This window comes from Monodon monoceros, unplaced genomic scaffold, assembly GCF_005190385.1.
Source record: "Monodon monoceros isolate NGI ecotype Baffin Bay Population unplaced genomic scaffold, NGI_Narwhal_1 Super_Scaffold_20, whole genome shotgun sequence".
Taxonomy (NCBI): Eukaryota; Metazoa; Chordata; class Mammalia; order Artiodactyla; family Monodontidae; genus Monodon; species Monodon monoceros.
This window is the reverse complement of record NW_021703777.1, coordinates 117,082,899-117,227,077: the sequence shown is the minus strand read 5'-3', so window position 1 is coordinate 117,227,077 and position 144,179 is coordinate 117,082,899. Positions and strand designations below refer to the sequence as shown.

The 144,179-nt window shown below is 39.0% G+C and overlaps 1 protein-coding gene across 1 annotated transcript; it reads left to right on the top strand.

The window, feature by feature from the left end:
• The first annotated feature begins 29,285 nt into the window (after positions 1–29,285).
• Positions 29,286–105,151, top strand: QRFPR (pyroglutamylated RFamide peptide receptor). Its single transcript, XM_029234720.1, has 5 exons — positions 29,286–29,625; positions 48,471–48,595; positions 52,424–52,659; positions 103,911–103,996; positions 105,015–105,151. Exons 1-5 carry the CDS (start codon positions 29,286–29,288, stop codon positions 105,149–105,151), a joined length of 924 nt encoding a protein of 307 aa, XP_029090553.1.
• The last annotated feature ends 39,028 nt before the right edge of the window (positions 105,152–144,179 follow it).

The following is a 144,179-nucleotide window of genomic DNA, read 5'->3' as shown; positions in this document are numbered from 1 at the left end:
CATCAAAATCATAAAATTTGGGGGGAAAAGTAAGAAAATGTAGATTTTTCTTTTTTAGAATGTGTTTGAACCCATATGACTATCAGTCTAAAGCAAATAGATATAGGAAGGGGTTAACATACTTCAAAAACAGGGTAACTATAAATCAAGAACATACAATAGATTCACAAAAACCAAAAAGAAGAGAACAAGGGCATAAAAAAAGAAAATCATCAAACCACAAAAGGAAAAACAAAAAGAAAAAGAAAGGAACAAGAAAGAAATAAAATATCAAGTGGAAAAAAAGGTTTAAAATGGTAATACACACATATGTATCAATAATTACATTAAATGATAATGGGCTAAATGCTTCAATCCAAAGGCATAGAGTGGCAGATTGGATTTTAAAAAAAAAGCCTACAATATGCTGCCTACAAGAGACCCACTTTAGGGCAAAGGACACACATAGACTGAAAGTGAGTGGATGGAAAAAGGTATTTCATGCAAATGGAAATGAAAAGAAAGAGGGGGTCACAGTATGCACATCAGACAAAATAGACTTTAAAACAACGTCCATAAAGAAACATAAAGAAGGACACCATATAATGATAAAAGAATCAATACAAGAAGAGGATATTACAATTGCCAATATATATGCACCCAATATAGAAGCACCCAAATGCATAAAACAAATACTAACAGACGTAAAGGGAGAAATGGATGGGAATAAAAAAATACTAGAATACATTAACACCTCACTCATATCAATGGACAGATCTTTTAGACAGAAAATCAGTAAGGTAATAGGGATCCTAAATGATATAATAGATAGTTAGGTTTAATTGATATTTTCAGGACATTACATCCAAAAAAACCAGAATACACATTCTTTTCAAGTGCATATGAAACATTCTCTAGGATTGACCACATAACTAGGGCACAGAACAAGCCTCAACAAATTTAAGAATATAGAAATTATTTCAAGCATCTTTTCTGACCACAAAGGCATGAAACTAGAAATCAACCACAGAAAAAGAAACAAGAAAAAAGGGATTACTGAAAAACCAATGCATCAACAAAGAAATCAGAGGAAATTAAAAAATACCTTGAGACAAATGACAATGTAAACACAACCATACAAAATATAGGGATGCAGCAAAAGAAGTTCTTAGAAGGAAGTTCATAGTAATACAAGCCTTCCTCAAAAAACAAGAAAAATCTCAAATAAACAACCTAAACTACAACCTAAATAATTAGAAAAGAACAAACAAAACCTAAAGTCAGCAGAAGGAAGGCTAATAAAGATCAGAGAGTAAATAAATAAGATAGAGATTAAAAATAGTAAAAATCAATATAATCAAGAACTGGTTCTTTGAAAGGTTAAACAAGATTGACAAATCTCTGGCCAGCCTCACCAGGAAGAAAAGAGAGAGAACCCAAATAAACAAAATAAGAAATGAAAAATGAGAAATAATAACTGATACTGCAGAAATACCAAAAATCCATAAGAGAATACTATGAACAGCTATATGTCAACAAATTTGACAACCTGGAAAAAATGAACAAGTTTCTAGAAACATACAGCCCACCAAAACTGAATCAAGAAGAAATAGAGGGCTTCCCTGGTGGTGCAGTGGTTAAGAATCTGCCTGCCAATGCAGGGGACACAGGTTCGAGCCCTGGTCCAGGAAGATCCCACATGCCGCGGAGCAACTAAGCCTGTGCGCCACAACTGCTGAGCCTGTGCTCTAGAGCCTGCAAGCCGCAACTACTGAAGCCTGTACATCTAGAGCCTGTGCTCCGCAACAAGAGAAGCGACTGCAATGGGAAGCCCATGCATCGCAATGAAGAGTAGCCCCCACTCGCTGCAACTAGAGAAAGCCCGCATGCAGCAACAAAGACCCAACACAGCCAAAAATAAGTAAATTTATTAAAAAAAAAGAAATAGATATGAACAGACCAATGACCTGAAGTGAAATATAATCTGTAATTTAAAAAAACCTCTACAAACAAAAGTAAAGAACCCAATGGCTTCACAGGAAATTCTACCAAACAAAGAAGAATTTATACCGATCCTTCTCAAACTCTTCCAAATGATTGAAGAGGAGGGGAGCACTCTCAAAGACATTCTTTGAAGCCACCAAGACCCTGATACCAAAACCAGACAAAGATACTACCAAAAAAGTAATTATAGGCCAATATCTTTGATGAATATAGATGCAAAAATTCTCAACAAAATATTAGCAAACTGAATCCAACAATACATAAAAAGATCATACACCACGACCAAGTTAGATTCATCCCAGGGTCATGAGGATGGTTCAACATATGCAAATCAATCAATGTGATGCACCGTATCAACAAAAGAAGCGACAAAATCCACATGATCATCTCAATAGATGCAGAAAAAGCATTTGCTAAAATTCAACATCCTTTCATGCTAAAAACTTTTACCAAATTGGATAGAGAGGGAACATAACTCAATATAATATAAGCTATTTATGAGAAGCCAATATAATACTCAAAGGTGAAAAGCTGAAAGCCTTCCTGCTAAAATCTGGAAAAAGACAAGGATGCCCACTCTCACCACTTCTATTCAATATGGAATTGGAAGTCCTAGTCACAGTCATCAGACAAGAAATAAAAGGTATCCAAATTGGAAGGGAAGAAGTAAAATCGTCATTATATGCAGATGACATGATACTATATTTAGAAAACTCTAAAGACTCAACACAAAAACTATTAGAACTGATTAGTGAATTCAGCAAGGTAGCAGGATACAAGATTAACATACAGAAATCAGTTGCATTTCTTTATACTAACAATAAAATACCAGAAAGGGAATGTAAAAAAAATAAACCCTTTAAAAACCGCATGCAAAAAAGTAAAACACTTAGGAATAATCCTGACCAAGGAGGTAAAATACTTATATGCTGAGAACTACAAAACATCAATAAAGGAAACTGAAGATGATTCATAGATATGGAAAGACATCCGTGCTCTCGGATTGGAAGAAATAATATTGTCAAAATGGCCATACTACTCAAAGTAATCTACAGATTTAATGCAATCCCTATCAAGTTACCCATGACATGTTTTCAAAGAAATAGAACAAAAATTCTAAAATTTATGTGGAAACATAAAAGACCCAGAATTGCCAAAATAATCCTGAGAAATAGAATGAAGCAGGAGACATAACCCTCCCAGACTTCAAACAATACTACAAAGCTACAATAATCAAAATAGCATGGTATTGGCACAAAAAGAGAGATATGGATCAATGGAACAGAATAGAAAGCTCAGAAATAAACCCATGCATCTATGGTCAATTAATCTTTGACAAAGGAGGCAACAATATACAATGGAGGAAAGACAGTCTCTTCAGCAAGTAGTGCTAGGAAAGTTGGAAAGACACATGTAAATCAATGAATTTACAGTACACCATCACACCATACAAAAACATAAACGCAAAATGGCTTAAAGACTTAAATATAAGATATGACACCATAAAACTCCTAGAAGAGAACATAGTCAAAACATTCTGTCATATAAATCATACCAATGTTTTCTTAAGTCTTGCAAGGCTATAGAAATAAAAAATAATAATAAACAAATGGGACCTCATCAAACTTACAAGCTTTTGTACAGCAAAGGAAGCCACAAACAAAATGAAAAGACAATCTACAGACTGGGAGAAAATATCTGCAAATGATGCAACTGACAAGGGGTTAATTTCCCAATTATACAGACAGCTCATACAACTCAATAACAAAAAAACGCAAGACACCCAGGAGGCCAGTGGTGAGGAGCCCGAGTGGGAGGCCTCCCCAGGGCCTCACCCAGCTGCCTGGCAGCCCAGGAGAAGGAGGAAGGAGGAAGGAGGACGGAGGCTCACAGGTGTGGCAGCCCCTGCCCAAAGTGGGGAGCACTACTTGAGACTCCTGGCAGTGGCTGCATGCAGCACCTGGTGGCTGCTGACTTTGCTGCTGGAGCACACCTGCCCGCCAGTGGGTCCTGAAGACTAGGCCACCTGCTGGCTGCTGGACTGCCATGCGCTCTTCTTGTTCTTCCTGGTGAGGATGTAGGGAGGCTGCTTGAAGCCACCAAAGTCCAGGTGCACAAGCTTCAGCAGCTCATCAAAGATGTTCTGGAAATTCTCCCCAGCAGGCAGGTACAGGAAGTTCTTGGAATACTGGGCTGAGGAGATCACACCCTGTCTAAACTCCCCTGAGTGGCTCGAACTTGAACTTGCTGAAGTGGGCCTTGTTGATTGGCAGGAAGTCCTTGGTGGACTGAACGAGCTGCACGTTCCTCTCACAAAAGCTCTCTGGATCAAGTATCTTCCATTGAATATTTCTATCTCTGAGAACCAATCCACTGCACCGTGTGGGTGACAGGGTCTTGGTGCTCTGGCTGGGTGTCAGGCCTGAGCCTCAGGTGGGAGAGCCGAGTTCAGGACATTGGACAACGAGAGATCTCCAGGCCCCATGTAATATCAATCAGTGAGAGTTCTCTCAGAGATCTCCATCTCGATGCTAAGACCCAACTCCACTCAACGACCAGCAAGCTCCAGTGCTGGACACCCCATGCAAAACAACTAGCAAGACAGGAACACAACCACACCCATTAGCAGAGAGGCTGCCTAAAATCACAAGAAGTTCACAGACACCCCAAAACACACCAACAGACACGGATCTGCCCACCAGAAAGAAAAGGTCCAGCCCCAACCACCAGAACACAGGCACCAGTCCCCAGCACCAGGAAGCCTACACAACCCACTGAACCAACTTTACTCACTGGCAGCAGACACCAAAAACAACAGGAACTATGAACCTGCAGCCTGTGAAAAGGAGACCCCAAACACAGTAAGTTAAGCAAAATGGGAAGACAGAGAAATATGCAGCAGATGAAGGAGCAAGAAAAACCCACCAGACCAAACAAATGAAGAGGAAATAGGCAGTCTACCTGAAAAAGAATTCAGAGTAATGATAGTAAAGATGGTCCAGAATCTTGGAAATAGAATGCAGAAAATACAAGAAATGTTTAAAAGCTACCTAGAAGAACTAAAAAGCAAACAAACAATGATGAACAACACAATAAATGAAATTAAAAATTCTCTAGAAGGAATCAATAGCAGAATAACTGAGGCAGAAGAACAGATAAGTGACCTGGAAGATAAAAGAATGGAAATAACTACTGCAGAGCAGAATAAAGAAAAAAAAATGAAAAGAATTGAGGACAGTTTCAGAGACGTCTGGGACAACATTAAATGCACCAACATTCGAACTAAGGGGTCCCAGAAGAATAAGAGAAAAAGAAAGGGACTGAGAAAATATTTGAAGAGATTATAGTTGAAAACTTCCCTAATATGGGAAAGGAAATTGTCAATCAAGTCCAGGAAGCACAGAGAGTCCCATGCAGGATAAATTCAAGGAGAAAAAGCCAAGAGGCATATTAATCAAGCTATCAAAAGTTAAATACAAAGAAAAAACATTAAAAGCAGCAAGGGAAAAGCAACAAATAACATACAAGGGAATCCCCATAAGGTTAACAGCTGATCTTTCAGCAGAAACTCTGCAAGCCACAGGGGTGTGGCAGGACATATTTAAAGTGATGAAAGGGAAAAACCTACAACCAGGATTATTCTACCCAGCAAGGGTCTCATTCAGATTCAACAGAGAAATTAAAACCAAAAGCTAAGAGAATTCAGCACCACCAAATGAGCTTTACAACAAATGCTAAAGGAACTTCTCTAGGCAGGAAACACAAGAGAAGGAAAAGACATAAAATAACAAACCCAAAACAATTAAGAAAATGGTAATAGGAACAGATATATTGATAATTATCTTAAATGTAAATGGATTAAATGCTCCAACCAAAAGACACAGGCTGGCTGAATAGATACAAAAACAAGACCAGTATATAGGCTGTTTACAAGAGACCAATTCAGATCTAGGGACACATACAGACTGAAAGTGAGGGGATGGAGAAAGATAGTCCATGCAAATGGAAATCAAAAGAAAGCTGGAGTAGCAATTTTCATATCAGACAAAATAGACTTTAAAATATTGTTACAAGAGACAAAGGAGGACACTACATAATGATCAAGGGATCAATCCAAGAAGAAGGTATAACAATTGTAAATATTTATGCACCCAACGAGGAGCACCTCAATACATAAGGCAAATGCTAACAGCCATAAAAGGGGAAATCGACAGTAACACAATCATAGTAGGGGACTTTAACACCCCACTTTCACCAATGGACCGACCATCCAAAATGAAAATAAATAAGGAAACACAAACTTTAAATGACACATTAAACAAGATGCACTTAATTGATAATTATAGGACATTCCATCCAAAAAATAGAATACGCTTTCTTCTCAAGTGCTCATTAACATTCTCCAGACTAGATCATATCTTGGGTCACAAATCAAGCCTTGGTAAATTTAAGAAAATTAAAATCATATCAAGTACCATTTCTGACCACAATGCTATGAGACTAGATATCAATTACAGGAAAAAAACTGTAAAAAATACAAACACATGGAGGCTAAACAATATACTACTAAATAACCAAGAGATCACTGAAGAAATCAAAGAGGAAATCAAAAAATACCTAGAAACAAATGACAATGAAAACACGACGGCCCAAAACCTACTGGATGCAGCAGAAGCAGTTCTAAGAGGGAAGTTTATAGCAATACAATCCTACCTCAAGAAACAAGAAAAATCTCACGTAAACAACCTAACCTTACACCTAAAGCAATTAGAGAAAGAACAAAAAACCACAAAGTTAACAGAAGGAAAGAAATCATAAAGATCAGATCAGAAATAAATGAAAAAGAAATGAAGAAAATGATAGCAAAGATGAATAAAACTAAAAGCTGGTTCTTTGAGAAGATAAACAAAATTGATAAACCATTAGCCAGACTCATCAAGAAAAAAATGGAGAAGACTCAAATCAACAGAATTATAAATAAAAAAGGAGAAGTAACAACTGACACTGAAGAAATACAAAGGATCATGAAAGGTCACTACAAGCCACTATATGCCAATAAAATGGACAACCTGGAAGAAATGGACTAATTCTTAGAAAAGCACAACTTCCCAAGACTGAACCAGGAAGAAATAGAAAATATAAACAGACCAATCACAAGCACTGAAATTGAAACTGTGATTAAAAATCTTGCAACAAACAAAAACACAGGACCAGATGGCTTCAGAGGCAAATTCTATCAAACATTTAGAGAAGAGCTAACACCTATCCTTCTCAAACTCTTCCAAAATATAGCAGAGGGAGGAACACTCCCAAACTCATTCTATGAGGCCACCATCATCCTGATACCAAAACCAGACAAAGATGTCACAAAAAGAAAACTACAGGCCAATATCACTGATGAACATAGTTGTGAAAATCCTCAAAAAAATAGAAGCAAAGAGAATCCAGCAGCACAGTAAAAGGATCATACACCATGATCAAGTGGGGTTTATCCCAGGAATTCAAGGATTCTTCAGTATATGCAAATCAACCAATGTGATACACCATATTAACAAATTGAAGGATAAAAAACATATGATAGTCTCAATAGATGCAGAAAAAGCTTTCGACAAAATTCAACACCAATTTATGATAAAAAGCCTTCAGAAGTAGGCATAAAGGGAACTTACCTCAGCATAATAATGACATATATGACAAACCCACAGCCAACATCGTTCTCAATGGTGAAAAACTGAAACCATTTCCACTAAGATCAGGAACAAGACAAGGTTGCCCACTCTCACCACAATTATTCAACAAAGTTTTGGAAGTTTTAGCCACAGCAATCAGAGAAGAAAAAGAAGTAAAATGAATCCGAATCAGAAAAGAAGAAGTAAAACTGTCACTGTTTGCAGATGACATGACACTATACATAGAGAATCCTAAAGATGCTACCAGAAAACTACTAGAGCTAATCAATGAATTTGGTAAAGTAGCAGGACACAAAATTAATGCACAGAAATCTCATGCATGCCTATACACTAATGATGAAATATGTGAAAGAGAAATTAAGGATACACTCCCAGTTACCACTGCAACAAAAAGAATAAGATACCTAGGAATAAACCTACCTAAGGAGACAAAAGACCTGTACGCAGAAAACTATGACACTGATGAAAGAAATTAAAGATGATATAAACAGATGGAGAAATATACCATGTTTTTGGATTGGAGGAATCAATATTGTGAAAATGACTATACTACCCAAAGCAATCTACAGGTTCAATGCAATTCCTAACAAACTACCAATGACATTTTTCACAGAACTAGAACAAAAACTTTCACAATTTGTATGGAAACACAAAAGACCCTGAATAGCCAACACAATCTTGAGAAAGAAAAACGGAGCTGGAGGAATCAGACTCCCTGACTTCAGACTATACTACAAAGCTATAGTAACCAAGACAGTATGGTACTGGCACAAAAACAGAAATACAGATCAATGGAACAGGATAGAAAGCCCAGAGATAAACCCATGCACATATGGTCACCTTATCTTTGATAAAGGAGGCAAGAATATACAGTGAAGAAAAGACAGCCTCTTCAATAAGTGGTGCTGGGAAAACTGGACAGTTACATGTAAAAGAATGAAATTAGAACACTCCCTAACACCATACACAAAAATAAACTCAAAATGGATTAGAGACCTAAATGTAAGACTGGATACTATAAAAACTCTTACAGGAAAACATAGAAGAACACTCTTTGACAAAACTCACAGCAGGATCTTTTTTGACCCAACTCCTAGAGAAGTGGAAATAAAAACAAAAATAAACAAATGGGACCTAATGGAACTTAAAAGCTTTTGCACAGCAAAGGAAACCATAAACAAGACTAAAAGACAACCCTCAGAATGGGAGAAAATATTTGCATACAAAGCAACTGTCAAAGGATTAATCTCCAAAATAGACAAGCAGCACAAGCAGCTCAATATCAAAAAAACAGAAAACCCAATCAAAAAATGGGCAGAGGGCCTAAATAGACATTTGTCCAAAGAAGATATACAGATTGCCAACAAACACATGAAAAGATGCTCAACATCACTAATTATTAGAGAAATACAAGTCAAAACTGCAATGAGGTATCACCTCACACTGCTCAGAATGGCCATCATCAAAAAATCTACAAACAATAAATGCTGGAGAGGGTGTGGAGAAAAGGGAACCCTCTTGCACAGTTGGTGGGAATGTAAATTGATACAGCCACTATGGAGAACAGTATGGAGGTTCCTTAAAAAGCTAAAAATAGAACTACCATATGACCCCACAATCCCACTTCTGGGCATATACCCTGAGAAAACTATAATTAAAAAAGAGTCATGTACCACAATGTTCATTGCAGCACTATTTACAATAGCTGGGATATGGAAGCAACTTAAGTGTCCATCTACAGATGAATGGATAAAGAAGATGTGGCACATATATACAATGGAATATTACTCAGCCATAAAAGGAAATGAAATTGAGTTATTTGTAGTGAGGTGGATGGACCTAGAGTCTGTCATACAGAGTGAAGTCAGAAAGAGAAAAAATAATACCATATGCTAACACATATATATGGAATAAAAAATAAAAAAGTTCTGAAGAACCTAGGCGCAGGACAGGAATAAAGATGCATACTTAGAGAATGGACTTGAGGACATGGGGAAGGGGAAGCTGGGAAGAAGTGAGAGAGTGGCATTGACATATATACACTACCAAATGTAAAATAGATAGTTATTGGGAAGAAGCCACATATCAGAGCGAGGTCAGCTCAGTGCTTTGTGACCACCTAGAGTGGTGGGATAGGGAGGGTGGGAGGGAGACGCAAGAGGGAGGGGATATGGGGATATATGTATACATACAGCTGATTCACTTTGTTATACAGCAGAAACTAACGCAACCATGTAAAGCAATTATACTCCAGTAAAGGTGTCAAAAAAAAAAAACAACCAAAAGTAAAACCATATGACTCAGCAATTCTACTCCTGTGTATATATGTCCAAAAAAATGAAAACACTAATTTAAAAATATATATGCACCCCAATGTTCATAGCAGCATTATTTACAAATTGTTAAAATGTGGAAGCAGCCTAAGTGTCCATCAACAGATGAAAGGATAAAGAGGATGTGATATATATCACACACACACAACGGAATACTATTCATCCTTAAAAAAGAATGAAATTTTGCCATTTGCAGCAAAATGGATGAATTTGGAAGCTATTATGCTAAGTGAAATAAATCAAACAGAAAAGACAACTACTGTATGATATCACATATATATGGAATCTAAAAAATACAACAAACTAGTGAATATAGCAAAACAGAAGCAGACTCATAGATATAGAGAACAAACTAGTGGTTACCCTTGGGGAGAACGGGGTGGGCAAAATAGGAGTGAAGGAGTGGGAAGTTTAAACTATTGGGAGTAAGATAGGCTACAAGGATGTATTGTACAACATGGGGAATACGGTCAATATTTTGTAATAACTGTAAATGGAGTGAAACCTTTAAAAATTGTATAAAAATTAAAAATGAGAAAAAAACAAGTTCTACTGCAAACATTTTTCCACTATATTATTTTAGTAATAGAAATGCATACCATTCTCTAAGGAAGAAGAGGAGTGTGTAAATTTAGGATGATGAGAGTTTGCTTGGAACTTAGAAACAGGGTTAGGAGCATAATAGAAAAAAGATCGTGTTGCATGCTTCTGCTGTACTTCCAGTGGTGCAGGAGCCCAGTAATTACCACAGGCAAGAAAACAGACAATGGATAATGATCTAAAAGGGAAATTTTGGGTCTAGAAAATAATATTTAATGGGATGGGTTAGGCAATCTAAGTAGCACAGCCAGATTCCTCAAACTTTCAGTCCACTTTGGGATAAACTCAGTAGGTCGATTGGCCTTATTGCCTTGAAATCTACCCAAAGCTTCATTCATAGCTCAAACTCGACAATTCACTCTGTGCTTTTTTTTTTTTTGAACAAAATAAGGTAAATTTTAAGCTGTATTAATATGATCTCCGGGCTTCCCTGGTGGCGCAGTGGTTGAGAGTCCGCCTGCCGACGCAGGGAACACGGGTTCGTGCCCCAGTCCGGGAGGATCCCACATGCCGCGGAGCGGCTGGGCCCGTGAGTCGTGGCCGCTGGGCCTGCGCATCCAGAGCCTGTGCTCCGCAACGGGAAAGGCCACAACAGTGAGAGGCCCGTGTACCGCAAAAAAAGAAAAAAAAAAAAAAAAATATATATATATATGATGTTCATTTTTAAGTGTTTTAACACAAATCTACTTTGCAAGTCTAGCTGTAAAGAGAACAGCAGAGGAAGAGAGAGGACGTGCAGTCTGTAGCAATAGGGCTCTAGGCCAAATGCTCTTGGGGAAAGATCCCGAGAAATCCTGGGAGAGGTGTCAAAGTCTTATGACACTTGCACACATTAAAAAGGATAAAAACTTAAAATCCCAAGTGGGAGGGTGTCAGCTGTTTATGCCACTCAGGATGCACGGTGCTGGCATACATTCCTTTTTTCCCGCTCTGGGCAGGTATGGCCAGAGGAGCTGCTTAGAGTCATCCTTTTACCATGATGATGCCATGTAGAAACTGGCTGAGGGTCAACAGTGTTTTGCCACTAAACCAGCTGAGAGAGTCACTGGCCCATCAAAGATAGAGCTTGTAACCAGTTAGCCAGAGCACTATGGGAGCAGAGTGTCACTGGGTAGCTTCTTTGAGTCCATGCTGCAGATACGGTGAATTTGGGCTTCAGCTTCTATGTGATATGGAAATACTAGCCCCTGCTTTTCTGGTAAGTGGCCTGAGGTGACCTCTAAAAATGGTTTGCTATTCACTTGACCCAGAAAACCCCACAAAATCATGCAAGTCAAGAGGTTCAAATCTTCATGTTCACTTTAAGAACACTCGTGAAACTGCCCAGGCCATTAAGTGTATGCAGAGCCGAAAAGCTACCAAGTATCTGAAGGATGTCACTTTGCAGAAGCAGTGTGTGCCATTCCTTGTCACAGTGGTCGAATTGGTAGGTGTGCCCAGGCCAAACAGTGGGGCTGGATGCAGGGTCGGTGACCCAAAAAAATTCCTGAATTTTTACTGCACGTGCTCAAAGATGCAGAGAGTAATGCTGAACTTAAGGGCTTAGATGTAGATTCTCTGGTCATTGAGCGGAGCGTACCCAGGTGAACAGAATCCCCAAGATGCAGCACAGGACTTACAGAGCTCGTGGTCAGATCAACCCATACACGAGCTCTCCCTGCCACATTGAGATGATCCTTACTGAAAAAGAACAGATTGTTCCTAAACCAGAAAAGGGGGTTGCACAGAAGAAAAGGATAACCCAGAAGAAACCGAAGAAACAAAAAACTTATGGCCTGGGAATAAATGCCACAAAAAAATAAATGCAAATAAAACTAAAAAAAAGAAATACTGGCCCCTTAGGACTGTGTGGCCATTCATTTTTCCTTGTGGCCGACACTGACTGAGACCCATAATTGAAAGAGCTGTCTCTGCCCTGAGCATTGCCAACCCCAGAAAATCCGAGAAGCATAGGCTTCTGCAATTTCATGTCTCTTTTCCAGACTGTAAAAAAGCTGAATAATAAACATAAAAACCAAACAAACAAACTAGCAAACCAACCAACCAGCCAAACAAATACAAACACTGGGCAGAGTTTTGAGGATGAATGGTTGAATCTCATGCGCTGTTTGGTATTCTTGACAACCAAGGAAGTTTATTTACATCCTATTTCCTGATATGAGAGTAATAGACAAATGATGCCCTCAGATTCTTAAATTGCATCCTGTCTGTCATCCTAATACCCTCTAAGTGGGTATTATAACACAGTGCTCATTCAGGTAGAGATAATCCCAGCAAAACACGTTTCCAAAAGAAGTATGGCTTATCTTATTTTCTGCACATCTGTATGCCAGAGTTGGGACTTTGATTATCAGACAGACACCTGATCCAGGAACATGACTACACATAATAAAGTCAGAAGGGAATTTCTAATTTGAGATTTGATGAAGCTTTACTTATTTCGGAAGCATTTCTATAGCAGTGTGAAGGCACTCTTCTAGGTGGTTTACAAATATGAATTCTTTTAATCTACATAACAGCTTTCTGAGAGAAGGTACTTTTATGGACTCTATTTTACAGATGAAAACACTGCCCAAGCTTCCCCTGTGAGTACATGGCAGAGCCAGGGTTCAAACCTGGGAAGTCTGAATCAGCCGTGTTGTGCTGTGCTATGCCGTGCTACCTCTCACATGGACTTGCTGAGACTGACTGTAAATTTATTCTGTGATGGGAATTATACACATTTAAGCATACATGGGCTATATAAGAAGGGTATATGGTAGGTGTGGATGGTCTCTGTGTCTTCACTCAAAAACTATCCATTGCCTTTGACCAGTGCAGCTAAATGACTCTTCCCTTACATCCTACGCAGTTCAGAGTTCCTGATACAAATCATGGAGAACTTCTATGCCTTTGTTGATTGTTCCAAATTTAGTCTTTAAGCAGCATGCAATTAATTTCTTCAGAAAATGTTGTTTCCTTCCAAAACACTGCACACAATTCTGGCTGCCTGCCTTGCTCACCAACCTCAGGAATTTTACAGCTCCCAAACTCTCTAATCTGAATACCCCCGGGTCTGCAGTGATCTTGTGGCTGTGGTCTTTCTGCAGTCACCGGATTCTGCCTTTCTAACAGGTGACACACACACTTTAATCTCCCTTCGGCCCAAAGAACTATCTGCTACTCAGACTCTGAAATGAAAACTGATTTCTCATTCTATGATACTCTGGCATTTCCTGGAAAATGTAGCATCAGTTACCATTTTTGTACTAGTGCCCCAGAAGTGGTCCTGGGGGAAAATCTCTGTTTAAACCAGTAGCATGTGGGCTACACTATCCTGGGAACATCAGCAATCCTGTGTTACCCTCATCCTAAACAAATCCACAGGAATAATAAAAAGCTTCTGAGTATAGTCTTTGCATGAGTTCATACACCATCCTGAGGACAGAGGCCTTTTTCCCCTTGTGGCTCCCTTGATAAAGCACCTGCTCAAATGATCCCTTGCTCCATTGATTTGGCAATTATTTATTGTTTTTCATAGTGTTTATGGCGTTTCTCATAGTACTAGAATTATATAATACATAAAACAAGTATTATGAACTCAGTGCAAGTACCTCCCAAATTGGGTCACAAAGCTGATTCTTTTCAGTTGGTTTTATATCTGCAGTTTGGTTAGCTGTCATTAGACTCATTTATTATAAAATGACCTATTTAATTAACTGAAACTCATTACTTAAAGCAAGGGAGTCATTATTTACATTAATGATTCTCAAACGTAATTATCCATTACAATCATCTAGGGAGCTTCCATTATATAATAACTCGGGGTGGGATCCAGGTGTCATACATCTTAAAGTACCCCAGGAGATTCCAACATTTAGCTAAGTTTGGGAACTACTGATTTACAGGGAGATTTAACATTTTTTATATTATTTAATTAGACTTATAATAATTGCAAACACTTGTGATATTGTACTTGCTACGTACCGGGCACTCCTGTAAGCATTTTATGAATATAAACTCACCTAATTTTCCCTATGACCCTATGGTACTATTGTTATCTCCATGTTACAGCTGATGGAAATAAGGGACAGAAATTAAGTGACTTATCCAAAGTCACTCTCGTTGATGGAACATGATTTTTGTTCCATCAGTTTGGCTCATAACCATTATTCTGCCTATTAAATGTTTATGTTCTTAAATAGAGTAGCTGTAGCAGCGGTGGCAGCAGGCACTCAGAGGCACACTTTTAAGAGCTTTGTAGAAAGTAATACGTTGATAATAATGCAAAACTTCCTAAATGCCAGCTCCTATTTGTAACTGCTTAATCTAATTCTATTTTTAATTGTTCTGCATTCAGACGAACCTCTTTTCCAATGTTATACAGCTGAAATTAAGCCATATCCTATGTACCAGGAACTTAAGCTTAAAACCGTTTGTTAACAATGTGCATTGCTATGAACATCTCGATGTAATTGTCTTGCCTTTCATTCTCTTAAAAAAGTGATTCTCCCCTCCCCAAACAAATGAACAAACACACCTCTTTTGCTCTCGCCTGCAGCCGCATCATTACAGAACGTGTAAAGTCCTCCCTGGTAGCCCTCTCCTGTGTTGCAGGCATTCTTATCCCATGCTAACTGCCTTCCCAACATTCCTGGTTTACCTCCTTTCAGCGTTTCTGACAGCCAAGTTCACCACAGAAAAAAACAGCTCAGGGGCCCGCAAGATCCAGGGAAAACTCACCTTTCTCTGATGTGCAGCGGGAGGGAGAGAGGGGCTCTTCCAGCCTTAGGCCTTAGGAAGGGGGCCCTCTGATTGCCCCCTTCTCCTTGGATCTATTTCCAGTCTGCCTCGCGATAACCGGCGGGGCTTGCGCATAAGAGGTCCTGCAGCTGGAGCCACTTAACTGTAGCTGCCGCCAGCTGAGCCTGGCTGGGGGCCCTGAACTCTTCCTTCATGAAAGGCGCCACGTCACTCTTAAGTTGGCCCATACATAGCCGTTGATATAGTCTGACTTTTAGTCCACTCTCAAATAGGCTGTTGACTTACTTCTATGATCATATCCTTCTTTATATCTTAGTTTTAAGAATGTGTCTCTGTTTTTCTCTTGTCCACGCTCACCTTCAACTTGCAGCCTCTGATGCAGGCCCTGACCTGAGATAATCACCCTTTCTTATTCCCTTTCATCCCTCTGGGGTCTGTAGTTCAAGCTCCAAATATCTGCCCTAGCCTAAGCCGGCCACCTGCTGCTGTATCCTGCTGATATCCACAGTCTGATTTCATGGCCTTAGGACTGTTGCCAGGCCTCTTGAAATCCGTTTGTCAATCTCCCTGTATGTTCTTTGCTTTATTGTCAATAACTGCTGAGACTTGTCCCACTGACCTTCTCTGCGCCTGCGGTTTTGATGTGTTTCTGATTATTGTTTTTTTCTAGTCTGACCCACCGCAAGTGCCATTTGAGCTGAGGTTTGACAGCCGTCTCTCCGCTGGAGCTGGGGTTTATGATAAATTCTTTATATGCACATGGAATTTTGTTTTTACTGAGCTATGTCACAGGCTTCTAGCAGTTTTCCCCACCTGTCTCAGGATGGCTGGCACAGATTTTTCCTTTATTAAAGGGGCCAGGTCCTTTTTAGTAAAACATTTAAAAAACACAATTACACAGGGCATACCTGTAAGCAGGTGCACAGTAGTTTCTTAGGGTATCACTGGGCATCATTCTTTCCCATGCCCTCCGCATCCCTCATCCACTTCTGCCATCACTGACCAGCCTCTACCCGGTCTCTTTCTTCCCTCAATCCCTGCACGCCCCTCCTCATATCCCTCAACGGTCGGTTTCAATACCCATTCTTCAGGCTATGGCTTCATATTAGAGTCACCTGAGTCACTTTTAAATTAAACTAGAGTCTCTTCAGGTGGGGCCTGGGCATTGGTGATGTTAAAGGCTCCTCAGATGATTTTAATGTGCCTCCAAACCTGAGAACTTCTGACTTAGGAAAATTTAGGCTTTGTTCTTTTCTAGGAAGGGCAAGAGGCTCTGCCACCCAGAATTATGCTCTATCTAACTTATCATTTTACTCCTAATATATAACACAGCATGTGGCATATCTTGGGGAGAATGTGTGCTTGATGAATAAATAAATGGACATTCTGAAATGTGTTTACACATTTTTCCTAAGGCTGGACGCTACGATTTCTATCCACTAAACTCAACTGGCTAGAAAATTTAAACAAATACATTCCAAGCATGTTCTCATCCTATTATAAAAATTTTAGATTTTGACATTCCTGATCACTCTACATCTTAAAATTTCCCCTGTTTTTATATATACTCATTGTAGGAAAAAATGGAAAATACTTCTAATCAAAACAAAGTAACTAAAAAGCATCTGTACTTATATCACCACCGCTAACCTTTATCATCTCTCCATTTACTATGACCACACATTATTGCATATATTAAATTGAATCGTACCTTATTCCTTCAGCAATATATTATGTAAAATCTTAGTCTTATTAAAAAGTAACTTGTAGACAAGTCAGCTAAACATTAGGGAGGTTAAAACTTAAATGTAAAAGCCCCCTAGAAGGACTCTAAGACCTTTCTAACACTCAGCTACAATATCTTTCTTGTGTTCTATTGTTAGTCAAAGCCTTTAATGACATTTGTGTTTGAAAAAAATGAACCGTAGGAGACTGTGAGATAGAGAAAGTTACCCTACATATAGGCACAAAGAAAAGCATTTTAATAAAAATGAAAGCATTTCCTGAGGGTTTTGAGTCTTAAACTCATTATTTTAAACCTATGCTTGCTTTTTCATTTTCACACTAGAAAATCACAATAACTAATGTTTATCAACCACTTTTTGTTAGGAGCCATGCTAAATGATTTACATGAATTATTTTGCTTACTGCTCACAATAGAACTGTTAAGTAGGTATTACAATCCCCAGGTTATAATCAAGGAAACTGAGGCCTAGACAGATTAAAAAAAAGTCATCTGGAACTTCCTCGGTGACACAGTGGATAAGGATCCGCCTACCGATGCAGGGGACATGGGTTTGATCCCTGGTCCGGGAAGATCCCACATGCTGCGGAGAAACTAAGCCCATGCGCCACAACTACTGAGCCCGCATGCCACAACTACTGAAGCCTGCGTGCCTAGAGCCCGTGCTCTGCAACAGGAGAAGCCACGGCAGCGAGAAGCCCGCGCACCACAATGAAGAGTAGCCCCCGCTCGCCACAACTAGAGAAAGCCTGCGTAGCAGTGAAGACCCAATGCAGCCAAAAAACAAAACAAAAAGTCATCTGGGTTCTGTGAGTGACAGAGCTGGGATTCATTCATGAACAGGGTATCCCCTGACCACAGTGTTTTACCATTAGTCTAGCAACACTTAAAATAATGTAGTACTTTGACAAAACTTGTTCTTAATAAAGACCTGTGCTTATAATCTCCCTCCCTTTATTAAGTTACTCTAGAGTTTTACTGGAGCTGGCCTCAAACTTATGGTTTAAAAATCGCCATTTTCCTTCTTGGAGAAATGGAGAATTTACCCATGTCTAGCCTATCTTGGTTTTCTGATTTTCTAAAGATTCTCAGCAGTGGTTCTTCTGCCCCATTGGTTAAGTTAGTCATCCTCTTGCTTTCCGGCTGTACAATCTGTTGCCAACCTCCGTGCAGAATCGGAGGGGTCCACTTGAACAGTAGGACAATGCAGCTGAGCCCCTTAACTTTCCTAGCAAATCCACTAACAGTGGTTATGCTGTGTCTAGAGCAACTGGATCTCTTTTCAATTAACAGCAGAGATTACCTCATTTATCTCAATTTAGAGCCATTTCCTATACAGCTCCTGTCCAAAGCCTGACAAATAGAATTGATATTCAGGGCTGGTAGTTTATGAGACATGAATAGTAATATATTCCCTAAGCTTTTTCCTATGGAATCAAATCACCAGAAAGCACCATACCTGCATTTCATTATTTTGGTTTTCCATACACATCATTTTATAGAACTATGACTTGAATTATGCCATCAGCTGGCATCGTTTGCTATGGCTACATGCAGAATGTCCACCAGTACTGAAGACACCATCCATTATGTACTTCCATGTTTCTTCTATAAAGGCTGATGTGGTAAATTACTACCCCCCGCCACCGCCCCCAAGAGTTCAGAGCCAGAAAGAGCTTGGTCTCTTCTGACATACCAGCATGCTTCCTTTCTTTTTTGAGTAATGAGGATTGCAGTACTTTATATTTTTCTCCTGGCCCTGACTCCCTTCTGGTCAGGAAGCTGGTATCTAAATATTCCACTCAGTTGCTGTAGTTCCTGTAATCTAGATTCACTAGTATAAATATCTGCTTGGCTTCCTTCATTACCAACTTCATGCCTCAAGCCCCTGCCTCACCATTTTTTTGTTTTGTCCTGGTAAGTTTATAGCTTTTTGCTGAGTAGTAAAGACAGCATGGGCTTAAAAGCCTGACTCACTGGAATTTTGAGAAACAGACTAAGAGTTTTTAGCTGTGTGAACTTGAGTTTCATAATATTCTCTATGCCTCGCTTTTTCATTTAGAAAATGAAAATAATAAAAGCACCTGCCTCATACGGTTGTTGTGAAAATAAAATAATGCAGGTAAAGTATAGTTCAAATGATATTATTAATGCATTTTTTCCTTTATTTAAAAATGTGTTCAAATACACATAGCAGAACATTTACTATCTTAACCATTGTGAGGTGTGCAGTTTAGTAGTGTTAAGTGCATCCACATTGTTGTGCAACCAAACTCCAGAACTCTTCAGGGCTTGCAAAACTGAAATGCTGTATATCCCAACAGCTCTCCATCCCCTCCTACCCCTAACTCCTGGCAACCACCTTTCTACTTTCTGTCTCAATGAATTTGACTACTCTAGGTACCTCAGATAAGTGAAACCATACAGTATTTGTCTTTTTGTGACTGGATTATATCACTTAGCATAACATCCTCAAGGTTCATTCATGTTGTTTACGTATCAGAATCTCCTTCCTTTTTAAGGCTGAATAATATCCCATGGTATATATACATATATATGACCATATATACATATGACCATGTATATACATATGACCATGTTTTGTTTATACATTTATCCATCGATGGTATTTGGGTTGTTTCCACATTTTGGCTGTTGTGAATAATGTTGCTATAAACATGGGTGTACAAATATCTCTTCCTGACCTTGCTTTCTTTTGGATATATACCCAGAAGTGGAATTGCTGGATCATACATAATTCTATTTTTAATTTTTTGAGGAATCTCCATACTGTTTTTTACAGTAGCTGTGCAATTTTACATTCCCACCAACAGTGCACAAGGGTTCCAATTTATTTGCATTCTCACCAACACTTGTTATCTTCTGTTTTTTTTTTTTTTTTTTTGCGGTACACGGGCCTCTCCCTGTTGTGGACTCTCCTGTTGCAGAGCACAGGCTCCAGATGCTCAGGCTCAGTGGCCACGGCCCACGGGCCCAGCTGCTCCATGGCATGTGGGATCTTCCCGGACCGGGGCACGAACCCGTGTCCCCTGCATTGGCAGGCGGACTCTCAACCACTGCGCCACCAGGGAAGCCCTGTTTTTGTTTTTTAAATAGTAGACATCCTCATGGGTGTGAGCTGGCATCTCACTGTGATTTTGATTTGTATTCCCCTAGTGATTAGTGATGTTGAGCATCTTTTCATGTACTTGTTGGCCATTTGTATGCCTTCTTTGTAGAAATGTTTATTCAAGTATTTTGCCTATTTTTTCATCAGGTCGCTTTTTTGTTGTTGTTGAGTTGTAGGAGTTTTTAATATATTCTGGATATTAACCACTTACCAGAAATATGACTTGCAAATATTTTCTCCCATTCTATAGGCTGCTTTCACTCTGTTGATTATATCCTTTGATGCTCAGAAGTTTTAAATTTTAATGTAGCTCAGTTTATCTATTTTTACTTTTGTTGCCTGTGCTTTTCATGTCAAATCCAAGAAATTATTGCCAAATCCAATATTCTGTAGCTTTTCCTCTATGTTTTCTTCTAAGAGTTGTTTAGTTTTAGCTCTGATGTTTCAGGTCTTTTATTCATTTTGAGCTAATTTTTGTAGCTAAGTAACGTCCATTGTTTTTTGCATGTGATATCCAGTTTCCCCAACACCATTTGTTGAAAAGACTGTCCTTTCCCCATTGAATGGTCTTGGTACCCATATTGAAAATTGTTTGACCGTATATGTGAGTTTATTTCTTGGCTTCCTATTCTATTCCATTGGTTTATGTGTCTGTCTTTATGCAACTACCACACTGTTTTGATTAATGTAGCTTTGTAATAAGTATTAAAATCAGTAAATGTGAGGCAACCCACTTTGTTCTTCTTCAAGGTTACTTTGGCTATTCAGGGTCCCTTGTGATTCCATACGAATTTTAGGATGGATTTTTCTTTTTCTGCAAAAAACACTTGGGACTTTGATAGGGATTGCTTTAAATCTGTAGATTACCTTCAGTAGTATTGACATCTTAACAATATTAACGTATAACTGATTCACTTTGTCATACAGGAGAAACTAACACAACATTGTAAAGCAATTATATTCCAATAAAGATGTTAAAAAAAAATAAAGTTGGTCTGTCACTTAAAAAAAAATATATAAACCTTCCAATCCATGAACATGAAATATCTTTCCATTTATTTGTATCTTTAAGTTCTTTTAGCAACAATTTGTAGTTTTCAGTGTACAAGTCTTCTGTCTCCTTGGTTAAGTATATTCCTACATATTTTATTCTTTTTGATGCTACTGTAGATAGAACTGTTTTTCTTAATTTCCTTTTCAGACTGTTCATTGTTAGTGTATAAAAACATAACACAACTGGTTTTGTGGGTTGTGTTTGTATCCTGCAACTTTACTAAATTGTTTATTGTTACAATTTTTTGTGGGATCATTAAGTGCAATTTTTAAAATATAAGTTATTGCTAATCCTCTCTTATGGTAATTAATATGGATATAAAATATCCAATATATAAAATTACATGATCTTGTACCCAAATTAGTGGAACCTAGCTCTTATTTGTTCAACTTCTTGCTCTCAAACAGAAAAAAAGCCTTTCTCTCTCTCTCTGTCCCTCTGTCTCTGTTTCTTTCTTTTTCTTTTTTACCATGATCACAAACATTAGTTTATTCTCTTCTTAGAAGTTTTTGTGTCTGTTTTGTGTATATATATATATATATATATATATATATATATATGTATGTTCTACCTCACCTCACACTCAGAGTTGACAGCAAAAATCATCCCAAACTTTCTATTACTCCCGTCACACCATCAACTCTTTCCACATTCGTCAGAGTTAAAAACAAAACACCACCAGTTCTACCAGATACTTCTTCCTTTTTTTTTTTTAACATCTTTATTGGAGTATACTTGCTTTACAATGTTGTGTTAGTTTCTGCTGTATAACAAAGTGAATCAGCTATATGTATACATATATCCCCATATCCCCTCCCTCTTGTGTCTCCCGCCCACCCTCCCTATCCCACCTCTCTAAGTGGTCACAAAGCACCGAGCTGATCTCCCTGTGCAATGTGGCTGCTTCCCACTAGCTACCTATTTCACATTTGGTGGTGTATATATGTCAGTGCAACTCTCTCACTTCATCCTAGCTTTCCCTTGCTCCTCCCCATGTCCTCAAGTCCATTCTCTATGTCAGCGTCTTTATTCCTGTCCTGCCCCTATGTATATATGGAATCTACTTCTTCCTTTTGAGTGACAAGATTCTCAGCAAAGTGAAGAAAACATTCACCATATACTGTTTTTAGACTACTTATACTTTCAGTCAGTGTCTAGTTAATCCATCTCGGGCAATTTTGTAATCTTTTCTGGGAAAGACTTGATTATTACACCCTCTGACTGGCAAGATAAACTCTAGAACATTCCCATAAAGTACCTTTGCCTTTTCTTTTATTTTTTTAAATTTTTATTTATTTATTTATTTTAACATCTTTATTGGAGTATAATTGCTTTTGCCTTTTCTTTTACCTTTATCGAAATAATTTCTCCCATGTTTCTACCCTCAGGAGTAGAGAGTTCTTCATTGCTTCTCCTTCACTTGGTCAGCTTGTTTCTTTTGGAAAAGGAACCCTCTTTCACTACTGTCTTCTAGTCATTTTTTTTTTTTTGGCCATGCCATGGGGCATGTGGGATCTTAGTTCCCCAACCAGGGATTGAACCCTTGCCCCCTGCATTGGAAGTGTTGAGTCTTCACCATTGGACAGCCAGAGAAGTCCTCTTTTAGTCATTTTTATTGTCAACAAATATCAGAAGCCAATCCTACCTTCCTTGCCTTACCTTTTCCAGCTTCCCCTATCTCTAGCATAATCATTTCCACCTCAGTGCCTTTAGGGAGGCTGTTCCCTCAGTGTGAAATAGGTGGCCTTTCTTTCATCTCTACCCTTCCTTCTAGGCCTGGGTCACACTCTACTTTCTCTATGCAGCATTTGTGGATTTGCTTGCACTTTTTGGAACATGTCTTTTTTGTGTGTGGATGTGGCACATATCACCTTGCTCTGGGCTATGAATACTTGTGTCCATCTTGCCTCTCCAAGAAGATGAGAAGTTGGCAAACATTTTCTGCAAAGGGTCAGATAGTAAATATTTTCTGCTTTGAGGTCCAAACAGTCTCTGTTGCAAATATTCAACTCTGCCATTGTAGTATGAAAGCAGCCATAGACAATATGTAAACCAACGAGCATGGTTGTGTTCCGAACAAATTTTTCTGTTTTTATAGTCACTGAAATTTGAATTTCATACAATGTCCATGTGTCATGAAATATGTTCTCTTTAAGATTATTTTCAGCCATTTGAAAATGTAAAAACCATTCTTTGTTCATGGGCAGTACAAAAACAATTAGTGGGCCATCTTTGGCCCAGGCTGTAGTTCACAGACCCCCTAAACTAGAGTATGAACTGCCTAAAGTCCGAGCTATGTTTTATGCCATTGTGTGCATGCCATGGTGCTTTGTCCATCAGAAGTTACCTCCTAAAGGCGGGAGATGTGTCTGTTTCTTCATCACACTTAATTATGAACATAGTGCATGGTTCGCTACTGCCATCCAAAAAAGGTATTGGATAGAGAGATAAGTGTTCATTTAATTTTTCAGCTTTCTAGCAGTAAGCAGAGATCTGAAGAACTGGATCACTTAGGGTTTTCAGGGTTTGGGTGAGGAGAAGGTAAGGAGTGCCTTGTGAGATCAGATTTGGGCTGTCTTCATAGGGATATTTTCACTTGGGTGGGGTTGGGAGTAGATGGGTGAGATGGAGTGGGTTGGGAGGATGGGGGAGTAATGGTCGAAGAGGTGTGAATAAGTGGTGGAAATGAGTATTTGTACAGTATCCGTAGGGAGAATAAGAACAAACACAGAATTTGAAACTTTGAAGATGATTTTCATCTTTTTTCATATTTAGCTCTAGTCCAACCCTAACATGAATCATGTATTATTTCAATTAAAATTCTCCTACTCTAGCTCCACAGGGTTTTGAATATATCTCAGGGAGCCACTGAGAGCTAATCTTTCCTTCTCACACCTCCCTAATTTCTAATACTCCTTATCTGTCTGAAGACTGCTGAGTAGACCTAGGGCTGAGGCATCCAGGTTAGCACCACAGCTATCCACAGTAACATGGGTCCACATAGCACAGGCGATTGAATATGGTGACACCAGACTCACTCCAGCTTCTAACAGATCCTGAGATTTCTTCTCTGGATTGGTGTGCAGCTGTACCACTAGCCTTCTTTGGTCCCAGTACCAAGGCCCAGGGAGAGGTGGGGCAGGGCTTCAATTTCTGTGACTTCTGCACTATTTGAGGACTATCCTCTGTGACCCAAATCTACAACCCACAGTCCAGAGAATCAGGCTCACAGATGTGGGCTATCAATTCTACAAGGAGGTTTCAGTGGGCTGCAACCATTAGGACATCTTCCTTTCTTAGGCTTCCATCAATAGTTACAATGTTGAACTTCATTTATCATTGCTTTTTTGGAATGCCAGATTCTTTAAAATATAATAGCACAACACTGTTGCATTGTTTTTAAAAATTACCATAAAAATATTCCTAGATGTTTGCAGCAACATGTGGGTAGATGCCAACATTAGATTTAGATAACTACTTCATTTCCAATACCAGATGTAGGTTAGCAGATGTATTTCTGAATATTTATATTCTGAGTTTTTTATGTTTCTCAGCTTTTTATTATCATGAAAGTTAGTGATAGAGAACAATGGCTACAGGATTCATGTCAAATTAAGGAAAGAGTTGGGGCAAAATTAGAAAAATGTTGGGGGCAAAATTAGAAAAATGTTGGTATCTTAGTCTACTTGGGCTGCCATAACAAAATACCATAAGCAGTGTGACTTACATACAGCAGTCATAGAAAATGGGTACGTAAAGAGATACAGTCAAAACCACTACAGTTAAATCTAAATGAGATGCTAAAAGATGTTTATATAACCCACAGGCAGGAAAAACAAATTAGAGAAACTAAGAACAAACAGAAAACAAACAAATAAATAAATAGAATGGTTGACTTGAATCCTAACATAGCAACAATTGCATTTAATATAAATGGTCTAAATATACAAATTAAAAGAGACTGGAGAGTGGACTTTTTTTAATTGACCCAAAGATTTATTTCTATAACAACCTCAACTTAAATGTAATGATATAGATAGGTTTAAAGTACAAGGACGGACAAAGAAATATACAAACATTAATCAAAAGAAAGCGGGAGTGGTTATATTATTATAGCATAAAATCAACTTCAGAGCAAAGAAAACTACCTGGTACAGAAAGGGACATTGTATAATGATAAGGGAGTTAATGCATCAAGAAGACATATCAGTCCTAAATGTGCATTCATTAAGAAATAGAGCTACAATATATGTGGGACAAACACTAATAAAGTTGAAATGATAAATAGACAAATCCACAATTATAGTTGGAGTTCCTCTCTCAACAATTGATAGAATAAGTAGAGAAAAAATCAGCAAGGAAATAGAACTCAACCACACCATCAACCAACAGGACCTAATTCCCTACAACTTGTGGTAAGACAATGATATCCATTCTCATTACTGCCACTTATCATACTACTGGAAGCTCTAGTCATTGCAATAAGGCAAGAAAAGGATATATAATGCATACAGGTCACAAAGGAAGAAATAAAACTGCCTGTCTTCTCAAGTGACATGATTGTCTACATAGAAAATCCCAAGAAATCAACAACAACAAAGAACTGCCCAAAACTAATAAGTGAATTCAGCAACATTGTAGGTTTCAAGATCAACATACAAAATAATCACATTTCTATGTACTAGCAATGAATATGTGGAACTGAAAATTAGAAATACTATACCATGCACAAATGCTTAAAAAAAAACTTAACTGCAAATCTAACAAAATATATACAGGACCTATATGCTGAAAGCTGCAAAACACTGATGAAAGAAATCAAAGAAGATCTAACTATACAGTGAGACCTACTCTATTCACAGACTGGAAGACTCAACATAGGAAAGGTCTCAATTCCTATCAAAATCCCAGCAAGGCATTTTGTAGAGATACACAAATATATTCTAAAATTTATTTGAATAGGCGCTGGCCCTAGAATATCTAAAATAATTTTTACAAAATTATTTTATTTTACAAAAAGTATTAAGTGGCAGAAATCACTCTACCTGGTTTCAAGACTTACATGGCTGCAGTATTCAAGCCTGTGAGGTATTGGAGGACAAAGAAACACTTAGGTCAATGGAACAAAATAGAAGCTCAAAATGTCAAATGTAAAGCCACAGAACTTTTAGAAAAAGACATGGAAGAAAAATCTGGGGACACAACATTTGGTGAAGAGTTCTTAGACTGGACATCAAAAGTATAACCTATAAAAAAAATCAAAAGTATAACCTATAAAAAATTAATAGAACTTCATCAAAATTAAAAACTGATCTGAGAGAGACTCTGTTAAGAGGATAAATAACAAGGTACAGACAGAAGAAAAATATTTACACACCACTTATTTGACAAAGGACTGGCATCTAGCATATAAAAAGTACCCTCAAAACTCAACAGCAGTTAGGCCAAACAGTTGAATTTGAAAGTGGGTAAACTATATTTTTAAAAATTTCACTGAAGGGCTTCCCTGGTGGCGCAGTGGTTGAGAGTCCGCCTGCTGATGCAGGGGACACGGGTTTGTGCCCCGGTCTGGGAAGATCCCACATGCCGCTGAGTGGCTGGGCCCGTGAGCCATGGCCGCTGAGCCCGCGCGTCCGGAGCCTGTGCTCTGCAACGGGAGAGGCCACAGCAGTGAGAGACCCGCATACCGCAAAGAAAAAAAAAAAATTCACTGACGATATTGGGATGGCAAACAAACACATGAGAAGATATTCAACATCATCTGGTATTAGGGAAATGCAAATTAAGACTCAATAAGATATCACTGCACTGCACACTTATTAAAACAGCTAAAATAAAGTAATGAAACTACCAAGTGCTGCAAGGATGTGGAGAAACTGAATCTCTAATGTATTGCTGATGGCAACGTAAAATGGAACAACCACTCTGAAGAGTAGTTTGGCAATTTCTTAAAAACCTAAACATACAGACCATAGACTCAACAACCAAACTTCTTGGCATTTCCCAAAGAAATGAAAATATGTCCACACAAAAATCTGTACCTGGTTCTTCATAGCAGCTTTATTTGTAATAGCCCCAAACTGGAAACCACCAAAACATCTTACTACGGGTGACTGGTTAGACTGTGATATACCCTCAGCAATAAAAAGGAACTACGGATGTACCTAACAACTTGGATGAATCTGCAGAGCATGATGCTGAGTAGAAAAAGAATCAGTATCGAATGTAAATTGATACAGCCACTATGGAGAGAAGTACGGAGGTTCCTTAAAAAGCTAAAAGTAGAACTACCATATGACCCAGCAATCCCACTACTGGGCATATACCCTGAGAAAACCATAATTCAAGAAGAGTCATGTACCACAATGTTCATTGCAGCTCTATTTACAATAGCCTGGAGATGGAAGCAACCTAAGTGTCCATCATCAGATGAATGGATAAAGAAGATGTGGCACATATATACAATGGATATTACTCAGCCATAAAAAGAAAAGAAATTGAGTTATTTGTAGTGAGGTGGATGGACCTAGAGTCTGTCATACAGAGTGAAGTAAGTCAGAAAGAGAAAGACAAACACGGTATGCTAACACATATATATGGAATCTAAAAAAAAAAAAAAAGTTCTGATGAACCTAGGGGCAGGACAGGAATAAAGACGGAGACATAGAGAATGGATTTGAGGACACGGGGAGGGGGAAGGGTAAGCTGGGACAGTGAGAGAGTGGCACTGACATATATACACTACCTTATGTAAAACAGACAGCTAGTGGGAAGCAGCCGCATAGCACAGGGAGATCAGCCCAGTGGTGCTTTGTGACCACCTAGAGGGGTGGGATAGGGAGAATGGGAGGGAGACGCAAGAGGGAGGGGATATGGGGATATATGTATACATATAGCTGGTTCACTTTGTTATATAGCAGAAACTAACACAACATTGTAAAGCAAGTATACTCCAATAAAGATGTTTTAAAAAAAGGTTATATACTGTAAGATTCTGTTTATACAACCTCTCAAAATATAGAGATGGAGAATAGATGAGTTATCAGCAGGGGTTGGAGGTGGGAGGACAGGCTGGGTGTGACAGTAAAGGGGTAGCTGCACTGAGGCCTTTGTGGTGATAGAAGAGTTTTCTATCTTGATTTTGGTGGTGGTTACAGGAATCTACATTTGGTATAAAATGACACAGACCTACACACAGACATATTACACACATAGCAAATTCCTGGTTTTGTATCGTACCATAGTTAAATAAGATGTAATCAACTGGAGAAACCAGACGAAGGGTGCACTGGACCTCTCTGTACTATCTGTGTAATTTCCTAGGCGCTGTAATTAATTTTTTATACAGAAAAATAATTAAAAATAAATCTTCTTTTGCCTTGGCTAGCTGTGGCCCACATTATTTCTTAAGAGGAGAAACCGTGAGACTGTGGAAAACCCCAATACTCAATTTTACACATAAGCGTGATCTGAGGCACGAGAAAGGGGCTCGGTGGCAGAAACTGGGGAGCCCGGGAGGAGTTTCCCTTGCGCAGAGGGTTCGGAGGCGGGGTCCCCGCTGCTGAAGCCGGGAGTGAGGGGCGCGCAGCCGAGCTCCAGACCCACCCTCCGCCGCCCCCGGAGCCGGTGCGGTGTCTTCACCGCGTGGCCAGAGGCTGGGGAGTGAGAAGCACGGGCACTGTCGCTCCGGCATTCCGGACGGCCACAGCGCCGGGCCTCAGAGAGGAGCAGAAGACTTTGAACTACTAACATTTTTGGTCAATGGGATCGTCTCCCTCGCTCTGGCTTCTCGCCTGTTGATTGTGAGTTAAAACCCTGCACTGCTTTCCTTCTCCAGAACCTCCCGAGGTGCTGGCGGGAGCCCTCTCGTGCGCCCGAGTCCAGAGCGGAGGCTGTCCCGGCCTGCAGGGGAGGGAGGCGGCCTCCGCGCAGGTCCCCCAGTAGCCCGCGCCCCGCCGCGCGGGAGTCCGAGCCCCGGGAGGTGGATGGCACGCGGGGCGCGCGCAGCATGCAGTCGCTCAACATCACCCCAGAGCAGTTCTCCCGGCTGCTGCGGGACCACAACACGACACGGGCGCAGTTCATCGCGCTGTACGGGCTGCGGCCGCTGGTCTACACCCCGCAGCTGCCTGGGCGCGCCAAGCTGGCCTTAGTGCTCACCGGCGTGCTCATCTTCGTCCTAGCGCTCTTTGGCAACGCGCTGGTGGTCTACGTGGTGACCCTCAACGAGGCCATGCGCACCGTCACCAACATCTTCACCTGCTCCTTGGCGCTCAGCGACCTGCCCATCGCCTTCTTCTGTATCCCGGTCACTATGCTCGAGAACATCTTCAACAACTGGCTGGGGGGTGAGTCCGCGCGCTTTCCTTCTCCCCTAATCCCCAGCATTCCAGGGGACCCCCTCCACAACACACACTCTACTCTTCTGACTTTCTTCCATTTTTCTCTTTACCAAATGAATCCAGTACCCTTTCTTAGAACTTCCTCGCCTGCCCTCACTTGGAGATAAGTTTTTGCTCCTTTTGATTCCGTTCCAGCATTTTTCTCCGTGTCGCTTAGACACACAAGTTAGGGAAATGCTTAGGAGAGTCTCACCGCAGTGGGGTGGGAAGTGGCACCAGTCAGTTCAGCTCCCTTTTCCACGATTACCAAGACTTTTTCCTATTTTTAAAATAAAAGTAAGATAAAATAATTCAAATAATAAAAACCCCAACATCCCCTCATTCCTCTAACCTCCAGCCTCACTCCCCAGTTGCCCGTGGGGCTTCCAGACAGATATTTGTACTGCAAGTATATATATGGACTTAACACTTTAAAACAAATATAATGCATTTGCAGAAAAAAAAATCTAGTCCTTCTTTTTAAAAAATACATGAACAGAGTCACACTTGGAGAAGGAACACAGAAAATATATGTCCTCTTGACTGATAAAGAAAGAGAGATTAATTTCTCTTCCTTAGAATGGGAGCAGAAATGGCAGAGAACCATTTGGAGTCTTTGTTGGGAGCAGTGTGTGGGAAAAAATAAGACACTGCACTTCTCTAAATGATGCAGTCTTTCCAAAGAGACATGACTATAGAGAGCGTGTTTTGTAACCCATAAATAGTAGTGGGTTGTATTCTCACCAGTGCTTATGGAGTGCCTTGGGGACGAGGAAACATTGATTGTACCTGTGTTTTCATGGGTGGATGTACTCTTGTGACCATCTCAAAATTCATAGAAAGTGATTGGAAATATAGGGAGAATGTGAGAGAAATGAATCATTGTGCTTTCAAACTCTGCTATTTCCACCCCTTCCTTAGCTAATTCCTTTTATTCTCATGGCGGGTGTTTCTTTCATCCTACCATTACCAACTTGAGATCCTCAATTTAAGTCCCTGGCATTGCTTTTTTTCATTAATTTGCACCGGGTTTATTGTTAGTGGATCAGGTTGCTAAAATCTTTGATTCCCATCCCATCTATGATATATATATTTCCCCCAATACACTAAACATTACAGTACATAGTATTAGCTTGAAAGTGACACATAATGCAGTCATAAATTGACTTATGGATTATTGACTTTTTTATGCACTCTGATGAAATCCTTATACTTGGGCATTTTAAAGTTGCCCAGTGCAACTAACGCCACAGAACTAATGGAAAAACTTTTGACCAGTACATATGGCTTATTTTTTGAGAAAAAGGCACAGGAGATTTCCCTTTAATTAAAGCAACTCTGTACGTGTCCCCCTTTTTTTCTCTTCTTGGAAAAAGGTATATAGCAAAAAAAAATTTTTTTTGTTTAAAAAAGGAAGAACTGGGGGAAAAAAGCACCCACATTTTTCTATTATTGTCAGAAACTCTTGACTTACAGATGTTACTGACAGATGGGAAGCTGACTATATGAGAATGGGATGTGATTATCTTCCACTGAAAACCTGAAGGAAATCTAACAGAAAAACAATTGTTAAGTGAGAGGCATAAGCGCCAAAATAATATACTGAGCTATTTGGTTTCGGCATGGCTTTTATACATCTTTTCAACATGTTTCAGTTCTAGGTAGTGGCAATGTAGAATGTTGTCGGCAATGAAGTTCCTGATGTAAAGAGGTAAATAAGAAAGGGCTGCTTCACTGGTAACTAGAAGATATCTTATTCTGGGACAAATAGTACTTGTTCCTTTTAATTTGAAATTCTGTGGAGGGAGGAGAGGCTGCTGCTTGGCTAAAACAGTTCCTCCAGCACAAGTCATTAGGTCAAGTGGTCATAGGACCTGCTTGTGGCCCAGTTACCTTGGTAACAAAAATATTTGAGTTAGGAAATAATGCTTCCTAGGAGCAAAACAGAATGTCTTCAATAAATTGTGTACTTTTCTTTCTATTTAGAGTCTAGGCCATGGGCCCACAGCATGAGCATCACCTGGAACCTTGTTAGAAATGCAGTCTCAGTCCCCATTCCAGACCTATTGAATCAGAATCTGCATTTTAACAAAATTCCCTATGTGGTCCAAATTCACAAGGAAGTTTGAGATTCATTGGTCTCTAATACACCATTGCTGTGTTCCACTTTGGGGACAGGTTATTTTGACCAATGGTAATAGGCCACCACTGAGCACTTTTCCTTAGCAAATAGACAGGCTAAATATTTCTCTCTGATTGTCTGTTATACCATAGAGGCCGTTACTACAATAACTAGGACTTTTCCCATTAGAGCTTATTTTTCCAAGTCATAATTATACCAAGGAGGGTGTGGAATTTAATACACAATCAACTTTACTTGTCTGCCTGATTTGTTGATGACCAAAATCCAGCTGAACCAAATTAAATGGGTAAAAATTTCCTCAAAGTAAATAAGCTATTATGAAGCTGTTTACTCCGGTTTCCAGAAATTACAATTTTCCTTAATAAATCTCTAGGTTATTGGGTGTTTTTTCTCCTTTCTGTAGCCTATACCTGCATTTTCAGAGTGAAATCTATGGGATGTTATTGACAAAGTACATTCTTTGCATAGACTTTGATATAATTTTTTTCATTTGTTTATTTATTCATTCCTTTACTGATTCAACTATTTATTGAATGACTAATATATGCTAGTCGTTATGCTGAACTCAAATACAAGGGTGAATAGTACACAATATATGTCGTGTAAAGATTTTGAGGAAAGACAGCAGTTTTCCTGGAGAAAGTGAGTAGTTCTGTATGCCTGGAGTTTAGCATTCAAAGGGGAAGTGGTGAGAGATGAAGCTGGAGAGAAAAGAAGAGAAATCATGAAGAGCCTTCTAGTGCTATGTTAAGGAGTTTGAATTTTATTCTGAAGCAGATGCATCACTAATCTGAAGCAACGAATTTCAAACTAGGAGTTGCAACCTATTACTTAGTCATAAGTCATTGGGTGAGTCAGGATTAGCAATTTTCTAAAAAATGATATATATTAGAATAGAGAATTTCAGAGAGCATTTACATAGTAAAAGTTTGGTTGTGTGTGTATATATATGTATATACATATATGTATCTACACATGCAATAAGAAATATCTTTAAATTACGTGTGTGTGTGTGTGTGTGTGTGTGTGTGTAATGTAAAGGTATTTCCTATTGTGGGTCATGGTTAAAGCCACTAGTATAAAGGGAGTCAAGTTAGAGCAAGTATGGTTGACCATAAGCAAATTAAACCCATCAGAACTCATCAGCCATGGTTATGTTCCATTGCTACCCTGTGGCAGTACTTTGTTATAGCCAACTCTCTGAATTCGATTACTAAAGTGGTGGAATTGATGATGCAATTTTAAGGAACACAGATAATTAAAAAGTTGATTTACCTGTGGTTGGTTGCTAATAAAGCAGAAGTTTTTATTCATCTTGGAATGTGTGGGTGTGGATGAGACTGTGACAAAGGCAGACTATTTAGATGAGATTATACCAAAAGATGCAAGTCATGGCGAGTGGAAGAACAGCTATATGCGTGATTTTTGCCTAGGGCCACCTAGCCCTCTGACTATTTTTATTACTGCAGTAAAATCAGAGCTGTTCTTGAAAAATATATGGTGTAGTCTCTCAGAATAATATATTTTAATCCTCGAACTGTGTTAAGTGTAGAGATTACAAAATTGTAGGAGACCCACTACTCAACTAAATTTTAGAAAAATGTTATCCCGACAAGATTTGCAAAGTGGTGTTCAGAAAAACAGGGTGGGAAGGAAGCAGGGAAATGTGAAAGATAAAGAGATGAGATGTAGAAAAGAAGGAAAACAGTGATAATCAGCTGTCTTCCAAGTCTTAATATAAACACAGGTAGAGAATAGAGTTATACTAATTTGGCAAGTAGAAACGTAATTTAAAAGAAATAGGATTGATGCTTCCAAACCATTGAATACCCTAAATACTTATTTATTTTGTAAGGCCTCTTCTCCACACTAATTATGGAAAACCTGTGGTTTGGGGACTGTTTTTCACAGTGGCTGAGAGCATAGACTCTGGAGCCATCATTTTATGGGATATAGGAACAACCTTGGGTAAGTTGCTTTATTTCTCATCTCTTTCTACAGATGGAGGTCATAACAATACATATTTTATGGTGTTGCTGCCAAGCAGATTTTATGAGTTTATGGAGTTAATGCTGATTATAACACAGTAAATGGTAAAAAGTGTTCTAGATTGGAAGTTAGTCTTTTAACTTTGAACATTATCATCATTGCCTCAGTCAGGACAAAGGACACTTCTGGCAGGTATAAGGCATAAACAGGGACAAAAGAAAAGAGAGAGCAGAGGAGAGCAGAGATAGACTTTCATGATGTTGCAGAACCACAGAAGTCAATGAGAGCAGCTCAGGGGAGGAGATGAAAGATAAGCATATTTATTAGTCAGAGTTCTCCTGGGAAAGAGAACCAATAGTATGTGTGTATATGTATGATGTGCTGTGAAGAATTGGCTTACACAGTTATGGAGGCTGAGAAGTCCCACAATCTGTTGTCTGCAAACTGGAGACCCCGGAAAGCAGGTGGCAGTGGTAGTTCAAAAGCCTGAGAGTCAAAGAACCAACGTTGTAGATTCCAGTCTGTCTGAAGGCCTGAAAACTAGGGGCCTCAAGGGCTGGAGAAGATCAGTTTCTCAGCTCAAAGCAGTCAGGCAGAGAACAAATTCCCACCGTCCTCCACCCTTTTGTTCTATTTGGGCTCTCAACAGATTAGGTGATGCCCACCCACACTGGGAAGGGCCATCTGCTTTACTCAGTTCACCAATTCAAATACTAATCTCCTCTGGAAACACCCTTACAGACACAACCAGAAGTAATGTTTAACCAGACATCTGGGCACCCCATTATCAATACAAGTTGACACATAAAATTAGCTATCACAGAGTATTGAGTAGTGTTCCCTGTGCTATACAGTAGGTCCATGTGGGGTGATGGGATGTTAACTACATTTATTGTGGTAATCATTTTGTAATATATACTTGTATCAAGTCATATTTTACACCTTAAACTAATACAAGGTTATATGTCAATTATATCTGAATACAACTGGAAAAAAGAAGAAAAAAATTAACTATCATAAGAAGTCATATCTAAAACACAAACTTTCTTTTACAACTAGTCTGTTCAGGAATAGTGTTTTAGATACACAGAGAGAAAGAACAGAGGAGAAGAAAACAAAACCAAAAAATAAAAGAAGTCATAAAACATATATAGATTGGCATTCTTTTTAGTTATCATTTCTTTGAACATAATTAGGTATCCAATGGTGTGCTAGAGCTAATTCATACCAACTCATGATAACCAACTGTGTTTACATCTATTCCAGGCTCCACACTTATTGATATCCTTTTGGTAGTTTGGGATTGGCCATGGTGACCATATTTATACCAGGGAAATTAGCAAATAATTAATGATCAGAAACTTTTTTTTAACCTGGGGAGCTGGTTGTTAACATTTATTAGCACACCACTGCTTGTATCCCTTGTAATGTACATGATAATCAATCATCAACATTCTAGGTATCACTCACCACCATTGCTTTAATGTATATTGTCATTTTCTCAATCAACTTTAATCCAGCATTTTACTTTTGTTTTTTTAAACTTTATCCTTGTCTGTATTCAAACAGAATTTCTTGGAATACTGCTTTGTAATTATACATTTATTTGTGGGATATTGTTTAATGCCTGCTCTCCTTCCATGAAGAACAGCTGGGAGTGTTTATGTTTTGTCTTGGTCTGTAGTCAGAGCCTTCAGTAGTATATGATCCATAGGTCAGCGAATGAACAAATGAATGAATGAGAAGACAGAATATAGCATGAAAAATTAGTGTGATAGACTAAGATATCCTCCTAAGCCCTCCCCAACCCCCCACAGTTGGAAGCAATGTTAGAAAGTAGACCCTGAAGAGAAGGCTCACTCTCAAATCCATTCTCTCACCCAGTGGTTCTCAAACTTTGCTCCATATTAAAATTACCTGGGTACTTTTTTAAACCCTAAGGCCCCACTCACTCCCCACAATTCAGAATCTCTCAGAGTGAGATCTAGGTATCAATTTCTTTTAAAGATCCTCAGCTTATTACAACATGTAGCCAGGTTTGAGAACCAGTGCTTTCTAGGGCTTGGAATCTGGGGTAGGTCTTGGAATTCCCAGTGTACACATTTCTGTTGCTGGGGAGGGTGTCTGAATATCCACCTAGGAGTAACTGCTGAGAATTGTAACTGATGGTTACTGCTTCCATCTTCAGATATGACTGGTCTAAAGTTTTAGTTATAGCTTGAAACAAGCAAACAAAAATTCCCATTTCACCTTCTCCATCTTGTAAAAAACGTTTGTAGACTTCTCTCTCTTTCACCTTCCATCCTACAACTCTCTCTCATTCTTGCTTTTGTGCTCTCTTTTGGGATCTCAGGTTCATAGCGTTGAGTTAATAATATGATATTATTATCATTCTGGACAATAACCTTCTCTTGTTTTATTATGTTTATATTCTTTTTTTCCCTTAAATCCCCATTCTCTGCTATAATTCATCTCCCCCTGAAAAGGTGGCTACAATAATGTGTTTGATATGTACCTTTAAATTTGTTTGTATTATTCTTACATATGTTGCATAAATATGCATTGTTACTTTGCTCAGTGCTGTTTCCAACATCTTTCCATGTTGCTGTGTTTATCTAATGCTTTTATTTTTAACAGATAATTTATGTATTTAGAGTCCACCTTTGTGTGTGATACAAGATAGGCAGATTGGTTTATTTTTCTCCATGTAGAGAGCTAGTCGTTTTTACACTTCCTATAAACAACTTATAATTTCTCCCTTGATTTGTGGTGCCATTTTAATTATAAATCCATTTCCCATCTTCTTTTCTGTCTATTTTGAAACATTGCTTAGTTGTCTAAGTCCACACCAGTGCTATAGTGTTTATTGCAAAGGCTTTTTAGCATATCTAAATATTGCATTGGGAAAGTCCCCTATTTCTTTGACCTTCTCTTTCAGAGTTGATTTAGTTATGTATGGACCTTTAGTTTTCCATAAGCATTTAAAAATAAGTTTGTCCCCCTGGAATTTTGATTGGTATTGTATTCAATTTATCTGCTGTTTTGGAGATAATTGACATTTTAATGATAAGTCACTGTGCAATATTGTCATGTTAATCCTATGTGATAAGACAGAACAGTGGTCCTTCAAAGATGTCCATAACCTAATCCTTACAACCTCTGACTATGTTGCTTTACATGGCAAAAGAGATTTTGCTGATGTGACTAAGTTAAGGATCTAGAGATGGGGAGACCATCCTGTATTATCTGGCTGGACCCTATTAATCGTAAGGGTACTTACAAAGGGAGTCAGGAGTGTCAGGAGCAGAGATGGAGATGTGGCAACCGTGCCAGAAGTCAGAGTGACGCAGGGCCTTGAGCTAAGGAAGGCAGGCAGTCTCTGGAAACTGGAAAAGGCCAGGAAACAGATTCTTCTCTAGAGCCTTCAGAAGGAATGCAGCTCTGCAGGCCCATTTTAAACACCTGACTTCCAGAACTATAAGATATAAATGTGTGTTCTTTTGAACCACTAAGATTGTAGTAATTTGTTAGAGCAGCAGTAGAGAACTAATACAATCACCTCTTACACATAGAATGACTCTGTTTAATTAGGTCTTGTTGGATGTTATTTCTTCCAAACAGAAACCTGGTATGTTAACGTATTGGGTGGGCATGTTCTTCAGGGGAGGTTAGGATCCTTCTTAGCTCTAGGAGTTGGATTTCATTAATGTAGGTCAATATTTTAAATTTCATTCTCCTTGTCGATGAGTTTTAAAATGGGCATGCAGCCCATTTTGGCCATAGAGTCTGAGGTTTTCCTCACTTTCATAAAGGGACTGAGAAAAGTGTATATTTTCCTTTCTAATCCTAAGAACAAAAGCATGCTGAGGAGGATGAAGTAATCCAAAGGAGAGAATGCCAATCCATGCTGAAATCATTCAGCTGTAGAATTTACTGCCCCATTATTGCTCTACCTCTGGAATCACTTTTATATGAAATAGTACATTTCCCTTATTGTTTCAGCCAGTTGAGCTGAATTTTATTTGCAGTCCAAAACATCTAATTAATATATAGAACAAACAAATACAAAGAAAATAAAAATTATGTATTCCAAATCCAGAGGTAATTATGATGAGAAGTTTAGTGTGTTACTAAAATTAGTAACATTTAGTTGTTAGTTTTCTCCTGAATATATTTTTAGCAAAATAGAAACCCTTTAGTGTTTGAGTGTATGTGTGTGTACATGTATATATCACTTGTTTACTGCTTGTTTCAGTTAGTTTTCATTTTAAAACGTCCATTGAAAGATGATTTAATAATTTACATTATATTGACATATATTTTATTTAGCCATCCCTCTATTTTTGGCATTAGTTTACACTAATTTGAGGTTATTTTATGTTTGGTGAGCAACTGAGTACATAAATTACATGAATATTTAAAATATTTTATTAAGCATTTCTGGGGAAGAACACTTTATAATGCATTTTGTTGCCTGATAACCTTCACATTCAAGAATTTTTTCCTAATGGCTAACCTGACCTTCTCCATTTCTTTCCTTGTATACAAAAAAAAAAAGAAAAGAAAGAAAAATCCCTCCTATATTATTTGACAGTGAGTTATTTTAAGATTTTTAGCACAATGAAACCACCTTGTTTCTGCTTTATTACCCTAATGTTTAACCTGGGCTTATTTTACTCTATTATTTGAAAGTCTAATTATTGCCATTAGTGGAAAGTAAAAAAACAATTCAGTTACTTTTCTAAAATGGTATTTGTAGCTATTAGAGTAATGAAAATAGGAAGAGAAATACCAGAAGAGACATAATTTTACTTTGGTGAACTTGTTTTCTGACACAAATATGCACCCAGAAGGTTCTTCTTGTAAAGTAGTTGAAGGAAGCACTCTGAGCAGAACTACACTTAGTATCAGCTTGGCTCCACAAAGAAAAACCTCAGGGTCTCGCAATTTGTATGGCCCCTTGTGGAGGGCCACTCATCCTAAATCAAAATCTTTCTGAGAACAGCTCCAGCCCATGTACACAGAGAAGCCAGAAGTCTTTCACGTTGCCCCATTCTTAAGTATGTAAAGACAATCAAGGATTGTTAGGCAGTTGAAGAAAGTTTGCAGAATAAAAGGGAATACAAACAAACAGATAAATGAAACTAGCATAAATGGGTGATTTATAGATTTCTTTAGAAAAAATTCTAAGTAGTATTTTCATATCTATGGACATATTCTGAAGAATGTCTCCTCATTTGATATTTTCATAGTGGAATTCCTATTGGTTTTTAAGTCTCAAACTTCTACAATAAATGTATCATTCAATACAACACTTTTTAAGATGATTTTACATAGGAAAAATGTATGTCCCAAAACTTAAGAAAACATTTTAAACCAAATGATTTATCTATAAATAAAAATTATCCAGCTATATTCCAAATACATTTGGTAGAACATCAAAATCGCAAATAGATATTTTGAAAAGCATGCCTAGTGTTCACAATGGGATGTGTGTACTGAATGTTGCTGACACTAAGAGAAGCATCACATCATTTTACACATTCTTTGCGACTGAACCATTCTTTGCAATTGTTACTCTTGAAAAGAAGAGTAGCTTTGCAAAGAGGTCAATGAAAAAGATGTTGAAGAATTATTTAAATGCATGATGAGAAATTAGCAAGTACTAAAGTTTTTCAGGATATCAGTCTGAAAAAGTTAATCACAGTGATAACCAGAAGGTATTCAATTAAACCACTAGACATTGCTTGCTGAAAATTATTTGTGGGCTCTGCTGATACAATGATAATCATTATCTTTGAACTTGGTGGAGATATTACTGCCAGATATCTCTTATATCACCATGCAAATACTTCTATAAACATACTAGAGGAGAGTAAGTAAAGCTTTATTCTGTAGTGTTTCATCCTAAAGAGTCAACTACATCCCTTGAAGATTCATTCAGGAGTCCCTACCTGAGCACAAAAGTGATTAAAAAAAAAACAAAAAACTGAAAGCTTCTGAGTTTTATAGTTTGCCTGAAATTGCACCTTTGCAACCCAACTTACTCATGATATCACTTTCCACAGCCAGTGACAATGATAACATTTCAGCCCTCCTTGCCTTTCAACTTTCTTCAAGTTTCCAGTCTGTTCCTTTCTTCATGGGTATCAGGTCATCCAAGGTAATTGTCCTGTTTTTGTTGCAAATTATATTTGAAATTTTCTAACATATTTATTAATTTCTGTGTGCTGGTTGCTATGCCTTGTTGGAAAAAAATATTCATGATGCACCATGAAAATGCTGCATACAGAGCAACATGCACACAAACCATTTGATAAAAACCATTCTAATTGTTCTGGAAATTGGGAGCAATATTTTAAACATTTTACATACTAAATGATGACTTAACTATATTTTAGTTACACTTCAGGAATTCTGTTGGGAGTTTGATTTGGCATTTTAAATGATGGGGAATAGGCTGCTAATGCACATTTTCACACAGAATGTCTCATTTTCATTAATGAGTTACTAATGGTAAGTGGGAGATGTCTTCATTTAAGAAGATATTGACTTCATAAATCAAGAGTAGGCATCTCTGAAAAGGAACATTTGAGAATAAGAAAAAGTTCTTAAAAGTGAAAATATGATTGCTGAACTTATATATAAATTATAAGAGCTAGAAGATAAAGAGAAGAAGATCTCTGTAATGTGGACCAAAAAAGACAAAGAGAATTTATAAAGCAAAAAATATGTATTAAACAAAAGATATAAATATGAGGGATACAGCCAGGAATTCCAAAATCTGATTAATAAGAGTTCCACCAAAAAAATGCACAAAACACAGAGGTAAAACACAGAGATAAGAGAGTCAGAGGTCTCCAAATTCAAAAGGCACACAAAGAGCAAAAGAATAAAAAATGGCCTAGGCTTCAACTCATATTCCCATAACATTTCAGAAGTACAATTACAAAGAGATCAATAAAAGCTTCCAAATAGTAAACCAGGATCCTCATAAGAGAGCAAAAATCAGTCGGACGGTATAGATGTGTTAGCACCAAAAGTGGATGCTAGAGGTCAATAAGGCAAGACCTTCAAGATTCCAAAGGAAGATAATGTTGAATTTAAAGTCAAATTATAGCCACTTTCAGATAAGCAAGAACTTAAGGAGCCTACTTTAAACTCATTAATTTGAAGAACTTACTTGAAAAAGATTCATGCAAAACAAGGGTGAAATACAAGAAATAAGAAGCCATGAAATGAAAGGAACAGTGGAGAAGGAATCCATTCTAAATGAATTTCAAGAACATGGCTATAGAACAATCTTTAAATAAATAAATAAACACAGTCATCAAACTTAGAAGTCAGTAGTCTTCTAGAAGAAAGTCTTAAAAGAACAAATACTAGAATTGATTCCAAGTTGTGTATATGTTATGTGAAAAGTTGAGATGTAATAGTAAAAATAATGATGATGGTTACGGCAGCAATAAATGTAGCTAACACTCATGAATGCACTTTCACATAGTGCCAGGCTCTGTCCTAAACACATGGCATTTATGATTTCATTTAATCCTCCAAGAGTCCTATGAGGCAAGTATTGTTTCATCATCTACATTTTATAGATAAGAAAACCCAAGACACAGTGAAGTAAGGTAATTTTCTCTAGGTCACACAATTAACTAGTGGTTAACCCAAGATCCAAACCCAGGTAGTCTAATTCCAGAGCTTATACTCTAAACTGCTATAGTGTGTTGAAGAAGGTACATGTTTCTTCTTCAAACTGGAAAAAAAGAAATGCAAATTAAAACTCCAGGAAAAATTAAATAAATGAAAATACTCTACAAAAGGTCACGGCCTGGATACAAAGCACATTAAAATATGGCACACTTTAGAGCAATGAGTAAATTCACAAGGATCATTACTATAAATTCAGAGAAAAAGAAATGTATCTGGAACATGTATATTGGTTTTGTAGTTATAATGTTTAAATAGTCATAATAATGAAAATGTTGCTTATAGTTTTAATCTTTTATAATTAAACTGTAGGCTAAGTACAGAAGACGTAACATGCCAATGGAACAGAATGCAAAGCTATCAGTCTTGATAAAGTAAATATAAAGGTATAGCTGATAGAAGTTGGAAGGAAGAAGAGAGGAAGAAAAGGAGGAAGGAGGTGACATGAGGGGGTGAGGTATCATCATCTTACAAAGTGAGGGACAAGATAAACTGTTGGAAGCTGATAGACCAAGGAAAAGGGTGTTAAGTACATTACTTTATGAGTCAAAGATAGAGGAAACCACGTGCAAGAATTTAGGAAACACACTTCTCAAAAGCTTTTCAAAGAAATAATTGAAGAAATTGTTATAACTATAAGAAAACTAAAAGATGTGGGGAGAAGCAGAGGTGGGAGGTAATAAAAGTGAACTAAAAGCCTATCTATCCTAGAAGAAAGTCAATATAGACCATCTAAAATCAGTAAATCAAGAATATAAAGCAACTTGTTTAGCAATGTGACGGTACCTGGCAGAAGAATTAAACACAAGTAGATGTCGGGGAGTAGGACAGCAGGTGAGAGGGGGTGGGCAGAGACCCATTCTTTTTTATCGTAGCCCTTCTGATTTTGAACGATTTGCTCATAATTCTTTGATTAAAAAGACATTTTTAAAAGGAAGAGACAAATTAAATTTGTAACTGAAAAGCTGCCCCCCCCAAAACATCTCCTAGCCAGATGGTTTCACTGGAGAATGCTGCCAAACATTTAAAGAAGAATTAACACTACTTTTACACAAACTCTTCCAGAAAATAGAAGAGAAGAGAACACTTCCTAAACCACTTCATGAGGCCATTTTTACTCTGACAAAGTAGACAAAGACAGTACAATAAAAAGAAAACTGCAAACCAATGTCTCTCAACTGCAAACTTAGACATAAAAATTCTCAGTGTATTAGCAGATGGAATCCATCAATGTATATAAAGGATTATACACATGATCAAGTGGGATTTATCTTAGGTATGTAAGTCTGGCTCAACATTCAGATATCAATGTAAAGGCTTCCCTGGTGGCGCAGTGGTTGAGAGTCCGCCTGCCGATGCAGGGGACACGGGTTCATGCCCCGGTCCGGGAAGATCCCGCATGCCGCGGAGTGACTGGGCCCGTGAGCCATGGCCGCTGAGCCTGCGCGTCAGGAGCCTGTGCTCCGCAACGGGAGAGGCCACAACAGTGAGAGGCCCGCATACTGAAAAAAAAAAAGAAAAAAATGTAATCCACCAGAGCAACAAGCTAAAAAAGAAAACTCATAGCATAGCAATTGACACACAAATAACATTTGACAAAATCCAACACCCATTCATGATAAAAGTTCTCAGCAAGTTAGTAATAGAGAGAAACTTTCTCAGCTTTATAAAGAGCATGTACAAAAACCTACAGCTAACATCATATTTAATGGTGAAAGACAGTGCTTTTTTTCTCAAATTGGGAACAGAACATGGATGTCTGCTCTCACTACTCTTATGTAGCACAGTGCTTGAAGTTCAAGCCACTGCAAGGAGGCAAAGAAAAGAAATAAAAGATATAAAGTTTGGAAAGGAAAAATAAAACTACCTCTATTTGCAGAAGACATTATTTTCTAAAAATCCCAAGAATCTACAAAATCTCCTAGAATAAGTGAATTCAGCAAAGTCAAAGTATATAAGATCAACACACAAAACTCAGTGGTATTTTTATATTAACAAGTAACGTGCAGAAAATGAAATGAAAAATACCATACTACTTATAATTACTCCAAATAAAGTGAAATATTTAGGTATACAGTAAACGAAACATAGTTTTCAGTTCTGTGCGCTGAAAATTACAAAATGCTGATGAAGAAAATCAAAGAATACATAAAGAAATGATGAGACATACTGTGTTAATCGATTGGAAGTCTCAATATATTAAAGATGTCTGTTCTCCCAAAATTGATCAATAGGTTTAATGTAATTCCTATCAAAATCCCAGCAAGGATTTTTGAAGACATAGACAAGCTTATTCAAAACTTTATAATAGGCACAGGGCCTAAAATAGCTAAAATAATCTTGACAAAGAAGAAGTGGGAGGAATTCCTCTGCCTGATTGATATCAAAGCTTCTATGTAGATAAAGTAATCAAAACAGTGTGATATTGCCAGAGGGATAAACACAGATGAATGAAGCAGAATAGAGAATTTAGAAATAGATCTGCACAATATGCTCAAAGGATTTTTGACAAAGGTGTGATTCAATGGAGGAAGGATTGCCTGTTCCACAAATAGTGCTGGAGCAATTGATATTTATAGGTGAAAATAAGCAAACAAAACAAACAAAAACTTAAACCTCACACTTTATACAAAAATTTATTCAAACTGGATTGTAGACTTAAAAGTAAATGTAAAGCTACGAAACTTTGGGGAAAAAACATACAAAATTATCAGGGCTGAGTACAGAATTCTTAGAGTCCTTAACTGACACCAAAAGCTCATTGCATATAAGGAAAAATTGATAATTTGGACCTCATCAAAATTAAACACTTGCTCTGTTAAAGCCCATGTGGAGAGATGAAAAGACCAGCTACGGACAGGGAGAAAATATGTACAAAGTATATATCTGACAAAAAACTAGTATCTATCAATAGAATATATAAGCTCTCAAAACTCAGCAGCACAAAGACAAACAGTCCAATTAGAAAATGGACAAATCACATGAAGAGAAATTTCATCAAAGCGGATATACAGATGGCAAACGAACACATGAAAAGATGTTCAGCATTGTTAGAAATCAGGAAATGAAAACTGAAACCATGATATCAATACACATCTATCAGAATGGCTAAAAGAAAAAATAGTGACAACACAACGTTGGCAAGGATGTGGAAAAACTGGATCACTTATATATTGCCAGCAGGAATACCAAATGACACAGCCATTCTGGAAAATAATGTGGCAATTTCTTATAAAACTAAATATGCAATTACCATGCAGCCAGGGGATTCCATTCTTGCGTATTTATCCCAGAAAAATTAAAAGTTGTGTTCACACCAAAACCTATATGTGAATATTCATAACTGCTTTTTTGGTAATAGTCAAAAACTGGAATACCCCAGATGGTCTTCAGTGGATGAATGATTAACCAAACTGTGGTACATATATTCTGTGGAGTATTAGTCAGCAATACAAAGGAACAAACTTGATAAATGCAACAACTTGGATGCATGTCCAGGGGACTCTGCTAAAAGAAGAGGGCCAGACTGTAGGCGCACGGGCTTCAGTAGTTGTGGCACGTGGGCTCAGTAGTTGTGGTGCATGGGCTTAGTTGCTCCATGGCATGTGGGATCTTCCCAGATCAGGGATGGAGTCCGTGTTCCCTGCAATGGCAGGCAGATTCTTAACCACTGCGCCACCAGGGAAGCCACTGTAATGAGAAGCCTGCACACCACATGAAGAGTAGCCCCTGCTCGCCGCAACTAGAGAAAGCCCGCACCCAGCAATGAAGACCCAATGCAGCCAAAAATAAATAAATAAATTTTTTTTAAAAAAAGAAAAGAGCCTATCCCAAAAGATATTTACTATATTGCTCAATTTATATGCCATTTTTGAAATGAGAAAATTTTAGAAATGGAAAACAGACTAGTGGTTGCCAGTGGTTAGGGGCAGGGAGGGACAGAGGTGGGAGGGGCATATGGGTGTGGTTATAAAAGGGCAACAGGAGGGACTTTTGTGGTGTTGGAAGTGTTCAGTATCTTGGCTGTGATGGCAGATACTTGAACCTATTGATAAAATCTATAGAACACACGCACACTGAGATGAGTACAGGTAAAGTTGGAAAATCTGAATAAAATCAGTGGATTGTATTAACGTCAATATCTTGGTTGTGATAGTTTACTGTCGTTTTACAAAATGTTACCATTGGCGGAAACTGGGCAAAGTATACAAGGGATCTTTCTGTATTATTTCTTACAACTGCATGTGAATCTATAATTATCTCATACAATTTTCAATTGATAAAGAGAAAGAAAAAATGAGAGGTCAGGAGGGTATAGCCCTCATGAATGGGATTTGTCTTCTTGTAAAAGAGATGCCACAGAGCTCTCTTGCCCTTTCTGCCAAGTGAGAATACAGTGAGAAGTCTGCAACCCGGAAGAGGGTCCTCACCAAACCATGCTGGCACTCTGACCTCGGGCTTCCAACTCCCAGAACCGTGAGAAATAAATCTCTGTTGTTTATAAGTCACCCCATCCACGGCACGTTGTTATAGCAGCCCAAATGGACATGCCTCCTCTCAGAGCCAGCTGGGCAGCTTCCATCTCCTTCCCTAAGTATAACAAGAATTCTGGAGAAAAATGGCTCATCTTCTTTGCTGTCAGTTTCCTCTTGCAGTCTCTCTATTGAGTCTTCTTCTTGGCACTTGGAAACTGTAAGAATCTTCTCCCTGTCCCTCCACTCTGCAGGAGTTAAGGTTCCTTCTGGCAATGAGCTAAGCCAACTGGACTCAATTCCTCCAGAATTTCTACTAAAGATTGGAAAAATGATTGGATATGAGCTAATACAATAAAATAACGATTGGACTAGAAGAGAATAGATGTGTATAGCGATGAAGACAGAGAGAGAGGGACAGAGACAGAGATATTGATTTGTGAGCCGTAGTACTATCTTGAATTATTGATCCATAATGACTTTCTATAGCTGGTGTCAGTTCATGTGTATCTTTATCATAAACCCCAATTTGGGATTGAGTCTCAGTTCCTTGAAACCCATGGCAGTAGTGTTTTCTTTTCTTTTCTTTGTTTTAATTTTTATTGGAGTATAGTTGATTTACAATGTTGTGTTAGTTTCAGGTGTACAGCAAAGTAAATCAGTTATACATATACATATATCCACTCTTTTTTAGATTCTTTTCCCATATAGGTCATTACAGAGTACTGAGTTCCCTGTGCTATACAGCAGGTCCTTATTAGTTATCTATCTTATATATAGTAGCGTGTATATGTCAGTCCCAATCTCCCAATTTATCCGTCCCCCCGCCTTTCCCTGTGGTAACCATAAGTTTGTTTTCTACATCTGTGACTCTATTTCTGTTAAATAGGTCCATTTGTACCATTTTTTTAGATTCTGTGTATAAGCGATATCATATATTTGTCTTTCTCTGTCTGACTTACTTCACTCAGTATGACAATCTCTAGGTCCATCCATGTTGCCACAAATGGCATTATTTTGTTCTTTTATATGGCTGAGTAATATTCCATTGTATATATCTCTCCCCCTCTTACCCTGTGGTTACCGTAAGTTTGTTTTCTACATCTGTAACTCTATTTCTGTTTTGTAGATAAGTTCATCTGTACCCTTTTTTTTAGATACCACATATAAGTGATATATGATATTTGTCTTTCTCTGACTTACTTCACTCAGTATGACAATCTCTAGGTCCATCCATGCTGCTGCAAATGGCATTATTTTGTTCTTTTTATTTATTTAATTAATTTATATTTTTTTTGAGGTACGCGGGCCTCTCACTGTTGTGGCCTCTCCTGCTGCGGAGCACAGGCTCCGGATGCGCAGGCTCAGCGGCCATGGCTCATGGGCCCAGCCGCTCTGCGGCATGTGGGATTCTCCCGGACCGGGGCACGAACCTGTGTCCCCTGCATCGGCAGGCGGACTCTCAACCACTGCACCACCAGGGAAGCCCTGTTCTTTTTTAATACAGTGTTTTCTTAATGCTTCCACTCAAAATAGAAAGAACAAGCAGTGCCTGAGCTGGGAAATTTCCTTCAAAATCCATGTTGGGGCTCTTGGTTCTGGCCTTTCCCTAATCCATTGAGATTCTCTTTTGTTCCTTGCTCAGGGATGCATCATTAAAGTAATCCTCTCAACAAACTCATGGAAGACAGGAAATTTGGAAAGAGCACCCTGGTTTCTGATGTTACAAGTGTTTGTTTTGTAAACAATAAAATAATGCTCCCATAATTATGCTTAAGATAAATGTGCTTTCAATTTTAAGATGCTGTAGAAGGTTCTCTATATCATGTTTAAGTTATTCATCCATTCAACAAAGAAGCAGTAGGTGCTTGATCCACAGCTACTGAGGGCCAGGAATTTCCCTGGGAATTTTATCTGGGGAAACAAACACACAAAAATAAATGGCATTGTCCTTGCTCAGAGGAAGTTGAGAAGAAACCAGTAAGGGCAACAAAGGTGCTACTCTGGAGGGCACATGGAGACAACAGTGGTCAGTTCTATCTGAAAATGGTGGTGGCCTTCAAAGGTTTCCAAAAGAAGATGACTTTTGAGTCAAGCCCTAGAAAATGGGTCCACAGTTCGATAGTGGGGATAGGGTGCCAATCCAGGGTGACAGCATCCAGGCATGGAGCAGCACAATGTATTCTGGGAAATGGGAACTGAAAGCAACTCTGTAAATTCCTCAGCAGAGGACTCGGGCATGAAGAACACGGACAGAAATGTCAAAGACAGACAGGCAAGTGAGAGTGTAGAGAACCTCGGGGACCATTTTACGGACTTGGGCTTTATCTTTTAGGCACGTTTTAACATTTAAAACGTATTTCAGGAAGACTATTCCAGCAGCAATTTTGAGGGTAGTGAAGGAGTGGAGGTGAGAATGTATGAGGAAACCATTGCACTGCTCCAGGGCACAGGTGATGGGGTGCATTGAACATAAGGATTCTTTATGATTAGAGAATTAAGCACAGATGTATTTGGCTTTGCCGAGTTGTATTCTGATGATTTTAACGTTTTTGCATGTATGGTCTGGCTGGTGGCAGTCATCATAGGCTCCCCCATGTGGCATGTGCAACGACTTGAGGTAGATTCGGGGCTGGGATTGGTAATCACACTATTGAAATGTCTTCCCTCCCCTCTTAATTATAATCATTTTCCTTCCTGCAAGAGTGTTACAGCAAATTTGTATGATCTCAGTTATTTCACTGGAGGTTTCTCAAGTGGAATAAAATAATTTGCTTTAAGATTTTTTCCTCTGCTTTATCCAGATCTCATATCGTTAAGACTTTAATGTTTAAAATAAAATGTACCAGGGACACATTCTACATTTTCCTGCCAGTGGAACATGCCTTTCCTAGTGTTCTTCAGTGTCTTGTTATGTTTTAAGAGTTCAATGCTCGCTCTAGACTTTTCTTTTATTTTTAAGACACATGAAAAATTTGTAACCTCTTATCTACTTATTGCTTGATTCTCCTTCGTAAGCCGTTTCTCACCTGCCTGCCTATTCATTGACAAATTGAAATCTGAACTGGAACATGTAAAAGGATGTTCCAACCTCTCTGCTTCCCCAACATCTTTGTCAGATGGGCCCAGGCTTCTGGTGATTCACAGTGAAGGAAGCACCGCACCATTTTTGGTGACCCGGTCTCTCCATTGGGGTGTACTTGAATGCGTCCTGCCTGGAAGATCTAGCGCGGACAGTAGTCATTAAGGACACTAGGGCGTTGCTCACATACCCTCTAAGATAATTTTTTAAACTACGTGTCTTTTGTACCTTTTAAATTGACATAAGCAAATGTGAAACTTTACTGGGCACTCAGTATCCACTGGCAAGGGTATCAAATGAGCCCTCAGGCAAGGGTACATTTAAAAAGTGGCTTGACGTTTGATGCAACTGGTATATTGAATGAGCTGGACTCCACAGGTAAGAGCAGAAGGCAGTTTTATTCTATCCCTTGCCACCTACAAAAATGCAGTCTTTCCAGTCCTCTGATGAAATGTGGTGGATGAAGCCTTGAGTGGGCCCTGTAACTCTTGCGGTCATTCAGAGAATAAAATTCCTCTGGTCACTTTCAGTCATAAGAACAGTGACTGGTCACTGAATAGAGTTAGTTCCCTTATCAAAATGTCTAGTCCAGTGTCACAATCACATAAGTCCATACCCTCAATCAATTTAAAACGTCTCCCTTCCCCCAGTTTGAGCCATTTTTAGGCCTAGAATCCTACAGTATGCAGAGGGGATACTATCCCCTTATTCTGCATATGACCGTTTCCCACGACTGATTCTTTACTTCATGGGTTTCTCACAAATAACAACCCTGAGGCTTCCAACGGCTACTCCCTTTAGCCAGCTGCTAGTGAAGACCTTTCAGCTTCCACACACAACTGGACGTGACCAGCTCCTTTCTCTGAGACTGCCCTTATCTCCAGCAGGAAACCCACACCAATGAAGCCCTTTTATAAATGACCCAACCCAGTTCCCACGTGGGGTCCATTTCTGACCCATAGAACACAAGGAGATGTGTCCATTTTTTAAATAAAATTATGTTATCATATATATAAATAATTTTATATATAAATATATAAAATGTATGTATTTATACATTTTAAATATATAAATCATTTCATTTGTAGAAAATGCATAAAATCTAATTGGCAAAGCCAGTCCTCTCTGTCACAGATCAGCCAAAACAGATTTGCTTTCTGTCAAGAAAAAGTACGATTTCATTTTGCAAATCAAATAAACGTATTAACATGCTTTCCCACGGCCACCTTCTCATTCCTAAGTCCTATTAGCGAGAGTGCGAGCATACAAAAAGCCTTAATCCCTCAGTTGGATGAAATGAAGCACCACTAACTTCACCATTTCCACTAATGTTCTCTTTGCTTTGCTTTCACTGGCTCTTTCTCTGGAGTGATGTATTTGACAACTTTCAGGGAATGGAAGCAATGAGGTGGTTAGGTTAAAGTTGCCCCATTACTTCTGCCCCTTCACTGTACAGAAAATGGGAATTCACAACATGTCATCACCTGTCAAAACACCTTTTTTCCAATGCCAAGTTTTCCCCTGAATAGAAATACAGGGAGAAGCACAAAGCCCCATCATGGATTTATGGTGCCTCGATCAAGGTGGCTTCACTGACATCAAATAGTTTGAACCACGTCTTGCTTTGGTGGGCCCATAGTGAGATTGGGGTTGGGTGAGAGATATGACTTGTGAAAATTGAAAGAAGGGTGATTATGAAAGAGGAACTGAGAATGTAGACTCAGCATGACACTTCAACCCCAGGCATTCTCTTTGGCAGTGGATTTTTAGAGAAGTATGTGTTTGGAAATAGAAGATCTGAGATTGGTTCCCATGAAACCACCTGAGCGTGCCCTCAGAAGGTCTTTGCTTGTCCCCAGGGGAACGTGCACCTGTTCAGGGACTGTCAGTCTCGCCTTGTGCTTTGGAATGTGTCAATACGTGGCCCCCATGGTTGTTGGCCCAGTGGGCTCTGCCTACATGGAGTCAGAATGAGTTTCACCATAATATCCTCTTCTCAGAGAGCATGGACCTTGAAATTATTGTTCAGTAAGTGTTTTCATTCTTAGTTGTATTTGAAAAATAACACCTAGATCAGAGCTTGAATTTTCATACTTTTGATAACTATACCAGAAAGCTTGTTTCCCCCATTTAATTGACTTTGAAGATTGGTGAAAATCCTCTGGGAATGGAGGCAGAAATATGTCTTAAGACCTAAGTATTCTTCACCTGGAAAGCTCCAGAGTGACTCAAACTACAACAGTTTCCATAAATTCTCTAACTTTAATTCCTATTATCCAGATATGTGACTTTTGAATATGCTTTAAATGTTTGGTTTGTCCCTTATTAGCATTTTCTATTACTATTAATATTTTTAAAACACCTTTATTGGAGTATAATTGCTTTACAATGGTGTGTTAGTTTCTGTATTAATACTGTTATTATTAATTTTTTGAACTCATGAGATCAGTCTGTTAGAAATAGTATTAATAAATAGAACTTGCCTTTCTGTAAAATATATAGCTCAAAGGCTTATAATTTGGTCTGAATAGTCATACATTGGCAATAGTTTGAATCCCAGTTTCTCATTCATCTCAGAATCTACAAGCTACCACTTGCCTCTCTAAAATCTTTGCAAGCAACCTGATCATTGCAATCTGAAATAGCAGTAACAAAATACAGACTTGCAGTACGAATTCAGTTGGAAGAAGTCTGATGCCATGTCAGAATTGGTCTCTTCAACAACTGAGGGAGCAAAATAATGTAACAGTAAATTAGCTGGCATGCTAGTACAAAGTATTCTTTTCATACATACTTTGGTCATTGTAGTGTTCTTTCTTTCACCCAACTAAAAACTTAACGACTATCGTGTAAAAAGATGAGAAAGATAAAAAAAAAAGTGAACTGGCTATGGACCTCAATTCCATTTAAAATAAAAAAGAAAATATGAAACTCTTAAGAATTTAAACACTGGAGTGGAAAAAACCCCACACCTCCCAACAAAAGAACAATCAAAATTGTATCTCATTTGAAATATGTACCCATGGTAAACATGTAAGGATCTGAAAAATGCTGCATTACAATAGTATTTGGCTGCTTTTTGTTCTTTTTTTTTTTTTTTTTTTTTTTTTTTTTTTTTGCGGTACGCGGGCCTCACTGTTGTGGCCTCTCCCGTTGCGAAGCACAGGCTCCGGACGCGCAGGCTCAGCGGCCATGGCTCACGGGCCCAGCCGCTCCGCGGCATGTGGGATCCTCACGGAAAGCATGAACCCATGTCCCCTGCATCGGCAGGCGGACTCTCAACCACTGCGCCACCAGGGAAGCCCTGCTTTGTGTTCTTTCGATGCTGCCTCTGGCTCTTCTAACTGAATTGTGTTTATTTTAAAGATTAAGTATAACTTCTTATATGAAAAAGAACACATCTGCTGCTTGGAAGAGTGGACCAGCCCTGGGCACCAGAAAATCTATAGTACCTTCATCCTTGTCATCCTCTTCCTCCTGCCTCTTATGGTGATGCTTATCCTGTACAGTAAGATCGGCTATGAACTTTGGATAAAGAAAAGAGTGGGGGATGGCTCAGTGCTTCAAACTATTCATGGAAAAGAAATGTCAAAAATTGCCAGGTCTGTTTAATGGAATATTCACCTCTGTTTAAAATATTTTTAGTTTGATATATATACACAAATATGCATAAAATAGATAACTAATAAGAACCTGCTGTATTAAAAAATATATATATATATTTTTTTAATTAGTTGTGCTGGAAGAGACTATTGCCAGAGATCTCAGAATTCCTGGGTAATTTAGTCAAAGTGTCATTTGTAATTCACGTTTAGCACATGGACTGATTTTAAACTTTTGAGATTTTACGTATGGCAGGAAGAAAGGGTGATTACCAGCTCCCAAATCAAAGAGGAAGTCACTGTTATAAATAGTTACTCGGAATCTTTAAAATCGTTATATTTTCTTCTGCATGTCAATATGACGCAGTAGGAATGGCTGTGGCACTCTCCTCTCTCTGCCACTCCTCACCAGCCACATGATGTGGATAAGTCTCCTTACTCCCAAGGCCCCTGCTTTCCTCATGTGTACCAGGAAGCATGATAATATCCATCCTTACTTCCTCCCACCCAAGGATGATGCTAAAAAATGTGATATAAGGGGTTTCCCTAGTGGCGCAGTGGTTGAGAGTCCACCTGCCGATGCAGGGGACGCGGGTTCGTGCCCCGGTCCGGGAGGATCCCACATGCCGCGGAGCGGCTGGGCCCGTGAGCCATGGCCGCTGAGCCTAAGCGTCCGGAGCCTGAGCTCCGCAACGGGAGAGGCCACAACAGTGAGAGGCTCGCGTACCGCAAAAAAAAAAAAAAAAAAAAAAAAAAAAAAAAAAGTGAGATGATATGTATGAAAATCCTTTGGAAATGAGAGTATGTTATTTATTTAAAATTATTATTATTGATATATTTTATTTTTACCTAAAAGCTTTACTTTCTGATCATATTGATTAATAGAAATTTAAAAACACAATTTACTGCTATGATACTCATGGGCCGTATGGTTTATTTTATAATCTACACTGAATGGCCATTAAAAACAAAATCTTAGGGGCTTCCCTGGTGGCACAGTGGTTAAGAATCCGCCTGCCAGTGCAGGGGACACGGGTTCGAGCCCTGGTCCCACATGCTGCAGAGCAGCTAGGCCCGTGTGCCACAACTACTGAGCCTGTGCTCTAGAGCCCACGAGCCACAACTACTGAAGCCAGTGCGCCTAGAGCCCGTGCTCCACAACAAGAGAAGCCACTGCTATGAAAAGCCTGAGCACCTCAACGAAGAGTAGCCCGGCTCACAGCAACTAGAGAAAGACCGCGCGCAGCAACAAAGAGCCAACACAGCCAAAAATAAATAAATTAAATAAATAAATTTAAAAAAAAACACACCAAAATCTTAGAAGTCTAGTGGTTTGATGAAATTTATCATTTCTACAAGTGTACAGCGACCTCTAGTGTTTATATAAAGAACTCCTCCCTCTCGACGTACAGGGTGCTGGACTGTTGAGCACCTTGGGACATACTGCAGATTTAGCTCTCTCACTTCCTCAGAAGAAAGAACTACTATGCTGAGATAATAAATAATGAATATGACTCGTTGTAAACTTGAAAATGTGTAAATCTCTTGCAGACATTAATCTCCTTTACAGGACTAATGGAGAAAACTCCGTTTCAGTAAGGAAAAACTATTTTTCTTAATGCTTAGCAAAAAGTTTTGCCTTTGCTTTTAAAGGAGACCTGGATTTTTTTTTTTATTGCAATGTATTTCACATACCATAAAATTTACCACTTAAAAGTATGAAATTTAGTGGTTTCCAGTATATTCACAAAGTTATGCAATTATTGCCACAAACTAATTTCAGAATATTTTCATGGCCCTTAGTTAAAAATACTGTACTTATTAGCAGTCATTCTCCACTGTGACCTTCTTCCAGCCTCTGGAAACCTCTAATCTATATTCTGTCTCTATAGGTTTGCCTTTTCTGGACATTTCATAAAAATGAAGCCGTACAATATGTGGCCTTTGCGTCTGGTTTCTTTCTCATGGTATAATGTTTATAAGTATCATCATGTTGTCGCATGTTAGTTCATCCCTTTTTATGGATAAACAATAGTCCATTGACTGGATATACCACATCTTGTTTTTCAGTTCATCTGTTGATGGACATTCAGGTTTTCTTCTATTATGAATGATGCTGCTATGAACATCCATATATAAGTTTCTGTTTGAACATATATTTTCAATTCTCTTGGATATATATACATAGAATGGAATTGCTGGGTCATAAAGTAACTTTACATTTAACTTTTTGAAGAACTGCCAAACTATTGATATTTTCTACAGTAACTGCACCATTTTACACTCCCACCAGCAATGTTCAAGAGTTGTAATTTCTCTATAATTTCACCAGTACATGTTACTTTCTAATTTTTTTTTATCATAAACACCCTAGTGAGTATGAAGTGGTATTTCCTTGTACTTTTGATTTGCATTTCACTGATGACTAATGATATTGTGCATCTTTTGATATGCTTTTTGTCAACTTGTATATCTCCTTTAGAGAAACGTCTATTCAAGTCTTTTGTCCATTTTTTACTTAGATTATTTATCTTCTTATTTTTGAGCTGAAGTTATTCATTATATATTCTGGATATAGCTCCTTAACAGATTTATGATTTACAAATCTTCAACTCATTTTGAGGTTATTTTTTCTCTTTCTTGATGGAGTCCTTTGATAGACAAAAGTCTTTTTCCATTTGATGAAGTCAAATTAATCCGTATTTTCTTGGGTTACTTTGTGTTTTATGTGATAATATTTAAAAAAACAATCACCTAATCCAATGTAACAGAATTACATCTAAGTTTTCTTCCAAGAGTTTTAGAGTTTTAGCTCCTACATTTAGATTTTCAATCCATTTTGAGGTATGAGTCCAAATTCCTTCATTTGCCTATGGACTGCACATGAAGAAATTGTGCAAGGAATTGCACAGTTGTCTCAGTGCCTTTTATTGAAAAGACAATTCTTCCCCCCATTGAATGGATTAAGCACATTGACCAATAATAACTGACCAGGATGTTTAGATTTATTTCTTGACCCACAATTTTCTTCTATTGATGTATGTGTTAATTTTTATGCCCATACCACACTAGCTTGATTAATGTAGCTTTGTAATATGTTTTGATATCTGAAAGCATGAACACTTCTACTTTGTTCTTTCTTTTCGAGATTATTTTGGCAATTCTAGGTCCCTTACATTTCCATATAAATTTTAGATTGTTTGTCAATGTCTGTAAAAAATGTAATTGGAATTTTGATGAATATTGCATTGAATATGTACATCAACTTGGGTAGTATTGCCATCTTAACAATAGTCTTTCAGGTTCATGAGTGCAGGATGCCTTTCTATTTATTTAATATCTTCCTTAATTTGTTTCAACGTTTTACAGTTTTCAGTGTACTAGTCTTGTACTTTTTTTACAAAATTTATTCTTAAATATTTTATCCTTTTTGATGTGACTATCAATGAAATTTAAAAAAAAATTCTTTTCTAATTAATCATAGCTGTTGTACAGAAATTCAACTGATTTTTGTATATTGATCTTGCACCCAGCTATCTTGTTGAATTATTAGCTCAAAATGTTTTTTGTGGATTCCTAGGACGTTTTATGTATAAGATTGTGTTTTCTGTAAATAGAAGTAGTTTTACTCTTTCATTTCCCATCCAGATGACTTTTCTTTTTCTTGTCTAACTGTCTTGGCTAGAAGCTCTAGAACAATGTTGAATAGAAGTAATAAGAATGGACAGCTTTTCTTGTTCCTGATTTGGGGGGAAAGCTTTCAGTATTTCACTATAAAGTATGATATTAATTGTAGGTTTTACATTAATGTCCTTTATCAGGTTAGATAAGTCCCCTTCTATTCCTGTAACATCTATTGACATGTTCATGTGGTTTTTGTCCTTTATTCAAATAATATGAGGTTTTACATTGAATGATTTTCATGTGCTGAATTAATCTTGCATTCCTGGAATACATCTCACTTACCATAATTAAATAATCCTTATATGCTGCTGAATTTAGTTTGCTAGTGTTTTGTTGAAGATTTTTGCATATGCATTCATAAGAGATATTGGTCTGTAATTTTCTTTTCTTGTGATGTCTTTGTCTGCTTTTGGTATCAGGGTAATACTGGCCTCATGAATGCATTGGGAAGTTGTGCCTCCTCTTATGTTTTCGTTTTGTTTTGTTTTGAGGAGCATTTGCAAATACGTTAATTTCTCTTTGAACGTTTAGTAGAACTCACCAATGAAGCCATCTGGGCCTGGACTTTTCTTTGATTATTAATTCAATCTGTTCACTTATATTAGGTCTATTCAGTTTTTCTATTTCTTCTTCTTCTTAAATCAGTTTCAGTAGTTTGTGTCTTTCTAGGAATTTGTTAATTCTGACCAAGTTAGCTAATGTTGGGGTATACCCTTTTTATGGTATTCTCTTATGATTCTTTTTATTTCTGTAAATTCTCAGTAATATTCCACTGTCTATTCTACTACATACACCTCTAGAACTAAATACAGTTATATTTTCTTCAGTTTCCCTGTGCTAGGCAGGAATCCACTAAAACATAAAAGCACATCGTTGTTGATTTTATTCTAAATTTTCTGGAAATGAACCACAATTCTTCCTCAAGAAAATTTTTTTACAATTACTCACATTTTCTATTATTAATCTGACTTATTGCACTGTCGTCCTGTATCAGTTGGGATTCAGTTACCAGATACAGAACACATAGACTCTAGGCTAGTATGTTTAAGCAAAATAAGTCTTTTTTTTTTAAAGCCAGATATTTGGCACCTAACATTGATGGGTAGGGAATTGGGAAGCCAACCCCCACTGCTGGCTCCAGGAGCACACCACTTCCACCATGATCCATTCCATGAAATGAGAATGAGGAACTCAGCTGTGGGACCCCTGTAAGAGCTGCCACAGAAAAGCCAAATGCCTCTGTGACTATCTTTACCAGCAGGATCCAGGTTTTTGCCCACCCTACCTTTTTTCATTCTCAAGGCGATACTGCTGGGACACACTCAGGTTTCTTACTGCTTTCATTATAATTTATTTAGTCACCACTTTGAGCCACTTAGAAATGTAAACAAACTTTAAGAGTAAGTTTCTCTTTAGATGGAAAGATCTGTCTCCAGTGGTACCTTTTCAAATGTGTCCTTTGTTTCTTTCAGCTTTTATATATTTTTAGAGACTTTCTATTGTACTCCTTTTCACATAACTCTTGTATACATAACTGCTAATGTTTGCATATTTTCTTCCTTGAGTTAAAGTTTACTTCAATTCCCTCTCTACATCATCATTACATATTTCTGAGATGCAAAGTACTTATATTTTCCAGGTATTTGAAAGAAGAATGTCTACATTTAAAATGTCTGTGTCTATGATGATATAATGGTAGAGAAGCAAATATTTACATGAAGCCAAAAGAAAAGGAAAAAAAATCATGTGACAAGGGGAAAAATCTTAAAAAAAACTATAATCTTTACTTAAATCAGTGGGGAAAACTGCCAAATGAGAACCTTGAATGAAGGGTAATTTTCCGTTTGTGTTACGGTACAAAATAAAAGACTCTTGAATTTGGAAGATAATATTCTATAAGGAGATTCACAGAACACAGTATTGTATAAATCTTTTTCTTGCTCTCTTCATTCTACCTAGATATCTACTCTGCATTTGTTGTGCATTCTTTCAGTAAAAACTGTCATTTCTCTAGCTTAATCCACCTAGTCCAAGTATGAAATGTCTTGTCAGTTCTCTCCTTTTATTATAAACTCTTTTCAGTGTCCAAAGTACATAGAGAAATGTACACAGCTGTAAGCATGAAGCTAGATGAATGAAAGTGATTTTAGCATGTTTTTTGTTTGTTTTTAATTTATTTATTTTTGGCTGCGTTGGGTCTTCGTTGCTGCGTGGGCTTTCTCTAGTTGCAGTGAGCGGGGGCTACTCTTCATTGTGGTGCACGAACTTCTCATTGCAGTGGCTTCTCTTGTTGCAGAGCACGGGCTCCAGTAGTTGTAGTGCATGGGCTTCAGTACTTGTGGCTCGCAGGCCCTACAGCGCAGGCTCAGTAGCTGTGGCGCACGGATTTAGTTGCTCCGTGGCATGTGGGATCTTCCTGGACCAGGGCTTGAACCTGTGTCCCCTACATTGGCAGGCGGATTCTTAACCACTTCACCACAAGAGAAGCCCTTAGCATGTTTTATCCTGACGCCATGTTGGCTTTATTATAAACTACGCCCCATGTTTCCTTACTGAGTGAAATCCTACTATATCGTACAGAAAATAACTGTCAAATAGCATATATTTAAATACCTCAAAACTTGATTACTTTTTGCATTTACAGAGAGATCAATTACTATATTAGAGCCTTTAAAAAATTAGAAAATACCTAACAGTATCATTTTCAGAGCCACTGGCTGACTGCTCTGGCAAGCATTTACAAGTGTTCTGACTGGATCCTCCTGGGAAGGTGGAGGCCAAAGCTTAGAGAGGTTAACAGAGGTAGAGCAGGATAAGCCCTAACTCCAAAGCCTGCACTCTTTCCATGCACCAAGGTGCTCAGCAGTAGCACACAAGATGAATTTGGGGTGGTTTATCTTAATGGGTCCTAGAAAAAATATAATGGTTACATCAAGCTCGTGATTTCTCAGAATACTTGCGTAGGAAAATGCTTAAGTTAAAATATTCAGAGACTTTTAAAAATATTAAACAATTATTAGGCTTGACTGTGGTGCAAGAATGAGTGAAGCTTGGAAAACATGGTACACCACCAGCTGCCCTTGCTAAACAAAACTGCCTCTGAAATGAGAACAAAGAGGAGTTCGGTGAAGCCTAAAGAGAAGTTTTAGGCTGAAACCACATGAGGCCAGTACTGAAGACTGGCTCACTACCTGCATTCCCATGGGCAGGGAATAGTCCTTACTGCACACTGTAGTCTGGAAGCTAAAGACTACATTTCCCACACACCTTTGAGGTCAGGCCCCATCATGATCTCGCATCAGCTTGGGATGTGGGAGACATCTATCACATCTATTTATCTACCTTCCTAACTGTCACTTTATAATCATCTAAGAGCATAAATGAAACCAAAGAGGAGGCCCTACTTCTGCTGCTTGTGCTGCCTTTGCGGGGAAGTGCTGCTGCCTCTTCAGGGATTCTGGGCCACGGGAGCATTTGGTTTTCTGTGGTAGCTGCAGCAGAGGCCCCCTTGACCCGGGCCTCACTCCATCAGTAACCTATTTCACCTCTGTGTGTCATCACACAGAGTTAGGGTAAGGTTGAAGGCAACAAAACAGCCTCTAGTCAGTTTATGTAAAATAAGAGGTCAATTAGAAGTTCTGGGGTGACTCCCAACAATTTTGGAAAGGCTGGAGGAAGAGGCTGTGGCCTGAATTTGCAGGGATTACTCTCATAAGATATAAATGGCCTGACTAGAAGCTGCTTCCTCTGCTACAATCAGGAAGATGAGGGCTCAGGAGACCAACAACACCATTGCTGGCTTCAGGGCCCCATTTCATTTATCATGATCCATGTGCTACATGGATTGTGATGTGTTCATTCCAACTTCATTATCTTTTCTATTTTATTTTTGTACACCTCTTTTTCACATTTTAAAATACACTATCAATGATGAAAAATACACAGCTGCCCTTTAAATGTAATGGTAACATTAGCTTACCAAATGCACATATAAAATATACTGTAAAGTGTTACACTTAAAAAAAATTATTATACCTCTCCCTCCCCGCCAAATCAGACTTCCAGCTCTGTGGGTTTTTTTTCACACATTTCTCTGTAGATGGCGCCATTGCTTCACAGCGCCAGGTCAGTTGTATAATTTTAAGGATCCCTCTGGAACTCTGGCTTATGGCTGGGTCAGAGCTAAGTATTTTCAAGTTTGGTCTGTGCTTAGATGTCGGCAAGTTGCCTCTACTGCCTGGGAAGTAAAGGTTAAAACAAGCTTGGAGGTCACAATCCACAAGTGGATTTGTTAGCAAGAGAGACGGGGCAGTTCAGTGGGATGCTCGTGACAGCCCAGTTCATGTCTTGTTTCACTCCTTTCAGGGCTCACCTGGGCTGGTATAAAAACATGCCACCCTACTCAAGAGTCTATCTTCACCTGTGGGAAGGTGGGCGAGGACAGCTGCCTGAGAAAGGAAGACTTGACAGTGAAGGAGATGTTTTTCATTTTCATAAAAACTCATCTTTCTTCCTCTTGTCCAGATGACCTTCCTTTTTTTTTTTTTTTTTTTTTTTGGCCTCTCCCGTTGCGGAGCACAGGCTCCGGACGCGCAGGCTCAGCAGCCATGGCTCACAGGCCTAGCCACTCCGCGGCATGTGGGATCTTCCCGGACCGTGGCACGAACCCGTGTCCCCTGCATCGGCAGGCGGACTCTCAACCACTGTGCCACCAGGGAAGCCCCAGATGAGCTTTCTCACCTTAGTAACAAAACATTGTGTCTCTTTCTGACTTTTGCTTCATGGAATAAATTATTCCCTCCAAACTTTATTTTTGGAAGAAAAATTAGATTATGAATGTGAGCAATAAAGCCCAAATAAAGATAAATTCTGAGACTCGTTGACATATTCAGAAAGCCAGACAATGTAACTGCATTCCTTTCAACTCTTCAAATCCTCCAGCAAATTTGAAAATAAGTACAAGAATAGTAATTCCTAGAAAACCCCAGTAACTTAGAAATCAGTTTGAGCCACATATTTGTGAAAGTATGCAGTCACATTAATAACATACTCAGATAGATAGATAACTGGGCCTATCAAACAGACACGCTTAGTAGAGATTCACCCAGTGATGACTCTATGGGCTGGAAGTCTATTGTCTTTCCAACAGTATGATCTGCTATGTGCTTCAAAGACAATTGTTTGTACAGCACAAGTACATTTTCAGTAGGTAGAAACATTTGCTTGTTTGTGTTTTTTTTAAAAAACAACATAGCCTGAAAGAGTGATTTCTGTATCTCAAAACAAAAATTACTGAACACACCCACAAAGATTATGATGCAGTTAGCTCTGAGACAAGACTTGAAAATCTATATTCATAAATGCTCTATAAATCCCTCCAAGAATTTGGTAAGTCTTGGCCTGTACCAAAGGAATAAGAAAACTGATGCTAGAAACCAGAAAGAGCATGGCTACACTCCCAGTATTTATGATACAATTTAAAAACCTCTGCATTTACAAACTTGGAAATGAATAAAAGGAAGAGCTGAGGGTGAGAAGTAGAGATTTGGATTTCAAAGCTCTGGAATTTAAATCCTTTTACTGCCTTCCGATGGTCCCTTGATCAACATTACTTTCTCAAGTTCTTTTTAATATATTAAGAGAGGAATAATACTCACCTTCTAATGATATCTAGTAGAGGAATAGGATATAATTTTGGTAAAACAAATAGTAAATTTTGTGCTGGCCAGATTCTTTATAAGCTTGTCTCTTTGGCTATTGGAGGTGCTGCATACTTGTCTTATGCATCTTGGTGTTGTAAACTAGGTAATACATAAAGTGTCATGGTGGAAGCTAAATGCACATGAGTGTATAATTTAAACTGACCGAAAGAGAACAATAGTCCCAGGTTGTGTGCGTACTGATATGGAGTGGGACAGAAAATAAACACTGCAAGAAATAAGTGTTGCTTCTAACAGAGTATTAAAATAACATAAAACCATCCAAAGCGGAAGCTCTTAGTTCAAATAGTTCAATCTTGTATTTTAAAAAAAGTCAGAGTCATATGATTCTTTTATTCTTTACTGACTAAGGATACTACATTCTGCATTAATAAATTACATTTTATTATTGAATTTTATCTTCTTTATTAGCTTTTTTTGCTATACATTTTTGTAACACTAGTTTAGAGATTACCCTGCAATTACAAAATGCAACCATGACTGCAGGCTACTTTTACTATTTCCTAAATGCTACAAGGAGATTATAATAGTTTAACTCCTTTTATCCCCTTACTATCATTTTTTGCTATTGCTGTCACATTTTTTTCTTCTACCCAAGTCATAAACACTTGAACATCTATTCCATTATCTGGGACCATTATCCTTCGACATCAAAAATGTTCTTCAGTATTTCTTCTATTGTAGATCTACTAGCAACGATTCTCTCAGTTTTGGTTATCTGAAAAAGTTTCTTCTTCAGTTTTCTGAAGGATGTTTTCACTCTGTGTAGAATCCTGGGTTAGAAGGCATTATTTTGTTTAGGTTTTCAGTTCTTTAATAAAATCTTCTAGTATTTAGATTTGATCAGTGGTATTTCTTACTGTTATTTTTCTGATGGTGGTGTGTTTTTTTCTATGTTTTAAAGATTTTCTCATTATTATTTTTTAAAATAATAAGAGCTGAAGTTTTCTTTGTATTTATCTTGCTTGGAGTCCACTGAATTTCTTGAATCTGCGGGTAATTTTTTGTCAGATTTGAAAAGCTTTCGGCCAAAATGTCTTCAAGTAGTTCTTCTTTCCCAATCTCTCTCCTCTCCTTTTGAGGCTCTGGTTATATGTCAGTTAGGCATTTTAGTCATGTCTCATATCTCCTATATGTTTTATTTTGTTCCTTCCTTCTTTCTTCTGTCTGTGCTTCTTGAATATTTTCTATTGACCCATTTTGACAGTATAAATACTGTCTTCTATGTTCAGCCTGCTCTGTATTTTGCATTTCTAGAATTTTCTTTATTGTTTTTCATGGATTCTAATTCTCTATTGTAACCCTCCATCTTTTCATCCATTTTGTTCATATTTCCCTCTACATTCTGTTTTTTAACTTATTAAGCATATTTACTTAAAGTTTTACCTGCTAACTACAACCTCTGGATTATTTTAAAGCTTGTGTCTACTGGCTACTTTATCTCATGTCTCTTTTGGATCCACCACTTTATTTTGTGTTTTTATAGTATTTTGGGTTCTCTTTTGCTTCCTATACCGTTTGTTTCTTATGAGGTCTGTGTTGGAAGAAAACTTTTTTTTGTAACATAGCTTTCAATACCAATTGCAGAGAATTCTAAGTTCTTTGTATTAGAAAGTTGACGAAAAGTCACACCTTAAGTATAGTGTTTTAAGACACTATATTTCTGTGTCTGGCCACTGCATGGAAGATGAAATGCTGGAATCTAAGGATTGTTCTTGCTTAATATATCCTGCAAATGCTGTCTGCAGCTTATTAGTCAGGAGTAGCTTCATTTATCCATGCCTACATTTCTCTCTGTGACGTTATTATTACTAGTGGCAAGAAGAGTATTTATTTTACTGTGTACTTACAAAAAACGGAAGAAAAGCTTCTAGATTTGTTCCAACATGAAAAGGATTCTAATTTTCTCTCAAAAAATTATAGCTCACATAGAATACTTTTCCTTCCCAAATTTATCAACTCCACTTCTTCTGTTGCAAGTATAACTTTTTATTATTTAACTACTTCATAGCCATATGAGATACACCAATATTATTTATTTATAGGCTGATGTCAGAACGGTTATTTAGCTATGAGCTGAATTTCCTTCGGAAACATGAATATGTTACATGTGCTTTGTACTTGAAGAGCCTCAATCAAACACTGAGGCGATCTTAATTCTAGGGCAGAAAGGGAGATAAATCTAAAGTATTCAAGAGAGTGCAATACTGGAACCCATTCTAAACCAGCCTCATACATTTAAAAATCAATTCATTTTCTTTGTTTCCATCATATTTTATGAAACCTTTACTATTAGGAATGACTCATAAAGGAATATGCCTTCACTATACAGGCACCCTCTCTTCTATAAGTATTCTTTTCAACTTCCAGGAGATGATAACCCCAGATTTATTTATTCTTTATAGCCCTTTTAGGTTATATGTACTAATATAAATTTGCTTTAGGTTATGAGCCTTTTAGATTATCAGCATCTAGGAGCTAAGTACTGGAAAAGGTATCCTTCGTGATATTAGCCTTTGTGCTCAAGAAAAGGACTTGCCAAATCCCAGCCTTTAGCTTGTACATGGAGTGTTATCCCGGTTCTGTAGATGAGGCAATGAAAGAGTGATTTGCCATGTTTACTCTGTGCCAAAATCACCATCAAGGCTGAAGCGATAAATACACCCTAAAAGAGCCAAAAATTTGGGTGGTTTGGAGGACTCACTTTAGAATAAATACAGACCCTTGGTTAAAGTCTGGATTAGCAAATTAATTTAATTATAAGCTTCAGATTTCTCATAACTAAAATAGGAGTGATAATCCCTTTTTACATTGAATTTGAATAGAGCTTTAGTCAACTAAAGATCAACAGCCAATATAGCCCATAGGGTGGAGGCATCCTTAATTTTGGCAGTCTCTAAAACCGTGGGGCAGCTCCACAGCCCAGACAGAAGGTAAGACCCATCCTAACCTAAGAGTCTAACACCTGGGATACAAGGTAGATACTATAAGCTACCACTATTTGACAATCTGACTGCACCCAATTGCGAGGCTAAATGTTTTGTGCAACACTTCACAATGGAAGAGTCCAATTACAACTTTTATCCTGAAATCCCAAGAATTTTCTCTGTCATCTTCTTATTCATGGAGCTCAGAGATGGCCATAGACTCATTTCTCACCAAAGCATAAATGAGTATATATAGCCCTCTCCCTCCTCCATACCGTCTGGGTTCAAATGGACACCGAAGGAATAGGAAGAGGATATAATCAAGTCACTTAGAAATGAAAAACCCCAGTCCATTTTTCTTTTAGGTTTTCACCTTGACTAAGTTCTAGGTAAAAATCAAAATTAAGGAGGAATTCTAGGGAAATGTAATAAATACTGGTAGCTTGAAGTATCTACCTTGTATCCCAGGTGTTAGACTCTTAGGCTAGGATGGGTCCTACCTTCTGTCAGGGCTGTGGAGCTGCCCCACTGTTTTAGAGACTGCCAAAATTAAGGATGCCTCCACCCTATGGGCTATATTGGCTGTTGATCTTTTTAATTGCCATATTTTAGAAAATGTAAGATACCAAGGGGCTCGTTAAAAGGTTTGATTCTTGGGACTTCCCTGGCAGTCCAGTGGTTAAGACTTCGCCTTCCAATGCAGGGGATGCAGGTTCAATCCCTGGTTGGGGAGCTAAGATCCCACACACCTCACAGACAAAAAACCAAAACGTAAAACAGAAGCAATATTGTAACAAATTCAATAAAGATTTTTAAAATTGTCCACATCAAAAAAAAACTTTAAAAAAAAAAGGTTTCATTTTCCTTTTATTCCTACATTACTCCTTTGTATGTAATGCCATACAAATGGAGAGGATGCCATTCCAAGTGAGTGGCATCACTCACTTGTCAGTAGGTGTGAACCTAGATGGGTCCTTCACCCTAATACAGACTGAGGCCAATCCACTGTGAGGATAATTGGGGATCTGTTCTTTTTTTTTTTTAATTAATTCATTCATTTATTTTTGGTTAGGTTGGGTTTTTGTTGCTGCGCGCAGGATTTCTCTAGTTGTGGTACGTGGGCTTCTCATTGTAGTGGCTTCTCTTGATGCACAGCACGGCCTCTAGGCACATGGGCTTCAGTGGTTGTGGCACACAGGCTCCGTAGTTGTGGCTCATGGGCTCTAGAGCACAGCAGCAGAACTGATATTAAAACTCAATTCTCCTGACTCCCTATTCAAGGCAGTGGAGGGAGGGTGAGGCAGAAGTGTTTAGGGGAAAAATTAATCTGGTATTTAAAAAGTGGGTGATAGTGAGGTAGATAAAAAATGTACTTTCAAATTTGGAAAATGGAGTTAGATGAAAGTTTAGAAGTGGAAGAAGAAAGCATGTCATTAGGAAGTAAAGACAGATAGGAAGGAAGGGGCAGACAACAGTGAGGATTAGGGGGACAAAATTGAGAAGAAGCTCTAAAGGCAACAAACACATGTCACTTGTCACCAACTAGGGTCATTCTTGCCATGCATCACGGTCACCTGGATCGTTTCCTGGACAATGATATTTTAGAGGAACTTCCCTGACATTCTTTGTTCCCCGGCACCTACAACTTTTTCTTTTGTGTCATCTAAAAATGTCTTGTAGATTAGTCAAAAAGGTTTGTCTTGGTATCCGTAAGTTAGGGAGTGGCATTATGACATGGATCCAGATCTGGCCTCTGTACTTTATGTACAACTTGTCCAGAATGAAAATTTCCAGCTCACAGACGCAGATGGCACGTAATGTAGGCTGCTGTATTGCTTGCACGTGTCTTACCATTTGGCTGTAGTGAGATAGTCACGATGTTCATTATCTTTCCTGGAACACTTTTCTCCTTAATGAGACTGTGAACTCTTTGAAGCCTAGAACTAGATTTTGCTGACCTCTGCAGGTCCATTACCTATGACATACCTGGAACATAGTGGGTGCTCAGTAAATGCTTTTTGAGTCCATGAGGGATGAGTGAGTGAATAGCAGTCACTAATACATGACTTAGTATGCTGAATCGCTTAGAGCATCTTATTCAAAGGAGAACTTGTTATTTATTATTGGGAAGAGGAAGGGAAAGAGAGTGACATATTAAAGTTTAGACACACAATTTTACACATACAACAAGCCCTGATAAAGTGTGATAACCAGGCAATTACTGGGGCATGTCCTACCCCCAAATAATTTTCCAAACGTGAGCTTTTTTCATGACCCAACTCCTCTACACTTTGTAAAAACCAAATACAGAGGGCTTCCCTGGTGGCGCAGTGGCTGAGAGTCCACCTGCCGATGCAGGGGACACGGGTTCGTGCCCTGGTCTGGGAAGATCCCACATGCCGCAGAGCGGCTGGGCCCGTGAGCCATGGCCGCTGAGCCTGCGCGTCCGGAGCCTGTGCTCCGCAACGGGAGAGGCCACAGCAGTGAGAGGCCCGCGTACCGCAAAAAAAAAAAAAAAAAAATACAGAAATGAAGACCATTATAGGTCTGTATTTAATCTATTCCCTTGATCTTGTTTCACTCCTCAACTAACCAAAGTCAAATGAAAACTGCCTGAAGGAGCTGAATCTCAATGAAACAAAATAAAAATCTAAAAGGAAAGCACACACGGGCAATGTAACTAAACTGCAGAAGTTATTAAGTCACAGCAGCAGGAAGCAGGTGTCACTAAGGAGGAATCGAGCCACAGCCCTAAAGTTCCCCAAGTAGCAGAGCTGCAGGCGGGCTGCACCAGCACAGACTGCACAAGCCTGGGCCGCTGACTCCCCAGCCCCACCCGGGCTACCTCCCTGCCAGCACGATCAGTTCCCGCCAGAGAAGTGGCCAAAGACTATTTTTTAAAGACTTTTGCATTGTTTTGACTGAAGAAACAGTGGAACTAGTAGCAATCCTTTTCTCCCTAGTACAGCTAGCTCCTTTTGCAAACAGGATGCATCTGAGAGGGAGAGACATTTAGAGCATATGAAGTGAAAAGCAGCCAATCAGGAAGTTACCTTCCCTGGAGGAAACTGTGCACACCCCTCTACCAGTTGACATTTTTGGAGGCAAATTCCGTTACCTGCGGAGAGTCAATCACTTTAAGAGAGCATAGAAACTGCCTTCTGGGTATTTCAGAGACGTGTAGCAGAGGTGCAGATTCATTCAGATAGTCAAGCACAATAGAATCTCTTCCTTTTCTAGAACTCATCGGATCTTTCTCATGAGCTCCTACTTATCGGAGCTGTAGGGAAAAACATTGAGCCCCACTTGGAAAGCCAAACTTGATCTAACAATACCAATATTTTCTTACATAACTGTCTTTCAGGAATGGCCTCCTCCCCCACTCGAGGGCTCTAGACAGATGGACCCCACCAGACAGACAGACTCCCCACCCCGTACAGTGGGCAATGGAAAGCTTGCATAACCTTATAGCAACAGATAAGGGGGTTATGGGGGGGGGGTCTCTGCACAGACACTAGCAAGGCCCTCAGCTCTTCTGGTTTCCACATGATGTCCCTTCCGCCTGATTACTGTACAACCTACGGGAATAGGAAGCTAAATTCTTCAGGTAATGAACTGAGCTTCCTCAGCGCCTCTCCCTGCTCACTGGGCCCTATCTCAACTCTTACTGGTTCCATTTCTGTTCCTGAGGTCGGGCAGTAACTTCCACTTGAGTGAAGTTTGTGGCCTTGGATCCAGCAGCATTTTGCCTGTCCTGCCTGCAGTGACACCCCTCCATCACCTGAGCTGGTCGACCAGGACCACTGCCTACCTTCCCCATCCCTCCCAGGGAACTCAAGGTGATTTAAATACGACCATGCCATGAGTTTGATGCGGACTCTGGCAAGTTGGACTCAGACCCTCCACTCCGACCCTATGGTCACCCAGTTTGTGGCTCCTCAAAGAAGAGAGGTGCAAAAGTCTCTGTTGTTGTTGTTGGTGGTGGTGGTGGTGGTGGTGTGTGTGTCTGTGTGTGTGTGTGCGCCTGCGTGTGTTGCACTGCCTTTAAATTATTCAGCATTCTTTCTACACCCAGGACTTTTGCTCAGAGACAGGACACCTGGAAACGGTGTCATTTTACCCGTTTCTAGTCTTCTCTGTTCATCTTTCTCCCACAAGCCAGACTTTCCCTGGAAGGGTCAGACGTTCCCACTCTTCCTCTCAGGTGAAGAATTCCCTTCCCCAAAACTGGAGGATCAGATCTACCAGGCCAGGATTTTGAAATGTTTAATAAATAAGGTAGAGTGAGTTAAAATATCTTTTTGCATTTTCATAAAGACTGTGCTTCAGCGCTGTTGTCTTGCTCTAGCCAGAAGGAATCCACCTCTAAGAGGCAAGGCTGATGGCAGACCTCCTGCTCTTGGAGGGATCTGTCCTCTCCTTTCCTACAGAGCTTCAGAACTCAGTTTAGGGACTTCAAGGGAACAGGATTCAAAGGAGGAAATGAAATACATTATTCTATTTTTCTAAAACTACTCTCCCAGTTCTAAGAGTGGGACATAACTGCTGATATCTCCTCTGTGCCCTCCTTCACTCTCTCCAGGCTCAGTCAGGCCCTCTCAGAGTCCACAGACAACCCCCTCCTCTTTCCCTGGCTTCCTCAGGGGACTTACAAGCCCCCCATAAAACCTGGCTTCAACATTAATTCCAGGAGTGAGGAGATGAGCATGTGAGTGGGAAGAATAAATGATGATGTGGTTTTCCAGAGACAACATCAGAAGCATCTTAACTGTGACTAACAGGGGGAAAGGCATACACACACAGCACTGCCTTATAAGCCCTTCTTTCTCTAGTAGGAAAACTTCCTGCTTTTTCTTGCATGCAAGTGGAAACAGGCAACAGAGCCTTTCCATACTTTTCTTACCTCTGTCATCAAATCTGGAACCTGATATTGTAAACTCATTTCTTACTGATATTCAAACATTCCAGTGTTTTCTGTGCAGCTCGATAGAGGTGAGTGATATACAAATAATAATAATAATAATGATAATAATTACAATTCTCCTAAGTGAATAGAGTGAATGTAGTTCAGTATCTTTTCTTGGTGAAAGATGGCACTGACTCTCCCAGATGAAGAGCTGCTTGAGGCAGCATCCTTGCTTTGCATATTTTCCCCACAATACTCATTTGTATACATCATGACTAATTCAAAACCCAGAACTGGGGCTTCCCTGGTGGTGCAGTGGTTGAGAGTCCGCCTGCCGATGCAGGGGACACGGGTTCGTGCACCGGTCTGGGAAGATCCCACATGCCACGGAGCTGCTGGGCCCGTGAGCCTGTGCTCTGCAACGGGAGAGGCCACAACAGTGAGAGGCCCGCGTACCGCAAAAAAAAAAAAAAAAAAAAAAACCCAGAACTGAAATAAAATTACATTTTAATTTCACACTGTTAAAACTAGAATGGTTCCTGCTAGGTCCAACTTGTCCTAACAGGGTTTTATGTTTTGCTTTTTAGCATTTTATAGAGTCTTCTAATTCTCTTGCTTTTGTGTTGCATTAAAGACTAAATGAGGAAAAAGAAGGAAAGAATCAGAACCATTATGTCTTTCAAAAGGTGGCTGTTAAAAATAACCTTGAATGGAGGTCTAGAAGCCACCTATTCATTCACTGACTCCAGAATCTACCAAGTCACCTTGACCAGAACTTCTCTGATGGAGGGTTGCTGGGAGGGAGAGTTGAGAAGATTCTGAATGGCCAAGAGACATGCCTTGCCCCTCGAGTGTATGATTCAGATTCAGAGTCTTTCAACTTTTGAGTAATTTTGGTTTTTTGGAGGTTCTGATTTTTTGTTTATTTGATTTTTTAATGTGGCCCTGACCTTCTGTGTGCAAAGCTTAGGGAAGGGGTGAATGAATTTGCATAATGAGCCCAAAAATCTTTGGGGAAGGAAAGGACAGCGTCAACTTCCCTCCCCTGTCCCATCACCCTGACTCCCTTAAAATCTGAAGTTAGGGAAATAGGCCACGATGGAACAAGGTGGCCCTAACCAGAACCTGAGGGCAGAAAAAAAAAAAAAATCTATGAGTCCTTAAGGGAAAGAGGAATGATTTAAGCTGAGGACCAAAGGTCACGGCCTGGGGCTGATTCTTGAACAAGGCTTGTTCATCATAGGAAGCCCTTGTGGACTCATCCAGGGCATAGTCCTTGGGAACAATAACTGAGCACGTAGGCCTGACCTTGGGGCACAGCATGGGCTCCACCAAGGCTTGGCTAGGGATCTGGGCCAGCGAGGACACCCTGTGCTAATGCAATTCCAGCCACCAGAGTGTACAGGACCTGAGTAGACACAGGGCAGCCACTGCCTTGTGTTTAGAAGTGGAGCTGACTCTTTTTGGATAACATAAGTCCCAGAGGGCAAACAGAAGAGCCTGGATTAACTGCATGCAGCTAAGAAGTGTGAATAGACTTGTATCCTGAGTTGGTGAATGAGTAGACCCAGGTTACTAATCAAAGCATAATCAAAATTTAGTGAACTACTATGAACCTCATCTTAGTCTAGGTGCTTTCAGGAGTATAAAGAAGTTTAAACCATGGTGCCTGTCCACAAGGAGTTACTGCTGAATATGAGAGAGGCAATACAGTTAAAGAATAAGAGACTGTATTGACAGCATTAATTGTACATAAATAATAATAATGCGTGTATAGTGTTACTAGGTACCAGATCCTGGTCTTAGTACTTTACATCTAGTAACTCACTTAAACCTCTCAAACAATCCTATTATCTCCATTTCACAGGTGAGGACACTAGGCACAGGAATTTAAGTAACTTGGTAAAAGTCAAACAGCAATAAGTGGAGAAGGCAAGACCCCCATTCCAGGGTCTGTGCTCCTAACTAACTACATTGTACAGCCATTATGCATGAGGACCACAGGAGTTCAGAGTGGACGACAGCAAAACTTAGGTACTACAGATAAATGCACAAGACTAATCTAACCTCTGGAATGAAAGCAAAAATTTTACAGAGAACCAGACAAAGTAAAGGGATGCATTAAGAGCAGCTTACCACGTGTGTTGTTTAAGCAATGGTAGATTGACTTCTTTAAGCTACCTTTTGGAAGTGGTAAGGTAAAGAGCTTCTATAGAAGCCATCAAGCTGTTGAACACTATGTTCTCCTTCTCAGAGGATAATCAAAATAGCTTAACTTCATCCTCATACATCTAGCTTCATATCGAACTTGTTCTTCTATCCTCATGTTTATGTTCACTCAGCAAATATTTAACAAGCACCAGAGATTCAGTGATGAATAAGATACCCTCCTTGCCTCGTCCGAAATTACAGAGTAACAGGAATAATAACAAATAATCAGGCAGGGTGCTCAGGGTGGGCTGTCCTTGGGGGTGGGAGTCAGGAAGGAGAGCCTAAGGAGGCGATGTTTGAGTTGAGGCAGGGAGGGGTGTGTGTGGAGGACAAAGGAAGAAGCACATTTAACACCTGGCAAGAGAAAGTATGATGCATTTTAGGAAATGGAAGCCATTCAGTATGTCTGGAGAAGTTAATTTTTTGTAGGAAATGGCTTGGAGAGCATAATACCTGATGGGACCAGGGACATATTTGAGCTGTTATCGTGAGGGTCTTTTATAGGAAGAATTATGAGGACAGTAGGGAACTATGGAAAGGCTTAAAGCAGGGATGTAATAAAAGCATGTTTGTATTAAAGAAAAAAATCCTAGTTGCATCATAGACCACGGTTTGGGGGCTGCTGAGACTGGGGGTGAGCTGATCAGTTACAAGCCTGTAGCAGGAAGTCAGGTGAGACATAATGAGAGTCTGACCTTAGGCAAAGGCAGTTAAGACAAAAAGATACAGGTTGATTCAAGAGATGTTAAGGAAAGAAAATCCATTAATCACTGATTGGAAGTAATGGACAAAGGAGAAAAAGGAGTCAAGAAAGATTTCCACATTTCTGATTTGGTCAGATGTGTGGATGGTGACATCACTATGTGTGGAACAAACTGAATTTGAGTCTCATTGAAAACCACTACGTGAATATGACTGGTTGCCTGTGACTACACTGACCTGGAGCTGGGGGGCTGGGAGACTGGACAGCCAGGGGTGAGGGTGTCTTAATGGAAACTGAAGCCATGCCGGTAGGGTTGGGAGTCCAGAGAAGTCATGGAAAAAATAGTCTGTAGAGGACAAAACAACGCTAAGCCAGGTGGATGAGGAACACTAACTTTTTTTTTAACATCTTTATTGGGGTACAATTGCTTTACGATGGTGTGTCAGTTTCTGCTCTACAACAAAGTGAATCAGTTATACATACACATATGTTCCCATATCTCTTCCCTCTTGCGTCTCCCTCCTTCCCACCCTCCCTATCCCACCCCTCCAGGCGGTCACAAAGCACCGAGCTGATCTCCCTGTGCTATGCAGCTGCTTCCCACTAGCTATCTATTTTACGTTTGGTAGTGTATATATGTCCATGCCACTCTCTCACTCTGTCCCAGCTTACCCTTCCCCCTCCCCGTGTCCTCAAGTCCATTCTCTAGTAGGTCTGCGTCTTTATTCCCGTCTTGCCCCTAGGTTCTTCATGACCATTTTTTTAGATTCCATATACATGTGTTAGCACACGGTATTTGTCTTTCTCTTTCTGACTTACTTCACTCTGTATGACAGACTCTAGGTCTATCCACCTCATTACAAATAGCTCAATTTCGTTTCTTTTTATGGCTGAGTAATATTCCATTGTATAACACTAATTTTTAAGTGCTGACCCTGGAGAGTGACAAGGAGGTTTTTGGTGATTCTGATGAAAGCAGATTCAGCCAAGTGAAGGTGGTAGAAATTGGATCCAGATGGGTTGAGGCCAGGAAGAAAAGACACTAAAAGCAAGCAAACTCTTCCTAGAAGTTTGGGAATTTAGGGCAAGTTAAGAGAGCTTTTGTCTTCCAATAGAAAAGATTAAAAACTAATGCCCAAAGGAAAATAGATTTTTGTCAGGCAATCTGAACTCTTACTTTGAGGTCTTTCTTGGCTTCTAGGCAACCTAACCCCACAGAGAAAACTTTGCAAGTTTAAAAATGATGAAAAAAACCCCAAATCCACAGAATTACAGTAAGGTATTTCTCCCCACTCTTATGCCTCCTTTCCTGGACCTGGGGGGCAGAGAGTGAAAAAATAGTCTCGTGGAGAATAAAGTAATTAGAAGAGTTTGATATTTTAAAATTTTTAGTTTCTTTTTGATTCAATCATCTTTCCCCCATCTTGCACAATCCACTTTAACTAAATGAAACATAATAAGTGATTACTTGGTAAAAAACCAGAAATTATAATCGATACTCATAGAAAAGAGCTTGAGTAAACATTGGAAATTGCATTCATGTGAATATATGTTATGGCCTCTCTAAAACATAATAAATTATATTAATTAAAATGAGGTTTCACAAATTTATTTAATCTCATCTTACAAATAAACACTATACAATATTTCTGAGATATTTTTGTTTGTTGCACTAACTACAAAAAACATATAACCAATGAGCCTTTTTCTTTTTTCAGAGGCCTGATTTTTGCTTATAAAGTAGCTACTTCCCCATTTAAAGAGTTCCACAAAATGTTCTCATAAATACGGTCTCAAGACTATTTTCTCAGCTGAGGTTTCCTCCTCCTGACAGCCCCTCACCACACTTTCCCTGTCCCTCTCTCCCACCATGTCCACCCATGTCTGGATTAAACCAGTCTTGAGCATTTGCCCCACGTGCTCACAAGAAACCACATACATTGTCCCCAAAGTCTCCTCTTTGCTTTGGCTATCTTCATTGCATGTACTCAAAGACAGATGGGTAAAAAAAGGCCCTCCTCTCCTTATGAACTTGATTAAATGACCTACAGCTTGTTTTTCTCTCTGTGGTCAAAGGTTTACATGATTCATTTAGAGTCTTTACACTCATTTGTGCTCTTTTGCTCAATGTACCTAGTGACAAAATTAAATAACTGATTCAACAATGATTTATTAACGTCTGCCAGTGTTTGTGATAAACCTTAAAAACACAAAGATGAATAAAGCAAGAATTTACCATCCGATAGAAGAGGACAGATATTTGCTGTTAAGATGCTATCCTAGAATTATGTCTGTTGTAGAGTGGATCCACAGAGAAAGAAGCAGCTCTTCCATTGAGGGCCTGGGGTAGTTAGGGGAAGCTCCATGGAGAGGACCAACTGAATTATAGTTCCCAGGACTTCACTACCTCTCTATAACAGAATTATGCATCTACACCATTTTCCATGAGACGTAACTGTGACTCTGACTGTCAAACAGGCAAAGTAAACTTTTCCATTCCATTGACTTTGTGCTTGGCAATATGCCTCACACTGAAAACTGGAATGTTAAAGACCTTTAAACGTACTTTACTGATTGAGTGCTTCTCTTGACCTGCGATCCACCAGGAGAAAAATAGGCCCCGGGTAGCCATAGGTCCCATAATGAGAGACAGGAGGACTGGGTGTAAACTTAAGCCACAGCCTGAAACAGAGCTGCCCCAGCTGACCTGCAGACTTGAGAGCATGAGATAAGTGATTATGGCTGTTATCAACCAAAATTTGGGGATTATTTATCACCTAGCCTATAGCAACTGAAACCTCGCTAATACAATGATCCCTGATCAAAACAAGGAAGACATACGTAACAGGAGGATGGGGTATAAAGGGTACTCCAAGCAGGAAGAACAGCATGAACACGTTCCTCCAAGCCTAGAAAGGTTGCTGTGCACTGCAAGTTGTTCAACAGATGGTAATGCAGGGTGTGAGTACGGCACGGGATTAGACTGGAATAATCAGGAACCAGAGGGTCAAAAAAGAGTTTATTGCCAAATGTGAGCATTTAGCATCGGTCCTCTAGGTATTAAGAACCCGTTGGAATAGCCTAAGCCGATAGGAGATACAGTTAGATCTGCATTTAGAAAGAAGAAGTTAGCAGCATGTGGCAGATGGTTTGGAGCCAGGCAAGAGATAGGTCAGGATACCAGTGGGCAATGCTGAGGATGGAGAGGAGAAGAGGCTCTAGAGGAGTTAGGAAGTTAAGAGTGTCATCAACAGCACCATCACTCTTCACAAAATCAACCTTCTGCAATACTTTTCAACACGAGCTCAGAGGAAGTCCTCAAAAAGTCAAATTTACAGACAGCTAATTTTCAGAAGAGCAAGCCTCCGAATTAGCAGTTCACTGAAAATCAATTAGCCAAAGGCAAATTTAAAGCCAGCTGACTAAAAGTTAGTTTCCTCCCAAACTACCAGATGATAATGTAAAGTGAGTCTAAGACAGTGTGAAGATGCAGAAGAGAGAGAGGCTGGGCAGATGCAGGGGTTGGAGTGGGGACTAGGGAGGAGAGGTAGGGGAACTACAGCAAAGAGAAAATCTTGCAGATAACAACCTCTATAAGTCAGCAAGTTAGCTTTTGGCAAACGGGTTTTCATTGATTTTTGGTGAATTGCTGTTTGTCAGATGGAGCCCCTCAGGAAGCAGATAGCACACTCATGGGGTAAGACTGTTGGGAAGTTAATGAAGGGACAATTTAGAGAGGAGCTGGCTGAGTTCAAACCAACAAGGTCTGATGAAACAGCAAGAGACAAGAAAAATGCTTTTCCACCGTAGCCAGAAAAGGCAGGGGAGGGGGGAATTCCTGGGGTTCAGGAAGAGAGGCTGCCCAAGGAACGCCGCTGCTCTTCATCCTGCCAAAACTGCCAGTTCTCCCCTCCTAAAAGTGTGCTCCATGGAGCTTTGTGCGTTTGCAGCAGGGGTGGGCTGGGGAAGGGACGTGTGTGTGCCTGTGTGTGCGTGTGTGTGCAGGTAGGTGGAGGGGAAGGTAAGAAAAAGGGCTTGGACCTCTACCTCTGCTTCAATTAGGACAGCTCTATTTTCTATGCTCTATATTAGAGTTTCTTATAACAACAACAAAATGAAAAGAAAAGGCTCATTGGATTACAGACCTTGTATGATGTGTGCACTAAAATATACAAAGCAGTAAGGAATAGTCTCTGCTCTGAAGAGTCTACAGTTATCAGGTGGGGAGAGAAAACATGCATAGAGAGGTAAATAACTGTACAAACTACAATGTACTAAATGCTCAGTGAGGGCAGTAGATAATTAGGACCACAAAAGTTAGAAAGAAAAGTAAGAGGAAAATTAAGGATACTGCTTCTCTTTAGTTTATCTTTTAGATTTTGTGAATCATGTAGCTGAAAATGTTTCCCTCTTTTTATTTCAGGGCAAAATTTGTGGTCCAGCCTTAGGCAGTCTATTGAACTTTACGGCAGGCATTTTATGAATATAAACTTTATCCCTGGCTCCATTTTATAGTGTGATTTGTGTTTTTTCTTTGCTCTTTCTCACATAAGTCCAATTTAGTTATTTTAATGCATTGGAATCAGAAGACTGTGATTCATATATGTATAGCTGATTCACTTTGTTACACAGCAGAAGCTAGCACGCCATTGTAAAGCAATTATACTCCCATAAAGCTGTTAAAAAAAAAAAAAGAAGACTGTGATTCAAATTCTGATGTTGCCATTTGTTAGCTGAACGACCTCAGATAAATTATTGAACTCCCCTGAGTTTTCTCACTTGCAAAAGTTTAACCTATCACAATTTTGTGAGAATCAGTATTCTCAGTGCATAGCACAGTAAGTGTAGTTTAATCTCAAACTCCTAGTACTGGTTTCCTGAATCAGGATCTTTGTCTTCAAGATTCAGCTAAAGGCTCAGAGTTGAGAACAGGCAGTAATATGTCCCCATGCTCAAAAAGTAGCTGCTAGACGTCTCAATGAGGGCAATGCGATTCCCCGTTGGGGCGTTTCTGGAAATTTGAAGAGGTAGTTTTGTCTGTCACAATGCTGGGGGGCTGGGTGCTGCCTCTGATACGTAGTGGGCGGAGGTAGGGATGCCTGACATTCTGCAATGCATCGGGCTATCCCACACAGCAGAGAATTGTTCCACTTCCCCCATAACCTTCAAATGTCCCACTGGGGAAAAGCCTCTTTATACTTCTCTGAACCCAGAACTTAACTCCATTGCACACATAAACACCCAGTATTTTTGGTGCCTTTTTAACATACTCTGATATTTCAGGAATGCAGCTACTGAATAAATAAAGGGAAGAATTGTATTGGATTGGTCAGAAAGTTCACTCAGGTTTTTCCGTAACATCTTACGGAAAAACCTGAAAGAAGTTTCTAGCCAACCCAATGCTTTGCCATGTTTGGAAATTAACCAAGAGTCATTCACCGTTTCAGAAAACTACACAGGGAGCTTCCCATAGAAACTCACAATGTGCTCAAGGGGCATCTAGCTCTCCTGCCTCACATAGGCACCTGCCGTCGGACCATGACTGCACCAGTCAGAAGAAACTCAGGTTTGTGTCTTTCCCCTACTCCTACCTTCTGGCTGCATCACACCAGAGAAAGAAGCAAGACAAGCAAATAGCAGAGATGGAAAGGCAGTAGGAAAAACGGGCCATCCCTCCTCCCCACTGTAGTTCCCAAGCCATTGTAAGATTATTATATTGACTGTCAAAGATTGAAGTTTTGCTTTGGACTGGGCTGGATTAAAGCCTGAAAGCAAGTCCTAATTACTGGAAAAAGGCATAACTAAAAGCTACAGGACCTAAGATGATTTCGAAGGAATGTCTGACAATGGAGATGCCTACAGGCCATGATGAGAGGAAAATGCAGTCAATTCCCAACTGTTCCCCAAGATAAACGCATTCAATTCACCAGTTGCATAAGGAATCTAAACATTATTGTTACTTACACTTAACAGGGTCATGCTGTAAACAGACGAGCTGGCAGATGCTGTAACCAGGTTCTTCTGGCGGCATGTGTGAGGCACACTTTAGCCTTCCAAACCTGTCCACGTCACGCAGTTGGATGCTCTCTAAAACCAAGTGAAAGAAAATAGAATTTTCAGGGACTCTCAATTAGATAACCACATAAGGAGACAGAACTTGTTGTTTTGTTTGTTTTATGAAACTGGACTAGGACAAATCCCACTCCTTTGGAAATCCCTTCCATGCACAGGGACCTATGCTCCTTCAGATAGCTCCACTATGTTGCTGGCTTGGTCTTTGGAAGACCAAGAGGGGACTAAGACGGAATCGGGGAAATGCAGCCACGGACTGAGTAACCTGGCGCCGTCCCCACGCTCGCACAGGAACGTGTCACTAGGACTGGCATGAAGATAGTGATTAAGGACCCATGCCAGCTAGTAATCAAGCAAGGGCATTTGTTTAGCATATATTCTAACCATGTACTACTTCTCAGGAAGCTGGTATATTTGTAGGCAACAGGATAAAGATTTGAAAGTGAAAATCCTGCCAAATCCTGTCTCTAGATAATGACAACCTACCAACCAACCCCAGAGCAGCCCGTTCCAATAGATTGGTTCTGCATCCTGTAAAACTTTCAAACATTTTCTCCTCTAGGGAAATTGGTTTCCATCATTATTTAATTATGATTATGAGTAACCTAGGTTAGTCATTTGACATTTTATCTGTGGAACTGGGTTTAGGAAATACTCATAACAAGAGATAAAAATATCTCATTTTTTGCTACTTGAAGAGTGCCACATTTTTGCATACTTATTAAGTAGTAGGTTTTTGTTTCTATGCAACTTATGGTGAATGTGTTTTAAGGAAGTTTTATTTCTTATGAGTATAAATTTTGCTAAGTTTAAGAATCAAAGTTGTATTTACATATTAAAATTGTATGAATTCCTGTCAAAATTTGTATAACTGTTATTGCCTGAAGAACAAATTCCTAAGAAAGTTTATTTAGCCTTGACAATTCCGGAGTGTAGGTTCTGTGTCGATTTTAAGTTATGTTCAAATAGCATTCTCCCTGGCTTTTCTTAAGACTTATATGCCAATTCTCTCCTTTGTGTATCTGAGCCTAGAGAGTATTATAGGACAGGAAGGAAACGAATAGCCTTAATCAATTACCTGTAGTTTGTCATGGAGCTAAGTGTTTACTTCTTGTAGTGGAACTGTGTATTGCATTGTAGAGTCTCTTCCTAATGAGAACCCTGGAGAAAAACTTCTCTCTGGCCTTCTTGTGGGTGCTACAAGCAACCCTGAGCATTGATCTTTTAGGTAACTGATATGATGGAGCTGATCATGGTTCCCTTTCTTGTTCTTTTTTTTTTTTTTAACTACAAAAATTAAAGCCAAAATTGAGTTCCCCGGTTTACAAGTATTTAGAACTTCATGGAATGCATCTGAGGAAGACATTTCTGGCTCTGATACATGTCACTATTTTCTTGTCTCTTTACATCATTTTTGAATTGATACTATCTTTCTGTTTATATATCTCTATAAAATGACCTGAATCCTTATATTCTGGAAGAATAAGGCATCAACTTCATGTGTGTGTGTGTGTGTGTGCGTGTGTGTGTGTGTGTGTGTATATATGTGTGTGTATGTATATATATATACATAGTATATATATACATATATATATATAATGATCTCATTTAATCTTCAAGACTGCCCTGTGAAGTCCAATGCCTTTTTCTGACACACAATTACAATAAGAAATAATATATAGTTTTCCAATATTATTATCCAGTACACATACACAAATATATGACTGAAACAAAACTCACCCTTACTACATGTGATACGCTCTAATAATTTCTATTCCATTCTATATTAGTTAAAAAAAAAACTAATGTAGGTCTTGTTGCACAAAACTGATTTTGCTACCTAGTAATGGTTATAACCCACAGTTTGAGAAAGACTGCTTCAAAATATAACTTCCATCAAGGTAGAACCCATGTCTGTTTTGGTCTTCCCCTACAGTCCTGTAACTTCACAGTGCACAGTAGCACTCAATACATTGCTGCTGTTTATTAAGTAACTCTTCAGCTCTCTTGTGTTCTTTTCTATCAATTCACACTTCCTCTCAGCAGTGCAAAAATTCCATAATTATTTATGGACTAAGAAATCCTGGGAACTACTGGATGATATGCTGATGTGGCAGGACGGCTTATGGGTTAAGAGCGTGAATTTTGAGGCAGACTAGAGGGCTTTGGGTTCCAGCTCTGGCAACTACTACCTGGCTAATGTTGAGCAACTTGCTTAATTCATTTGTATCTTATTGTATGCACTTGTAAAATGGCAAACAGCCATACTTCATAGAGTTATAGTGAAGATTAAATAGGTTCACACATGTTAAGGTCTTAGAATATTGCCTAGCAATATAGATTATATGTAGTTACTTATTTAGCAGTTGTAGGCATTACTCAGGGAGAGAAAACTCAGTAGAAATGAAATTTATTCTGTTGTCCTAGAATACTTCTATATCTCTAAAGCTATGGAGAATGGGTGACAATTAACCTGTTTCTAAAGAAAACTGCAAGACCTTATTTCTATGGACCCACTGAGAATTAGCTAAACCATCCTTTGCCTCTCTACTGCAATGTATACCTCCAGCCTTTGTAAGAGAAGACTGGAGATTCTTTGAGAGAATTCAGTAAAGAGCTTACATGGAAGTGGAGAACACTTAACATTTTTCTCCCTTTCCCGCCTTAAGCCTTTGGGGACCTCCTAAAGAAGAATCACCTAAACTCTGGAAATTTGCAGACCATCTCTATTCAACCACCAGGTGAGGAGTGAACTCAGTTGAACAGCTCTGAGGAGAACATGATGCATGTTCCCCAGGGATAGGAAATGTAGGCATAGAACTGGTCCCTTCTTCTACCTGAAGAACTCTAAAGGCAGGGGGCTAGTGGGAATAGTTTGTAATAGCAAGGCAATGAGCCAGGGAAGTGGTGAGAGCAGCCCCATTTACAGAAAATTTTATGGCAAGAACATAGCTCCCATTGACCAAGTACATACCTCCCAAGGTAGAGAGTCTCAAGCTTCTTGAAACCACTCCTCCCAGTGGGGATCTCCTGCAAGGACAAGGTGGCTACAGGGGTAAACCACTAGAGACAGGAGCTGAGTAGAGGTCACAAGGTATCAGCCAGGGAGTGTATTGCCCGTGTTGAGAAACTGCAGTTCAGAGGTTCCCAAGGAACCCACATCTATGCCTGGGAAACAGCCAGTATTTGAATATCTGCATCTTGGCCCTATTCCTTTAAGCCTCTCTTCTCCCATCCCAACTCTGGAAGACTCAGATGATGGAAAAGAAAAGCAGACAGAGCACCAGGAAATAAAAGACATGACCATATTCCTTTTCCTTCATGATCCTGAAATGGAGAGGGGAAGGAGGAAGAGAAACTTTTCAAAATTATTAATTAATTAATTAATTAATTAAATGTAAGACTAATGTCTTGATTCAGTCTGAATAGCCTTTTCCATGCTTTTACTCTTAACCTACCTGAGTCCTTATATTAAGCGAGTTTCTTGTAGACAACATCTAATTGGGTTTTATTTTTTTATCCATTACGAGAATCTCTGACTTTTAATTGGTAAATTTAGACCATTCATATTTAAAGTGAGTATTGATATAGTTGGATAAATACTTATCACGTTTGTAATTATTTTTTATTTCATTGTACTTGTTCTTTTCCTTTCCTCCTTTTTCTGCCTCTTCTGGTTTTAATTGAGCATTTTACATAATTCCATTGTATTTAATGTCATGGTATATCAATTATAGTTCTTTCTAAAAATTTCAGTGGTTGCCTTGGAGTTTGCAATATGCATTTACAAATATTCTCAGTGTAAAAACACTATACCACTTCACGGGTAGGGAAGGTACCTTATAACAGGTTATTCCCAATTCTTACCTTCCATCTCTTATGACACTGGTGTCATTAATTTTCTTATCTATATGTTATAATCATCAAATACTTTGTTAATGTTATTACCTTAAATAGTTATGTTGAGGAAAGTTCCCTCTCTATCTACTTTCTGCAGGGTTTTTATCACAAATGGTGTTGAATTTTGTCAAATGCTTTCTCTGCATCTATTGAGATGATCATATGGTTTTTCTTCTTCAATTTGTTAATATGGTGTATCACGTTGATTGATTTGCATATATTGAAGAATCCTTGCATTCCTAGAATAAACCCCACTTGATCATGGTGTATTATCCTTTTAATGTGCTGTTGGATTCTGTTTGCTAGTATTTTGTTGAGGATTTTTGCATCTATGCTCATCAGTGATATTGGCCTGTAGTCTTCTTTCTTTGTGACATCCTTGTCTGGTTTTGGTATCAGGGTGATGGTGGCCTCGTAGAATGAGTTTGGGAGTGTTCCTCCCTCTGCTATAGTTTGGAAGAGTTTGAGAAGGATAGGTGTTAGCTCTTCTCTAAATGTTTGATAGAATTCGCCTGTGAAGCCATCTGGTCCTGGGTTTTTGTTTGTTGGAAGATTTTTCATCACAGTTTCAATTTCAGTGCTTGTGATTGGTCTGTTCATATTTTCTATTTCTTCCTGATTCAGTCTTGGCAGGTTGTGCATTTCTAAGAATTTGTCCATTTCTTCCAGGTTGTCCATTTTATTGGCATAGAGTTGCCTGTAGTAATCTCTCATTATCTTTTGTATTTCTGCAGTGTCAGTTGTTACTTCTCCTTTCTCATTTCTAATTCTATTGATTTGAGTCTTCTCCCTTTTTTTCTTGATGAGTCTGGCTAATGGTTTATCAACTTTGTTTATCTTCTCAAGGAACCAGCTTTTAGTTTTATTGATCTTTGCTATTATTTCCTTCATTTCTTTATCATTTATTTCTGATCTGATCTTTATGATTTCTTTCCTTCTGCTAACTTTGGGGTTTTTTTTGTTCTTCTTTCTCTAATTGCTTTAGGTGCAAGGTTAGGTTGTTTATTCGAGATGTTTCCTGTTTCTTAAGGTAGGATTGTATTGCTATAAACTTCCCTCTTAGAACTGCTTTTGCTGCATCCCATAGGTTTTGGGTTGTAGTGTCTCCATTGTCATTTTTTTCTAGGCATTTTTTGATTTCCTCTTTGATTTCTTCAGTGATCACTTTGCTATTAGGTAGTGTATTGTTTAGCCTCCATGTGTTTGTATTTTTTACAGATCTTTTCCTGTAATTGATATCTAGTCTCATAGCGTTGTGGTCGGAAAATTACTTGATACAATTTCAATTTTCTTAAATTTACCAAGTCTTGATTTGTGACCCAAGATATGATCTATCCTGGAGAATGCTCCATGAGCACTTGAGAAAAATATGTATTCTGTTGTTCTTGGATGGAATGTCCCATAAATATAAATTAAGTCCATCTTTATTAATGTATCATTTAAAGCTTGTGTTTCCTTATTTATTTTCAATTTGGATGACCTGTCCATTGGTGAAAGTGGGGTGTTAAAGTCCCCTACTATGATTGTGTTACTGTCAATTTCCCCTTTTATGGCTCTTAGTATTTGCCTTATGTAATGAGGTGCTCCTATGTTGGGTGCATAAATATTTACAATTGTTATATCTTCTTCTTTGATCAGTCCCTTGATCATTATGTAGTTTCCTTCTTTGTCTCTCCTAATAGTCTTTATTTTAAAGTCTATTTTGTCTGTTACGAGAATTACTACTCCAGCTTTCTTTTGGTTTCCATTTGCATGGAATATCTTTTTCCATCCCCTTACTTTCAGTCTGTATGTGTCTCTAGGTCTTAAGTGGGTCTCTTGTAGACAGCATATATATGGGTCTTGTTTTTGTATCCATTCAGTCAGTCTGTGTCTTTTGTTGGGAGCATTTAATCCATTTGCATTTAAGGTAATTATCGATATGTATGTTCCTATTCCCATTTTCTTAATTGTTTTGGGTTTGTTATTGTAGATCTTTTCCTTCTCTTATGTTTCTTGCCTAGAGAAGTTCCTTTAGCATTTGTTGTAAAGCTGGTTTGGTGGTGCTGAACTCTCTCAGCTTTTGCTTGTCTGTAAAGGTTTTAATTTCTCCATCAAATCTGAATGAGATCCTTGCTGGGTAGAGTAATCTTGGTTGCAGGTTTTTCTCCTTCATCACTTTAAATATGTCCTGCCAGTCCCTTCTGGCTTGCAGAGTTTCTGCTGAGAGGTCAGCCATTAACCTTATGGGGATTCCCTTGTGTGTTACTTGTTGTTTTTCCCTTGCTGCTTTTAATATGTCTTCTTTGTATTTAATTTTTGACAGTTGGATTAATATGTGTCTTGGCGTGTTTCTCCTTGGATTTATCCTGTATGGGACTCTCTGTGCTTCCTGGACTTGATTAACTATTTCCTTTCCCATATTAGGGATATTTTCAACTATAATCTCTTCAAATACTTTCTCAGTCCCTTTCTTTTTCTCTTCTTCTTCTGGAACCCCTATAATTCGAATGTTGATGTGTTTAATGTTGTCCCAGAGTTCTCTGAGACTGTCCTCAGTTCTTTTCATTCTCTTTACTTTATTCTGCTCTGCAGTAGTTATTTCCACTATTTTATCTTCTAGGTCAATTATCCGTTCTTCTGCCTCAGTTATTCTGTTATTGATCCCATCTAGAGTATTTTTAATTTCATTTATTGTGTTGTTCATCATTGTTTGTTTCATCTTTATTTCTTCTAGGTCCTTGTTAACTGTTTCTTGCATTTTCTCTATTCTATTTCCAAGATTTTGGATCATCTTTACTCTCATTATTCTGAATTCTTTTTCAGGTAGACTGCCTATTTCCTCTTCATTTGTTAGGTCTTGTGGGTTTTTATCTAGCTCCTTCATCTGCTGTGTGTTTTTCTGTCTTCTCATTTTGCTTACCTTACTATGTTTGGGGTTTACTTTTTGCAGGCTGCAGGTTCGCAGTTCCCATTGTTTTTGGTGTCTGTCCCCAGTGGCTAAAGTTGGTTCAGTGGGTTGTGTAGGTTTCCTGGTTAAGGGGACTAGTGCCTGTGTTCTGGTGGATGAGGCTGGATCTTGTCTTTCTGGTGGGCAGGTCCACATCTGGTGGTGTATTTTGGGGTGTCTGTGGACTTATTATGATTTTAGGCAGCCTCTCTGCTAATGGACGGGGCTGTGTTCCTGTCTTGCTAGTTGTTTGGCATAGGGTGTCCAGCACTGTAGCTTGCTGGTCGTTGAGTGAAGCTGGGTGCTGGTTTTGAGATGGAGATCTCTGGGAGATTTTCGCCATTTGATATTATGTGGAGCTGGGAGGTCTCTTGTGGACCAGTGTCCTGAAGTTGGCTCTCCCACCTCAGAGGCACAGCACTGACTCCTGGCTGCAGCACCAAGAGCCTTTCATCCACACGGTTCAGAATAAAAGGGAGCAAAAGTAGAAAGAAAGAAAGAAAGAAAGAAAGGAAGGAGGGAAGGAAGGGAGGAAGGGGATAAAATCAAATAAAGTAAGATAAAATAAAATAAAGTTATTAAAATAAAAAATAAGTATTAAGAAAAAAAGGTTTTTTAAAGAAAAAAAAAAAAAAGACAGACGGATAGAACCCTAGGACAAATGGTGAAAGCAAAGCTATGCAGACAAAATCTCACACAGAAGCATACACATACACACTCACAAAAAGAGGAAAAGGGGAAAAAAATCATAAATCTTGCTCTCAAAGTCCACCTCCTTAATTTGGGATGATTCATTGTCTATTCATGTATTCCACAGATGCAGGGTACATCAAGTTGATTGGGGAGATTTAATCTGCTGCTTCTGAGGCTGCTGGGAGAGATTTCCCTTTCTCTTTGTTCGCCCAGCTCCTGGGGCTCAGCTTTGGATTTGGCCCCGCCTCCGCGTGTAGGTCGCCAGAAGGCATGAGTTCTTCACTCAGGACGGGGTTAAAGGAGCCGCTGCTTCGGGGGCTCTGGCTCACTCAGGCCGGGGGGAGGGAGGGGTGCGGATGCAGGGTGGGCCTGCAGTGGCAGAGGCCGGCGTGACGTTGCAGTAGCCTGAGGCGCGCCGTGTGTTATCCCGGGGGATTTGTCCCTGGATCACGGGACCCTGGCAGTGGCCGGCTGCACATGCTCCCTGGAAGGGGGGTGTGGATAGTGACCTGTGCTCGCACACAGGCTTCTTGGTGGCGGCAGCAGCAGTCTTAGCGTCTCATGCCCGTCTCTGGGGTCTGCGCTGTTAGCCGTGGCTCACGCCCGTCTCTGGAGCTCCTTTAAGCAGCGCTCTTAATCCCCTCTCCTCGCGCACCAAGAAATAAAGAGGGAAGAAAAAGTCTCTTGCCTCTTCGGCAGCTCCGGACTTTTCCCCGGACTCCCTCCCGGCTAGCCGTGGCGCACTAACCCCCTGCAGGCTGTGTTCACGCCGCCAACCCCAGTCCTCTCCCTGCGCTCCGACCGAAGCCCGAGCCTCAGCTCCCAGCCCCCGGCCGCCCCGGCGGGTGAGCAGACAAGCCTCTCGGGCTGGTGAGTGCCGGTCGGCACAGATTCTGTTGCGGGAATCTCTCCGCTTTGCCCTCCGCACCCCTGTTGCTGTGCTCTCCTCCGCGGCTCCGAAGCTTTCCCCCTCCGCCACCCGCAGTCTCCACCCGTGAAGGGGCTTCCTAGTGTGTGGACACTTTTCCTCCTTCACAGCTCCCTCCCGCTGGTGCAGGACCCGTCCCTATCCTTTTGTCTCTGTTTATCTTTTTCTTTTGCCCTACCCAGGTACGTGGGGAGTTTCTTGCCTTTTGGGAGGTCTGAGGTCTCCTGCCAGCGTTCAGTAGGTGTTCTGTAGGAGTTGTCCCACATGTAGTTGTATTTCTGGTGTATCTGTGGGAAGGAAGGTGATCTCCTCGTCTTACTCCTCCGCCATCTTCCCGATTCTCTCCTCTGGTTTTTTCAAGGCTTTCTCTTTGGCTTTGGCTGTCTGCTATTTGAATATGATATGCTTATGTGAGGTTTGTTTTGGGTTTTGTTTCTTTTTGCTATTTATCCTGATTGATATTCTCTGAGCTTCCTGGGTCTATGGTTTGGTGTCTGTCATTCATTTTGGAAAATTATTGACCATTTTTATTTCAAATATTTCTTCTGTTCACTCCTTTCTTTTTGGTATTCCAATTATAAACGTATTACATCTTTAAAAATTGTCCCACTGTTCTTGAATGTTCCAGGGTTTGTTTGCTTGGTTTTTTTTCCCCAATCTTTTTTCTCTGCATTTCACTTTAGCAAGTTTCAATTGATATATCTTGAAACTCACTGATTCTTCCCGTGGCCAGGTCCAGTCTAATGATGAACCCATCAAATCCATTCTTTGTTTCTGTTACAGTTTTTTTTTCTAGCATATCCTTTCGATTCTTTCTTAGAGTTTCTGCCTGTCCACTTACATTAGCCATCTATTCTTGAATGTTGTCTACCTTTTCCATTAGAATGCCTAACATATTAATAATTAGTTAAATTCTCTCTCTGATAATTACAACATCTGTGTCATATCTGAGTCTGGTTCTGATGCTTCCTTTGTCTCTTTAGACTGTGCCTCTTCACTTTCCTTTTTATTTGTTGTTGAAAGACATGCTTAGAGTAGTCATGCACTGGGCAATAAGAACTGAGCTAAAGGCCTTTATTGTGTGGTTTCATAATACAGTTAGGACTTGGGTTATATTTAATGTTTTCTGTAACTGTAGGTGCCAGAGGGTTTAAATTCCTCTAGTGTATTTGTTTTTGTCCCCCTGTTGTCTTTGGGCTCTCCTAGAAATTCCTTCTTAAATCAAGTCTGAGCCTTGCAGCTCTTCCAGTTGTTATTATTCTGGAGCCCTGTTGATGTGATGATAAGATATTGGTAAGGGGAAATGTTCTATAATCTTATGATTAAATCCCAGTTTTTTAGTGAGCCAGTGCTTCAGGCTGTGACCTTCATAAGTGCTTCTTCAATATTTTTTTTTTTTTTTACCTTTTTAAGTGAGACAGGAAAGCTAACCACAGCTGGACTGGGGTAAATGCACTTCTCCCAAGTCTGAATAAGGCTTTGGCAAGACCCAAGATCAAGCTCTACCATCTGGAATTTTTAGTTATGACAAATAGAAATACCTTGCTAGGTCAGACTGGTTGACAGTTGAAGATCTCATTACTTACAATTGTATCATCGACATATTTCTCTCTCATGTGTAGTATGGCAATAATGCACTTAAAACTACTCTGTTCTTTATAAACACTGGCAGTGAGTTTTCACTTTTTAGGACTTAAAAAATTGTACTCTCCATCATTAGGGAGCATATTTTAGTTATTATATGGTGAAACATATTGTTAAAATAACATATTGTTAAAATAAATTTTTAGCAAGGAATCCAAATCAGAAGTAATAAATAAAACTACACAAGTGCCAAACTCTAAGATGACATTTTCAGTGAGAGTTGTGATGGAATCTCGGGGTCAGGCATTAACTCATATTTGTTTTCTATTTAGAAGTATGGAGAAGGTGGACAAAGTTTAATAAAGCAATGTCTCTAGAATCAAATCCTTTTTTCCCTCTCTTCACCCATTTCTCCCACCTCCCATCCCCTGACTATGGCAACCACCAATCTGTTCTCTACTCTGTATCTACAAACTTGTTTTATGTAAAAATTTTAATATACTTTTTAGACTCCACATACAAGAGAGATCATACAGTATTTGTCTTTCCGTGTCTGACTTATTGCACTTAGCATAATGCCCTTGAGGTCCATCTAAGTTTGCACAAATGGCAAGACTTCATTCTTTTTTTATGGTTGAATAATATTCCTGTGTGTGTGTGTGTGTGTGTGTGTGTGTGTATCTATCACATCTTTATCCATTCATTCATCAATGGACACTTAGGTTGTTTCCATATATTGGCTATTGTAAATAATGCTGCAATAAACATGGGAGTACATATATCTTTTCCAATTAGTGTTTCCATTTTTTTGAATGAAATACCCAGAAGTGTAATTGCTGGACCATATGATAGTTCTACTTTTAATTTTTTGAGGAACTTCCATACGGTTTTCCATAGTGGCTGTACTAACTTCCCTTTCCACCAACAGTGCATAATGTCCTCCAGTCCTTGCCAACACTTGTTAGTTCCTGTCCTCTTAATGATAGCCATTCTGACAGGTATAAGGTGATATCTCATTGTGGTTTTGATTTGCATTTCCCTGATGATTAGTGATGGTGAGCATCTTTCATGTGCCCGTTGGCCATCTGTATGTCTTCTTTGTAAAAATGTCTATTCAGATTTTCTGCCCATTTTTTAATTGGATTGCTTTTTTGCTATTGAGTTGTATGAGTTATTTATATTTTTGGATACTAACCCCTCTGTGTTGACATTGTACAAAAGCAATGGTGAGCAAACTACTGGTGCTTTAGCGTAAACCAAGACAGCAGCACCAAACTTGTGATCACTGTGTTTTTCACCACTGTGCACTCATGGTAAACAAAACAAAATAAAACAACACAAAACAAAAAGGCCAATTTTAATGAAGAATGTTCTTGATGAAGCAGTAACATTATGTTATCAATTTTACTAAATCTGTCTTTGAGGACACACCTTGTTAGTTTGCTGTGTGACAAAATGAGAAGTATGAACAAAGCACTTGGGCTTCCCTGGTGGTACAGTGGTTGAGAGTCCGCCTGCCGATGCAGGGGACACGGGTTTGTGCCCCAGTCTGGGAAGATCCCATATGCCGCGGAGCGGCTGGGCCCGTGAGCCATGGCCGCTGAGCCTGCACGTCCGGAGCCTGTGCTCCGCAACAGGAGAGGCCACAACAGTGAGAGGCCTGCATACCGCAAAACAAAAACAAAAAAGCACTTTTGCTGAATACTGAAGTATAATAGTATCTCGAGAAAGCACTTTGTGATTGTTTAAACTGCAAGAGGAACTCGCCATTTTTTTTCATGGAACAACATTATACTTGAAGGAATTGACAAATTATGGTTATTCGAACTTAGGTATTTGGAAGACATTTTCTTGAAACTGAACTGAATAAGCTCTCACTTTAATGAAAACAATTATATTTGTTGCCAGTGACAAAAATCTGAGTTTTCAAGTGAAAAATCAGAATATTGGAAAATGTGTAACTACTATGGTAAACTTGACCGCTTGCCAGTTCTTCAACACTTTTCTGATGAGGTTGGTGATAATATTAACAAATTTGAGTTTTCGATACTTTGTAATGAAATGTGATAATGTTTGGAAGTTTTAAATAACTCAGCGAGTTAATATTTTCTAAGTGGCTTAGGCATGTTTTTTTTTTTTTTTTTTTTTGTGGTACGCGGGCCTCTCACTGTTGTGGCCTCTCCCGTTGTGGAGCAGAGGCTCCAGACGGGCAGGTGCAGCGACCATGGCTCACAGGCCCAGCCGCTCCGTGGCATGTGGGATCCTCCCGGACCGGGGCACAAACCTGTGTCCCCTGCATCGGCAGGCGGACTCTCAACAACTGCGCCACCAGGGAAGCCCTAGGCATGATATTTTAAAATCATGCATGGGTAAAAACATATATTGAAAGTCCTAGAAATGCCAATGGATTTTACTGAAAAGAACACCAAAATTTCATTACTATGGTTTCAGATTCTGTTTTGAAAGTAACCTTTAAGAAATAGCCACTTGGTGAGTTTTGTGCAGTATCAAAAAAAGAAAAAAAAAAAAACTTACAATTTTCAGAAAGGGCTATTAAAATATTCTTCCTTTTCCAGCTACATCTGTGAGATACTGAATTTTCTTCTTATAATTCAACCAAAATAACACGTTGTAATGGATTGCATACCAAAGCAAATATGAGAATCCAGTTGTCTTCTAGCAAGTTTCAGATTAAAGATGTAAAAATATAAAACAATGCCAATCCTCTCAAATTATTTTTGGTTTTAGAAGCAATTAGTTTTCATTAAAATTTTATATTTGAAAACATATAATAGGTTTTTTCAATTCATTAATAAGTACATATTTTAAGCTTCTTAGTTTTAATTTGTAATATGGTAAAAATATCAAAAGATATGATCCACATAAACAAAAGCTTTGAGGTCCTCAATATTTTTAAAAGTGTAAATGGGTCCTGAAACCAAAAGTTGAGTACTGTAAGAAATACAGCTGGTTAGCATAACAATAGAAAAATGTACAACCCCATTTGCAATCAAGGAGATACATGTTTTGAGGTGATTCCTTACCCAGCAATGGAAAATGGGAACACACTACCTAACCTTAAATCCAAGGTAATAGATTTTTTCCTATTGCTATGATAGAAGGCATATTTTTTAAAATATTTTCCTCTTTACATCTCTCTTTCTCACTCACACACACACCTTCTTTTTCCTACACACACACACATGTTCTAATTTTTGTAATTACTTAAAGCATAGATCTAGACAAATACTGAGATCAGCTACAGGAGAATTCCCTGAACATGATCTATTCCAGTAGCAGGTAGCCTGAGAGAATAAATGTGCTTCCCAGCTCAGGCTATACATTGATGACTTATAGCAAAAGAACACATCTGGAGATAAACACAGCTGATTGTAAAGGACAGTGGGTTTAGCAGTACAGAGGGATGGTGTTTCCAGCATACACTAGCATCCTGTTATGAGTCACTGTGTCCTCAGGCATGAAAAAGACACAATGTCTGTTCCCTTATCTTTAGAATATTGGAGGCATTTTGTCCTTATTTGACAAAACTGAAAGAACAGATGACTAAGCAAGAAGGGTTGAGAGTAGCGCTGATTCTTTCGACTACATTCAGAAGATCTCTGGTTACAATAATATAAGAATGTAATTATCCCTATTTTTCTCCACTGATGCTTAGTTTAAAACAACAAATATTTGGTCCCTCTCTTGTGTCAGGCACTATGCTAAGATTGGGTTTGGGTTACCATCCTGAGCAGGGCACAATCCCTGGCCATAAGAGTCTTGCATCTAGAAGAGAAACAGGCACATATAGAGACAATTTCAGTGCAGAGTGATAAAGGCTACGATGGGTTAAATGCACAGGTCTATGAGCTCCCAGAGGATAGACACTAAGCAAGTTTGAGGAAGGCTGCTTTCCAGGAAGACTTTCTGGAGAAAGTATGATCTGAGCTCAGCCCTGAAGGAAGAATAGGAAAGGCAGGAGAGGGAAGGAAATATATGCTTATGTTGGGTGCAGGGCTGGGTAGGCGGGGGTGGTCAGAGGGAAACTTTTTCATGCAGAGGGCATGGTATGCCCAAGTGATCAGAAGCAAGACACTGGAGGACAATTAGGGGTTGGAAAACACCTTTTCTCTCCTTGTTTGGTCTGTTGGCTTTTGTTTGTTTTAAAAATAGAATAAAGAGGTGTGCTAAGAGTTGAGGCTAGAGATGTGAGTCCCTGTGTGAACAGGGAGCACTAATGAGTTTCAATGTGGAGGCCACTGCAATAACCATAAAAACTAGGGAGTAATATAATCATATTTGTGCCTTAGGAAAATATACTCTTTTTGCACCTTGGAGATCAGGTTAGAAGGGGCTGGATTCAAATGGAGAGCTAGTGGTTACATGCCGGTGAGAAGGAGAGCTGCCTCTGGTAATTCCCTCAGTGCAACTAGCTCCTTCTCAAGTCCTGGAGTAAAGGGTGATGGTGGCTTCTGTGTTCAGTCTAGTAACATCATGCCACACTTTGGCTGCTTGTTGAGGCAAGCACCTTTCTCAACATCCCAGCCCTAACATATCAGTTCAGCTATTCATCTTCCCCCTTCCACCTTTTAGCTCATTCTACTTTCTGCTATTACATAGTAAGGAATGAAAAATAATTACCACAATAATGCTAACCACTAATAATAAATAATAATAAAGTTCTGTTAATAACATTGATGAAATCTGTACATCCCTCAAATGCCTCTACACATGTACTATCTCTTCAGTTTAAAGGTAAGACTGTAAGTAACACAATAAATAAAACAGAATGGTAAATTTTGTAAATTTTGATGGTAAATTTTTATCAGGAAGGGGATAATTTGTGTAATATCTAATGTTTAAAAGTCAATGTATATTATTTCTAAATCCTAATTTTAAAATCTCATATCTATAATCATTTTCTACTGTGACTCTATGTAATTAGTACTTTGCAAAATAAATCTGGGAGTGTCAGAAATGATTGCACCATACCTTTGAAGCATATCTATAATGTTGATATTTAAATGAATCAATTTTTTAAATGGCCCCCATTTTCACTACTGCTTATATTCACACCTTTGTCACATAACTTTGTAATGCCCTACCACTTTGACTTTGGGCTTAACCATGTAACTTGATTTGGTCAGTGGGATGTTAACAAATTGGAAGCAGCAAAAGACTTGAAAAGCACTTGCACAATTGAGCTTCCTTTGTCTTGCACCTCTACCTTTACAATGAGACCAGCCTGCTGGAGGATGAGAGACGTGAAGCAGAGCCTCATCACCATGGTTGTCATAGCCAAAAGCCAGCCTAGATCAGCCTACAGTTAGCTGATCCCCAAGCATATGAAGAAATGAAGCTAAGATCAAGAGAGCCATCTGGTCAACCCCCATCTTCCTCCAGTCTCATGAACAATAATGCTTATCCATGAATGCCACTGAGATTTTGCAGTTGGCACACAGCATTATCCAGGCAATAGATAACAGATACAGAGAACAGAAAATTTTCTCTAGCAGCATTTGTCAAAGTTTGTTTTCTTTTTTGAACTATTGCTTACTTAGAAAAGCTTCTTTCAACTTCATAACTCATTACTGATAATGAGTTAGACACTCATTATCAATTTTTATTAAGCTGAAAATTGATCTTGGTAATATAACTTTTTAAGATGGTTGTAAAATTTGAGAAAAGCCCTATCAAATTTCTTTAATATTTGTTACAGATATAATTGCTTTCTGTATTAATACTGCTACTATTGGTTTGTGTCCTACAGACATGGAAATTCTGGAAATATCTATGTTGAATGATATATATCAAAATATCTTTTCTGAATGATATTTAGCAAAAAGCATATGGTACATTCATATTGGTATTTGCTGTCTTACTGACTATATTCCTATGCTCCTTTGAATAGCCCTCTACAGGATTGGAACCCTCTAATATAAATTTTATAAATCTAATTGGAAGAGTTTTATGAAAATTATCTTCTGGATTTGTACATTTCACAACTTGATTTTTCTCCTGTATCCACATACTTCTGATGCCATACTCTGCAGTAGAGTAAGAATATTTCTGGACGCAAGTAAAATTTAATCATACATGACAAAGTGATTGTGAAACACGTACTTATATCTTTCTACACTCAAGTTAAATATATGACCAACTAAACTTCCCTGTACCTGGATCCCAGAAATGAATGTCTGTGGCCAGTCTGTATACCATACAATGAAAGGAATTACACATAGGAAGACAGACATCAAACATATCATACTGTTGCAAAATTTTCAAGAAGATATGACTAAGTAAAACACATTACTAGTGCTCTTCCTGCCAAGACTTTGAAGGGAACCTGTGCAAGAGAAGAACCCTAAAGCTTAAGCTCTGATAGTTTCATGTTAAGTCTGCCTCTGTAGATTGATGCTACCAATATCTTTCCTTTATAGTTTAGAGAGATTTAGAGAGATTAAGTAATTTGTCCCAGGTCACAGAGCTAGCAAGGGGCAAACTGTTTAAATTCAGGGTGTGAACATTTTCACCACTCTGGTATGCTGACTCTTGCTGCAGGAAAATGCTTACCATGACCTGAACCAGAGTTAAGCATAATGAGGAAGGAACAAGAAGTATTTGGATGAAAGCGTGACTAACTTGTTACCAACTGGATAAATTGGTGAGGAAGACCTTGAGGTTCAAATAAGACGGTCTTCAGACAAGGATTAAATATCTCCAGCTGTGGGAGAGCAGAGATACAGAGACTAGAGGGCCAGCTGGGCCTGGAAGTCCTTGTGGCAAGATGATTGACCCTGGGGTAGGAGTCATGTTAAGTAGTTGAGAGGAAAGGACAGGATAGTGAGTTGAAGGAAGCAGTGACTGAAGGGTGGGTTGAGTGGACAGAAATTACAGATTCTGGGGATGGAGTTGTATATATAAGGCCCTACGTATGTCATGGTGGCAAGTTAAATTTGTTATAAATTTGAAATGAATGTCTTCAGGGTTAAGAAGGAACTGATTTTTAAGGTTGCAAAAAACAGAGAGTTGGCGAGAAGATGGAAAGAATAAATTCAAGCAAAGTAATAAAGGCCTATCAGGAAGATAAGGAAAAAACTTATTGCCTCCTGTTAAAAACCTTCTTATTTGAAGGCTACTATTTTTTTTTTTTTTTTTTTTTTGCGGTACGTGGGCCTCTCACTGTTGTGGCCTCTCGCGCTCCGGAGCACAGGCTCCGGACGCGCAGGCCCAGCAGCCATGGCTCATGGGCCCAGCCGCTCCGCAGCACATGGGATCCTCCCACACCAGGGCACGAACCCGCGTCCCCTACATCGGCAGGCGAACTCCCAACCACTGCGCCCCCAGGGAAGCCCAAAGGCTCCTATTAAATCCCCTTTCATATGTCTCCATTAACCCAAAGGAGACCTTCAGGCCTTCATCAAAGGATCTTCCTAACCTTATAGTCATTTTTGACTTCTGAATACTTCTTAGGTTTTCTTACTTTTAATTACAGTATCTCCAAATGAGTCTATTTCACAACCTTCTAATAATGGTCTGACTGAGGTCAGAAACAGAGAGAACTTTACCTCTATTAGTAAACCACAGTAGTGTGTTTGTTTACAGCTGTGATATTGTGGTAGTGCATCACCCTCATTCATATCACATGCTGATTTCATAGTATGCAAGAACTTAGGGGTAAGTTGGTTAGGATCCCCAAAATCAATGCCCCCTGACTTCCCTTCCCAAGTTCATGGCTGTGTGTTCAATGACTTTTGACATGAGGTCTAAACCAGGTAAACTTGTTACAAGGAGACAAGGGCTAAGGCACTCTAACTCTACAATGACAAATGGACTGTGGACTTTAATCTTTGGAAATACTTTGCAATGAAGGACTGTAGTAAATTAGAGACATAGATAGACAAAGAGAGGTTTATTTTTCTCAGCCAAATAATGAAAATAGAGCCCAGTCTTTTCTCCACTTGGCTTTCTGCTTAGACAGCAGCACTTCATCTTCGTGTTCTCCTGCTTAAAAGAGACCCCCAGGCTAAAAGAAAATTGAATGGCAATGGCAGTATAAATGACCCCCTCGGTCCCTTGGCCCACTTATTGATCTAATGGGATCCATCTTTTGAAGTCATAGAGAGTGGAGGCCAAAGCTTTCACTTCTGAAATGTCAAGAAATAATTAAAATCATAACACAAATGACACCAAAGGAAAGTTGTGGTGTTCTTGATATCCTGGGGGAGAATTTCAGCTTATATATAAGCTTTAAATGCATAGTTCTGCTAAAAACACACAACAGTGAAATTGTCAGTGGTTTGGAAAGCCCAAATCAAATAGCCTTTGATGGGAAATGGCTTTTTAATAATTTTAATGCAATTTTGACTGTTCCATTACATAAAGAGGCCTAATGAATGCTGCTTTGAACCACTGAAAGGAAAAGGTGACCTTAGAGAGACTATTTTTTCACTAATTAGAATAAAATAAACAGAATGTGCATACAGAGTGTTGAATTACTTTAAAGAGAAAAGAATTTTCATTGTTTTTATACAAAATTTGCTATTTCAAAATACCTATTTCAAATCACTGTAAAGTTTACAAAGTTTGTTCTTAAACATGAATTTCTGTTGTCAGTAAACTAAACCTGTTTGATAAGGAGGGCACATATTATTACTACAGTTTTATATATGAATAAGCTGAGAATTTGTGATGTCAAGTTCACTTTGAAAGGCCACACAGGGCTTCCCTGGTGGCGCAGTGGTTGAGGGTCTGCCTGCCGATGCAGGGGACACGGGTTCGTGCCCCGGTCCGGGAAGATCCCACATGCCGCAGAGAGGCTGGGCCCGTGAGCCATGGCCGCTGAGCCTGCGCGTCCGGAGCCTGTGCTCCGCAACGGGAGAGGCCACAACAGTGAGAGGCCCGCGTACTGCAAAAAAAAAAAAGAAAAAAATAAGGCCACCCAGGGCTCCCCTGGTGGCGCAGTAGTTAAGAATCTGCCTGCCAGTGCAAGGGACACGGGTTCGAGCCCCGGCCCCAGAAGATCCCACGTGCTGCTGAGCAACTAAACCCACGCGCCACAATTACTGAGCCTGAACTAGAGCCCGCAAGCCACAACTACTGAACCTGCGTGCCTAGAGCCCGTGCTCCGCAACAAGAGAAGTCCCCGCAATGAGAAGCCCGTGCACCGCAACGAAGAGTAGCCCCCGCTCACCGCAACTAGAGAAAGCCCGCACAAAGCAACGAAGCCCCAACACAGCCAAAAATAAATAAATTTATTTAAAAAAAAAAAAAAGCCACACAGCTAGTAAGAAGTAGAGCCCAGACTTGAACCCAGCTTTCAGTCTTTTGGGTCAGTGATCTCATTACATCAACATTATACCTACTCCCTTTGTAATCAGTATTAACCTTGCCCCCTGTTCCCGGACACTAAGGGAGAAAGCTCCTTAGTGTCCTCCACAGAGCTCCTTCTAGGCAAATAATTTTTTTTGGATCCTTTGTCTATATCCACATCTAGACTAAAATGCATTATAAAAGTCATGGGTCGGTGGGAAGAATAGTATTTTATTGATGAAGATTTAGAATAAACGGGAGAGAAGAAGTACTTATATAATTTCTTATTGTTTAATCGGTTCAATAAAGATGCCTTGTGGTATCCAGGCACTGTTTCTTTCTGTTCAGATCTGGGAACCATCTTTTCCTGTTTTTTATTGACAAATGTGAAGTTTCTGGACAATTTCATATCTCTTACCACAAGCAAATGGTAGCAATGCTGTTGTAATGCTGGTTCTTTATATGTGGGAAACAAAAGGTCTTCTTGCCTCTGCAGTTGTTCAATACCATTTATTTAATGCTGGTTATATCATTACTTTAAATACTGTGTTATCTATTGTGCTGCCCGTGAATGTTGGCTTCCAGTGACTTAGAAAGTGTTTCTGTGCTTTGTTGGAGAAGCCCACAAATGTAAGTCTTACCCCATCTATGCAGAAAAATTAGAACAATTATTTATTCACGATGATGTTAAATTTACCATCCAGAGCTTTATAGCTTAAATATAGAACAAAATGTTTTCCAACCATATCTTCTCTCGAACTCTTTAGTCCTTAATGCATTCTTAGAATGTTCTCTCTTTCAGTGTCACCTGTACCCTTGCCTTCCACACAGTGTCGCCAGTGAGAAGGACAGGCAAGAGGCCAGTGATTGAAATGAGAAGAGTGGTCCCATTGGGCAAGGATTGTCACCCTTACCTGGCATAGTCTCAGACAGACCTGAGAGCACATCACAGTTCCAATCAGAGATAAGAGCGGACATGGACCCATTGGCTTGTAGTGCATTGGTCTTGAAGTCTATCAGCCAGACAGGTGTGGCCTGGTCTGGGGCACTGACCAATATATGGCATGGAGCCTTCAGAGGGGGTGGGAGACTGCTCTGGGTACCAGAGGTGGGGGATACACAAGCCAAAGGATGCCTTCTGCCATGCCCACCACTCATGAGTTCTAGAGATGAAGGTGGCACCCTGATTGGAACCTTGACAAGTGAGAGGCCACACATGCTGCTTGAGTCAAGGGTCAGCAGTAAAATAGAGTCCTGAACTCATCCTGTGTCTAACCTGAGTGAGAGTCACATCAAGTCAGTCTGTCACCACCATGCTGGTGGCCCAATTTCACGTGATCCCGTAAAAGAACTACACTAGTCAGCAGAGTGAGCCACTTGTCCGGCCCCCACCCTGGAACTGGGGTCTGGCCAGGATCACTAGCGACAATCCCACAGCACAAGTCCCAGAGCTACTCCAAGCTTCTGATGCCCGTTTGTGTGTGGAATAGAACATCAAAAAGTGCTCTGATGGAGAGAAACAAAGACCAGGCCCACACAGGTCTCGCTCTGCTCTCAGAGCACCCTTCCTGGGTGGCTCTGCTGGTCCCAGCTGGTCCCAAGCACTGGAAGGGTCTCAGATATTGTGGAGGAAGTCACTCCAACCTGCGCAGGGGCCCTGTTTGCTCAGGTATTAGAGTGTTCTGGTCCCTCCATCCACTACTTATTCTGCTTAGCAAGACAATCAAAAGATCCAAAATATATGATAAAAAGACTCACTTGCTATACCAAATCTCATCCATTTGCCCCTACAAATGCATTTCCACCCCTTTTCATATGCTCTGTCTTGACTGGTAAGTATTACATCTTCAGGGTTTCTGTGCCTTCTCACCTCCAGCTAGGTTTGACCAATGGGGAACCCTGGCCAGAGATGGAGGAAAATAGGTGGAAGATATGGAATTTTTCTCCCCGTTCCTTCCTTCTGAGGTCACTTTGAATGTGTCCATCCACCAAAGGCCACTCTCAGGCAGCCATCTCCACACTCATCTCTCTCTTAGACTCTGGTCACCACCCTCTCAGTGATACCATTTTAGCTGCTTCTAGCCCCAGGATACTGCACTATTCTTAGGGGTGGCCTCCAGCCTCTTTGTAATTAGCCCTTTTAGAATTCACCTATGCTGATACAAATACAATACTTTGTTAAAAGATACATAAGTTAGAGAGAGAGGGTTGGCAATTGGAGAGGGCTCCTGGTTAGGGGCCTGCTGCCCATGTGAGCTGCCTGCGAGCCTGAGGAATAAGCTAACCTCACACAATTGGCTATCGCGGCCCATGCTTTCAGTCTAAGATGAGTGAACTGTTTGCAAGAGAGGGCCTGGCAGTCCTCCAGCTGAGCGCAAGGAACATGCCACTCTGCCTGCTTCAGGGGCCTCCATTTCCTGGTCTATGCAGACAACGTGATGGTTTGGCTTAGGCTTGAAGCCAACCATCAGGGTTCCTCCATCTGTAAAATACAGGGGTCTGATTAGGGGATCTCTAAGTCCAGCACTAAGGGCAGGGACCTGGAGAATGTTACAGGAGTGGAAGTGCCTCTCCCCAAGCCCACCCTTAACATTTGTAGGGCCCTGGGCAAGAATACAAATGAAGGTCAATTCAATAGAGCCCTAAATATTTAGAAGTTACAAATAACAGAAACAAACAAATAAGTCCTATATGTCTACCCTGACAAATATGCCTCATCACAACCAAAGTTTTAAAATATTCATCAAACTATAGTTTAGTGGCAAAATGTCAAAGACGTATGAATTTTATCATGATTGCTCATGTATGAGTGTTGCTTTGACAATATTTGGATGAGTATATATAAATAAAAGCACATATAAATCATAAATAATTTTATATTAATTCCAATTTTTTTGGCCTTTAATTCTGTAAGGTTACTAGCTGTGTTGTCATCAACACTTCCTCATAATTTGTGTTCTACTTATGAGATCTAAAAGATTTAAAAATAAATATAATCATATTCAAAATGTACAAAATGTTAATGTATTTTATACAAATAAATTACAGTAAATGCAAAAAATAAAAAAAAATCATTTTCATAAATATTTCAAGTTGTCTTCTAAATATTCATAACTATGAGAATTCAAATGCAAAGTAAAAGTAGTGATATCCAACATTCGAATCAAAAGTATTTAAATCAGGCTGAACTTTTTATTTGGTTGTTTGAAAATAAAATTAAGTTTCCTAATATTAAAAGAACACAATTCTAGAGTTCAATATTCAGCTAGTTGCTGATGTAAGATATCAGTAATTGAATTTCACACATGAATATGAATTGTTTAATATTGCAAAATGTTAATCACCAGTTATGTGCCACTATCGAAAAAAACATCAGGCTAATTTGTAAATACCTCCAGAAGCACAAATTAGAACACAAAGAGTAGAAAAAAAAAGACACAGCACTGCTGAGAAACAGTGCTTCATTACACATGGTGTCTGATACATGGCCGGGCATAATAAATTGTAATTATTAGTAGTAAAAATAGTAGTAGTTGTTACTAGTAGTGATTGTTTATTTTTTATTTTGTGGTTCTCTCGTCTGTATCACAGAATTATTTGGGAGCTAATTTTAATAAAGTGAACCTATTCAATTCCTCCTTTATTTGACCAAATTAAGATCTTAAAAATCCAGTTATGAGAGAGTTAATTACTGTTGTCTCAAGAATTGTCTCGATTTTACTTAGAAAGAAGAGTTTTTTGTTGTTAGAATCTAACTGATTCTACTTAGCAAAAAGTTATCTTTGATTCCAGTATGTTTTCAGCCAGATTACCCTCATAACCTGAACACAGAATTTTGGCTTCTAATTTCAAGGAGAGAAATGTAACTGCAAAACAAAGATATATGCAAAGCCTGATACTTAATTTATCTTGTTCAAGCCAAACAAAGCTAAGAGTATCATGTACAGAACCTTAAGAAATAATCTTTGCATTCAGTTAATCTATATTAGTATTCACTTCATTGTCATTTGCTCTTCTAACTTTCTTCACTGGCTTATCAAACAGAAATTGGCAGTGATAACATTTTCTATTTCTTTGATTTTCAAAATGTATCTTTAAAAAAATGTGGATTGGCTAATAGAGCAAAAGGGATGGAGTTGATCAGAATTCTTTTTCAAGACAGCTCTTCATACCAACAGTTGGCCAGAAGACACCCCAGTGCCTCTTGTAAGATGGGAAGATGGGTTCTTTCTCTTCCAGGAAAAAAGTAGGATTATTAAAGTCCTATTAAAGTAGTAATGACACCTGGAAATATTACCTTTTAGTACTACTTCAAAGATCATCTCCAACAAAATAACTTATCTTGAAACTGCCAGAAATATCACCTAACTTCTGCATGTAGGGGCACCTATTAGAATTAAGAGGGCACAATGTATAGATATAGTGATGACTGTAAGAGTGTTGGGATGAGATCCTGCTTTTTCCAGCTGTTTGCCTATTCCTCTTTGCTTCCAAAGATGGAAAGAGGGGGCTAGAGGCCCCAAAGAGAAGGCTCTGTTCTCACTAGTGGAATTGGTTTATCAAGCAGAATTCCCTAAAATTTTCCCAAGACATCTGGCCTGAAGGCCCACAGTCAGATAAAGAAAACCTATATTGATTCCCAGCTGAGCACAGATTATATGAGGCTTCTCTGTTTGCAAAACTATTTCTAAACGTCCAAACAAATGGACAAGTCTCTGAAAAATGGGGCAGTAATCAATGTCTCAATAATGGCAGATCTAGTAGTCCCAAGCATGGTTTATGTGCATTATTCAGCATTTTTGTTATGAATGGCCAGACCCTAAAAGCCCCTGATGGAAAACAAAATGAAGTTAAATAGTGTTGGAACTGGACTGGCTTTCAGCATTAAATATCTCATTTTTCAGAAGAAACAATTATACAGAGAAGTAGTGACTTGGCACAGCATTGAACCTTGGCAAAGGCCATGATTACAAAGAATTAGAGAGAGTATGTTGTGGTGGGAAGATCACGGGTTATGTGAACAGGAAATCCCTGACTTCACTTCCAGCCTGCCACATCCTAGTTTATGTTGGAGAAGTCTCTTAGCATAACTAAGCCCCTGTTGCCATTTTCACAGTTTTCAGAAAGAAGTATTATGCCTGTTTATGGACTAAATAAAATAGTGTATAAAGTTCCAAGCACATAGCAGATGTATTGTGAATATAGATTAACTTTTCTTTCCTCATTCAAGAAGTCTCTGAACTACATACACTTATACAAAATCCCACCGAGGGGAGTGAATTAAGGAGAATGTTAAAAAAAAATCTCTGACCTAGAAAGTCCTTAGTTTCAAAGCAATAGGCAGCAGTGACTCATTACTACGGTCTTCAAAAAGCTGAGGAAGGATGGGGATGAGGGGTTCCTATCAAAGCAAAACATAGAACACAGATGAATAAAATTACACACATACATGTTTTACACACACATATTAAGGTATCTGCGAATATGTGTAACTACATAAGAGTTCAGTCATCACGGATCCAACTCTCTTCTGACTCATAAGCAACATTAAGTAGCTTCCTGTGCTCTCCTGAAATGAGTTCTCTCTCTGCTAACCCCAGCACCCTGCAGCCTGAGAACCTGGCTCTACTTCAGAAGTTGAGTCACTGTTACCTTTATTTTAAAGGCTGTTTCTGCCAACAGATCTCTCCATCCAATTTCAGACGAGAAAGATTCACAAACTCAGAGTGCCCCATTGAAGAAGCAGGACCTTGTTTTCCCTGGTGCAGGTAAATGTCTTCCTATGTTTAAGATTGACCTCCAAAAAATAGAAAGGTGGTTTTGAGAAGCCATATGATCAAAGAAATTTCATACAAAATTCAAACTAAGAGAAAAATATCAACATTTCAACATCTCTCACAGTTGAATTGAACTGCAATTTCTGATGTGTTAAAGGAAGTGGTGATTCATCTCAGCTCATAATGGGCACCCAAAGTGCAAAATTTCTCTTGCTTTAGTTAGTCACAGACTCCAAAGGGATCTCAGAGAAGTGGATTAACAATGTGAGGCTTGAAATTCTTTTGATTCGTTTTAGTCCTATCCATTAGAATACGTGGCCCTTTATTAATTTAATGGATTGCAAATTGAAGGGAAAAATAGTTACTTTATAAATTCGTATAGAGTTAAGCATAGACACATTAACAATAAAACCTTGACTTTTCACATGAAGGAAAAAGTGTGGCAAATGTATTCAGTTTCAGTATTTTTTTAAGAAAACACCAAAAAAGAATGTTCTGTTAAAAATGAGACATGTAGCATAGATTGCAGAAAGAAAGGGGAGGGGAAGTATCTTTGATGTGTATGGTTATAAGTGTGTAGTTGTATCTTGTCCACTCCTCTAGCTGTGAAGCCTGCAGTTTGGAGCAGGTTTCAAGCATGTTTGTACAGGCACAACCCACCAGTCTTGCTTTGAGCCACGGCATGTGTCTCACAAGGTGGCATGGGAAGCCCGTAAGAACCCACTTGGCACTCATACATGTGTATCCTGGAAATGCTGGAGAGTCAACACCCATGGAGCACACTTGACCAGTGAAGGATGGGGCTGATGGAATGCTTGACATGCAGTTCATAAGGCTCCTCAGAAAGTCCTGCTGAATGGAGAATCCATTGACCATAGCAGCAATGAACATATCCTTACATTGACTTTCCCTCCCTCTCTGGTTGACTTCCTGTATTAGTTATCTACTGCTGTGTTAAAAGTTACCTCAAAACTTAGTGACTTAAAATAACAAATTTTTGTTCTCACAGTTTCCACAGTCAACAAATCAGAATCCGCTTCAGCTGGCTGTTTCCAGCTCAGGATCTCTCATGAGGATTTAGTGCAAATGTCAGCCAGGGCCGTATCCATCAGAAGGCTCGACTGGGGCTGGAGGATCCACCTCTGAACTTACTCACGTGGTTGTGAGCAGGAGTTTTTCCCAGTGTGGACTGCGGCTCACCATATGGCAGCTGGCTTTCCCTAGAGTGAGTGATCCAAGAGAGAGGACAAGGGAGAGTGCAAGCAGGAAGCTACAGTGTGTTTTATCACTTAGCTTTAGAAGGGACATATCATCACGTCTGCTGTACGCTGTCAGCCACATAGATCAACTCTGGTGCAATATGGGAGGAGACTCCACAGGAGTGTGAATACCAAGGGGTGGGGAACATTGGGCGGTCTTGGGAGTTGGCTACCATACTTCCTCTACCACTCATTCATGATCCTGGAGTCACTACCAATAAACTACTTGTACAAAAAGCTTTATCTCAGGCTCTGCTCTTGGGTGGAAACTAGGCAGCGAATGATTTTCTCTATGTAGTTTTCTTCAGCGAGGTGGATCTGTATGTACCTGTGTTGATACAGAAAGATTTCCAAAATATATTATTAAGTGCAAAAAGTAAAATGCAGAACTCTTCAGGTATGTGTATATAACTGCAAGAGTATAAAAGAAGCTTAGTAATAGCTGACAGTGGTTATTTGAGGGAGAAGGTGAAAAGAAAAAGGCTGATTAATTTTCATCTTATTATTCTTAGCACTATTTGAATTTTTGAAACACATTTATGTATTCTTTTAAAGAATCACTTTTTGGGGGGTGGTGAGATTGGGAATTTAAAAAATTCTCTGTAAAATTTTATGTATTAAAAGTATAATAGTGCCTTTAAAAAACAATAACTCTAACAGTCAGAAAAGTTAGGTACTATAGAAGGTGTTCAAAATAAGGGTCAATTCAAACAATACAAGGGACCCTGTGCTCAGTCTTTCCAGGCATTGAGTTGTGGTGTTAACCCAATTATTTCACACCAAAAGAGAAGTGGGGACGCATTCCCCTTCTGTGAGGAATCCATGCCCAAGGACACAGTACACTTCTTATCCTGCTGGCTTCCCATTCCCTTACCATTATATCAAACCTGGGAATACATGGAAGAATCATCTGGAACCATGCCTCAGGATTTTGCTCTTGTCCTCTGCTATTTTTCATACCTTTAAATTAAAGTAAAATCCTTTCACACAATGGCGCCAAGATTGTGCAATGGATACTTGGTTCCTATTATTTTCTCAAAGAACAGGTAAAAATTCTTACCTTGGAAATGACAGGCAACATTGTCTGGCAAAGTAGGTGATAAGGTGAAGAGTGGCTCCCTGCATAGTCAGTATCTTCCTAGCCCAGTCTCTCCAAGTTAAAGCCAGTGAAAAAGGAGCCAAACAACCAGAAGATTCCTGGAAATCGTTGGCCCTCTCCTGGAATGCCCACCACTCCATATTTAAGCTGTGGTGGATAAGTGCCACCAGATGGTGCCAAACCGCGGTTGGGACCAGGATAGATTTGCATTATGACTTCAGATCTCTATTGCCAACTGGATGCATAAGTCCATCAGGAAGCAAACCACGAAGAACCTCAAATAATGCCACTCTGCATTTTAATCTTGACTTTTAAAAAACCCCACCTATCTAGTTAAAGCAAGACTTTATTATATAACTAAAAGACGTCTCTTAACAGCCCAGATGATCTCTTAATAATAGTCACTTTTGTTACAACCAGATAAAGAATTTATATTAATTTATTGAAGAATTCAAACAGTCTACTTCATTTGACTACAGATGTAAGGAATGGAGGAGACAGACCAAAAAGCCCACAACATCCAAAATCTCTTTTCTTCAAAGAAAGCAAAAAGCTAATTTTAGAAAATCAACATGTTTCCTGATTACAGGAACATTTATCAGGAAGCAAGTTAATTTCCTAAAATTTAATTGCAAATCTAAGCATCCTTGCCAAGTTTTCCATGTTGTCAGTAAGGAACAGGGACATCTGTGGCTAAGGCATCATGTCTTCTGGGTGCTCACAGTGCTATTTCCCCTCTGACACATATGGACACTAGCAAGCCTCCTTATCCTATCAGTATTGGAGCCTGCTAATATCTGGAGTGCTAACTTCGGTCAGTAGATTGGTCGATACCTATTATATGGCATCACCTTCTACTCCTTCAATGTCAATCTCATTAAAGTGATAAAGTTCAACATATGATGTAAATACAGACAAAAATGTTGAAAGTTCTTTTCACACACTACCTAACTTCCCCTACAAGTTCTTTCCCCTAAAAAATTATGGGTTTCGGGGGGGTGGGGGTAGGAAAATTGGATGAAGATGGTCAAAGGTATAAGATAAGTAAGTTTTGGGCTGTAACGTACAGCGGGGTGACTATAGTTAACAATGCTGTATTGTGTATTTGAAAGTTGCTAAGAGAGTTGATCTTAAAGTTCTCATCACAAGAAAAAAGTTTGTAACTATATGAAGTGACAGATGTTAACTAACCTTATGGTGGTAATCATTTCACAGTATACACATATATCAAATCATATGCTGTATATCATAGACCTATACAATGTTATATGTCAATTATGTCTCAATAAAATTGAAAAAAATCAAGAGTCCACCATATTCCACTGAATGGCCCTCTGAGTGAAGCTATGTATCCTCAGGCTGTTGTATATTGCTTGGATTTTCATTTTTTCCTTCTTATGGCAATTCTGAACATATAGTGGATTTAAGAAAGCATAGAATGCAGTGGATAGGCATGAATAAGGCTAAGTAAGTGTCACTAAAAATAGCATTGCCAGCAACCAGTAACTATAAATTTAAATTCTATGCAAATCCAATTCCTTTTGCTCATTTCCCCTTAACTCCTGTTAATCAAATTGGACTGAGGTAAATATTGATATTAAAAATATATGTAAATTTATATAAAAATTTTTCTCAGTTTTGTCTTTTGCAGTAAAAAGTCTCAAATCACAGAGAAAGCGATTCTTCCTCTTTTTCTGTCCCCAATCACTCTTTTGGCTGGGAGAGACATTGCATTTTTCATGCCAAACCATGTATATTCCACTCTTGACTCAATTAATTATTTTCATAATCATCATAAAATATAACCATGAAACCCCTATCCACCACTTCAAGTTTTTTTGTTCTGGAAATAAAAGTAGAAAGAGATTGTTTATGTGAGTTCCCTGTTTGCTCATGATTTAGGTTTGCTCTTTGGAAAATCTTCCCAAAGGTTCTGTGGTAGCCCAATAAACTGTAGATACCAGCCTCTTAACTGAAAGTTCTTTTAGACATGGAGAGTAATTAAAATATTTACATGCAAGTTTTATCTAGAGAAATAAAAAAAATACTATCTGGAGACTGATTTGAGGGCATCAATATAAATATAACTAACAGAAAAAAATAGTTTTTTAGCCACATTCCAAAAGTTTCCCCTTGGGGGAGAATCAGTTTTGGGGTTAATGCTCTGACAGCCTCTTTGGAGTTTCCAAGGCAGTAAGAAGGAGGACACAGGAGATGAACTGAGAGGGATGACAGAGAGCTCTAGAATCTGAAAAAAAAAGATACAAAAGAACTTGTTTACAAAATAGAAATAGACCCACAGACATAGAAGACAAACTTGTGCTTACTAAAGGGGAAGGCGGGAGAGGGGTAAATTAGGAGGATGGGCTTAACAGGGACACACTACTATATATAAAATAGATAACCAACAAGGACCTAGTGTATAGCACAGGGAACTCTACTCAGTATTTTGTAATAACCTATAAGGGAAAAGAGTATGAAAAAGAATATATAAATATTATGTATACATATAATATACACACATACATATATAACTGAATCACTGTGCTGTACACCTGAAACTAAGATATTGTAAATCAGCTATACTTCACTATAAAAAAATAAATAAATAAAAATAAAATTCTACAAACAATAAAAAATTAATCCAATATAATCCCCCAAAAAATAAAAATAAAATGTTTGAAAAAAATAGGAAAGACTTTCGGGAGATATTATTTGAGACTTCACGGGGGAAAGATGGACAGAGGGAGACCTAAAGGCTGATAATCAAGAGAGATGGAGAAAAATTCAATGTGATCTGTAGTGAAATATGATACTTTACCTGATGCAAGTTCTCCTGTCTTCTCCTCTACAAAATCAATAGTAAATTTACACTGCTCACTCACGCTTTCTAGAGAATTCCTGTAGCAGGAAACTAGACAGGTACTGAATTCAAGGCTGGTGTGAGATGAAAGCAGCTGTCCACAGAAGAGATCACATATGAGGTGAGAAAAGATTTCAATGATACAATTTTCAAGTTGGAGAATCATTTCCTTATCTAAGACCCTGCAACTCTCATAGTTTGTATGGATAGAGCAGAATCTTGGATTTTCTAAAAACATAAATCTTTATAGTATTTGAAAAAGAATGTTTAGTATGTGCCGTCCTGGGTTTGTCAGGGATCAAGGACTTGAAGACAGGAATATATAAGCATGGTGCCTGAAGTGTCTTAAACCCACAGTATTGTAATGTACGTAAACCAGTTGATTTAAGTGGGTCCGGTTTGGATTTCTGTCCCTTGCAATGAAAAGTCTCCTGTTTCTAATGCAAAGGGCAACTGTGGTTATCATCAGAAGGACAGTCAGGACAAATAGGGCCATAGGGACGAGAGGGAGAACGGATATATTTAAAAGGAAAAAATTTGGTAACTGAGGCAACTTGCCGTCCTATCTACTTGGGTCTGATCAGCATCTGAGCTCTAGTTTCAGCACTAGAGAATGGGAGAAACGTTCTATCAAATTTCACTCGTGCCTTGGGTATTGAGGAGCTAGCCAGCTGCCAACTTGCATATGGAGGATTAGCTGGGGAGAAATTTCTTTATGGCTGGGCTTAAGCTGGATGAGGAGGAAAGAAGTGAGTATTCCACATAAAGGTGCACAATGAATTGTTACTGTCACGCGTGGCCTGAACATCTGGGCCTTACTTCTGAGCTAACGTTGGCCTTCCTCCCTTGGCCGTGCTTAAGCCAGTTTTTCCCACTTAGCTGTACATACGTCCTATTCACGACCCTGGCTGAAACCCCCACTTCATCCTTGACCCTGCTGGCCCAATTATTCCTCCCCCGCACCTCCCTGGTGATTGCCTGAAACTGTCAGCTACTAGGCTGACCATGCCTCCCTCTTTAGCTGTGTTTGTGATTGAAGGTGTAGACCCCTGCCATCTGCTTTCTTCTCCCGCAGGCCAACACAAAGAAGTTTAATCACGGCACTAACTATGGGTTTTCGGAGATTTTTATCCAATTTACTGCTGTGAAAGTCATCAGCGGAGGCTTGTGTGTGGCAATAACAAATGCTTCAGTTCAGGGGAAAGTATAAGGACAGAGAGAAGACACAGCTTGGCTGAGAATGGGAAAGCAGAATTACAGATGTTAATAATATTTATTTTCACACTCTATGAAAAAAAAATCTCTGTTGTCCTTTATTCTATCTCCTCAAATTAGTGGAAGAGTGCTGCTCACGATTCATCAGTGATTCAGGATGAGCTGCCATGCTGATTTCTACTCTTTATCCTCTGGCCCATCAGGGCCCAAGTCAGAGGAGTTTGTTGACCTTAAAAATAAAACAGCCAGTTATTTTACCAGCAAAATGCATTTATTCAGGAAGAGTAGAGGGATTGCAAGTTGGAATGTGCAGGCTATGGCAAAACCATAGGCAAATAAAGGAGAGGAACATTACTTTATATAGAAAAAGGAGGACGCTGGGAGGAGCTGCTTCCAACAAAAATCCATTGGAGGAAAGTGAGAGTTTGGGGTGACAGTTTCTCATTGGCTGGGCCTGTTGCTGATCTAGGAGACAATCTTCCTTCCTCCTGTTGGAGATGTAAGGTAGGTCTCTTCCTGTTTGCCCTCTTCCTATGGCAACGAGGGGTAGTGCCTGAGAGCTCCCCCTTCGGGACTCCACCTTAAATGAGGTTTCCTTTTATGAATTTTCACAGGGTCAGTTAAATAGCAGAATGCTGACTCGCAAACTCTTCTCTTTTTTTTTCTATAACTCCTTCCAATCTGGCCTTCACCTCAACCCTCCAACAAAACAGCTCTTGTCAAGGTCACCAAATGAACTCCACTTTTGAAAATCCAGTGGGAAATTTTCAGGCAGTTAACTTGACTTGTCAGATCCTTTTTCGTCCTGGATATGTTTTCTTCACTTGCTTTCCAGGATACCACACACTCTAATCCCCAGCCACCTCCCCGCTCCCCCCACTAAGTAGATGCTTCCTTCCAGCCTTTTTTCCCTGATTCCTCCTCTTTCCCATTCTTTCAACACTGGTGTACCCTGGGGCTCAGTCTCTGGACCTCTTCTCCTCTACACTCACTGTGTTGGTGATATTTCATCTAGTCTCAGAGCTTTCAGTTCTTTCTATATACAAATGCTTCTTTAATTAATATATCTGACCTGGACTTCCCTCCTTAACCCTCAGCTAATATATACAATCGTTTACTTTTACTGGCTCTACTTGGATGCATATTAACTGTAACATATCACTATTCAACCTCCTCCTCACGTAGGCCTCCTCATCTCAGCAAGTAACACAGTCTATCCAGTTGCACACACCAAAAACCTTGAGATCATCCTTGAATCCTCTTTGTCTAATACCTCATATCCAGTTTACCAGCAAATCCTACTGGGTCGACTTCAGATTATTCTCTGCCGATACTACCCTGGTCTCAGACATCAGAATCTTTTGTCCTAAATAGCCTCCTACCTGGTTCCTTGTTTGTACCTTTGCTCTTCTAGAGTTTATTCCAAACATAGCAACTAGAAATATTCTATTGAACACAAAATCAGATTATGTTATGTCCTTCCTCAAAACTCTCCAATATTGGGCTTCCCTGGTGGTGCAGTGGTTGAGAGTCCACCTGCCGATGCAGGGGACACGGGTTCGTGCCCCGGTCCGGGAGGATCCCACATGTAGAGACTGACTGAGTGAATGAATCAATGACAAAAATAAATTGCTATTTCTATTACATAACCTTACCCCTTCCTCCAAAGAGAAAAATTTAGTTAATAATGTTACCCTCTGTAGGCAGTTTTGAATTTAGACACATTTTTCCCCCACTCATTTGTATGCATCATGATTTTATCGTATATGTTTCAAGACATTTAAGTATTTAAAATAAGCAAAGTTGATGAGGACAAAAAGCTGATGAGAGCTAAGGTCTCCAGGATACTAAATGTAAACAAAAATTTAAATATATAATGATTATAAAAGATTTAGGGGGAAAATCACACTGGGGGGATATAAAATCAAAGCAAACATTTAAAAAATTAAACAGGTAGATATAGATATATTTTTTAAAATCAAAGCCAGATGACAAATTTTCATTCTTGTTATTGATTTGCTATGAAATCTTTAGATTATAGATAATATAGTAACTTGGAGCCAAAAAAGGCTTTGTTTAAGCCAAGAAATGCTTTACCTCATCCACATAATGCCAATTGGAAGAGCTCTGAGACTATTGCATTCAACAGCCTCTGACCAACTTTAACAAAGTGTGATGATATGTCTGAGACATCATTTTTCTGCTAAAACATTAATGATATCTAAGCCAAGGCATTGAGCAAAGGAAAAGTTCAGTGTTAAATGGGGAAATTCCACTTAAGTATCACTTTAATCAATGGAGACAAGAAACCTTTCTTGGTTATATTAAAATCAGTTTAGGGAATGTATTTTATCAATAATTTACCTGTAAGCAAATTAAATCAATTTGAGATTTTCAAACAGAATTTTGTAAAATATATCCTAGGAATTTTTTTCTTTCATAAAAGGAGTGTTTAAGATTATCCTCAAAGGACAAGTTTTCAATAATTTGAGCTTAATCCTGGGAATCCCAGAGGCTGAGATGGTGGAATGTAGGTTTACGCTTGCTAATAATGAGGAGGAACACTGAGAAGATACCAGATAAACCCGAAGGTAAACCTGCAAATAACTGGCTTCTTATTTACTGCCAAATCCATCACTTGCTATTTGTGTCTGCCAACCCCAGAGACTTCCAAGAACTAAAAGTATCCTGGGAATATGTGAGGCAGTACCCTTCTTCCCCCTATTTACTTCCTTTCTCTCAACCTTGGTCTACCCTCCTGTTAGCTTCTCCTATCTAGCTTGACTCGATCCTTCCAGAAGTACTCTTAGTTAAACAGACACAAGCATTTTATGCAGACACAACACTTCCCCCACACTCACGTGCATACACGCACACACACACACACCTTATCCTATGCTTATATTAATACATTTCGTACTACAATATATGGTGCTTCTATAGACTAGAGTACCAATAAACTAGTTTATAGACCCTAAGACCAACATTGGCGGAAGCTGAAAAATGAAATATTACATCCACATCTATTACAATCTTTTTAAATAAATTTATTTATTTTATTTATTTATTTTTGGCTGCGTTGGGTCTTCGTTGCTGCACGTGGGCTTTCTCCAGTTGCGACAAGCAGGGGCTACTCTTCATTGTGGTGCGCGGGCTTCTCATTGTGGTGGCTTCTCTTGTGGAGCATGGGCTCTAGGCGCGTGGGCTTCAGTAGTTGTGGCATGTGGTCTCAGTAGTTGTGGCTCACAGGTTCTAGAGCACAGGCTCAGTAGTTGTGGTGCATGGGCTTAGTTGCTCCGCGGCATGTGGGATCTTCCCGGACTAGGGCTCGAACCCGTGTCCCCTGCATTGGCAGGCGGATTCTTAACCGCTGCACCACCAGGGAAGTCCCAATTACAATTTTATTTGTCAATTATACCTCAAAAAAGCTAGGAAAAATAAAATACATAATTTTCCGATTGAGAAATAAATAAGTTAACAGGATTTATTTTATTTTATTTTTAATTGGTGTACAGTTTCTTTACAATATTGTGTTAATTTCTACTGTACAGCAAAGTGAATCAGCTATACGTATACATATAACCCCTCTTCTTTGGATTTCCTCCTCACTTAGGTCACCACAGGGCACTGAGTAGAGTTCCCTGTGCTATTCAGTAGGTTCTCATTAGTTATCTATTTTATACATAGTATCAGTAGTGTATATATGTCAATCCCAATCTCCCAATTCATCCCATCTCCCCCTTCCCCCTTGGTATCCGTATGTTTATTCTCTACATCTGTGTCTCTATTTCTGCTTTGTAAATAAGAACAGGATTTTTAATTATATGTAATTCACTGATGTTAAATATTGAAGAAATGTTATTATATGTTAGGCTATAAAGATAAGTGTTAGGCTATAATTTGCTTGAGAATATTATTTGTTGAAATTATTTTTTTCTGGAGGGCTTAAATTTCCTTTATCTTATTATCTTGGTTAACAGGATTTTTTTTCCTGCTTTCTCCTTTCCTTCTACAGTCTCCCGGAGACTGTAGAAATGGATGTTTTGTTCAATCTATTTATACGTATATTAGGAGATTTTTAGCAAATAGTTTGTGAAAGAAAGGAGAGAATCACAGAGGGGAAGTTTACATGAGAGTTTTTGTTTCTCTAAGGCAAAGGGTAGGTTCTAAGCTCAGCACAGGTTGAGGTTCCCCAGGTCACAGGCGTTGCTGGGCTATGAGAACTGTACCCCAAATGAACATTCTCACCCTTCAAAGAAAGTGTAGACAGATATTTTCACATCTAACCACCAGGCTCATTTCTCATCTCAGGGTTCTGTAAAATTCCCTGCATTTTAATTGCTCAAATTAAAGGGTTAGAAAATCAGTCATAATAATAATTTTTAAAAAGTTTCCCACAAAATCATCATCGATTCCTAATTTTTCATTCATCAGTATGTCTTGTCCAAGTCTCCTAAATTCTAGCACTGTCCTTGATACATGAATTAGTTAATGTACAGCCAAAGTGGATTGTGTATGTCAATCTCTTTCATCTAAATGGCTTCTGTTCTTTTGAAACTCTTTACAAAAACTCTTTGGAGTGTTTTGCACACAGTGGCCAGTTTTGAAAGACCTTTTCTAAAAAAGAAAACTACTCTTTAGAGGAAGCATAAATGAAATAGCCATCAAAATTCGCTATGCCCCTGCGAAAGGTTGAATTCAGAGAGTTAAGTGAAGTACTTCATCCAGAGCGCCGCTATGATGTGGATGAAATGAAATGAAAGCAATCTTTATGCGAGAAAAAAATCTAGCCCCTAAGAAATCTTATAAATGCTTACTAGTTCAGTCTTTAAACTATGAGTCATGAGCCACGATTAGTGAAGTATTCCTCTTTAGCTTTCAGTAACCATGAAGGTAGTTTTTATAAAAGTAGTTTTTACCCTGCCCATAGTGATAACTAGAAAAGATAAACTCCTACACAAGGTAATGGCGAGGGCAGCGTGAGAGGAGGTTCCGATCTGTGTGGGAAGCTGTAGGTGGTCAGGGACGACTCAAGAGTCCAAGATCAGCCTCCTAGCCATCTAGCTTTAGCAGTTCCCAGCTACTTTTTAGTTGCTTGGTTGGTCTGTTTTCTCTCTCTCTCTCTCTCCCTCACATTCAACACATATGTTCGAAAAACAGCTTACAGTTCTCATTAAAACACTTGAGTTTGCATGAACTTGCATCAGCGAATGGAATAAATTATTAAGAGCTTATTCACACACATTTTATCATTCAAGCCATGTGTTCCTGTAAATATCTTATTGAGTTGTTCCATTTAAAAATAAAGATGCTGTGTCATTCAATGTATTAAATTCAGTTTTCATCTGAAATTCTCCAAGGCCTTGAGTTATAGTGTCACAGTTTTTTGCCAAGGAAATAATTTCTATCTTTGCATCATTCAATTTAAGATATTGTGGCTCAAAATTACCTTAGCAGAGAATGCACTCTCCCACAGAAACACTTACTGGACAGGAACTGATATTCTGAACGTTTTTTTTTTCTTCTTCTTCTTAAAAGAATTAGCACATAGCACAGGGAGATCAGCTCAGTGCTTTGTGACCAGATAGAAGGGTGGGATAGGGAGGGTGGGAGGGAGGGAGATGCAAGAGGGAAGAGATATGGCGATATATGTATATGTATAACTGATTCACTTCGTTATAAAGCAGATACTAACACACTATTGTAAAGCAATTATACTCCAATAAAAACGTTAAAAAAAAAAGAATTAGCTTTGAAATCTTTATTTAAAATGTTAATTAACTTTTATTCTATCAAAAACCGAACGATCTCAAACTTGCATATTTTGTGTGTTTTGTGTAAATGTATTTATATGTGTAAGTATCTATGGCTTTATATATATTTTCTGTATGTGTACACACACATAGAAAGGTAAATGAAATAAAAAATAAAACAGAAGTCATAGTAGAACATTACATTTTCACAACTCTTCTGTTATTTTTACAATCCTACCACCACCAGAAAAGGTCTCTGGTGGGCACTGAAAATCTAGCAGATGGAGATGACTACATGGACCCATAGTTTCCCTAGAGCTTTGACATGATCGTGAGGCCAGGCCTGTCTGTCATTCAAGGAGCCCTTCTGCTCTGCATTAATACGGGGCAGTTAAACTGAGTGCAATGCTTACTTCCTGGGTCTCAAAGCCTACCACCACAACCTGAGGAGGTAAGAAGGTACTTCCTCTTTATCCACAATTTTGGCACAAGTTTCTTTGACCAAATTTCCAGAAATTAGCTCAAATCATCCACCCAGTTATATCTGAGAGCCCAAGGGAACCATATCACATACCCTCCAGGATAAAGATCTCAGGCTTTCAGATTCCAGAAGACTTGACCTACAGTCACTCAGCTGCCATGGCTGAGAGACCCTCACAGGCTTACGGTCCTTTGAGACAGCCCTCCAGCATGACTCTGCCGGTGTTCCCTAGGTGGCCTCGGAAGGGTGCTGCCGTCCCTAATTATCATCGCGCAACTAAGACCAGGATGTGATTTTTACCAGAATTTCCTGAAGAGTTAAAGATAACAGACACAAACTCCAAAAGCAGTTTACAACTGTTACTAGAGACCCAAACATGACCCTTTATAACACTGGGTAGCCTGTGGTTGAGGATAGCATAACCCCGGACTGATAGGAAGCTTCAGACATCCACACTTCAGGATCCAGGCTCTGTTGAAGGGAAATGTTCTCTTCTGCCCAAGCTGATTGACAGAGTGCTTGCTATGTTCTCGTTACTTTACATGCACCACCTTCAATCCTCACAACACCATGGTGATATAACCACCACCATAACAATCCTCTTTACAGCCGACGAAAATAAGGCCCAAAGAGGTTAAAAGTCATGTTGCTGAAGGTCACAAAGCCACGATTTGAAAAACCAGAAGTGTCTGACTCCCTCACTTCAGAGATCAAGAGGCAACTAAAACTCTGGTAGTGTTCAGACAGCTGACCTCAAATATGATTTAGTAAAATTCTGACAGGTTACTGGGTGAAGGGGATGGCGGGCACTTGGCTATGAGGAGGGATCCAGGAGAGGGAGAGAAACACCCCATACTCTGGATGGGCTTGGAGGAAGCACTGACTCTGAAAGAGAACCTACTACTTCGGCCCTCCGATCTTTGCAGGGTTAAGGTTTATGACTCTGAATCCAGAGAAAAAGACCTTCCTCCAAACAGCTGAGCCGCACCTGCCTCACCTTGTGGCAGGAATCCCAACACATCCTAACACTGCACCCCCAATGTCGTGAGCAGCAGTAGGGAGCAAAGAGAGAGAGAGAGAATATTATTTCTATTGTCCTTAAGAACACTTCCTATTCTAAAGAATAGGAATATGCTTACGGGTAAGTATCAGGTAAGCCATAGTCCATCTGCTGGCTTGGACTATAAAGGTGAATACGTCAGAAGTTAGAAGTTACACTGCTATCTTGCAGAGACGTAGAAAGTGATGTGTATGCTGTAGAGCCTAAAGCTAGACCCTGGGGACCCAAAGACCAAGGCTGAGGATATGGTGCGTGAACCCCATGAGAGGATGGTCACCACTGGAGAGAACAGAGGCCAGAGGTGAACAAGAAATAGTGGGTCTCCACCAGGTGGGCCGTCAGGAGTCAAGCAGTAAGACCCAGGCAAGTTACTCATCAGTGAGACAGGCGAGAATGCACGTTCTCACCTCCTCAAAAATATGCGTGACAATTTGTAGTTATGCTCATTTGATATAATTAAACTCACTGCAGATGGTATAATTCTCTGCATTGTCATGTGGATTATACGACTACTCTGAATATACAGCCATTTTAGTGGCCCATTACTTCGTTTCCTCTGCTCTCTCAAATTTTTCATGCAACAGCTTCATCTCCAAGTCATAGCACTGTTACCGTCAAGATTCTGCAAGCACTAAGCAGCAATTATAGTGACAACAATTCCTGTAGAATTTATGAAGTGTGTGCTCAAGTTAAAGCCTGAGCTGAGAAAATGGAATGCCTTTATGAGATTTGATTGCAGAAGTCTCTATCCTAACAACATGATGCTATCTTCAAGGTGATTAACGTAAGGCCAAGACAGCACACTTCCTCCCCAGTCAGGGCATAAAGGTGATTACTGACGATGTCCAAATATTCCTAAACCACATATTTCGGCTCTACCCTCTAAGTATAACTGAACTTGACTTCATAATCCCAAACTCTCAGACTAACAGTAGAAGAGCATCTTTCAAACAGAGCTTCCAGAGTTGTACAGGCATCACCAGCCAACCAGCAATCCTGTCCAAAGAAGAGTGTCCATACGCTAACACTATAATCTGCCTTACTTAAAATGATCTTCCCCTGGGAGTTATGTTTTACTAAACTTTCCAGACTCTGACCCAATACAATTTAGTGCTTTTGTTCAACCACACACATGCATGATCTCAAGTCATTGTTTCATTTGTCAAGATTACTAACAAATGGCAAATGGATGAAATCATACTGAGAGAATTTCTCCAGGTCAGAGATAGACTGTGATTCTCGTTTCATTCACATATAATTTCTTATAAGTAAACAGTTATGTCATTGATCCCTTCCAAATATTTTCAACTCTATTGTAACTGCTACATTCATGTTTACCTTGATTCCTCTTCTTTTTGGCCAGCTTAATTTTGCTGTCTAGCTGTAACCATCAAAGTGAAGAGTCAAAAAGAATTTTCAGTCCAGGATAAAACCTTTAATCTCCAACACGTCTATTCCATGACTGTGATGACGTGGACCCAGAGAAAAGCACTGGGAATTGGATGATTTCAGTTGGGGCCTTTGACCTTTTCCACCTTCTACTGCTCATACCAAGCAAGCTTAAAGCCTCACCTTACTCTCCCCCTGGGGTTTTCCTAACAGTGGGCAGTAGCATACTGTTTAGCTCTGTACAACTTTCCACTCACAGATACAGACCCTTTTTAGGAAGCAAAGAACCAAGTAAGAAATTTTAGTATCTCATCTCCAGGGGTTCTGGGTACAATAATTTTTCTTACTCCTGACCCTCATGGCTGATTCCAAGATGTGACAGCTGACTCTGACCCAGCTCCTTATCTGAATGCTTTGGCTTGTTTATCTCTTGGTTCTCATTCCTGAATTTCTCCAATAACTTAATATCCTGATTCATTGGTTTGACTGAGCTTTTGTACTAATTGGCAAGTCAGACCTCCCAGCCTCCCACAGAAAGCCCCTGATGCCCACAACTTACCCATACAGCACTCTAGCAGTACCAGTGCTGCCTGGTAGTACTAATACTGTCTAGCAGTGCTGTCAGCTGACGCTGAATCTATGCTGAGGCATTTCCATTAAAGTTCTAGCAACTACTAAAACAGTTGCTTTCTGATTGCCACTTGTTTCGGAGCTACTTGCCCATCTGAGGACATTATGTACATTTATTTAAAAAGAAGTTGTCTTCTACTTGTAAATTTGCTCAAAGCTTCACCTCACTTTTTTTTTTTTTCTTTTTTTTTTGCCCCATTCAAGCTCTTAGCCTGGGTACATTCTTGAGGGATGACTTTGGCAATACGTCCAGTAGAGAGTAGAGACAGCCCCCATCTGAAGATGTGAGTGAGCCCCACACTCCCGCTACTTCTACTTATCACGCCCAGTAGAATTTGCTCAGGCAACAAGTGGAGACGTGGGTTTTTTGTTTTTTGTTTTTTTGGAAGATTTTTAGGAGATACTTTGTAAGAAAAGCCATCAGGGTGAGAAAAGAGCCCAGCTTTTCCAAGAAGCACGGCCACAGATGTCTTTGTGAGCGAGCAAGGACAATATGGCAGGCCGCTGCTGGATCCTCTGGCTGCCTCTGAGCAGGCAGGGGCAGGTCCCCGGAATCACTCCCTCACAGGGGCGGCCAAGCGTGCCTTTTCGAGAGGCAGGAAGTGAGAAGCGTGGGTGGGCAGGGCGTTCGACAGAATTTTGAGGAGTGGTTTCAGAATGAGGCAAGAAGGGCTCCAGATCTGCTTGATGGATTATAGAGCGAAGGATAGGAGATTGTGCCGTTTTGTTTATTTTTCTCACAAGTGGTGCTGTGAGATACCCATTAATGTTTTTCAAAAGACAAAAATAGGGCTTCCCTGGTGGCCCAGTGGTTGGGAGTCCGCCTGCCAATGCACGTGGGTTCGTGCCCCGGTCCGGGAGGATCCCACATGCCGGGGAGCGGCTGGGCCCGTGAGCCATGGCCGCTGAGCCTGCGTGTCCGGATCCTGTGCTCCGCAGCCGGAGAGGTCACAACAGTGAGAGGCCCGCGTGAAAAAAAAGAAGACAAAAATAAAACCAGAATTAAATTTTACTGTTTGATGGTTATTGTACATTTTTTAGTGTCTCATAGGGCAGTCTATCACTTAGTATTTGCTGTGTAGCAAATCACTCTAAAACTGAGTGATGTAATAACACAACTAATTATTTAGCTCACAATTCTGTGGACTGCCAGTTTGGCCTGGGCTCAGACAGGCAGTTCTTGTCTCAATGGGACTCATATATGTTTGCAGGCAGCAGCTGGTCAAGAAAGGCGATTATGCGTTCGGGGGTTGCTGGCAACTAACTAGGCAGGAGGTGGGGGGCATCTGGGATACACGTCTCTCCTCTTGTTGGGAGAAACTGAAAAGTCGCATTGCTTCTGCCAGCACTAGGGTAGAGTCTCTTTCTCTGCTGCCTGAATCTGGGCTGGCCTTGTAGCTTGCTTTGCTGATTTAATGTGTAGGAAGCCAAGTTGTATCATTTCTGAGCCGTGTTTGCTTCTGCTCTCTTTTTTTAGAACCCTACCAGGTTACCAGTGAAACAATGATGAAATGTCATTCAACTCTGAATTGCAATATGGGGGTGAACACACGGTTCGAACCTGGCTACTTCAGGTAGAGAATCAAACTTACGTGATATTGTGTTGCTTCAATAACTTAAGGAAAACTCAATATCTCTCACATGAAGTTGCGAAGCTGTCATCAGTTTTCACCCAACATCCACGAAGCACTAAGTTTCCTGAGAAATGACAAATAGCTAAGTGGGTAACCTTCTTGCTTGGATTATTGCAGACCTAACTGCTCTCCTTCACTAATTGATCCCAGATTCTTTATGGAGGTGGCGATTACTGTGTGACTTGTAATCAAGCAAGCTTTGAATTATGGGCATAAGGTCTTTCACCATTAACTGGACAAATTCACAGAGAGTGTGCATCTCTGAGACCCTAAGGAGAAGATGGAGTCTTGTAAACTATACCAGTGACACAAGACGGGATGGAAGTCTCAGAGGCTGAAAAAAACCAGCAGGCAGAACAGAGGTTTCTGGAGGTGGTTCATGATCTCAGAGACACACAGTCCACGTAGAATGACCTCACTTCCCAAGAACAAGTGATTCAGAGCACAGTGAAAGGATTCTCATGGCTTCGGCTTCCCATTCCAATTGGAAGGCAACCTGTGGTCAAAGAATGTCGCCTGCCATGTCGGTAAACAAAGGATGTTGGGGCCATTTAGCCCTCAGCCACTGCAGCTGCCCTGACTGTGCACCCTGAGGGGATTCAGGATGGAAAAAAACAGGACACTGGCCCTGGACAGCTAAGGTGCATATCAAAGGAATGATCTCAATGAGCCCAGACTCTTGAATCTTCCTGTACATAGAAAAGTGCTAAATTCATTAACTTGAGATAGCCGGATTTTTTTTCAATTAACAGTAATCTTTTGATGTTCTGCCTGGTTTTTGTTGTAAAAACTCCTGTATACCCTGGCTTCTCCCTCACTTCTTTGGAGCAGTCCCTCAGAGCTCTCTGAGAGGCTATCTCCCGCGCCTTGAGAGTCTATCTCCCTGGCCTAAGTCCTCAGTAAGTTTGCCAAATAAAACATGATTCTCAACTTTTAGGCTGTGCATTTTTTTTTTCAGTCGGCAAACCACAACAGATCAACTGGGAGAAGTGACAGGAAGATGTTTGACAAAGGAGAAGAAAGGTCCAAGTGGAATATACTTATGGCTAACGATGGCTGAAGAATCTTGATATTCCCACAGTAAGATGAAGTATAAAGAGATGAGTCTTCTGTGGCTCTCCAGGAGCAACATAGAGGATGGAGAGTCAATCCCAGAAAATGCAGTGGACTTTGAGAGCTGCAAATAATGCCACAGCTTCTAAAGTCAGGCCCAACAAACAAGAACCTGGTGGCGGAAATAATCAGGTTCCCCTATACTAATGAGCAAACATCCCAACCGCAACTTACTGTCCAAGTCCATACCTTCCTGTCAGCCTGGACCTCAGACTGTGGCTACATTTACAAAGTTGGCTTCATCAGCCTGAGATGGGTCACAAACAGGAGGGCTGCTTACCCCCGGCAATTCACAAACCCCGCCATGAATGGGCAGCTAAAAGGCTGCCTCCTTGGTAATGTTCTGTTTCTTGAACTGGGTGTTGGTTACACAGGTATATTCAGGTTTTAAAAATTCATCAAGCTGCACACTCATGATACATGCACCATTTCTATATATGAATACATCAATAAAAAATTTAAAAGAAAAAATGACTACTGCCTAGATGCTTCCAGCACTGGGGTTTGGACATATCTCTGACTTTGCTTGTAACTGTGAGATGATATTTTCCAGAGAAACAAATATTCCTTTTTCCCATTATCTGTGGTCACAACCCTAGGAATAAAAAAAGAAATCATGCAGACACTTCCCCAGCAAAGCCTGGCAAAGGCAGGGGAAGTGCAGTGACACTGACCAGGGAAGAAGGAGATAAGTTTTCCTGCTGGACGGTGAATAGAAGCCCTACGAGGAACAAAAGGAGTCTGGACTTCCTTGAAACAGAGGGTGACATAGATTTCATTTGGGTGTCACCAGAAAAACTCCATGATCACTTATTGTGAGAAGAGCAGTCACAGAAACAAAACTTTTACATTTTGGAGGATGGGTTATAAGACACCCCAGTTCTCCACCTGTGAGTCTTTCAGCTGTTGTGTCTCTTTCTGCTTTTAAACTATTACCACACTCACATAGGACACTTCACATTTGACCCTGTGCTCACAGTACATGTGGAAGGTTTCCCCCGGAGCAAGTAATTCTCTGCCACATCAGCTGGGTGTCCATGAATTCAGCTCAATTCTGGTAGGGCGGAGGGCTTGAAATGGAGAAGTAAACGGGTAGAGAAAAACCAGAAACAGCGAAGGCTTTTAAGTTTAGCTTTGAATCTACTTCTCACCCCAACTGACCTCAGAAATTCTTGATTTATTTGTGTAATAGTCATAAAATCACTCTGTGGGGTAGTGTGAAAAATATGTCTCTGCCACTCATAAACCAAGGTCTGAATCTTAGCTATGCTAATTACCGGCTGAGAGAAGGTGGCTCAGATGGGTCCTTCAGTTCTCGGCAGGGTTGAATTGGACACCTGCACCTACTCTTGTTCCGTTCTCCTCTCTTGTTGACTGACGCCTGTGTTGAATCAGGTGTCAAATATTTTGAATATTACCTCTGCTTCTCTGAGCTTCCTTTTCCTCATGGATAATAGGGGGCGAGTGACACCTTATTTGCTAGTTACTGAAAAGAAAAAAATGAGACAATACAGTGCTTCTCAGACTTTAGTGTTCATTAATGAGATCCCCTCTTATAGCTACCTGGAGATCTTGTTAAAATGCAGAATTTGATTCAGTAAGTTTGGGTTGGGGCCTGAGATTCTGCCTTTATTACACCTTCTTACAAGTTTTTTGCTGGTCCAAAGACCTCACTTTAAGTAGCAGGGAGATAATGTTTGTAAAGCAACTGGTACATAATAGACGATCAGAAATTATTGCTAGTCGTTATTTTCAATTATTATCATCAAACTCATAAAGGTAAATCGCTTCCATTTATATTTAATTACCATGAACACAATAATCGTAAGTTATTAAGTTATGCGCTAACTTTTCTTATAAACTTGGCTTAATTTCAGCAATGGTCTCTGTCCATATGTGTTTATTCTTTATATTACATGGTTCATTTATACACAATTTTAAAAACCACAGAGAGAATGACACGAAAGTCACTTCAACTTATAATGTTTTTATTCTCTCTCTCTCCATTTTAGTATATAAAGAAGAAACTATAATTTATTAAACTGCAAGAGATATTCCTAGTTTCACCCAATCAAAAAATATTATTGTCACTAGTAATACTTGTGAGCTTCATCCAGTAACAAAATATTATGCTCAATAATGATACCAATTATTATGTGTATGGAGAAGAAATAAACCAAATAATAATAATAATTTGGTGCACCGAGTTATCTGAAAATGGTGTTGCCTTTTGAAATCACAGCCTTATATCAGAAGTTCTTTCTCCATTTTTCCTCTTTCCTTAATATAGTTGTATACTCTTAAACTTTGCCTAAGTCCTATGTTTGACTTTTGTAATTAAAAAATTAAAGGAAAAATATTTATTATTTTGGGCCCTTGTTTACTCTTAACTTTCCACAACGCTAACATCTTTGTAAAATAGAGAAAATTTCCTTCAGAGTGAAGTACTTTCCCTTACTGTCAAACATTTTTACAGAACAATGAAGGACACGATGAGAACAGCTTTTCCTAAGGCCTAGTTACTCCTTGGCAGTGAATTCGGCATTCAAGTGTACAACTATTAATTGTGCCGGGAGTCCAACTCTTCTAAGTCTTTAATACTTTGGTTTAAGAGCTGAACGAGTTAATATAATTCCATGAGTAGAATCCACTCAGAGCAGACACGTGGTGGAACAATGTGAACGTTAAATTTTTGTGAATTTTTTTTTCTCAACTGTACAAGGGAACTTAAAAAGCATAAAGCCAGTCAAAATGGAAATGTGTTGTTTGCTATTTAGGGTGTTACCAAATTATAGAATCTTTGACCTGGATGGGATTTTCAGGCATCATCTGTCCCAGTCTCACTTTTAGGAAAAGGAACTGAAATCTCCAAGGGTTAAATGAGTCTGATTTGTAGTGAGGTTGTTAGAATGAATGCCATGGGAGAATAATGCATTGGTTTAAATTAAACTTCTATAAACAGATCTCAGCATTTTGCTCCTTGGTGTACAAAATTATTTCCAATACAAGCTTCAAAATTATCTTGTGAGTTTCAGAGTGCTGGAGGGAAAGTTTTACATTTGTTATGTAACCTTCTGAGTCCTTTGCGATAAAACACTGAGGGCCCCTCCCAAACTTTAGCACAGTAAATGGCTTTTCCTTAAAATATCCATAAAGCTAATCATTTTAGTAACTGTTCCTACAGTTTTAAAGTTCCTGTCTATTCCCAAGTGTGCAAATCCCGCAATGCTGTAGATGTGGCGTTAAGATCTGAAGATCACTTGAAGACCATTGGCTGTAAATGAGGGTCATAGAAGGTAGAAATCACAGCTTAAGATCAGAAGTGATTTTTTCTGTTCTAGATTTTCAACTGAAAACAAGAAAATGCTGTAAGAAATATGTCTCTTCAAGTAGGATGTGTAGGCCTTCTAATACCCAAACTCAGTTTTGGCACAGATGGAGAATGTATAAACGATTCAGTGTTGGTCTTATAAAATTTGGTCCAAAATGCCTGACTTCTAAGTTAATGCTCTTTGGGTGGTAATTCCTGTAAAGATAGGAATGATCAAAAGCAAATTTAATGTTGAAAACAGGTATGGTTCCTGAATTTGGATGAGAAAGTATATTCATGTATATTGAAAACAGGAAGGAATACAGTTGTGGTGAGGGTAAAACTCTAAGAGGTTGAGTGTCAAAGAGTTCTCCTGGGATGTCTCTACACTGTCAACACCTGGGGTTGCCTTTTAAAGATCACCATGTCTCTGGGCCTGGCATATAGTGATAACTAGACTTTGGTCTCAAACAGCTGCATTTCTGATTTATCTACAGCCATGATTCATATCCATTCTCTTATTCTCTTTAGAAATAAGATTTTTGCCCCTTCTCCCTCCCTACTGTTTGCCTGATATATCGTTTTCTTTTCGTTTTTTGTTTTTTTTTTTTGTCGTATGCGGGCCTCTCACCGCTGTGGCCTCTCCCGCTCCAGACGCGCAGGCCCAGCAGCCATGGCCCACGGGCCTAGCCACTCCGCGGCATGCGGGATCCTCCCGGACCGAGGCACAAACCCACGTCCCCTGCATCGGCAGGCAGACTCCCCACCACTGCGCCACCAGGGAAGCCCTGATATAGCCTCTTTTATGGTAGAATTTTTCAGAAAAAAAAATCAGATCTAGTCAGGAAAAGGTGATATTTCAATGGTTTACATTATATGCTATTTAGCCCTTTGTTATATACACTGGAGTTTTTTTTTAAAACGCATGCACGCACGCGCACACACACACACACACACACACACACAGTAATGAGGAAGAACTCAGTGAAAATGTGTAGAACTACTCAATTCCTTAAAATTTTTTTCCATTGGGAAAAAAAAGAATGGACAAAAAAATCAAATATAACCATTATACCTTGAGTACAACTGTTCCCAGATTTTTATGAAGGGGTATTCAGTTTTGCAAAATGATGACAAAAATGATCTGTTCTCTATGTTGATTTTCATCCAGGTGAAATTTTATCACATAGTGAAGTCAGTTCTACTCCTGGTTGTTATGGGAGTTTGAGAGAAAAAAATGCCGTTTTTTTTATGAAGTAGAAAGCCCAAATTAATACTAAGGTTTATTCTTCATAAACTAGGCTAGGAGACAGTAGAGCAGAAGTCACAATATTACTCTTCTGGTTGGATAGCCATCCAGCTGAGGCTCCTGGCACAACTATCTCCGTCCTTTAAGGCGATGTCCTGAAGTTTTAATGGAAATACACTCTCTAGTTTGAATCTCTCATGGAAACAATGAGGACCAAAGTTTGGCAAGAGGTCATGACTTCCCTCTTGAAGGACTCTGGAGGATTATCAAATGTGTCTTATCTGTGGGAAGCTGTCACCCAACAGATGGAATCTAGTTTGAACAACTCCTGAGGACCCTGTATTTTAATGGAACAAACATTGCTACGTTCGTTTTACCATATTTCTTTTAAAACCTTTTGATGATGAAGCCTTTGAAAGTGAATTTCTCAACTGTAGTACCTACATGATTGTCTCCATTCAACCTCCGCTCTTACCCATGATTCGGAATCTGGGATGTTGAGAGACCGGGAGGAAAAGGAGCCTGAGTTAGGGGTAGAGAGGGAGAGGAGAGGGCCTGGAATCATGCCAGAAAGGAAGCATGTGGAAGCACTTTGCCTGTCTTCCTCAGAATGCCTGCGGACTGCCTGCTCACGAGGCACAGCTGAGGTCCATGGGAGCCTGATTACCGAGCGACACATTCAGCTCATCTTTAGAGACAGGTTGGATCTGCCCTTTCCCAAGCCTAAAGCTGGGAAACTTCCTTATCTTAGCCTCTTTAATACTCTTAATATTACTTCCAGACAAAGGAAGAAATACTGAATATGACTCTCTTTTTCCCAAACTCTTTACCAGTCTCGTTTTCTCTGCTTTCCCCCTTTTCCCTCAGACACTTGCACCCTCAAGCCATGTGAAATTAATTTTGGATCAGTCACTTTAGGTACTAGTCTTCACGTTTCATTAAATTTTTTTCAACTCGTTTCCTTATTTTTCCCTGAAGGTAAATCACTAAACAAAATGCTCTTTTGTGAACGGTAAAAACCATCTGGTCGGCAGATAGTCAGCTTTTGCTTGCCATTGATGCTACGTGGCTTAGATGCGTACTAGAAGCAGTGCAGTGCTTTACGGACCGGTAATGCCTTTATTTCATGACGGTGTTCTAGAGAGTCCAGCTTCCCTTTTACAGTCAGAATGATGGGCGGTAGAGATAAGAAGATCTGTCCTTGAGTTTTAGAGACTCTCCCTTCTCCAACATTTCATGAGGTAAATGAAAATGATGTCTTGTTCCATTTTCCACTGACCATCCCCCCGTCCTTCCCATAGTTTTGAATGGAAATAATCTTCTTGCTTAATTGTCAATAAACTCTGAAAGAAATGTCTATGCTCTGTTCAACACTTTTATTTGTGGGATCATTACTAGATTGGTCCTGAGACACTTCAAAGTTTTAATAGCAGCAATTACGTGGTGCATTTGTATAGCACTCTGTAATTTTTATAGAAATTTCAGAAAAGGAAAATATCAGTTAGATCTAAAGCTTCCAATCTATAAGAATGACTTGACTTTCCACCTTATTGCTGTTGGCTGATAAATGTCTCCTTGCTCTTTTGACATCACACTAAAATGGCATATCCGTGTGAAACATTAAGTAATTATTCTTCTCACATGGAAAGAAACAGACAGGGTAAATGTCATTCTGTGTTAACTCAAAAGACCTTTTAGAAGACATGTTCAAAAGATTTTAGGAGACCTTAAAGCAACAGTATTGGTATTTCCAGGTCAAATATGTTTACTTTAATAACTCAGATTAAAGACATTGTTTACTTCTAAGATTCTGTTGAGATTTTTTTTAGGTTGATTGTATGTACAGACTACATTGCATTATAGGCTTTTCTTCTTGTGGAAAATTTTTGAAAACACAGAAATAAAGTGAAAAAAATATAACAAACAGTCATGATTTCACCACTCAGTATTGATATTTATAACATTTTTGTCATAAAAAGATAATGTTGAAGTTCTCCTTGGAATCCACTGACTTTCCAAAATGTGTTTGTGGAAGTGGAATTGTAGAAGTGGGATATTCTCATGGTGTCAGTCTATTTTTCTGAAGTACAATGCCTGTTGTGATAAGAGCTGAAATGTACCAAACAGTCAAACTGCAGTAGAGTCTGTCTTCTCCAGCATATTGCCCACATGCTGTTGGCAGTTTACTCTCACCATGTCTACCAGAAAAATTAATACTCCAATATAATCAAATGGTGTAAATAACCCCTAATGATTACTATTGGGTTCTTCATCCACAATGATTTCATTTCTGAACTTGTAAAAAAATTTTTTTATTACTTTGGAGAGGTTTGCCACTGCTAAAAATTCTATGGACTATGTTCTCGTATAATGAGAAAAACATACATGATTCCTATCCTATAATGCCAGTGAAGCAATATAGAGGCCATAAATACAATTTCCCCTCTAAGAAAACATTCAGCAACTCCTTTTTAAAAAGGGAGTGGGCTTATCTCTAAATTACTTTAAAGAATGAGTGTTTAAATGTTAACCTGGCTGCTAGCTCTCTCAGGGAAAGAAATAGGAAGATGAAACAGAGGAACATTCCTAGAAATGAGTGTGTGACCTATGTGGTCTTTACAGTAAATTATACTAATTCTACATTTATGTTTATGTGTTGTGGCCCTATTGAGCTGATATAACTTTTCCATTAAGTGGGCAGGTGGATTTCCTGTAGTACCCCCAAGTGCCTGAAGAGGTATATTGTTTTCTTGTTTCCATTACAGCATAGAGACTAAGAGGGAATCCTCTGTGGTATTTTCACATAGGTTGTGAATCTTTCATCTGTAGGTTGTATTTGTATCCAAGAGGTGAATATTAGTAGCCTCTTGGTGGCAGAGTGACTTTCTTAAAAAAAAAGGGGTTTCCCTGTGCATGGGGGGATTAACCTTTCAAAATATATGTTTCTACTTCAACCACTTACTTACTGTTTGATTCAAAGGCTGTCATAAAGACAACCTCTCCACATCTTTATTAGACCTCGTAGTACACTTACCTAGATCTGAGAGGAACTTTCAGTTTAGAGCATGGTGAGTAACATATTCTCCTGCCTTTACTTTCATTTCGCTTGCTTACCAGAGTTTGCCGTAACTTAATTTCTTTTTAAAATGCCTAGAGTTTTCGTATTAAAATAGCATGTGTGATTGGTTTTTGGATTTGGTAATATGAGCAATTAAGATCTGTTTTTTTTGTATTCCAGGTGGGAAATGAGATAGAATGTATAAAATGTAATAATGTGTGATGTTCTCCTTTAAAATTTTCATAGCTGTCACCAGTTAGCCCCCTTGTCCATGTCAGATAAGAGATTTTGAAATGACACATTTAACTATGTGATGTTATCCTATTTACTGTTTCTAACAATTCTGTAAATAATAACCAAATCGAAGCACTCATATGAATAATTTTACTATGATTGTCCTCTTAGGCAATATTGCAGGGCTCAACAATCTTGATAAAGCAATGAGCCATGCAAGGATCCAGGCAATGTGTGTCGCTGTAGTGGATAGCTTTCATTGTATTATAGAATCATGTTGATGGGAAGCATAAAAAATTCTAAAAGAATGTATTTCTAAATATAAAGTCACTGGGTTGATTTATTTAAATTGTCAAATCTTCCAGAGGAGATTGGAAAATAAACTTCCCTAGGTGCAATTTAACTATAAGCAATCAGATTGACACCCAAGGAAGGTTCATTTTAAAAGCCAGCAGTGGGCAAAGGGAGACGAGATGGCTGTGAGCACAGTGATGATTTTTTTCATTAATCTAGCAACATTAAGTTTCTGGCTTAGCCACAAAATCTTCTGTTGTAAAATACTACGGGGCTTCGTTATTCTTGGGAATCTCAGGCAATGCCCTGTTGCAGAAACTCTGAAATCCCTTTTTTAAATGGCAAAGCATCCAAGGACCTGCCCCCACAGCACAAGGTCTTAACATGATGGGTGACAAGCAAGTATCTGTAGAATGGGTCAATGTTAACATAGACAATTTTCAGAAATGTTCTCCTCAAATTTTTGAGGCTAATTTTTTTTAAATCGGAATTGTAATATATTTTTAAAATCCAAAAAATAACGGGAAACAAATCCTCTCATTTTCTCCTTTCCTTTTCACTCTGTATCTTTGTCTCTCTCTGTCTCTTTCCTGTCTTTCTGTCTCTCTCTCCCTCTCTCTGTCTCCCTCTCCGCTGGCTTCCCTCGCTCTCCACTAAGTCTACATTTTAATTAGTACACCATTGGCTTCCAGTATAATTATTCCATTGAAATTTGCAGTCACTGTACAATTTCCCAGTTTTAATGAGATAAATGAGGCATGAATGAGGAAGAAATAATCATTCTTAAACATGGGAAATGTAGTATTAAACTCAATTCCTCCAGTTAAAGGAACCTGAAACACAGGTGTGAGAGGGGCCTGTGGAACAACAGAAGAGACAGGCACCATCCTGTATGCTTCATCAATCAAGGTCCCTTACTCCTTGACCATCTTCTTCCACTGGGGTTAAGCATCTTTACCTAGATAGTGAGGGGGGAGGGGGAGGAGGGAATGAAGATGCTTACTAAGTTCTTTGTCAACCGAATACTTCCTGCAGAGAATAAAACCTTAGGCCTTGTTTTAACTGTTAACTTTAAAAAATTGCTCTCTAATGTTTTATGCTTAAGTGCTTTAGCTATCAATTTGTAAACTTCATTTCCTCATTAAGATTAGATAATGAAGAGGTCTCAGAGGAAAACCTGTTAGTCACGGTTGTTCTCCCATCTGTTTGGAGTTGTGACAGTTTAGATATTTCAAACATTGTTTTCATGAAGGAAGAAGGATTTAAAATAAAAGAAACATATTTTACACACATATGTCCTCAAGTCTTTAAGAAAGATGAGAGAATTTAAAAAATGTCTTTCTACTGAAATTGCACAGAGCATGAGTAAACAATCAATTTTATTTGAAAACACTGCCAAGATGAAATATCCCCAAGGTTTTAAAATAAAAACAACATATGGGTGAAAATTATTCTAGCGGCTGCAAAGCACAGTCCCAACAAATGGGTCCCTTGATTGATCTAAGAATGTAAAAAACTGTGGATGACAGAGAAAGAGTCACAGTGGGGCAGTTAGTACACAGTTAATAGATTATTATGGTAAGTAATCAAAGTTAATTATTCTATACTTCTGCTAATCTGACACACAGATTCTGAGAGAAGAAATATATTAAGTGGCGTAATTAATAAAATACATTCAAAAGTAAATTACTCCTTTCACAGTTTTAAAATACATCTTAAATTACAAAGATGGTGATATGTTTCCTTTTGATGCGAATAAATATTGATAGATTATGTCCAGATGACAGATTTTATGCTTACGAGGTATATCAGTACATTCTTCAGCAGGTTGCCATATTCACCTTTTTTCCTTCAGTTTTGAAGAATATGTTATCACTTTTCACAAACTCTTTACTAGGAGAAGCTGTTCAAAAGTGTTCTGGGAAGAAAGCTTACATTTTTTTCAACTATAAAAGGCAAAACAACTGTAGATATTAAAATAAGCAAAAAACTGTTCAGCCTGAACAATAGGAAAATGTGCTTCCTCTCTGAATTTTTCTTGTAGAGAGGAACATAAAACATTGAAACAGTATCAAAACAATCAAATTTGATTTATAGTTGAAAAAAGTGAGTAGGAAGATTCTCAACCTTGAAGTGTTTCATGTAGACAAATTTAATCCTCCCTAAATGTGTGTCAAAAAATAAGATAAATTTCTAATTAGAGATTATTCTGTTGCTTTTTTAAAAATAAGAAAAAATATCAAAAAATAAAACCATTAACATTAGATAAGACTAAAGCAGAGACTATGTAATTAGTCTGAAAGGATCTTGAATTTCACATGTAGAAACAAAAGGATGGATTCTGTATCTGAAATCCAGTGTCCAGAGGTCAGGTCTCATCTCAACTTTTCCTTACCAACAGAAAGCATTTATTAAAATCTCAGGACTGAGCTCATTAACTATTCATTTTTATTATACTAAACAGTCATTTATTTTCATTTGAGTCGTATTGAGATAGCATAGTTCTTTTTATATATATATATATATATATAAATATATATATGTTTGTTAATCTGGTGATAATCACCTGGATGTTAAAATTCCAAGGTAATTTCTATGTAGTCATGGATATTTAGATTTATCACAATTCCTTGATGTTAATAATAATAATCTTATATTATTATAATAATAACATGGTAATTAATGTTAAGTACTTATAATAATAATAACATATTATTATCATTTTGAAAGTACACAGACTCGGACATGGCTTCTATTGCTAAAAATTTGGTGCAGGTCAGAATACACTCATCTGAAGTATATTCCCATAAAACAACACCTCCTTAATCTCCCAGTTTCATGACTATCAACAAAACAATCAACATCCATAAATAATAACATACATAAAATGCTCATGTCCCATAAAAATCATTTTCTCTACAGGTTTTCCAATGAGTTTTGAATGTTAAACAGTATTTAAATTCTACAATATTTATTTAGAACTTACTATTCACCAGACAACTCCGGGCAAATCTCCTTGCAGTGGAGGCAAACTGTCAGTGCTTTCAAATGCAATCTCTCGTTTAATCTTTATGTTTTTCCCTTTGAAGATAGGAAGTATTATTGTTACTTCACAGATGAGGATATTGGGGCTCTGAGAGTTTAACTAATTTGCCAAAAGTCACAAAGCTTGTTGAGTATAAGAGATAGATTGGGACTCACATCTTTTGACACTTACTTAATCCAATCATTCTTTGTAATATGCATGTTAAAAAAGGTGAATTTCTAAATTGGGGGACCTCAGGGGAGTCCTTCAATAGAAATCCACAGAAAGAGACTAATTCCCCAGATAGAGCTGGATGAAGGCCCAGAGCAAGCACATGCTTGTCTTGCTGCAGAATGAAAGGCCATGCTATGGACAACAGGACCCTCTCTATGAGGTAAGAATTGGCCATTGGTCATATTTCAGTAAGCCTCTAAGACGTTGTGTCACAAGAGATATTGCAATATATATAACACCGGGATGACCAATTTCACAGCACCTAAATGTTGGAAAAGTTCTTAGCCATTATAATGTCCAATCTCTTCAAATCTGTGAGATGATGATAAAAAACTTATCCAGGGATGAGCAAGTTTAGCGACAGCCCTGGTAACAGAATCTTGGTCTCTTGACTCCTGATTCAGGAACTTTTCCAATTTCAGTCCCCAAATGTTAGTTTTTCATAAAGTAGTGCAGGTGCCTTGAAGTGCTTGAACAATAGAGTACCTGTGGTGGTAAAGAATTTTACTCTATTGCTATAAAACAAAAAGACTTCTTAGAAGGAAATAGATGATGAAAGTCCCCTGATTGGGCAACTTTCTCAGAAATATGAAATGGAAAAAAAAAAAAAACACACAGCTCTTCTTTTAGGTATCTCTTTCTTTTGGTTTAGCCAAACAATATGTAGCCAAAAGTCTCTTTCCTATTCTCGATCTCCCTTGAGCCATTACTGTAAATGAGGGTGATGTGTAATTTTCCTCTCTTCCAATTTCTTCCACAACTGTAATCAAAGGGCCTTAAGTACCTGTTTAGATATAGGGATCTTTTTTTTGCCAGAGAAAATAAATGAATGAAAACCTAGAACAAATGCTTATGTTTTTTGAATGGCATTATCGTATTCTTAAAAAAACCCTGTGCATTTGCCTTATTTATCATAGAAATTATCTGAAATATTCCAGTGGAATTTAACCCTGTTTCTAGGCTAAGTGAATTCCTTTTTCTTTTTTAATTTTTTTGACTATAAAATTATTTTGATAGGGAGCTCTGGGGATAAAACTTCTTGAACATACAAACAGGTTTAAAGAGTGATTTAGACTAAACTAAGGTATTATTAGGAAAGCTTATTCAAGATTTTGTATTAAAAATGTTAAAGTTCCATGTACAACTTACTGCTGGCATAATTAATATCCTTCAATTCATTCATTCAACATGTCTGGCGCATTTAGCATATTACAGACACTGCACCAGGTACCGGGGATTCAGTTTTGAGCAAAAAAGATGTAAAAATCACAGAATTTACAGTCTGGTGGAGAAGAATGGCCTTAAGCAAATACTCACACACCAAAATAGAAATTACAATTATGATAAATGCTACAAAGGGGAGATGCATACAGTTGTAAGAACGGATATTAAAAGAATGTGTACAAGAGAAGTCAGGAAAGATTTACTTTGAGGGGAAGAGCAATCTAAGGGGGAGCAGCTTCAAAGTTTACAGCAGAAGGGAGCGTGGTACCTTCAGGGAACTGACAAAAAGGCTAATGGGTGATAAGAAAAGTGGTTGGAAGGTGCTTGTGGGTCAATGGCAGAGAGAGGGGAGCATTTTCAGTTATCGTAATGACTGGAGGCCAGTGAGGTCAATATCAGAAGAGTTGCCACACGGCAAAGAACCATCACTTCCTTATGTGACTTCCTTAACCATCACTTCCAATAGTGACTGGTTTGAGACAAGCAGAGCCCTTTAGTTACGATAAGGACTTTGGTCACTGTAATGGAAAACCATGATGGTGGTTTCTTTGGGGGGTGGAGAGAGGGGAGATGACAAGATCAAATATGTGTTTTGAAAAGAACACTATGTCTACCATGTGAAGAGCCAACTGAAGGGAGCCAACACCAGGAAGAGGCAGGCCAGTTAGGATGCTACTTTAGTGGTCCAGGTAAAAAGCAATGGTATTGTCAGTGGTTTGCAAGCATTGCAAAGAAGCTATACAATACTTGAAGTTATTTCTTACCAGCCAATGTAATAGAACATTAAGCATAAAGAAAAGTTTGTCTGGCCCTTTATCTCCCCAATTTGTTCTTGAGTTTTATACAAGTCACTTAATTCTACTTTAAGGAGAACCAAACACAGAGAACAATAGCACCCGTGTCTCCTTCCCACCATAAGGGTTAACCCAGTAGTGATCCTGGTCATCATTCCCAGTGCTGACAGTAAATATCTGGCAATAATCATCATGGAATTTTAGAATTCAAGGGACATTAGAGATAATGCAATCAGGCCTTGATTCTGCCAAAGAGGGCTGAAATCTAGAGACAATAATTAAAATGCTTAAAATTTTACATCTAGTTAATTTAGGAATTGGGACCAGAAAAAAACTAATAAAAACGAAAGAACTTCTAGTTTCTAATCTAGTGCTTTTTTTCATATTTCTTTCTTACTAATAATCGCAAGGATCTCAAAACTTATGCATGATTATCTACATATTGGCAACAAATAAGCTCACGCTTTGGAAGTTACAAACGGCTATGAAAAATAGACTTGATAGTTGCTGAAAGTCAACAGAAATATATTTTAAGAGCATTGTTTTCTGTTTGTTCACTTTGCTTTTTTTAAAAAAAATTGAATTTGAAAGCCTCGAGGCAGGACATTCATTTACTTGTTCTCCACAGGCCCTCCCACCACCTAATGTGGCCAATTTATCTTAGCTTCCTGATATGCTACAGGCACTTTCCCACTCCTGACTGAAAGCTCTGCTCTTTTTCCAAACTCCACTTAACCAGCTCAGCATGCATTAACCATTCTGTCTATTCTCTCTGTAAACTGGCACTCAAGGCACGCCTAATACTCACAGCTAAAGACATGTTCTTATTTCTGCCTCCAAAAGTTAAGTGGTACGTTTACCAAAGGTCAGTCTTATTTTTTCTCCCAAGCTATGTGGGACAATTTTAATTTTTTTGCAATTACATAATTTAAATAAAATTTGTATAAGCTGATGTTTCATGAGTACAAAAAATGTAAAAGAATTGTTCTGTACAAGCTAATGTGAGTACCTTGGAAACATCCAACACAGGTGAGTTGCCCAATTTAAATTGGATGTGGGTGAGGCAAATTTAAAAGACTGGAAAAATATAAGCATCGAAAAGCATTCTATTTTCAGACAGCTTTGTAAATGTCTTACAAGTCTAATTCCCTTGTAAACAAAACGAAAACTAGAATTCATGGAGGATTTGCTGTGGGCCAGAAAGGCTCTGTGGAACACCATCAGTTGATCCCTGCTGGGAAAAGAGGGCTTGGTGACTGAGGTGCACTTGTGTATTTTAAGTTATAATAACTTATTATGATAGTAGTGTGTTATTCTTCATGAGTCCCAGTTTTAACCAATTTTTTGATCAACTGACTACTTGTAGGTCTCTTATGTGATGGTAAGAAAGCATTTGTATATTAGACACCAATATATCATTCCTTTAAAAATCAATATAAGTGATTTCATATATGTAAGTTTGCGGGTATAAGTATATATGTTTTCAGCATATTATAAAATCTTTATTATTTATCATATATATTTAGATATAAGGATAATAATTTTCATAATGGTTTAGTACTTACCTAGGACATTTCATCCTAAATGCATTGGACCTGGTTAACATTTGATTTTGAATTTAGTTAAGGTAGACTCTGGAATGAAACAGATTTTCCGGGTAAGTATTATGAGTTCTAAATTGTATGCCCAGAGGGCAGAGCATTTTATATAGATAAAAATCACTTGTCAGCCTCAGCCGACAGCCTTCTTTCTGTTTTAAGTAAAACTTTCATGCCTTTGATTGCTCATTTATTTTGACACATTCCAATGCTATAGCATAGACTTGACCAACATAACAATGTTATACAATTGTAGAAGAATTCTTTGGCCATTTTTAATGTGAGATTTTCAAGGTCTGTAAAAACCATTTCTGTACAGTTGACCATGACTGGTAATGCTCACACCCTAGTCCTTGAACCTGACTTTAAAATCCAAGTGTATTAAAAACTTGTCACCACAAATGGCAAAAAGCTCATAAAACTTGGTTTACTTCCAAAAGTAAGTTTATCCTCTAAAGTTGGGTTATTTTGGAACTGTGGATTGTGTAAACTTCTGCTTAAACAATCAAAGAGTTTATGATCTCCACTGATGTACTGAAATCCATCCAAGAATCCAGGACATCTTTTGGTTAAGTTAAACAGAAAGCAACAGCTGCTTCTTGAGCAGCAAGAAACTCCTTAAAAAGAGGAGGAACTGGTGGGGGAGAAGAAGAGGAAGAAGAAAGTAACCAAACAATGGAAACAAAAAATGTGTTTGCTTTTAGCTGAGAGGATGCTGTCAGCCAGTTAGGTACTCTAACTTCCATGGTCTTTAACTGTAAATCTTTTGGTTCCCAGAAATTATATATGGTTTATACTAGCCTTCCCCCTGGAAAACAAAAGTATAAAACAACTTAAGTAAAATTTTAAGCCCTCTTGTTGTCAAATTTCCTTGATATAAAAGGTAAAAATAAAACAATGTAAATAATCCATTAAAAACATCAGAGCAACCGATGCTGGCCATAGTTAGGTCCTATAATCCTCAAACTCTTAATGGTCAGTATCAGTTATTTTTCATTTTCACATCTCTCCTTTTATACAGTTAGGTATCCTTCTTAATTCTACTGTGAAAATATTTGGTCCTCACTGTGAGATAAGTACCAGGTAGGATCCTGGAGATATGAAAATAAGAAACACCTGGATTTGAGCCTCTAAGGCTTAGCATCCTACTTTCTCAATAGGATGTGAATTCTTTGAAAGCAAGCACCTCTTTCTTTCCTCGGAATCTTAGAAGCAGAGAATTTTAGAGTCAAAAGGAACCTTAAAAGATATCATCGGGCTTCCCCGGTGGCACAGTGGTTGAGAGTCCGTCTGCCGATGCAGGGGACACGGGTTCGTGCCCCGGTCCGGGAAGATCCCACATGCCGCGGAGCGCCTGGGCCCGTGGGCCATGGCCGCTGAGCCTGTGCGTCCGGAGCCTGTGCTCCGCAATGGGAGAGGCCACAACAGTGAGAGGCCCGCGTACCGCAAAAAAAGATATCATCTACACCAACCCCCATACACCAAGCTCTCCCGGTACGAGCCCCTCTTACCCACCATGAGTCAAGGTGATGAAACGATCAGTTATTTACCTCCTTCCTCCTCAGACTCTGTCAAAATGACACCCGTAAACAAGTATAGCACACTAACTACAGGCAAACACTACTGTATAAATTTTACATATATCGACATATTTAAGCCTCATTACGGCCCTAATGAGGCAGGTACTATTATTATCGCCATCTTACCAGAGAGGAAACAGAGACACAGGAAGACTGTAATCTCTCAGTGGGTCACTAGAGGAGCCGGGACTGCACTTGGGCAGTCTTGCTTCCCAGCCTGCTCTTAATCACTATATGCTACTCTGCTTCTATCCATACAAAGAAAACATATTTTAAAAGTTTACAAACGAGGGAAGGAAGACAGCTCTATTTTTCACCCTATATTTTAAACCACTGATATTACTTAGCCTTACTGTCTTCACCTTATTTCCTGAACTTTAACCTGACAACTTAGGCCTTTTCCAAAAATTTTGAAAAGAACGTGCCATGAATTCTAGAAGTAATTTCAGAAGAGAGATGTCAGTACTTAATTCACAGTAGCTTTGTTGGCAGAGAGCAGTCATATTACGGTCACACTTCCTATCAAGGATGATAGGGTACAAAGGTTCAGTGGCTCGTGGACCACATAGTGAACATATCTGGGAGAAATAATGGCTTCTCGGATGACCCTGCAGGGTAGAGACCAATATCACAGATATGAGAGAAAGATCTGTTGACTTCTACCTAGAAGTTAATAGAAATAAGAGTAGAGCAGGCAGACACCATGATCAGCAGTACAAACTAGACTAGTTTATATTGCAAGTACTTCAGGAAAAACTGAGAAATTCACCTTGAATGGGCAAAGGTTAAGAGGCATCAGGTACCCTATCTTTCCTTTATCTTTCTACTATTTGATATTCAGATACTATTCATTTTAGTGAAAGTTCACCCTGTTCTATGTCTGACTTGGTTGTCCCATTTGGGATCTGCCTCAAACATTTTAAATGTTTAGCAAAGCAAAAATACTTAAATTACACATTTTGCAAGAAATGAATGAACCTCAATCAAGCTGCAGTAGGCTGTGATGTGCTGCTATAGATGTGCGGGTTCTGACCACAGTGTCTCCTGGTTTGGTGTAGCAGGTGCTTTGCTCCTGCCTGTTTCATGTCTCCACACTAGCCAATTAAATTCCAGGAAGTCCATTACCTCCCTTCCAGGCTGATTCTGTGAAAAATTAAAGGAGCAAGAACTTCAGGCTTAACGTCACCCTGACTTACAGTTCGTAGAGATAAAGTGCAGAGAGGCACACACATGTTTACTAAGTCTTATGAGACTCCTAAAGTGGCTCATTTTCTCTATGACTAAAAGAAAAGTGAGGCACCAACATTGAGAAAGGCCCTGTGTCTTCAATGTTGGCTTGATTTGTTTGCTTCTACTTGAAAGAGAAGCCTTTTAATTGCTCAGTGTCTTTTTCTGATTGTCTTCTTTGTTTCTCTTCTCATGGAAAAACACCCCCCATCAGGGGAAATGTATAAACTATTGGAAATTATGATTATTCCTGTGATATTGACTTTTCTGATTGTCATTAGTTGATATTTCGACTTCCTGGGTAGAAGAATAACAAGTGTAAAATTCCAGCCTATGAAAAGGCTATTTAGAAGGAAATACAATGTTCGGTAAAGTACACCTTTGAGACAGTACCTATTCCATCTGTTTCTAGTGCCTCGGAGGTATTATCTGTGAATTTTAAACTATAACATTTGGTTTGTTGGTTTGTTTGTTGTTTTTATTTTTTCATTGTGGTATAAACTATAACATTTTAAGTTTGGAAATTTCCCTCTCCACATGCTGTTTTCGGGGATTTTTTACCACCAGAGTTCAAATAATACAATGTCCTTGCCTAAGAAATATGTTTTTATGAGGTTTCATTTATAATGTAAACATTTCATATATAACTTTTAAAATATTTTAACATTAGATCTCATCTTATTTCAAACTTGAAATTTCACCTGTATAACGTTCAATTGTGGAACAACAATAGAAAGTCATGGACTAGGGGTCAAATGGCTTGACATCTAATCTTAGATGAGGCATTAGTTAGTCAAATCATTTGTCCTCTATGGGCTTCTGTTTCCTCTCTTGTAAAATGATGACGTCATAATTCTCAGTATTCTCCAAGGTCTCAAATTCTATGATTCTCTAATACTCCAGGACTCCATGTGTCATTTCAGCTCTGCTAGGAAATTAACATTTTTTTAAAAAGTAATTTTAGGAATAATGAAACCATTGAAGATATTTTTTAAAACTTACTGCAATTTTATTTTATAAATGAATTGTTTTAAAAACCTCATCTTCCAGAAATTACAGAGTGCACACTTAATTGCAAGTCATGCTTTGTCAGGTAGCACCTCACTTGCATGCCTTTTCAAAGCATCTGCAGAATTGTATGGTATTTCCAGAGTGCCACATGAAGAAACTGGGCAATTTTGCAATTTTATATAGCTAAAAGATAGTTGTACTAGTTGGTGGTCTAATTCCTACAACAGTCCTGAAAGGCATTTGCTTTCATCTAGCAACTGGCTACCATGGTGGTAATGGATGACTTTTAAACAGCTGTCACAAGCTGAAAAAAAAACAAAATAAAAAAGCCACCCTCCTACACTATGTAAAGACAGCCTGCCAATAGCTAAAACAAATCCTTCTTGGAGCAATTTAACAAACAAACTTTTTTTTGTTGTTGTTACTATTAAATAGAAACTCATAAAACTCAAACAAACTGGCTTCATGTTTCCCACACACTTGAACAGCCTAACTTTTCTTATGGGATCACAGCAATTAGTGGTTTCCAGATGCATTTCAAATGTGTTAAGTGCCTGCAGGAATTGGCTTTTAAAACATACCCACGTCTTCAAATGCTTCAATCTCAAGAATCTACTATAATCCCCATGAGGGACTATGATGTCTGTGTAATGTTTGACCACAGTTTGGTGCTTAAGTTGCAATTAATATTAAATAGGAAAAAAAATTGGGAAATGAAAAAAATTCTGTCTTACACGCCTTTTAAAATTTCCTCCTTTTTTAATGATCACATTACCAGTTCCCTTGTTATCCTGAAAATCATGGAAATAATCACTAACTTCTATTGGAGAAAAAGCTGGAATAAATGAGATTCTGAGAAGAAAGTTCTTGGTGTCACTGCGTTGTTAGGCACTCCTGGAAAACTCATTCCTGGACTGTGGCTAATTGAACTACAAACATGTCAGTCTGACAGCATTAACAGTTTATGACTCGTGTGTTGGAATGTCCAGCTTTCTTCACTTGCTCCTGGACAATTTCTCCCTGTCATGAGACTCTTCCTTAACTGGAAGACTGGGTCCTTATGTTTACACCCAGTATTTTACCTTTGATTGAAACTAGACAGAAGGCAAGTTCACGGTCTGTCTTCTCGTAACTGTCAGTGCTGAAAACAAGACATGAGAATAAAAACATGGCTTTTGGGAAAAATGCATTTAACAAGTGGTTTATCCTCCATTGACTGACGTAGTTATCTTCCCTTGAGATACGGCCAAGTCTCATGTTCTTTATATTTTTTCCTTTTAGTTTCCACGTGGACGACTCTTAAATAAAAATGAGAAACACGAAGAGAAATTAGTCATGCTCACCAATCAGTCAGAAGATTCTGAAAGGTAATTACAGACACATTATTTAGAGGATACATGCCTCTAATAGTAATATTCTAGTAGGAGCACTTCAATTTCCAGACAAAGGTTTTCAGTCTATTAAGAGTAGACGAGAACTTATCTGGATACAACCATAAAGAGTTGATAAGAAATATATGGTGGATAACAGTGTGGACTATTTGAACACATTTTTTTTCACTGCTCTTCAAGGGGCAAGAATCATAGCAAGTTACGGAAGTTATTTGATTTTTTTTTTAAGTATTTGATAAATTTCCCTTGACAAGTTTGGATCTTCAGATAATTTCTCCTCAATAGCACACATTTTCACCTAGGAAACAACTCTATATCTTTTTTTTTAATTTAATTTATTTTTTAAATTTATTTTCGTTGCTGCGCGCGGACTTTCTCTAGTTGTGGTGAGAAGGGTCTACTCTTCTTTGCGGTGCACAGGTTTCTCATTGCGGTGGCTTCTCTTGTTGTGGAGCATGGCCTCTAGGTGTGCAGTCTCAGTAGTTGTGGCACACTGGCTTAGTTGCTCCGCGGCATGTGGGATCTTCCCAGACCAGGGCTTGAACCCGTGTCCCCTACATTGGCAGGCGGATTCTTAACCACTGTGCCACCAGGGAAGTCCCAACTCTATTTCATTAATAGGGTGAAGAGTAGCTATATCTTCTCTCCTGAGTTCTTAAATCCTTAGCTAAGGTATAGGATGAGAAATTTACTAAGTCCCTTAACAAAAAAAATCCCTTCTTCAGTCACTTTCTACATTCTATCGACCATTTGTGGCTTTTCTCAAGCTTCACTCTATTAATTGATCCATGTAGTTATTTCTTTGACTTCTTATTTGGCACCTTTTTTTTGTGCAAGATATTGGGCCAGCTGCTTCTAGACAATGAATCAGATCCTGTCCTTTTCCTCTAGCTGCTTGCAGTTTAGAAGTGAAAAGCCACACACACACCTAAGTATAATAAATGTTGAATGTTTCGTGTCATAAAAGAGGCACAGATAATCTGCCCGGAGACATCAGAGGAGGGTGAGAATCCTAGTTGTGAGCATAAAGAGATGCGTGAAGAAGGATTTGTTTGACCTAGTTTCTGGCAAAAAGAAAACAGGGGGACAAATGGATAAAAAGAAAAAGGAAAGTGTATTCCAGGCTGAAGGCAGAATGTATACAAAATGTTGTGTAGGTAAGTTGAGGACTTGTGTTGGTTCCAGTGAGCTTTTTGGTTTGACTTCCACATCTGGCATGTAATACAAAACTCATCTTGAGTGAGAGACTAAATAGTTGAGGACTTATTGTACACGCCAATGTTTCTCTGTGTATAAAGACAAAATTTCTTTCAAGTGAAAGATAATTTAAAGAAATAATTACCCTCAGGTTCTCAAGTCGGTGTTGCTCAAACTTGGGTTCTCATAACCTGTGGATCTGGAGACATATTCTCAGGGTTCTTGGTCTGTGAAAAACTTCATTAAAAGAAG

Coding starts and splice junctions, on each gene's coding strand:
- QRFPR (XM_029234720.1), top strand. CDS start 29,286: ATGCAGTCGCTCAACATCACCCCAGAGCAGTTCTCCCGGCTGCTGCGG. Junction 52,660..103,910: donor GAAATGTCAAAAATTGCCAG/GTCTGTTTAATG, acceptor TTCTGCCAACAG/ATCTCTCCATCCAATTTCAG. Junction 103,997..105,014: donor CCTTGTTTTCCCTGGTGCAG/GTAAATGTCTTC, acceptor TTGTTCTCACAG/TTTCCACAGTCAACAAATCA.